This window comes from Megascapheus bottae, chromosome 1, assembly GCF_031878675.1.
Source record: "Megascapheus bottae isolate mThoBot1 chromosome 1, mThoBot2.hap1, whole genome shotgun sequence".
NCBI lineage: Eukaryota > Metazoa > Chordata > Mammalia > Rodentia > Geomyidae > Megascapheus > Megascapheus bottae.
Window position 1 is genome coordinate 9862674 of NC_143509.1, and position 144179 is coordinate 10006852.

Below are 144179 nucleotides of genomic sequence, written 5' to 3' on the forward strand. Positions count from 1 at the left end.
AGAAGTCCTGAGGGCTGGTACAAACAAATAACGAATTCTCCACCCCAATATATGACAGAGGCTCACATGTGCAATGGTAACATCAGAGCATCTGGTCAGATCTGTAGATAAAGGCTTTTAAGGTTTTAGATTGAGTAATTCGGTGTATAAGTGACCATTGAAATCAGCATGGAAATAACCACACTCCTTTAAAGGAATATTTTTATTGTTTTTATGTGGATGTTGATGTTCACAATTTCGTATGTCACTTTATGTATCTGCGTCCGCGTCACACCTTTCATCATTCCACCCCATATCTCTCAACCCTATACATCCCCTGATTGTCCTACATTCATTTTCACATATAGTGGATAATATTGAATATGCTTACTGAATATCATGAGTGTTTTCTCCCTTACCATTCCATCTTCACCCTTCTACACCTTCCTCTTGGATTGATCCCCACCCCCAACACTTCAAGTACAAGCTATTTTATATTTTTTTAGTTTACCTAATAAGTTCATGGCTCAAAGAATCACACCAATGGAATAGTCCCCTGTATAGTTCATTGTTTGTCAATGCATTTGATCATAGTCACCTGTGATCCAGCAGGTCTTTATATGTATATTTGTAAAATGGTACTCTATTCCACATTCCTCATTTCAATCAACTTCTAGGTACTCATGTTAGACATTCTACTATATTAGAATAGAAGGGGCTGGGCATGTGGCTTAGGGGTAGAATGCTTGCCTACCAAGTAGGAAGCACTAGGTTGACCGACACTGTACCACATACACAGAAGACTCTGCAAGTGGTGCTGTGGCTCCAAGGGGTAGAGTGCTAGCTTTGAGAACAGAGAGGCTCAGGATAGCGCCCAGGCCCTGAGTTCAATCCCCAAGACTATCAAAAAAACAAAGAATCATGAAAGAAAAAGAAAGAGAGAGAGAAAGAAATAGAGAAAGAAAGAAATAAAGAGAGGGTGAGACAAAGAGAGAGAGAAGGAGGGAGAGAGAGAGAGAGAGATAGAGAGAGAGAGAGAGAGAGTGTGAGAGAGAGACAGAGAGAGAGAGACAGAGAAAATGAACATTATATGGAATGTTTTTGGATCAAAGAACAATAGAGGCTCCTCTTCCAAGATCACTGGAGAAAAATCCACAGAAGTCATCCTGGTTGGTGAAACTCAATCTCATCCAATCTATAAAGAAACACCAATGTATACTTTCTTTATTAATAAAGAAATAGTGACATTTTCTGAAGATATGATCCTTGTAAAGGTTCTGGAAAACATAGACAATTGGTTTCTCACCCTTAATTCATACAGATAATTCAGCACTAGAAAATACTATGCTGAGCCGTCTATCTCCAAGGAGATTTCATTTCTTCATCCTGGTTCTTCTTCCTGGTTTTCTAATTCCCATCCTGGGTCCTTCCTTTTCTTCCTTTCTTCCTTCTTTCCTTCCTTCCATCCTTTTCTCTTTCTTTCTTTCTTTCTTTCTTTCTTTCTTTCTTTCTTTCTTTATTTAAAATATATTTTATTGTAATTAATAGAAGGGTTACATTATATTCACCAGATAGAACGTGCATTACTTACAAACATTGATACCCTTTCTCATGTTTTTGTCCCCATTTCTCTCCCCTCACCCCCACCCTTTATCTTGTTTTCCACCTTCCCTATTCTATTTCAAACAACCAAATAAACATATCTACAGTATATCAGATCACAAGGTAAGATACTGTAACAATTTGAGATAACCAAGGGACAACAAACAGATGAGAAATAACATAGTACATTAAGAACAACAATCACATATTATATGGCTCTTGTTTCTATATCCTAAAGGTCCTTTGATTTAGCCTCATCCTACATGCATCTAGGTTTTGCCTTATTCTAAACCTCTGCTAGGAGAGTCCAAGGTTTATACTAATTATGACACATGAGGGAAACCATTGAGCCTATGTTTCTTTGAGACTGGCTTACTTCACTTAATATAATTTTTTCTAAGTCTGTCCATTTCCTTACAAATGGGGCAATGTCATTTTTTGATAGCAGCATAGAATTCCATTGGTATAAATAGCACATATTTTTGATCCAATCATCAATTGAGGAGCATCTGGAACTGGACCTGGGTGCTATCCCTGAGCTTTTCAGCTCAAGGCTACTACCCTACACTTGAGCCAAGTCCCACTTCCCATTTTTCTAGAGATTAATTGGAGATAAGAGATTCAGATCCTTTTGTGCCATATCTGGCTTTGAACCTTGATCCTCAGATCTCAGCCTCCTGAGTAGCTAGGATTACAGGCATGAGCCACCAACACTTTCAATTTTCTGAGCTTTAACTTCACAAAATCATAAACTATAAATTTCTCGATGTTTCTGAATTTCTAAGCTTCTATGTAATTAGTATCAGCACTTTTTTATTGTAATTAGTAAAAGGGTTACATGATATTTGCCAGATAGAAGGTGCATTAATTCACATACATTGATACCCTTTCACATGTCTTGGTACCCGTTTCCCTCCCCCCCACACCCCCCACCCGTCTTGGTTTTCCCACCTTCCCTATCAAATTTCGAATATCCAAATACAAATAAATTCAATATATCAGATAACAAAGTGAGATACTATACCAATATGAGATAACCAAGGGACAGCAAAGGAGATGAGAGACAACAGTACATTAAGGACAACAATCATTCATTAGATGGCTTTTGTTTCACTATCCTGGAGGTCCTTCACATTATATGTCCTTATGTATCAAGAGTTTGCTCTATTGCAAATCTCTGCTAGTAGAGCCCAAGGTTTCTACTGATTATGACGAATGAGGGAAACCATTGAGCCTAAATTCCTTTGAGTCTGGCTTACTTCACTTAATATGATTTTTTCTAAGTCATTCCATTTCCTAACAAATGGGGCGATATCATTCTTTCTGACAGCAGCAAAGAATTTCATTGTGTACAAATACCACAACTAGTTGATCCACTAATCAACTGAGGGACATCTAGGATGGTTCCCCATCTTTGCTATGGTGAATAGTGCTGCAATGAACAATGGTGTCCTAGTGGGTTTAGTATGTCCTTGTTGCTGGATGGTTGGGTAAATGCCAAGTAGTGGAATTGCTGGTTCATAGGGGAGTTATATGTTTAGCCTTTTGAGGTACTGTCACACTGCTTGCCATAGTGGTTGAACGAGTTTGCACTCCCACCAACAGTGTAGTAGTGATCCTTTCTGGCCACATCCCCTCCAGCATCTGTTGTCATTCGTTTTCCTGATCCTGGCCATTCTAGCTGGAGTGAGGTGGAATCTTAGAGTTGTTTTGATTTGCATTTCTTTTATGACCAGAGATGTTGAGCATTTCTTCATGTGTCTATAGGCCATTTTTGTTTCTTCTTCAGAGAAGACTCTCTTTAAGTCTTTGGCCCATCTTTTAATGGGATGGTTGTTACTTTGGAGGTTAGTTTTGGAGTGATTCAATTTTTTGAGTTGTTGATATATTTTAGATATGAGGCCTTTGTCCGTTGTTTGGTTGGTGAAGATCTTCTCCCACTCTGTAGGCTTCCTGATTAGTTTACTAGCTGTGTCCTTTGCCAATCAAAAGCTCTGCAGTTTAATGCAGTCCCACTTATCCAGCCTTTCTCTGATTTGTTGTGATTCTTGGTCCTTATTAAGAAAGTTTCGACCTGTGCCAAGGAGGCCTAGGGTATCTCCTATTCCTTCCTGTAGAGTTTTCAGTGTGTCGGCTTTTACCACCAGGTCTTTGATCCATTTGGAGTTAATTCTAGCGCAAGGTGACAAACAAGGATACAGCTTTAGTTTTCTGCAGGTGCTTAACCAGTTCTGACAGCACAACTTGTTGAAGAGGCTGTCTTTCTTCCATTCTATTTTTTTGGCTCCCTCATCAAAGATTAGGTGGCCATAGGGCTGTGGTTTAATATTTGGGTCCTCAGTTCTATTCCATTGGTCTTCAGGCCTGTTCTTGTGCCAGTACCAAGCTGTTTTGATAATTATACCTCTGTAATAGAGTCTAAAGTTTGGAATTGAAATTCCTCCAGCGCTGTTCTTTCTGCTAAGAAGTATTTTTGCTATACGGGGTTTTTATTATTCCATATGAAATTTTGGATTGCCTCTTCTATTTCTTTAAAGAATGACATAGGGATATTGATGGGTATTGCGTTGAATTTGTAGATAGCTCTTGGCAAGATTGTCATTTTCACAATGTTGATTCTTCCAATCCAGGAGCATGGGAGGTTTTTCCATTTCCTTAGTTCTACTTTAATTTCCTTTTTCAGGGTTTTAAAGTTTTCATCAAAAATGTCCTTTACATTCTTAGTTAAGCTAATTGCTAGGTACTTTATTTTCTTTGAGGCTATTGTGAAAGGAGTTTCTTTCCTGATTATTGCCTCGTTCCTCTCACTGTTGGGGTAAAGGAAGGCAGTTGATTTTTGAGGGTTGATTTTATAGCCTGCTACTCTTCCAAAGCTTTGGATCAGCTCAAGGAGCTTGGGAATAGAGTCTATAGGATTCTTTAAATACAGAATCATGTCATCTGCAAAGAGGGATAGTTTTCTTTCCTTTTTCCCTATTTGGATCCCCTTTATGCTTGCTTCTTGCCTTATTGCACTGGCTAGGAATTCTAATACTATGTTAAAGAGGAGTGGAGAGAGTGGGCATCCTTGTATTGTTCCTGAGTTTAGAGGGAATGGCTTAAATTTTCAACATTAAGTGTAATACTAGTAGTAGGTTTCTCATACACAGCCTTTATTACATTGAGGAATTTTCCATGGATTCCTAGTTTCTCCAGAGCTTTTAACATAAAGGGGTGTTGGATCTTGTCAAATGCCTTTTCCGCATCTATTGAGACAATCATGTGATTTTTGTCCTTGCTCCTGTTGATGTGTTGAATTATATTAATTGATTTGCGTATGTTGAACCAGCTTTGCCTCCCTGTGATGAATCCAGTTTGATCATAGTGTATAATTTTTTGATGAGTTGTTGTAGACGGTTGGCCAGTATTTTGTTGAGAAGTTTTGCATCGATGTTCATCAAAGATATAGGTCTATAGTTCTCTTTCTTTGATGAATCTCTGTCTGGTTTGGGGATGAGGGTTATACTGGCTTCATAGAATGAGTTTGGTAAGGAACCTTCATTTTCAATTACGTTGATGAGCTTGAGGACTATTTGTGTGAACTCTGCTTTGAAGACCTTATAGAATTCAGCTATGAATCCAGCTGGCCCTGGGCTTTTCTTAGGTGGAAGTTCTCTAATTGCCATTTCTATTTCAGAGTTTGAAATAGGCCTGTTGAGTTGGCTTAGTTCTTCTTGGTTCAGTGTGGGTATGTTAATATTGGCTAGGAATTCATCCATTTCATCGAGATTCTCAAATTTGTTTGCATAAAGGTTTGAGTAGTATTTCCTCATGATATTCTGGATCTTGGTAATTTCTGTCGTGATATTACTATTTTCATCTGCGATTTTGTTTATTTCGATATGCTCTCTTCTTTTTTGGGGAAGATTTGCTAAGGGCTTGTTAATTTTGTTAATTCTTTCAAAGAACCAACTCCTTCTTTTGTTGATTCTTTCTATAGTTTTTTTGGATTCCAAATCATTTAATTCTGCTTTGATTTTAATAATTTGCTTTCTTCTACTGGGATTAGGGTTGATTTGTTGCTCTTTTTCCAGGAGCTTAACGTGAGACATTAACTTGATGGTTTGCAATTTTTCCAACTTGTTGTTGTAAGCACTCAGCGCTATAAATTTTCCTCTGAGTACTGCCTTTGCTGTGTCCTAAAGGAGTTGGTATTTTGTGTGCTCCTTACTGTTAAATTTCATAAACTGTTGGATTTCTGTTCTGATCTCTTCGATGACCCATTGGTGATTCAACAATGTGTTGTTCAGTCTCCATGAGTTACCTGGTTTTCGTTGGTGGAGATGTATGTTCAGTTCCAGTTTGATGCCTTTTTGGTCTGAGAGTGTGCATGGAATAATTTCAGTGTTTCTGAATCTGTCCAGGTTTGTTTTATGGCCTAAGATGTGATCTATTTTGGAAAATGTTCCATGTGCTGCTGAGAAAAACGTATATTGTGTTGTTGCTGGGTGGAATATTCTGCAGATGTCTGTTAGATCTAGTTGGTCTATATTGTTGTTCAGTTCTAAGGTTTCTTTGTTGAGTTTTTGCCTTGTTGATCTGTCCATAGGTGAGAGTGGTGTGTTAAAGTCACCGACAATCACTGTATTTCTATCTATGTATGGTTTCAGTGTAAGTAACGTTTGCTTGATGAATTTGGAGCTCTGGGATTGGGTGTGTAAATATTTAGGATCGTTATGTCTTCCTGGAGGAAAGATCCCTTTAGTAGTATGTAGTAACCTTCTTTGTCTTTTCTTACTAATTTTAGTTTGAAGTCTATTTTATCTGATATGAGGATGGCAACTCCAGCCTGTTTATGGGGGCTGTTAGTTGATAGAGTTTATTCCAACCTCTCACTCTCAAAAAATGATTGTTTTTTGGGGTAAGATGTGTCTCGTGAAGACAGCAGAACGATGGCTCTTGCTTTTTGATCCAACTAGACAGCCTATGCCATTTAATTGGAGAGTTAAGTCCATTGATATTGAGAGTTAGGATTGAGAGATATTTATTAGGTCCTACCATTTTTATAAGCTTTTATTTGGGCCTGTGTCTTGACAGTTCCCTTGGTCCTTAGATGGTATGCTGTTTAGGTGCCATTTCTTTCCCTATATTGCATTTATTTTGGTTTTCTATGTATAGAACATCTTTCAGAATTCTCTGTAATGCTGGTTTTTTTGTGACATGTTGTTGCAGCTTTTCCCTGGAATGGAATGTTTTTATTGTTCCCTCAGTTATGAATGAGAGCTTAGCTGTGTACAGTATTCTTGGTTGGTATTTATTTGACTTAAGGGCATGACATATATGCTTCCAGTCACTTCTTGCTTGCATGGTCTCTGCTGAGTAATCTGGGGTTATTCTGATTGGTTTTCCTTTATAGGTTACTGAACCCTTTTCCCTGGTTGCCTTTAGGATCCTTTTTTTGGTTTCTATTGATCCCGTTCGGATTACGATGTGGCGGTGGGATGTTCTTTTCTGGTCAGGTCTGTTTGGGGTTCTAAAAGCTTCTTGTATCTGGATGGGTCTGCTCTTCTGGATATTTGGGAAATTCTCTGAGATGATTCCCTGAATTATATTTCCAGTACCATTGACCTTTTTCTCCACGTCCTCCTCAATATCAATTAGACTTAAATTAGGCTTCTTGATTGTATCTTGGACCTCCTGGAGCGCTATCTCATTTTTCCTAGATTTGAATTGACTCATTTTCTGTTCTTTCTCTATAATATCTAAATTATATTCAGCCCCGGAAATTCTCTCCTCTGCATTGCCTAACCTGCTATCAAAGCTATCTACTTTATTTTTCATCTCCCTTGCTACTAATTGCTCATTTTTGATGCCTTGCATCTCTTCTTTTAGATCATGTATGGATTTCTTTAGCTCCTTGATTTCCATTTGAGTGGTTAGCTCAGTAGCTTTATTTTCTTTGAACATTTGCTGGAGTTCGGTCACCTTTTTATGTGTGGATTCTATGAATTCATCCATTTTTCTTCGAAAAACCTTTATTATGGTCTCCTTTATGGCTTCTTTTTTTTCACTTATCATCTTGTTTATGGTTTCCTTTTGTTGAGCTATGGCTTCCTCCCTATCTCTTTCTTTATAGTTTCACATTTTTCATTAATGATGTTTATCAATTGCATTTGTACAGCACTTGGAAGACTCTCCTCTAGGTTTGCCAGTGACTGTTCCATTGGCTGTTTACATTGGGTGAGGGGGTGGGGGATGTTGTTCCTTGATTTGACATTTTTCTTGAGTTTCTTGTTCTGCCCATTTGAAAATGGGAGCAAGATTAATACTAAACACAATTATAGTTTTTCAGATATATCCAACCTAGACCTCTATAGCTGGCAGACTCTAGATATTCACAAGTTTTGATTGGTGTTATCAGTCTTTCTTTTTGTAGAGTTACCGACTAGTCTAATAATTCACTGCTAAGCGATTTATATCCAAAACAATAAGCCTCTCAATCCAATCTCTATTGTCTTTAAGTCCCTCTGAGCCTAGAGAATAATTAAACACGTAGATATAGAGAGGTCAGGGGGTAAGTAGGTAGCGTATTTGAGTACAAAGTTTGCAAAATATTAGAATGAAACTTAAGTGTTGCTGCACGACTAGCTCTTAGCCCAGCCAGTGGCCTCACAGTGGACCATGGGATGGATCTGCGAGCTTCCATCTGATCGCTGTTGGCAGACGTTTTCCTGTGTTGCTTCCAGGGGCGGCCCCAAGCCAAGGGTCTGGGGATTGAGTGTTTCTGGGGCTCTCAGCAGGAACAGCAGGAGACACCTCTGTTCCCAGGGACGGGGCCCAGCTGGGGACGTGGGCTCCAAGGGCGGAGCCACACCTTTTTGGTTCTCAGAAGGGGAGCTTGGCTGCTGGTCAACCCTTCATATCCCTGCTGTGTTTCCACTGCTTTGTCAGAGTCTGTGACTGTGGGGGGGTCCCTCGGTGGTGTCTTGCTCAGGATTCCCAGCTGGAGGATGCCCCGCTCAAGAATTGAGGGGGGGCAGATGCAGGCTCCTATTTACCCCCACCCCCTACCCACTGTTGTAAGGCAGGGTCCCAACACCCTCCACTCTCCAGATCCAGTGGCCTGGGAGAGGAGCCTGGTGGGCGGGTGGGAGCTGGGACAGCTCCGCCTCCCCTCGTGGGGTGCTGAGTCTTAGGGTCCACCCGCTTGTCAGTCTCCAGTCAGAGGGCTGGGGGTTGAGCCCGTTGGGAAAGTGGGAGTTGGGACAGCACCACCTCCCTTGGTGGGGTGCTGGGTCTTATGGGTAGCCGCCTGTCAATCTCCAGTCAATGGCCTGAGGGAGGGGGCTGTTGAGGGAAGGGACAGGATTCTAAATTCCTTGCCCCCCTGCTCCTGCCAGTCTTTCTCGGGCGGGGTGTTGGGATTTGAGTTAAGTTCTATTGCTTGGCACCGGCTCTGCTTTCCTGATATGTTTGGGGACGTGCTGTATTACTCACACCTCTGCGTCTGTCTGCGGGTGCTCCACGGTGGTGGGGAGTCTTTCAGTCCTCTCGGGTCCTTGCTGCCGACTGTGTTCTGCATCTGGGTTCCGCTGCTTGCTGTTCTGGTTCCGCGTCTTTGTTCTGCTGCTTCCGCCGTTCGATGGCCCGGTCCTGTGCTGGTTTCTGCAGCCGTTGGGCTCCCAGCCTGGCGCCCTCCACTGCCGCCGCTTTTCGTGGATTAGATCGGGCGCCCACTGCTGCTTTCCCCACGTGGAGCCGGCACCCGCTCCGGTGCCAGCTGCCACTTTTCGCGGCTCTCTGCAGCTTTGGACGAGAGGTGGGGGAGGGGTCCTCGCTTTCCGAATTCTTTGAGAAAGTTGGATGTGAGCTTTATCTGGATTTCTTTTCCAGTTTGAGTCCTTCTCCATTGCTTTTTGAGTTTGTTGTTGTGGATATCCGTAGGTAGTTGGCTTGTGGGACTCTCTGGTTCTATCTTTTTATCAGAGAAATCTAGGCAGCGTCCCTATTGTCCCTGCGCCATCTTCCTTCTTCCCAGTTTTATATTGCAGACCAACCAAAAAAACTACATGATTGATTGTTGTGTCTTCAGTACCAATGACCTGAATAACTAAAACTTTACAGTAGAATATTAGTTGTTGAGGTTTCCTTGCTTAAGTATGGTGCTTTACTACTGAGTCAAAACTCTCATTTCCTCATTTTTAAAGGGGGTATGCATTTTGAGGAGCTTACTTCATTAGGGAAAACAGGCCCCTGTACTGCTCACACAGCCTTGTTGGAACCATTATCTTCAGATTGCCATTTCCAGGGGAGCTAGGATTGCTAATTTGAGCCAAAGGTCATCTATCCTTTCCTGTGTTTTGAACACATTTAATTACTGTCCCCTCACCAGAGGCCACTGAGTAGACAGTACAACATTTGAGTCAGAGACCCAAAGAAAGAGAGAGAGAGAGAGAGAGAGAGAGAGAGAGAGAGAGAGAGAGAGAGAGAGAGAATGATTGTGTGTGTGTGTGTGTGTGTATGTGTGTGTGTGTGTTATGGCCTAACCAGATATTCACGGTAATATGAATTTCCCGGTATATATTGTAAGAATTCAATTCTGTAATGGTGGAAAAAACTATTTCTTAGATTTGGATAGCCTAACACACTTTGTTAAGCACCAGGACCAAAGTCCAAGGACTAAATTCACAAATAAATAGTGACACCAATTTTAAAAAATTAAAAATATTTGTTAAATAAAAGAGTTATAAACATTTTAAGTGCATCACTGGGATAGATGATTGATAGAAAGGCAGGGGACACAGTGTGGGATTCAGCCTGTGAGGTGGTAGAGACACACTGGAGCCAGGTGGTTCACCACCAGGCTGCTGGAGAAAACAGCAATTTCTGTCCGTGAAAGCACTGGGAGGAGGGCAGAGGGAAGAGGAGGAACACACAGAGGAGTACTTCCATGGCCAATGGGACCATTTCTGGGGGCCTAGCACATCTAAAGGGACCACCTGTGTCCTCTCCACACCGTTTTCACCTAGAGGGTTCAACCTAGCGGGGGGGTTTTCAAGACAGTGCCCCTCATCCCACTCATGTCATCACATCACCAGCTCTGCAGTCAGCAGCACAGACCCCGCTGAGCCCAGCTTCTCCTTCCTGTCCCCTACAGTGCTGGACAGTTGTTGTGTGAGCCATTCCCATTTCCCCTACTTCATTCTGCAGAACATCCAACACAAACCCAGAAAAAGATCCAGAGAGGCTGTGTAAACTAACTAGCTCAGAAGGAAATTCCTCCCCCTAATCAGCCCACTTTCTACCTGACCAGAAGCAACGTTCCGCAGGTTGGCTCAACTCCCTCAAAGGCATCACTGACCTATCCTGATTCAGTTCTGGTCCAGTTTACAGTGGATTCAGGTTCAATGTGGGTTCATTTTGTACACAGAACATAAAATACTCACTAGTGGTGCCAACCTATTTCAGTTAAAGCGAGAGACACTTCACCAGTCTTTTTTCAACCAGTGCCAACTGGTTCAGTAGGTCCAGCAATGGGGCAAGGTCTCACCACCACCTCAGCTCAGATGTACAGCCATGTCCAGCTCACTCACAGGCCTAGACAGTGCCCATACACACCAGCAGAGTTCAACCTCCATGAGAGACAAAAAATATTCCCGACTTTCAGAGTTAAAGTTATTCATATTCTCTTGCCAGTGGTTTTCTTCTTGATAGAAAATGACGTTGAGTGCACATGACTTCATCTACTCATCCAGATCATGACAAGGGAATATTTACTCCAAACCTACCTGCCCACTGAGGGTGGATGAAAGCTCCAGGCTCAACTCTAGGGTTCCTGTGAGGGCAGCCAGTGTCCAGCTTCAGGAGGCAAAAACCACAGGCACAAGACACTCACCTCTGAGCCCATCAGAACTGCAGTAGTTCAAAATGAAGGTGGGTGCAGACCAGGCATATTAGCTACTGTAAGGAGCCTTGAAGTTACAACACAGACCTCAAAAGTACGTAGTCTCTCAGAATATATGCTTGTGCTTGAAGAACAAATTAGAAAAGTTCCACAGAAGTAATTTTTTAGACTCTTCATATATTCCAGGAGAAACTCAAAGGTCAAATAAATTTCATTCAACTCTTCCCTTCTCTATCATTGCCACTTCCAGGAAAAGTATTTTTTTCATATATTTTTATTGTAATTACTAGAAGGGTTGAATTACATGCACCAGAAAGAAGGTGCCTTACTTCACAATCATTGATAATCTTTTTCATGTCTTGGTCCTCATTTCCCTCCCACCACCCCACCCCTCATCTTGTTTTCCTCCCTTCCCTATCCGACCTCAAATAACCAAATACGCATATAAACAATATATCAGATAACCGGATGAAATCCTGTAAGGATATGCGATAATCAGGGCCGGCAAAAAAGATGAGAGATAACCTAGTACATGAAGGACAATCACTCATTGTATGGCTTTTGTTTCTATATTCTGGAGGTCTTTTATTTAGTGTCATTCTATATGGCCTTATGTATCTAGGCTTTGTTCTATTGTAGATCTCTCATGGTAGAGCCCAATGTTTCTACTGATTATGACAAATGAGGGAAACCATTGAGCCTATGTTCCTTTGTGTCTGGCTTACTTCACTTAATATAATTTTTTTCTAAGTGTTTCCAATTCTTCCAAGAAATTCTTAGAGTCTAAAATACCATTGTAATTTTCTTCTGTGCACATTCTATTTACATCAGTTGCATTGAGAACCTCACAGGCACTACTCATCTGCAGAAAAACCATTTATGCTCCAGAACTGAATCTTTGCATCTGTCTATAAATACTCAGTCTCAAGAATCCTAAGGCTCTTAACTACTATGCAACGAGGGAACAAGATGGGGAATTAATTAGCCAATCACTCTTCACATTTTCCACATGGAAGAAGAAGCAGAGAGCTGCCTAATTCTTCCATTTAGTTAAGTGTCCTACCCAAGTCCTGGGTTCCAAGGATCCTCCTGCCCAGCCTCCTCAGAGTCCTGCTAATGTCCCTGTTCCTCAGGCTGTAGATGAAGGGGTTCAGCATGGGGGAGACCACTGTGTACATCACCGAGGCAACCACGAGCTTCTTGGAGCCATAAAACACAGTGGAACCACAGTACGCACCAAGCAAGGTGCCATAGAAAAAGCAAACCACCGACAGGTGAGCCCCACACGTGGAGAAGGCTTTGTGCCTCCCACTTTCTGTGGGGATCCTGAGGATGGAAGAGATAATTTTGTAATAAGAGTAAAGGATCCCTGAAAGAGGAAATAGCCCAAAGATGACAGTACTTACATATATGAACAAGTTATTTGTAAGGGAACCAGAACAGGAGAGTTTAAATATTTGAGAAGCATCACAGAAGTAATTTGGGATTTCCACACTTTTAAAGCAAGTGAATTGTAAGATCAATATATTGTGTGACTGGGAATCCAGAAAACTAAACAAAATAGTCACCAGTACTAAGATGCGACAGCAGCGAGGGTTCAAGAGGACTGGGTAGTGCAGGGGGTGACAGATGGCCACAAATCGGTCATAGGCCATGACAGTCAGAAGTATATCATCCATGCAGCCAAAAAAGAGGAAGAAGGACATCTGGGCGATGCAGCCCCCATAGGAGATGGCTCTGCTGTGATTCTGGATGTTCAACAGCATCTTGGGGACCGTAGTAGATGTGAAGCAAATGTCAGCCAAGGAGAGGTTACAGAGGAAGAAGTACATGGGGGTGTGGAGATGAGGGTCAGAGCTGACGGCCAGGATGATGAGCAGATTTCCCAGAACGGTGGTCAAATACATGAACAGGAAGATCCCAAAGAGGACTGGTTTTAGTTCAGGGTCATCTGAGAGGTCCAGTAGATAGAACTCAGAGACTGTGGTTAGATTTTCTGCTTCGAGATCACCCAGACAGCTGCTTAAAGAAGAAATGTCATTAGAAAAACAAAATGTGTGTCCATGAATGCTCATCTGTACATACCAGATATCCAAATATTTATAAGTTTAAATATGTAACATACTTGAGGTGCAGTGCACTTAGAAATATTTCTCTGTTATGGCAATACCCACTTCTAACCTCTTCTCACCCAGAAGTTTGCCTATCCTCCTGTACTACTGGTGAACAGCATTGTTAGAAATCACTTTGTTATATGATATATTGAAGTTATTTGTATTTGGATATTTGAAATTTGATAGGGTAGGGGGGAAAACCAAGACTGGTGAGTGATGTGGGGGGGCGAGGGAAATGGGTACCAAGACATGTGAAAGGGTACCAATGTATGTGAATTAATGCACCTTCTATCTGGCAAATATCATGTGGCCCTTTTACTAATTACAATAAAAAAAACCAAAATGGACTATAAAAAATGTGTAACATACTTAAGGTGCAGTGTACTTAGAAATATTTCTCTGTTATGGCAATCCCCCACTTCTAGCCTCTTCTCACCCAGAAGTTTGCCTATCCTCCTGTCCTACTGGTGAACAGCATTGTTAGAAATCACAGAACAGTTTTTAAATGGGGTTGTTGTTTCTTGGACGGTTTACTTTGGGGAGGTTTAATTTGTTGAGCTCTAGAGAGACTTATCTGAAGCAGAAATAAGAATAGCCAGTAGACACATGAAGAGTTGCTCTCCATCTCTGGCTATAAAAGAAATGAAAATCAAAACAACTTTGAGATTCCACCATACTCCAGTAAGAAAGGCCATGATCAAGACATGTAATAACAACAGATGCTGGCAGGTATGGGTCCAGAAGGGAACACTACTACACTGTTGATTGGAGTGTAAATGTGTTGAGCCACTGTAGAGAGCAGTATGGAGAGTCCTCAAAGGGCTAAACATACAGCTTCCCTCTGACCCAGCAATCCCACTTGTGGGCATCTACCCAAATGTCCATAAACAAGGCCCCAAGAAATCTACCACCACAGCCACGGTCACTCCAGCATTACTTACCATAGCTAAGATATGGAACCAACCGAGAAGCCCCTCAATCAATGAACAGATCAAGAAAATGTGCTTCATATACATAACTGAATTCTATGAACCATGAGAAAGAATGGCATCAACCCATTCATAAGGAAATGGAAAGTCCTGGAATAATCATATTAAGTGAAGCGAGCCAGACCCAAAGAACCGTAGGCTGCATGGTTTCCCTCATTTGTGATAATTAGTATATGTCTAGGATTTTCCAAGCGAAGGATCACAATGGCTCAAATCAATGTGCATATGACCATATAGGATGATGCTAAGGTCAATGAACTCCAGGATATGGAAACAAGAGGGTTTTCTTCATGATTTTCATATAGCATGTGAAGGTATTTCTTGTTTCTAATGCCTCCCCCCATTATGATTTTTCCCTTCTTGTCACTGAATCTGATTTTGGCACCTGGTGAATTGTATAAATATATATATGGACTTGAATTAGGAAAGGGAAGCAAAACAACAAAATTGTGAGACAAAAGACAAAGGATAACCCCATGTAACAGTAACACACACAAGACCATGTGTTGAAAATGCACTCTACAACTGGGGATGTGGACAGAGGGAAAGTGGGAGAAAAACACGGGTGGGCTTAACAATGTCCAACAAGAAATGTACTCACTAGATTACGTATGTAACTGTAACTCCTCTGTACATTACCCTGGCAATAAAATGAAATTGAAAAGGGGGAAGGGATAGTAATGTACTTTCCTAAATTAATTTTTACGAAATCCAAAAACAGAACAGAAATGTGAGCTAGAGCATGTTGATATGATACTATGGCTTACTCATGTCTTGAGTCAAGAACAGATTCATTGACGATTACTCTCATAAGAATCATCTAAAGGATACAGTTTCAAAACTTATAATGCATTCACAATTAGGCAGCTATGAACATAGTCGAATTTTACCATTCTGAGAAGAAATCCAGACCCCTGAACAGTCACTCCTTATTTCACTGCAACCCCAGGCAGACAAAAATCTACTTCTGGTCCCCCTGGACTTGCCTATTCTGGTATTATGGCATTTGCAGGGAAATGGTTGGACCTGGAAATGTGCTATTGAGGAGAGTAAGTCCGGCTCAGAGACAAAGAGCACTTGTGTTGTCTCAGACATGGCTGTGAGATGACACTTATCAACATGCAATGACCAACATGTCAGTGCATCTATACACAAAGTGAGTAAAGTGTGAGGAGTAGGAGAGGATTCTGAGGATGTCAACTCCTGGATCACCTAAGCTACAGATTAATAAAAATGAACATCAGAAAGCAAAAGCAGCTACTTAAAATATATGTGTGTGTGTGTGTGTGTGTGTGTGTGTGTGTGTGTGTGTGTATAGATCCCTTCAAGTTTCCAGTGGCTCCTGCCTGCAATTGTGAGATCTGAGGAAGGCAGTTCCCAGTCAGCCTGAGCAAGAATGTCCGTAAGACTCTTACCTCCGGGGAACCACCAAAACAGCTGGAAATGGTAGAAGCTATGGCTTGGGTGGTAAAGGGACAACTTTGATCAAAACATCTTAAGGACATCTTCCAGACCATGGGTAAAAGATCTGAAACCAGTGCAGGCATGCACACACACACACACACACACACACACACACACACACACACACACACAGGGAGGAAGGTGAAGCATATGAAATGAGAAAAAATGACATAAAACTGAGCTCAGAAGTGAGCACAGGGTAACAGGTGAACCGTGGATCATTGCTGTGTGGTGTTCTTATCAGCAACAGCAGCAGCAGCAGTAGAAGCATCATCACAGTACATCTCCTCTTCCTCTTCCTCCTTCTCATCATTATCAGCATCAACATCATCATCATCATCATCATCATCATCATCATCATCATCCTCTCAGTCAAGCTGTCATTATGATCCAAAAAACACATCTCCAAAGCCCTTCTCAGACCTCCATCCTCAGCACTCACTTGCTTAAGCTGCCTCTCTCTTCAGCCATGACCCAGGTGGACAGATCTGAGGACCCCAGACCTGCTGTGCAGCACCAGTTCAGCCTCTGGCCTCAGGGTGGATGTGAAGACAACATGGAAGCAGAGCTGTGGGATGCTGACAAGGAGGAGGCAGATGGAGGAGCAGGGTCCTGCAGGCAGGAGAGTAAAGGGCAGGGAACACAGGCTTCCTCTCCACTTCTAGATGGCCTTGGAGAATTGAGGCCCACAGCTCCCAATTAGCCAAATTGAGCACATCAATGACCAAGTCTCTGTGGACATTTCAAACAGAGAGCTGAGAGGACATAAAGGAAATCCATGCTAGGTTCATGATTCTCTATCTATCCAGATGATTAATACACTAAAATGTCTATCACCTATGCTAATCTGATGGACAGGTGGCATGGACTTTTCACAGTCCTTATAATTGATCTCCAAACTGGGGTGACTTTTAATAAATTTTCATTGTTCTCTATCCATACCATATATCTTCAGAAACATCATGATTCCATCTTCAACGTTTATATTTTTTTTAAATTTATTTTGTTTTATTATTCATATAAACATTTATTCAAATATTTCCTTTTCTTCCCACCCCCAAATACATACAGAAAACATTTCGTGATTAAGGTTATCATTACAGTACAAACCCTGATATTACAATACAGGTGAAGAGTTGAGAAGTTGAGTATTAATTTTCCAGATCTGCCTATTCCCTTACAAACTGTACAATATCATTTTTTTGATGTGAGTATAGAATTTCATTGTGCATATAGACCACATTTTCTTGATCCATACATCCACTGAGGGGTATCTCGGTTGACTGCATATCTTGGATAAGTAAACAATGCTTCAATGAAAATGGTGGTACTGGCAGTTGTAGTGGGGAAATGTTTGCAGTGGATTTTTATCAAATGACCCAAAGTGGGAATGCTGAGTCACAGGGACTCTCTGTTCAGTCTTTTGAGGACTCTCCATAGCTTTTCAGAAATTTTACCAACAACGTAGGAATGTCCCCTTCTGGCCACATCCCCACCAGTATCTGTGATTACCAGTTTTCTTCATAATGGTCATCTAACTGAGGTTTGGTGGAATCTCAAGGTTTTTTTTTTAAATTTTTTATTGTAATTTATAAAAGGTTTACATGATATTTACCATATAGAAGGTGCATTAATTCACTTACATTAATACTCTTTCACATGTCTTGGTACCCTTTCCCTCCCCCCCCACTGCCCCCTCGTCTTGGTTTTCCCCCCTTCCCTATCAAATTTCAAATAATCAAACAGAAATGAATTCAATATATCAGATAACAAATTGAGGTACTGTAACAATATGAGATACCCAAGGGACAGCAAAGGAGATGAGAGATAACATAGTATATTAAGGACAACAATCATTCATTATATGGCTTTTGTTTCAATATCTTGGAGGTCTTTCAATAAGCTTCATACTGTATGGCCTTACGTATCAAGGTTTTGCTCTATTGCAGATCTATGCTAGTAGAGCCCAAGATTTCTAGTGATTATGACGAATGAGGGAAACCATTGAGCCTAAGTTCCTTTGAGTCTGGCTTACTTCACTTAATAGGATTTTTTCTAAGTCTTTCCATTTCCTAACAAATGGGGCGATGTCGTTTTTTCTGACAGAAGCATAGAATTCCATTGTGTACAAATACCACAAAATATTGATCCACTCATCAACTGAGGAACATCTCGGTTGGTTCCATACCTTTGCTACGGTGAATAGTGCTGCAATGAACATTGTTGTGCTAGTGGATTTAGTATGCCCTAGATTCTGGATGGTTGGGTAAATGCCAAGTAGTGGAATTGCTAGGTCTTAGGGGGAATTCTATGTTTAGCCTTTTGAGGCACTGCCACACTGCTTTCCATAGTGGTTGAACGAGTTTGCACTCTCACCAGCAGTGTAGTAGTTATCCCTCCTGGCCACATCCCCTGCAGCATCTGTTATTGTTCGTTTTCCTGATCCTGCCCATTCTAACTGGAGTGAGGTGGAATCTTAGAGTTGTTTTGATTTACATTTCTTTTATGACCAGAGATGTTGCGCATTTCTTCCTGTGTCTATAGGCCATATTTGTTTCTTGTTCAGAGAAGACTCTCTTTAATTCTTTGGCCCATTCTTTAATGGGATGGTTGTTACTTTGGAGATTAGTTTTGGAGTGATTCAATTTTTTGAGTTGTTGATATATTTTATATATGAGGCCTTTGTCCATTGTTTGGTTGGTGAAGATCTTCTCCCATTCTGTAGACTTCCTGATTAATTTACTAGATATGTCCTTTGCCATAAAGGTCTGGAGAAACTAGGAATCCATGGAACATTCCTCAATATAATAAAGGCTGTGTATGACAAACCCACTGCCAGTATTACACTTAATGGTGAAAATGTAAAGCCATTCCCTCTAAAATCAGGAATGAGACAAGGATGCCCACTCTCTCCACTCCTCTTTAACATAGTATTAGAATTCCTAGTCAGTGCAGTAAGGCAAGAAACAAGCATAAAGGGGATCCAAGTAGGGAAAGAGGAAGTAAAACTATCCCTCTTTGCAGATGACATGATTCTGTATTTAAAGAATCCTATAGACTCTACTCCCAAGCTCCTTGAGCTGATTCAAAACTTTGGAAGGGTAGCAGGCTATAAAATTAACCCCCTAAAATCAACTGCCTTCCTTTATGCCAACAGTGAGAGGAACGAGGCAATAAACAGGAAAGAAACTACTTTCACAATAGCCTCAAAGAAAATAAAGTACCTACAAATTAGCTTACCTAAGAATGTAAAGGACCTTTTTGATCAAAACTTTAAAACCCTGAAAAAGGAAATTAAAGCAGAACTAAGGAAATGAAAAAACCTCACATGCTCCTGGATTGGAAGAATCAACATTGTGAAAATGACAATCTTGCCAAGGGCTATCTACAGATTCATCGCAGTACCCATCAATATCCCAATGGCATTCTTTAAAGAAACAGAAGAGACAATTCAAACTTTCATATGGAATAATAAACGACCCCGTATAGCAAAAACATTTCTTAGCAGAAAGAACAGCCCTGGAGAAATTTCAATTCCAAACTTTAGATTCTGTTACAGGGCTATAATTACCAAACAGCTTGGTACTGGCACAGGAAGAGGCCTGAAGACCAATGGAATAGAACTGAGGACCCAGATATTAAACCACAGACTTATGGCCACCTAATCTTGGACAGGGGAGCCAAAAATACAGAATGGAAGAAAGACAGCCTCTTCAACAAGTTGTGCTGGCAGAATTGGTTAAGCACCTGCAGAAAACCAAAGTTGGATCCTTCTTTGTCACCATGCACTAGAATTAACTCCAAATGGATCAAAGAACTGGAGGTAAAAGCTGACACACTGAAAACTTTACAAGAAGGCCTCCTTGGCACAGGTCGCAACTTTCTCAATAAGGACCAAAAATCACAACAAATCTCAAGGTTTATTGATTTGCTTTTCTTGTCAGTCCTGGGCCTTGAACTCGGGGCCTGGGCACTGTCCTTAGACACTTTTTACTGAAGGTTAGTACTCTGCCATTTGAGCCACACTGACACTTCCAGCTGTTTTCTATGCATGTGGTACCAAAGGACTTGAATCCAGGGCTTTGTGCATGGGAGTTGAGCACTATAAAACTAGGCTATGCTCCCAGGCCCACTTCCTACTTTTTCCATGCCTGTGGCACTGAGCAGTTGAACCCAGGGCTCTATGCATGCTAGCTAAGCACTCTAATATCAGATTAACATTTGTCCATTGAATAGCACCTTCACCGTTACCATACCTCTGCTGTGGTGACTAGTGCAGGAATTCCCTCGGATGTAAGAGATGTTGTGGCAGATTCTAAGCAGATGGCAGGAAAATGAGGTAGAGGCTAAAGCTTTATGCTTCTCACATGAGGAAGGAAAAAAAGTCGTTTTCCGATACACAACAAATCTACATAGGGATCTAGAAATGGACATCCTTATGTGTTGGAGAAAGACAACAAGCCTCTGACCTTCAATTAAACACCAAAAAAGTTGAAAGGAGTTATGTCTCAATGAAAGCAGTGCCAGCCTGGACAAAAAGAAACAAAAATCAGGAACAGGGTAAGGTCCGAATTCAAGACCCAGAAAAAAGGATTGCAGTGCTAAATTCCAGAAATCTTAACAGCTTTAGTTTTGAAATCTCACCACTTGAGATCTCTCAATTTCAATGACTTCTTTCTTTTCCCTTTCTCAAAATATTATTATGGTTAAATAGTTGTACCAGAGGATTCAACTTGTCATGTTTATTTATGGGCTCTGTAATCAAAGTCATTCTTTCCACAGTTCTTCTAGTCTCTCTCATGCCCTACCCATCCCCTCACTCTGTCTGGATCCCTTTCCCCATATGTATATGACCAAATGCAGTCATGATATTCTTTTGAATGCTTTCCCTGAGCTTTATTGCTGAAGAGTAAATCTCTACCACTTTGAGACAGGAGGCACCCTCGGGTTTTCTAGGGGCTCATTGAAATCCAGAGTCTCTTGGTCCTTCCTGATGAGCTGGTTTTGAACCATGACCCTCAGATCTCAGCCTCCTGAGTAGCTAGGATGACAGGCATAAACCAGCATCACACAGCTTTATTTACCTTTAGTGTTTCCTGATGTTTTAACCATTCTAAACACATTCTATTTTGTTTATTCCAATCTTAATAAATAATGAAAACCCCAACTATGTGTCAAATAGACCTGTAGCCCCACTATACATTATAATAAAAACAAAAAGATAAAATTTTTAAAAAGTGGACAGAAACAGATCATTTTGGTTTTGGTAGCACTGGTGTTTGAACTCAGGGCTTTGTGATTTCTTGGCAAATTATGTACAACCTCCTTTTTTGTTTTTAGTAATTTATAGATAGGATCTAGGACTTTTTAATACACAGGTCTGGTTGGATGCTTGTATCTCAGAGGTGAGCCTCTAACTGCTGGCTCATAAAAGCAAGGTGGATGATTTTTGTTGTTGTTTGCTTGCCTCTTTGCTTCTTTGTTTGTACCAGACCTGGAGTTTGAACTTAGGATCTGGACACTTTCCCTGAGCTTTTTTGCTCTGGGCTATTCTACTTCTTGAGCCATAGCTTGACTTCTTGCTGTGTGTGTGGGGGGGCGTTGTGTGTATGTGCTTAATTGGACATAAAATATTGATGTACTTCCCAGCCCTGGATGGCTTTGAAACAGAAATTCTCAGGTCTCTGTCTCCTGAATAGCTAGGATTCTTGGTGTGAAGCACAGGTGCACAGCTAAAAGTGTTTTACATCAGGGAAACAATAAACAAACATTACTTTTGACTTGGTTGTAAAATGAATACATAAGCTATGTTACATTGCAGAAGGTTCATTGATTTACAAAACGTGTTTGAGACATATCAAATGACAATATAAATAATATCAGGGTGTGGCTGATCATGTAATATTATGAACTATGGGGAGATGAATGTTTGCTGATGACACTTTCATGTCACTTGTGTGATTGGCTCTCCCCAAATAGTTAACTGGTACAATTTTATAAAAGTTTGCAAGACATGTGAAAGGGTATCAATGTACGTGAATTAATTCACCTTCTATCTGGCAAATACCATGTAACCCTTTTACTAATTACAATAAAAAATGCAAAAAAAAGTTTGCATTTCACCAAAACCACTGATGATAGTTGAAGTATATATAATTTAATAATAGGACTAAGGTACCTTCTCTTTTGAAAACTTTTATCTTGACTTCTTTGTAGAAAGGGATTTCAAATTAATATGTCCACACCCTTGTATAATGTATATTCACACCTGTCATCTTAGCTACTCAGAGGGCAGAGGTCTGAGGATCTTGTTCAAAGCCAGCCAGGCAAAACAATTGTATTAGGTACAGCAGTACATTGAGTATTATGACTGCATTCTCCCACAATTGTTTGTTTCCATTCATTCCTGTACCTCTTAATGGAATCCCACTCAGGACACTGATAGTCAGGATATTTCTGTTGTTAAATTTCCTGGGGAATACTCAAAAGACTTACAACTTGGAATTGCACTCCTTTATATCCTATAATTAACCATATTTTTTGCCAGACCTGGGACTTGAATACAGGGTCTGGACACTGTCCTTGGACTACCTCAAGGCTAGAGCTCAAGTCCACTTGAGGCACAGCACCACTTTCATCTTTTTCTGTGCAAGTTGTACCGAGGAATCAAACCTGGGTCTTTGTGCTTGCCAGGCAAACACTCTACCACCAAAACTCCTGGCCCCAGTTAGCCACATTTTAGATGCTGTCCTTTGACATAATATTTGGAACCTTTGTTTACCAGAAGACAAGCCTAAAATCTATTATTTTGGACATTCTTTTTTATTTTTCTACCCCTCCATAGATGTTAGTGAGTCGATTGAATGCTTTGAATCAATTTTTGTGATTCTGAGTTCTGCAAATCAGTGTCCATGATGGTAGGAAAGCCCGTCATCAGCCTGTCCTCAAAATCTCCAACACCATATGACACTGCAGCAGGAAATCCTCCATGTCCACTTATATAGAATCCATTCTGTGATATTTTTTCTTTTTAAAGATTTTATTGACATTGATTTCTACATCATATTTCAAATGTCATGTTAAACAAAAAGTATTCAAGAAGGAAATATCTATATACAATCACTAGCATTTACATAAAACATGATTCAAATTAAGTTGCATCTTTGTATGCCATAGATAACCATTAACATATGTAGTAAAATATTAAGTCTATAATGTCTATAGCCCATCAAAGATTTTTAAGTCTATGTAGTTACATTTGTACAAGTCTCTCTTTAGTTCCCTTCCCCATTTAGTGATCGGTTTGTTTGGTTTTGCGGGGGACTAGTTTCTTGAGTTCCTTGTAGATACTGGATATTAAGCATTTGCCTGATGTATTATTGGTAATACACAGAAAGAAAGAAAACAAAACAAAAAATTCCTCCACCTTCATGACTCCTCAGTGAACTGGCCAGTAACTTTTTCCTGTGATGCTGTGTCAAGAATTGTGGTAGTGACAAAAACAATTCTTAGCAGAAAGAACAGCAAGGGAGGAATTTCAAAACTTTAGACACTATTACAGAGCTTAGTGACAAAAACAGCTTGGTACTGGCACAAGAACAGGCCTGAAGACGAATGGAATAGAACTGAGGACCCAGATATTAAACCACAGACCTATGGCCAGCTAACCTTTGATAAAGGAGCCAAAAACAGAATGGAAGAAAGACAGCCTATTCAATGAGTGGTGCTGGCAGAACTGGTTAAGCACCTGCAGAAAACTAAAGTTGGATCCTTCTTTGTAACCTTGCACCAGGATTAACTCCAAACGGATCAAAGATCTCGAGGCAAATACACATACACTGAAAATTTTACAAGAAGAAATAAGAGATACACTAGGTCTCCTTGGCACCTGTCAAAACTTTCCTAATAAGGACACAGAAAAAAAACAAATCAGAGAAAGTCTGGATAAGAGGGACTGCATTAAACTGCAGAGCTTCTGCATGGCAAAGGATATATCTAGCAAATTAACTAGGAAGCCTACAAAGTGGAAGAAGATCTTCACTAACCATACAATGGACAAAGGCCTCATATCTAAAATATATCAACAGCTCAAAAAATTGAATCACTCCAAAACTAATCTCCAAAGAAACAACTATCCCATCAAAAGATGGGCCAGCGACTTAAAGAGAGTCTTCTCTGAAGAAGAAATAAGAATGACCTATAGGCACATGAAGAAATGCTCAACATTTCTGGTCATAAAGAAATGCAAATCAAAACAACTCTATGATTCCACCTCACTCCAGTTAGAATGGCCATGATCAAGAAATCTAATAACAACATGCTGGAGGGGATGTGGCCAGGAGGGATCACTACTACACTGCTGGTGGGAGTGCAAACTTGTTTAATCACTATGGAAAGCAGTATGGCAGTTCCTCAAAAGACTAAACATAGAGCTCCCCTATGACCCAGCAATTCCACTACTTGGCATTTACCCAATCATCCAGAAACTAGGGCATACTAAATCCACTAGCACGATGTTCATTGCAACACTATTTACCATTGGAAACGTATGGAACCAATCCAGATGCCCTTCAGTTGATGAGTGGATCAACAAGATGTGATATTTATACACAATGGAATTCTATGCTGCTGTCAGAAAGAATGACATCGCCCCAGTTGTAAGGAAATGGACCGACTTGGAAAAAATTCATATTAATTCAAGTAAGCCAGACTGAAAGGAACATAGGCTCAATGGTTTCCCTTGTTTGTCATAAGCAGTAGAAACCTTGGGCTTTCCTAGCAGAGATTTACATTAGAGTAAAACCTAGATATATAAGGTCATATAGGATGACACTAAATGAAAGAACTTCCAGGATATAGAAAGAAAAGCCATACAATGAGTGATTGTTGTCCTTAATGTACTATGTTATCTCTCAACTCTTTTGCTATCCTTTGGTTATCACATAATGTTACATTATTTTACCTTGTTATCTTATATATTGTATATATGATATTTGGTTATTTGAAATAGGATACGGAAGAAGGGAAAACAAGATGAGGGTCAGGGTGGGGGAGGTAAATGGGGACCAAGACATGAGAAAAGGTGGAATTGCTGGGTCATAGGGGAGTTCTATGTTTAGCCTTTTGAGGCACTGCCACACTGCTTTCCATAGTGTTTGAACGAGTTTGCACTCCCACCAACAGTGCAGTAGTGATCCCTCCTGGCCACATCCCCTCCAGGATCTGTTATTATTCGTTTTCCTGATCCTAGCCATTCTAACTGGAGTGAGGTGGAATCTTAGAGTTGTTTTGATTTGCATTTCTTTTATGACCAGAGATGTTGAGCATTTCTTCATGTGTCTATAGGCCATTTTTGTTTCTTCTTCAGAGAAGACTCTCTTTAAGTCTTTGGCCCATCTTTTAATGGGATGGTTGTTACTTTGGAGATTAGTTTTGGAGTGATTCAATTTTTTGAGCTGTTGATATATTTTAGATGTGAGGTCTTTGTCCTTTGTTTGTTTGATGAAGATCTTCTCCCACTTTGTAGGCTTCCTAATTAATATACTAGCTATGTCCTTTGCCATACAAAAGCTCTACAGTTTAATGCAGTCCCACTTATCCAGCCTTTCTCTGATTTGTTGTGATTCTTGGTCCTTATTAAGAAAGTTTCGACCTGTGCCAAGGAGGTCCAGTGTATCTCCTATTCCTTCCTGTAAGTTTTCAGTGTGTCAGCTTTTAACTCCAGGTCTTTTATCCATTTGGAATTAATTCTAGTGCAATGTGACAAAGAAGTATCCAACTACTTGGCATTTACCCAACCATCCAGAAAGAAGGGCATACTAAATCCACTAGCACAACAATGTTCATTGCATCACTATTCACCATACCAAAGATATGGAACCAACCTAGATGTCCCTCAGTTGATGAGTGGATCAACATGTTGTGCTGCTCTCAGAAAGAATGACATCACCCCATTTGTTAGGAAATGGAAAGACTTAGAAAAAATCCTATTAAGTGAAGTAAGCCAGACTCAAAGGAACTTAGGCTCAATGGTTTCCCTCATTCGTCATAATCAGTAGAAACCTTGGGCTCTAGTAGCAGAGATCTGCAATAGAGCAAAATCTTGATACATAAGGCCATATAGTATGAAGCTAATTGAAAGGACCTCCAGGATATTGAAACAAAAGCCATATAACGAATGATTGTTGTCTTTAATGTACTATGTTGTCTCTCATCTCCTTTGCTGTCCCTTGGGTATCTCATATTGTTATAGTATCTCACTTTGTTATCTGATATATTGAATTTATTTGTATTTGGTTATTTGAAATTTGATAGGGAAGGGGGGAAAACCAAGACGGGTGGGGGGTGTGGGGGGGAAGGTAATGGGTACCAAGACATGTGAAAGGGTATCAATGTATGTGAATTAATGCATGTTCTGTCTGGCAAATATCATGTAACCCTTTTACTAATTACAATAAAAAAATAAAATAAATAAAAAAAGATTCAGGAAGCAGTAGAGCTATAATAATGAGCCAAACACAACAAGTTCAAGACCAACACTGCTGCCCATTAAAACATGCCTCACGGACTTTCCCGCCAACTTGAACTTTGATCCTCAATCTCAGTGGACTGCGCAGGTAAGATTCCACTTGGGAGCCATGTTTCAAAATTCTTTAATGGGGCCCTCTCTCTTTCACCTTCCTTTTCATTTATTGTACTGTTCCTGGTTTTTGTTTTTGTTTTTTTTGTACAAACCTAGCAGCCTAATACTTTGAAGGACAGTACAATTTCTGGATTTTGAGTGGTAATTGTACGTATATTTCTCACAGGGAATTTCTTCATTTGGCTGGTTTTGAACAGCGATCCTCAACTCTCAGCTTTCTAAGTAGCTAGGATTATAATAAAATAACCTAGAACATTTAAAAAAATTCTGAGGGTTAAATTTTCTTCCTTCTGGAAAACCATATTACAGATGGATTTCCTGCCTCCTGGGATCAGCTCCTGGTTTGTACAATGCACTCAGGACACTTTTGAGGTCCCTGTTCCTCAGGCTGTAGATGAAGAGGTTCAGGAGAGGAGTGATCACTACTGTGTACATCACTGAGGACACAGCACTGCCCCTGGGGGAATGTGACACAGTTGATCCAAAATAAATACCCAATGCTGTCCCAAAGAATAAACACACCACTGACAGGTGAGAGCCACAGGTGGAGAAAGCTTGGTACTTCCATCCTGGTGATGGAATTCTCAGCACCGAAGAAATAATTTTATAGTAAGAGAAAAAATGCCTGAGATTGGCAAGAGCCCAGATATGATACCAACAAAAAATTTAAATAAGTCATTTGTGAGTGAGTGCTTACAGGAAAGATCCAGGATTTGAAAAGGGTCACAGAAGAAATTTGAGATTTCCAATTCCTTGAAACCAGTTATCTGTAATGCCATCCACACGTGCACCTGTCCATCCAAGAGGCTGATGACAAGTGACAACAGAACCAAGGAGACACAGAGACGAGGGTTCATGATGAGAGGGTAATTCAGGGGGTGACAGATGGCCACAAAGCAGTCATAGGCCATCACATTAAGAAGCATAGCGTCCATACAGCAAAAAATGATGAAGAGACACATCTGTGTGAGGCAGCCGGCATAGGAGATGGCTCTGCTGTGACTCTGCAGGTTCATCAGCATCTTGGGGATGATGGTGGAGATGAAGCAGATGTCATCCAAGGAGAGGATGGAGAGGAAGAAGTACATGGGGGTGTGGAGGTGGAGGTCATTGGTGATGGCCAGGATGATGAGCAGATTTCCCAGCACAGTGATCAGGTACATGGACAGGAACAGTCCAAAGAGGATGGGTTGTAATTTTGGATCCTCTGAGATTCTCAGGAGAAGGAAATCTGTAACCTGGGTTAGATTTCATGCTTTATATCACTTGGGCAACTGCTCATAAACAAAAAAACATCTTGTTAGGAAAATGAAGCACATATCCAGAATTTGTCAGCTCTAAATATTTGAAACTCAAGTATACATAAGTTTGATTTTTGCACCACCTATGCAGTCCAATATACTAAGGAATGTTTGTGAATTGTGGCAACCCCTTACTTCTAGAATTTTCTCTCTCTGAGATACCTTGGTCCTTAGACTTTTGTCTACATGTGTGCTCAGGGATACACAGCGGTGTTGCAAAGCCAAGAATAACTGGGCCGGTAGAACAAGATGCCTGACAGTACAACACACCCTTGTGTAGTGTGGGGGAGCAGGTTCCAAGGCACCAGGGGGTATTTAAAAGTTTTATACATTTGTGATGCAGGTCTCTATCTAGGAGCCTATTTTTTGGAGCCAGTCCCCTGCCCTACGCTCTTGAAATCCCTCCCTGACAGGGTGGGAGAGTGGGCTTTCCTATATAGATTGAGATTCTGGGTTGTAAATGGGGCTGGAGGATTTGTGGATGATCCCCTGGGGGAAGGGCCAGCAGTAGGCCAAGCCACTAGAGCAATATTAAGTTCGGAGACCACAGTAGAGTCCCATCCATTAGTACAATGAATATTGTTTAATCTACCGGAAAGGAAACCCAATCCTATTCATTCTTATTCATCTCTACTGTGACCGCAGGCAGGCACAAATATACTTCTGGTTCTTCTGCACTTGCCTCTTCTTGTATTATGATATTTGCATGGAAATGAGTAGGCATGGAAATGTGGTATTGAGTGAAATAAGTCAGGCTCAGAGAAACAAAGTACAGTTATCCTTCTCTAAAACATGGAAATTAGATCTCAATTATCAAGATGTATGAATACATATAGGGTCATGTGTATCAATGCATAAACCAATTGAGTAAAGTGTAGTAGGAAAGGATTCCTATGGAATAACTCCATTCATCAACGCATCTGTTGTTTAACCATATGAATAAGAGGAAGTTAAAAAAAACCTCTCTTTAAATATATACAATTTTCCAGGGGCCGGTGGCTCATTATTCTAGAGAATAAGGTCTGAGAACCACAGGTGAAAGTCTGATGGAGCAGGGATGTCTGAGAAACACTTCTCCTCAATTAACTAGTCAAAAGCAGGAAGTGGAGCTGTAGCATTCAACAAAAATCCCAAGGACAACACTTAGGCCCTGAGTTCCAGCCCCAGAACCTACGTGCAGAACCTGTGTGCATACACACATGTACACACCACATAAGGTGAAACATATGAAATGAGAAAGAATAGTGTAAGTACAAGAGCTATGAGGACACTGGGCATATCTGTCAATACTTTCATTGACGTAATGTCCTCTTGTCATTTTCATCATTATCCTTCCTCTTCCTCTTCCTCTCCTCCTTCTCCTCCTCCTCCTCCTCCTCCTCCTCCTCCTCCTCCTCCTCCTCCTCCTCCTCTTTCAGGAGATCTTAGGAACCTGGTTGAACCATTTTTATCCTGCTGCTTTTGGTGAGCTACAAATGAGAATGAAAAGCACAGTAGGTAAAGTATTCTCCATTACATATATTGGTACCCCTAACCTTCAAACTCTACCTGCAAATTCACTGAGGACATACACTTTCCAGTCTCCTTGTGTGCAAGGGTTTACAAGGGCATCCTCACCCCCTGTGATACCCAAACCATCCTACCTGTCCTCATGCTGCAGATAAGACATTTCTGAAAGTCCTTCACCACCCATCCCACCCCACTCAATTGCTTAAGCTGCTTCTGTCCTCGCTATGGCCCAGGTGGACAGATCTGAGGACCCCAGATCTGGTGCCCAGCACAAGAGCAGCTCTGTCCTCAGGAAAGAGATGAAGACATAGAAGGAGCAGAGATGGTAGTGATGAGGAGAAAGATATAGGACCAGTGTCCTGGAGACAGGGAAGACAAGGCTCATCCTTGACTTCTATATGGCCTTGGAGTATTAATACCCACAGGTCACAATTAACCAACTTGTGTGTATTAACAGGCCAAGTCTCTGGACATTTCCAACACAGGGCTGGCATAATCATAAACAAAAATCCATAACAGTATGAAGACTGTTTTGTCTAGCAAGAAAATTTATATATTTTTTCTTTTTATATTGTAATTAATAAAAGGGTTACATGATAAGCCAGACTCAATTAGGCTCAATGTTTCCCCTCATTTGTCATAATCAGTAGAAACCTTGGGCTGTACTAGCAGAGATCTGCAATAGAGCAAAACCTTGATATATAAGGCCATATAGTATGAAGCTAATTGTTCTTTGTTTTTGTTTTTTTTGCCAGTCCTGGGCTTGAGCTCAGGGCCTGATCAATGTCCTTGGACTTTCTCAAGGCTAGAGCTCTACCACTTGAACCTCAGCACCACTTCCGGCTTTTTTCTATGTATGTGGTACCAAGGAATCGAACCCAGGTCTTCATGCATGCTAGGCAAGCAATTTAACCACTAGGCCAAACTCCCAGCCCCAGTATGAAGCTAATTGAAAAGACCTCCAGGATACTGAAACAAAAGCCATACAATGAAAATTTATAGATTTAAACTTTGGTCATTTATACTTATTTGATGAAGGGCAGAACCATTTTGTTTTCATTTTCATTGGCATTAATATATGCTTTACCAAACCCTTATGTAGTATGTACATCTAGAGAGTAACATTTATAATATTTGTATTATTCCACAATTTCAAGACAGAGGAATCGAAAAATAAGAAAAAGAATCTCAAAGAATGGATTCTGTATGGGTGGAACTAGAAGATTATCAGCTGCAGTGTCATCTGATGTTGTAGGTTTTGATGAGATGCCAGAGGACAGGCTGCAGATGGGCTCTCCTACCATCATGGACCCTGATTTTCAGAACTCTCAATTAGAAAAATTAATCCAAAGCTTACGAATCTCAATCCACTCACTAACATGGATAAAGTGGGAGGGGGAAGAATATCCAATACAGTAGTTTTTAGCCTTTTTCTCTGCTAAACAAAGATTCCAAGCTCTATGACAGATGACAGCATCAAAAATATGGTGAATTGGGGGTCTGAGAGTTCGGCCTAGTGGTAGAGTGCTTGTCTAGTGTGGACAAAAACCCAGATTCTATTCCTCAGTACCACATACATAGAAAAAAACAGGAAGTGGTGCTGAGGCTCAAGTGGTAGAGCTCTAGCCTCGAGAAAGTCCAAGGACAGTTCTCAGGCCCTGGGCTCAAGACCAGGACTGGCAATACATACATACATATATATATATATACATGTAATATATATATATTATATTTATATATGGCGATTTGGGTCCAGGAGTATGCCTAGATGGACAGTGATTGCCTAGCATGCAAATACTGTATGATATGCACAGAAAATGCTGGAAGTGGTGTTGTGGCTCAAGTGACCTTGATCTCCAGCCTTGAGGAAGCCCAGGGACAGTGTCATGACCCTGTGTTTAAGCCCAAGGATTGGCAAGAAAATATGGCTGATTATAGCATACAGAGGAGTGCAATTCCAAATTGTAAGCCATTTGAGTAGTCCCCAAACAAATTAACAACAGAAATATTCTGAATATCAGTGTTTTGAGTGGCTTTCCATTAGGAGGTACCAAAATGAATGGAAACAAGGAGCCACAGGATAATGCAGTCATAATAATCATGTTCATGTGTGTAAAAATGAAATTTGGATCGCAATGTGCATATTGGTGAAAGGGTAGGTGGAAGAGAAGGCTGAAGGAGATTAATCTGATGAAGATACTTTGTACAAGTGTGTGGACATGTTAATCTGAAATGTGTTTCTACAAGGAAGTTAAGATAAAAAGTGTTAAAGAGAGAAAGTAGCTTAGTCAAATCATTAAATGATATACTTTTCCTGATTTTAGAGGGAATGGCTTTAGATTTTCACCATTAAGTGTAATAATAGCAGTGGGTTTCTCATACACAGCCTTTATTACATGGAGGAATGTTCCCTGCATTCCTAGTTTCTCCAGAGCTTTTAACATAAAGGGGTGTTGGATCATGTCAAATGCCTTTTCCGCATCTATTGAGACAATCATGTGATTTTTGTCCTTGCTCCTGTTGATGTGTTGAATTATATTAATTGATTTGCGTATGTTGAACCAGCTTTGCCTTCCTGTGATGAATCCAGTTTGATCACAGTGTATAATTTTTTTGATGAGTTGTTGTAGATGGTTGTAGACGGTTGGCCAGTATTTTGTTGAGAAGCTTTGCATCGATGTTCATCAAAGAAATAGGTCTATAGTTCTCTTTCTTTGATGAATCTCTGTCTGGTTTGGGGATGAGGGTTATACTGGCTTCACAGAATGAGTTGGTAAAGAAACCTCATTTTCAATTTCGTTGAAGAGCTTGAGTATTGGTGTGAGCTCTGCTTTGAAGACCTTATGGAATTCAGCTGTGAATCCATCTGGCCCTGGGCTTTTCTTAGGTGGAAGTTCTCTAATCTCCAAAGTAACAACCATCCCATTAAAAAATGGGCAAAAGACTTAAAGAGAGTCTTCTCTGAAGAAGAAACAAAAATGGCCTATAGACACATGAAGAAATGCTCAACATCTCTGGTCATAAAAGAAATGCAAATCAAGGCCAGGATGAGGAAAACGAATAATAACAGATGCTGGAGGGGATGTGGCCAGGAGGGATCATTACTACACTGTTGGTGGGAGTGCAAACTCGTTCAACCACTATGGAAAGCAGTGTGGCAGTGTCTCAAAAGGCTGAACATAGAATTCCTCTATGACCCAGCAATTCCACTACTTGGCATTTACCCAACCATCCAGAAACAAGGGCATACTAAATCCACTAGCACAACAATGTTCATTGCAGCACTATTCACCATAGCAAAGATATGGAACCAACCTAGATGTCCCTCAGCTGATGAGTGGATCATCAAGTTGTGGTATATGTACACAATGGAATTCTATGCTGCTTTCAGAAAAAACAACATTGCCCCACTTGTTAGGAAATGGAAAGACTTAGAAAAAATCTTATTAAGTGAAGTAAGCCAGACTCAAAGGAACTTAGGCTGAATGGTTTCCCTCATTCATCATAATCAGTAGAAACCTTGGGCTCTAGTAGCAGAGATCTGCAGTAGAGCAAAATCTTGATACATAAGGCCATATAGTATGAAGCTAATTGAAAGGACCTCCAGGACCTTGAAACAAAAGCCATATAAAGAATGATTGTTTTCCTTATTCTACTATGTTGTCTCTCATCTCCTTTGCTGTCCCTTGGTTATCTCATATTGTTATAGTATCTCACTTTGTTATCTGATATATTGAATTTATTTGTATTTGGTTATTTGAAATTTGATAGGGAAGGGGGGAAAACCAAGATGGGTGGGAGGTGTGGGGGGGAAGGTAATGAGTACCAAGACATGTGAAAGGGTATCAATGTATGTGAATTAATGCGCCTTCTGTCTGGCAAATATCATGTACCTCTTTTACGAATTACAATAAAAAATAAATGTTATACTTTTTAACTATCATCAGTGATGTCTGTGAAATGAAAACTTTTGTAAAAACTGTTCCAGTTCAATATATATGGAGAGCGAAGTACACAAGTATCATCAGCACATAATCATCTCCCCATAATTAAAAATAATACATGATGAGCCACACATTTTACATTATTTATCTTACATCATTTGATTTTTCTCAATCATGTTCTCTAAATCAATAAACCTTCTGGAACATAAGATAGCTGAAGTCTTCATTTTTCTACCCATTCACAAATAATGTTCATTTATTGATTTTCCTCATGAAAAATAATTTAGCTGTGTGCCTGTGGTTCACACCCAGAATCCAAGAAACTCAAGAGGCAGAGACCTAAGAATTTCACTTTCAAAGCCATCTAGGTCAGAAAGTCTATCAGAATTGTATCTCTAATTTGACACACACACACACACACACACACACACACACATACAGACACACACACACACACACACACACACACATGCACACACAAACACACACCCAGCCAGAAGTGCAGCTATGGCTCACAGAGTAGAAAAATATCCCTGAGCAAAAAACGCTCAGGGACAGTGTACAGAACCTGAGTTCATGAACCAGCACTGGTTCAAACAATCAAACAAACCACAAAAAGTACCCACCTTACTTTTATTAGTCAGGAACTAGAGGCTCACCCCTGAGATCTGGGCATCTGGCCAGACATGGTTTTAAGGATCACTAGATGCTAGCCGGTGCTGTGGATCAAGCCAGTAATCCTAGCTTCTCAAGGGGCTGAGACCTGTGGATCAAGGTCCAAACTCAGCCTGGGCACAAAAGGACTTGAGACTCTCATTTCCAATTTACCTCTAGAAAATGGCAAGTGGGGCTTTGGTCAATGGTGGGCAGTGGCCTTGATGTGAAGAGCTCAGGGACAGCACCCAAGATGAGTTCACCCGCCTTGACCCAAAAAGAACAAAGCCCTGGTGCCTATCTATAAAATAACTAAAAACAAAAGAGCTGGCCTTACATCATTAGCCAAGAAATGAGAAAACCCTGAGTTCAAACACCAGTGCTACCAAAACCAAAATGATCTGTTTTTCTCCACTATTATTGAGGTAAAATATCCATGATAGAAAATTCACATCCAACCATTGTAAAATTCAGTTTGTGGGGTGACCATCTCCAGACTTGCATGATCTTTACAAACTAAAATATTATACATAAAAAACAAATGAATCCTTCCTCATGAATATCCTTGACCCAGTGCTCCTGTGTCATCAATTCTACTAAAGAAACCAGACAAATACTAAGAATGTGTACAGACAGGTAGGATTTACAGGAATGAGGGTTATTTTTTTCCTCTGCAAAAATATTACAGATGGATTTTTTACCTCCTGATGTCAGCTCGTGGTTTCAACAACCTGCTCAGGACACTTTTGAGGTCCCTGTTCCTCAGGCTGTAGATGAAGGGGTTCAGGAAAGGAGTGACAACTGTGTACATCACTGAGGACACAGCATTACCCCTGGGAGAATGTGACACAGCTGATGCAAAATAAACTCCCAATCCTGTCCCAAAGAATAAACACACCACTGACAGGTGAGAGCCACAGGTGGAGAAGGCTTTGTACTTCCCTTCTGATGATGGGATTCTCAGCACTGAGGAAATAATTTTATAGTAAGAGAAAAGGATTCCAAAGATTGGAGGAAATCCGTATATGGTAGCAGCAACATATTTGAAAATAGCATTTGTGCGTGTGTCTTTAGAGGAAAGATCTAGGATTTGAGAAGGGTCACAGAAGAAATTTGGGATTTCCAATTCCTTGAAATCGGTTATGTGTAACACAATCCACATGTGCAGGTGTCCATCCAAGAAGCTGATGAAAAATGACAGAAGAACCAAGGAGACACAGAGACGAGCGTTCATGATGAGAGGGTAATTCAGGGGGTGACAGATGGCTACAAAGCGGTCATAGGCCATCACAGTAAGAAGCATAACATCCATACAGCAAAAAATGATGTAGAAGCACATCTGTGTGAGGCAGCCTGCATAGGAGATGGCTCTGCTGTGACTGTGCAGGTTCATCAGCATCTTGGGGATGGTGGTGGAGATGAAGCAGATGTCATCCAAGGAGAGGATGGAGAGGAAGAAGTACATGGGGGTGTGGAGGTGGAGGTCATTGGTGATGGCCAGGATGATGAGCAGATTTCCCAGCACAGTGACCAGGTACATGGACAGGAAGAGCACAAAGAGCATGGGTTGTAATTTTGGATCCTCTGAGATTCTCAGGAGAAGGAAATCTGTAACCTGGGTTAGATTTTGTGCCTCTATATCACTTGGGCAACTGCTCATAAACAAAAAACATCTTGTTAGGAAAATGAAACACATATCCAGAAATTGTCAACTGTATACATTTGAAATTCAAGTACATACAAGTTTGAATTTTAGACCACACATGCAATACAATATACTCATGAATGTTGGTAAAGTGTGACATTCCGTTACTTCTAGAATCTTCTCACTTTGGGACACCTTGTTCCTCAGGATTTTTCTACATGTGATACATAGCTGTGTTGAAAGCAATGAACAACTGGGCTGGCTAGAGCAAGATCACCTGACAGTACAGCACACCCTTGTATTGTGGCGGGAGCAGGATCCAGGGCAGCAGGGGGGAATCTAAGCATTTTACACATTTAGGATGCATGTCTCTGTCTAGGAGCCTATTTTTGGAGCCAGTGCCCAGACCTAGGCTCTAGGAAGCCTATCCATTGAAAGGGTGGGAGAGTAGGCTTTCCTATAGCGATTGAGATTCCGGGTGGTAAACTGGGCTGGAGGATTTGTGGACCATCATCCACTGGGGGAAGGGCCACCAGTAGGTCAAGCCACTAGAGGAATATTGGGTTAGGAGAACAAAGCAGATTCCCAGCCATTAGTGCAGTGAATATTTTTTATCCCAATGAAAAAACCCAATCCCATCCAATTCTTATTCATCTCTGACATCAAGCAGGCACAAATCTACTTCTGGTTTCTCTGCACTTGCCTTTACTGGTATTATGGCATTTGTGGGGAAATGGGTAGGTCTGGGAATGTGATACTGAGTGAAATAAGTCAGGCTCATAGAAACAAAGAACGCTGAACATTCTCTTAAACATGGAAATTAGATCTCAATTATCAAGGTGTATGAATACATACAGGGTCTTATGTATCAATTCACAAACCAATTGAGTAAAGTATGGCAAGAAAGGATTCTGATGGAATAACTCCTTTCATCAACTCATCTATTGTTTAACCAAATGAATAAGAGGAAGGTAAACAGCCTTCTCTTTAAAAATATTGTTTCAGAGGCAGATGGCTCATAAGTCTCATCCAAACTATTCAAGGGGCTGAGGCATGAGATTCACAAGTGGAAGCCATTCTGGGGCAGGGATGTCTGAGAAACACTTGTCTTCAATTAACTAGTAAAAAGCAGGAAGTGGAGCTGTAGCTTTGAGCAAAAACCTCAGGGACAGCACCTAGGCCCTGAGTTCCAGCCACCAAACCTACATATGTACTTGCACATAAACACACACACACACACACACACACACACACACACACACACACACACACCACAAAAGGTTAAGCATATGAAATGAGAAAGAATGTCCTAAGAACAAGATCTCCAAGAGGGACACAAGGCATATCTGGCAGTAGTTTCATTGATGTAACATCCTCTTGTCATTTTCATCACCATCACAATCTTCCTCCTCCTCCTCGTCCTTCTCCTCCTCCTCCTGCTCCTCCTCCTCCTCCTCTCCCTACTATTTCTACTCCTCCTCCTCCTCTTTTCAGTCAGCCTCTATGAAAACTTAGGAAACTGGTTTGAACCATTTATATCCTGCTGCATTTGGTGAGCCACAAATGGGAATGAAAAGCACAGTAGGTGAATAATTCTCCATTATATATACTGGTACCCCTAACCTTCAAACCCTACCTGCAAGTTCACTGAGGACATACACTTTCCAGTCCCCTTGTGTGCAGGGATTTACATGGGCATCCCCACCCACTGTGATGCCCAAACCATCCTACCTGTCCTCATGCTGCAGAGAAGACATTACTGAAAGTCCTTCACCACCCATCCCACCCCACTCAATTGCTTAAGCTGCTTCTCTCCTCAGCTTTGGCTCAGGTGGACATATCTGAGGACCTCAGATCTGGTGCTCAGCACAAGTGCAGCCTCTGTCCTCAGGAGAGGAATGAAGACACAGAAGGAGCAGAGATGATGGTGATGAGGAGACAGATATAGGACCAGTGTCCTGGCGACAAGGGAAGGACAGTTCATCCTTGGCTTCTATATGGCCTTGGAGGATTAATACCCACAGGTCACAATTTACCAATATGTGTGTATTAACAGGCCAAGTTTTGGACATTTGACACACAGGGCTGACAGAATCATAAAAAAAAATCCATGCCAGGTTGAAAATTGCTTTGTCTAGCAAGAAGATTTATAGATTTAAACTTTGGTCATTTATACTTATTTGATGAAGGGCAGAACCATTCCGTTTTCATTTTCATTGGCATTAAAATATGCTTTACCAAAGCCTTACATATTATGGACAAACTAGAGTAACGATTATAATATTTGTGTTGTTGTACAATTGATCCACACAAAACATCACCAAGAATATCATTGTTCTACCCTGCGAGTTTTATTTATTTTATAATTATTTTATTTATATGATCATTATTTATACAAACATACCCTTAACTTCCCAGGACGAAATACCTGCAAACACCCAGCTGAGTCCCCATATGATGTAGCAGAGTCCCTGGATTCACTGTAGCACAAATAATGGTAATGAATTGAACTTGCACCCCTTGGAATGATCCAGAGGTCAGAAACATAAAGCAATAAGTGCCCAGAGGCCTATGGATGTGAGAAGGATTCTTAGTGGCACAGATTCCCCATTATGATGAGGAACCGGGTAGCCATATGGGAGGAGAGCAGCCTGGAAAAAAAAGAAAAAATCAATATGAAGGATGTGAGGATTCTGCTGTTGGTAGATTATCAGACATGGATGGAATCATCCCAGAGCATCCTCAGTGGGCCAATGGAGCCAGGAAATGTGGTATACATATATATATATATATATATATATATATATATATATATATATATATATAGTCATCCATTAGTGAGGAAAACATTGTATCATTTGGAAAGATCTGGAAAAAAATTATGTTAAAGAGAGTAAGTTAGGCTCAGAGAGATAAAGGATTTATGTTTTCCCTTGTATGTGCAAGGTTCATTTAGCTCACAAACTCCTTAGTAAATACGTTGGGCTGTATGATCTTGTATAAAAATGTATTCACTGATACATGGTAGAGTCCAGAAGACCTCAAATGGTGTAATTCCATAGAAAGGCAAAATCAATGTTTATTCAACTTTAGAGTTTCCTGATGAATTAACCATTCTGAGCACATTTTATTTTGTTTATTCCAGTTTCAATAAATAATGAAAACTCCAACTTATAAAAAATAGAAAACAATAATAGAACAGGCATCAATTCCTTTTTAATATCTTTTATTTTTTATTTTTTAATATTTTTATTGTAATTAATAGAAGGGTTACATGATATTTGTCAGATAGAAGGTGCATTAATTCACATACATTGATACCGTTTCACATGTCTCGGTCCCCATTACCCTCCCCACCACCCCCCTCTTGGTTTTCCCCCTTCCCTGTCCAATTTCAAGTAACCAAATAAAAATGTATCCAATATATCAGATAACAAAGTGAGATATTGTGACAATATGAGATAACCAAGGAACAGCAAAAGAGATGAGAGATAACATAGCACATTAAGGACTGCTGTCAGAAAAAACAACATCGCTCCAATTGTTAGGAAATTGAAAGACTTAAAAAAATCATATTAAGCGAAGTAAGCCAGACTCAAAGGAACTTAGGCTCATTGGTTTCCCTCATTCATCATAACCAGTAGAAACCTTGGGCTCTACTAGCAGAGATTTGCAATAGAGCAAAATCTTGATACATAAGGCCATATAGTATGAAGCTAATTGAATGGACCTCTAGGATATTGAAACAAAAGCCATATAATGAATGACTGCTGTCCTTAATATCTTTTTATTGTAATTAATAGAAGGGTTACATCATATTTGCCAGACAGAAGGGGCACTACGTAACAAAGAACAGGCATCAATTCTGCAGATATTGAATCTGTTGTATAAAATATTTCTGTAGATTTCCCATGAAATATTTTATAGGACAGAACTGTGTCCATGAAGAAAACATGAACCAATATAGCAGTGAAATTCACTAGGGAAAATGTTGAAAGTGAACTATACAACTTGAGGGGACTAGGTTCCAGGAGGGAAAACACTGGGAGAAAATGATGGAGCAGATGATACTTCTCAAGAAGAAATGCACTCAATTCCTGAGTTACACAACCTTCACCCCTCTGTACATCACCTTTCAATAAAAAAGAAAAGAACTATGGCCATGAATTTGTGTGTGTGTTCATATGTGTGTATGTGTGTATGTGTGCGTGCATGTGTGTGCCAGCTCACGTGCGTGTGTGTGTGTGTGTGTGTGTGTGTGTGTGTGTGTGTGTGTGTGTGCAAGTTCTGGGACTTGAAATTAGGCTCTGAGGTTTGTTTGCTCAAGATTGGTGTTCTGGGGGGCCGGGAGTTTGGCCTAGTGGTAGAGTGCTTTCCTAGCATGCACGAAGACCCGGATTCAATTCTTTGGGACCCCACATACATAGCAAAAAGCTGGAAGTGGTGCTGAGGCTCAAGTGGTAGAGTGCTAGCCTTGAGAAAGTCCAAGGACAGTGCTCAAGCCCTAAGCCCAAGCCCAGGACTGGCAAAAAAAAAGATTTGTGTTCTGCTACTTGAGCCCCAGCTACTCTTATGCTTTTTGTGCCTTTAGTTGGAGGAAAGAGTCTCACAAAATGTCCTTTCTGGCTGGCTTCAAACTCTAATCTCCATATCATAGTCTCCTGAGTAGCTAGTAGTGGAGGTGTGAGCCACCAACAACCAGCTTTTTAGTCTCTATTTTCAAACAGTAAATTGCATTTCAGTGTTGCCATGGACATGGTAATTTCTATGCCTGCTTTCTTTCTAGTGTTGTGTATCTTTAAAGTAGAAGCAAATAGTAGGGCTTCAAGACCTGAGCAACCAAAAGAAAATTCTAGAGGTTCAGGAAATATCCCATGGAGAATGATTTCAGAAGCTTTGGCCTCAGGTGGTAAATACAGCTTACAAATATTCCAACTCAGTAGGCTCATAGCCTTTGTTGTTTCTCAAGAGTTTTTTTTCAACAGTTGTCCAAGCGGCATAGAAGCTGGCAGTCTCAAAACCGTCACACAGTTCCATCTCCTGAGATTCTAAGATGACCCTGAATTACAGCCCTTCATGGTTAGGCTCTTCCTGTCCATGTACCTGATCACTATGCTCAGAAAATCTGCTCATCATCCTGGCTGACATCTCTGATCCCCACCTCCACACTCCCATGTAGTTCTTCTCTCCATCCTCTCCTTGCATGACATCTGCTTCACCTCCAACACCAAGTTGCTGGCGGACCTCCAGAGTCACAGCAGAACCATCTCCTTTATGTGGTGGTAATATGCTTCTGACTGCCATGTCTTTTGTCAGGGTTGTGGCCATTTGTCACACTCCACATTACCAAGTCACCCGGAACCCTCATCTCTGTGGCTCCTTAATTGGATGTATTTTTCCCTCAGTCTTATTGACTCCTGGCTGTACTATCCCTTACTGTTTACTCAAAGGCAACTGCACTCCTGGCTTTTCAGTGGCTTATTGGACATGAGTCTCCTTGGCTTTGCCATCCAGGCTGATGTCAAATCTCAATTCTCAGAAGTATTAGCTAAGATTACAGGTGTGAGCTACAATATCTGCCTGATAACTTTATTGTTTGATTAACTTTTTGCATTTCACATTGTGTGTGTGTGTGTGTGTGTGTGTGTGTGTGTGTGTGTGTGTGTGTGTCTGTGTAGGCAGACATTTTATTGTTGACTAGTAGAGAACGATGTGCTGGACTTTGGACACCCACTTATTCATTTTCTTTCTTTTTTGCCAGTTGTGGGGCTTGAACTCAGGGCCTGAGCACTATCTTTGGACTTTTCTCAAGGTTAGAGCTCTACCACTTAAGCCACAGCAGCACTTTGAGGTTTTTTTCTGTGTGGGTGCTACCGAGGAATCAAACCGGGTCTTCATGCATCTCAGGCAGCACTTTTATCACTAGGCCAAACTCTCAGCCCTGGACATCCATTTTTCTATTACTCGTCTTCTATCTCTAATACTGGAAAATCCACAGAGACTGAGATAACACAGACTGATTTGTGTAATTATGTGCATTTTGCCCTGTTCCACTGAGGAGAAAAAAAACAGTTACTAATTATCCTGTCTTTTTAGTCTGTGATTTTTGTAGTCCAGTCTATATTTGTTCTTCTCCTCCTTGACTGGATCTCTGCATTGAGAAGCTTCTTAGAGAATTTGTTTTTAATCGTATTAGGTACAGCAGGCATGGGAGATCATTCAGAGCTAGATGTGTTGGTCCAGACCCTACAAAGCAGCTTTGAAACTCTGTAAGTTCTGAGGCATAGGGGAGTTAGGAAGGAAAGTGGAAAGAAAACTCTTAAAATTTTCTTTATCATCATTCAGGTGGTAGGATTGCAATATCTCAGGAAGACCATCATGAATACATAATATGCAGAGGTATAGATACATACATGACTATATGTGTGTATATGCACATAGATATACATGCATATTTCTTTTGTGTGTGCTTGGGACCTGGGTGCTGTCCTGTCATGTTTTCTCTCAGGCTAGTGCTATGCCACTTGAGCTACACTCCAAAACTGGTTTTGTGCAGGTTCGTTAGAGATAAGAGTCTCATGGTTGGCTGCCCATTGCAATCCTCAGATCTCAACCTCCTGAGTAGCTAGGATTATCGTCGTGAGTCACTAGTGCCCAGCTCCAGTTCAGAGATCCTCACTTCAAATGTCTTGACTGACACTGCATAGGCCATGTTGCAGCAGAGGCAACGGCTTCTTCCATTAGAGCCTCAGTTCTGCTCATCACAGTGGAGACGTTGATGGAAAACCCTTTGTCATGTCTATAGCATTTAGATCATGGAAATGCCCTTTTAGTTGTTCTCACTGGGCCTTGTCCATGACGAGCTACATTTCCAAACCCAAGAAGTGTGTGTGTGTGTGTGTGTGTGTGTGTGTGTGTGTTTCTTTTGACAAGACCTTACCATGTAGCCCAGGCTGGCCTTAGACTTGTGTTCCTCCTGCTTCTGCTTTCAAAGTGCTGGAATGATAAACTGTAGGTACTTCACATCATGACCACTGAATGCATCTCCTTTTGTAGGTAGGCATTACAGGAAAACCATGAAGTGGTCCAATTACCAGGGCACACACACACACACACACACACACACACACACACACACACACACAGAAGGTAACAGGCACACTGTTTTCATTCTAAACTGTCCATTTAATCTCAGTATTAGTTAATGCCAGTCCAGTTCAACTATTGTAATATTGAAAGGATATTCCATTCCCTTTTTAAAGTGACTTAAGATCTGTTTTTTCTTTTGAATGTAAACTATATCACTTTTTGATTGTATTTAATAAAAGGGTAACATGATATTGCTAGATAGAAGGTGCATTAATTCACATACATTGATACCCTTCCACATGTCTTGGTCCCATTACCCTCCCCCCCAACCCCCTCTTGGTTTTCCCCCCCTTCTCTGTCCAATTTCAAGTAATCAAATACAAATGTATCCAATATATCAGATAACAAAGGGAGATATTGTGGCAATATGAGATAACAAAGGAACAGCAAAAGAGATGAGATAACATAGCAGATTAAGGACAGCAATCATTCATTATATGGCTTTTGTTTCAATATCCTAGAGGTCCATTCAATTAGCTTCATATTATATGGCCTTATGTATCAAGTTTTTGCTCTATTGCAAATCTCTGCTAGTAGAGCCCAAGGTTTCTACAGGTTATGATGAATGAGGGAAACCATTGGGCGAAAAATGGCGGCGGTTCAGTTGGAGTCTTTCTGAGCTCTCGCCAAGATACCAGTTTGGGCAGCGTAGGGGACAGTGCATACCTCAAATTGAGCCTAAGTAAGCTTTAGCGACACACAGATCTCAGTCACAGAAGAAAAAGGCAGAAATCCGGCACAAAGAAGACAGCAGGGACCAGTTACTGCCGCTCGGAGTGGCCGAGGAGACAAAGCGGCTCTTCTGAATCTGAGCAGCAGCGTTTCTTGATGCTGTAATCTGCCAGTTGCAGACAGAGCCACACAGAGCCTGCGGGAGCCCAGAGCCGACACCCGGCTGTGCACGGACCTGCCAGCTTCACGGAACCAGAGAATCCAGCAATTTGTGAGTACCACCGAGGAGAAGTTTCCACTTCTACTCACAGATCGGCATTGGGAGGGAGCCCCTCCACCACAAACTGAGCGCAGCTCCATCTTGACTACTGGCAACGACCCAGGCCAAAGCAATTGCAACCTGAGAGGTGGTGCAGGCGGCGCCATCTTTCTAACTGGCAAAGGATTTCCCAGAGATCCCTTAGCTGGAAATCTGCCCCAGAGCTGCTGAAGTCCATCCCCCGTGCCAGCCACAAGCCTGGTAAACAAAACCCGCCCACCAATCTTTCAGCTTCCTTTACCCAAACAAACAATCGGATCCAAAAAAACCTCATAGCCAGATCACAAGAGAAAAAGACTTTCTGAACTGTTTGGATCCCGAATTTAGTGGAGACACAAGTTTCCTATCCTGCCATCCTACCCTGATCCCACCCTCCAAAAAAATATCCTGAAGAAGACCTTTTTTTTTCTTTTTTTCTTTTTTTTTTAATTTTTTTTGTTCTTTTTCTTTGTTTGGGTTTTTTTCTTTTTCTTTCTTCCACCCCATCTTTCCGTTGCATTTGTAGGTTTTCTTATTTATCTTTACCATCCTACCTACACTTTTTTTTTCTTCTCTTTTCTCTCCCACATTCCTCTGTCACTGTGGTCGTTCCTGGAAACATAGTGACATCTCTGGGTACAGTCTGAATACAAATGATATCTATATTGATACAGTCACCTGCTTTTTAATCTCCTGGTCTCAATCCTAGTATTTCTTCAGTAAGACCTCACAATAGTGAGGAACCTCCCCCCACCATTTTCTTTCTTTTTTTTTATTTTTTTGTTGTTGTTCTTTTTGCTTTGTTTTTCTTTTTTATTGCTCTGTTTGTAGTTTTGTATGTTTTTTTCGTTGTTCTTGTTTTGTGCTTGTTGTCATCTTAATTTCCTGTTTTTCCTTCTTTATTTTTAAAATTGTCCATCATTGAAATCTCCTATATCTACCTCCCTCTTTTCTTGATATATTCTTCTAATTATCCTTCTTACTTTCATACGTTTTAGCTAATACTTTCCAAACTTTGTACTCAAATACGCTACCTGCTAAACAACTTGGGTCAGATATCCTTACGCTATACCTTTTCTTCATTACTATAATAATCTTACCCTCCTACGTTATTCCTCTTGTACCTCCCCTGATCTCTCTCATACTATTTTTCTATCTCTGGTCCTCTTAACATCTTTCAACCCGTATAATGCATGGATCTATACTTGATGGCTGTTGAGCAATACTGTATATATAGGTGTTCAATGATACTCTAGATCCAGAGGGACTTAAATACAATAGAGATTGGAGTGAGAGGCTTATTGTTTTGGTCATAAATCGGTGACCACTGGTTGTAGTAGTCTGGTCTGCAAGTGTACAAAAAGAGTGATAATACCAATCAAAAATTGTGAACATCTAGTGTCTGCCAACTAAAGAGGACGAGGTTGGTTATATCTGAAAAACTATAATCGTGTTGAGTATTAATCTCGCTCCCATTTTCAAATGGGCAGAACAAGAAACTCAAGAAAAACGTCAAATCAAGGAATAACATCCCCCACCCAATATAAACAGCCAAAGGAACAGTCACTGGCAAACCTAGAGGAGACCCTTCCAAGTGCTATACAAATGTAGTTGATAAACATCTTTAATGAAAAATGTGAAAATATAAAGAAGGAGATAAGGGAGGAAGCCATAGCTAAACAAGAGGAAACCATTAACAAGGTGATAAGTGAAAGAGGAGAAGCCATAAAGGAGGCCATAATAAAGGTTTTTGAAAGAAAAATGGATGAATTCATAGAAACCACAAACAAAAAGGTGACCGAACTCCAGCAAATGTCCAAAGAGAATAAAGCTACTGAGCTAACCACTCAAAAGGAAATAAAGGAACTAAAGAAATCCTTACATGATCTAAAAGAAGAGATGCAAGGCATCAAAAATGAGCAATTAGAAGCAAGGAAGACAAAGAATAAAGTAGATAGCTTTGATAGCAGGTTAGACAATGCAGAAGAGAGAATTTCTGGTGCTGAAGATAATTTAGTTGTTTTAGAGAAAGAGCATAAAATGAGTCAATCCAAATCTAGGAAATATGAGAGAGTGCTTCAGGAGGTCCAAGATACAATTAGGAAGCCTAATTTAAGATCTGTTTTACACTTAAGTTGTCTTCATATATCTGATGTATGATTACAAGAAGGAGAGCAGGAAAATCATTAATGACTTTCATGTAAACTGGTTTTTCCCCAATTAAGAAAAATATAGGAGTACTAAGTGTAAATTATTCGCATGTCACTATTCCCATTCAAAGCATGAAGAGCCAGGGGTATTTTATTTCTTTTTGTATTTCACTGTATTTTATTGGTTTTTCTTTTTAAGTGTTTGGAGACATATTCACACAAAAAATGTAACCACTGCCACAGAATTCTTCCTCCTGGGGCTCTCAGAGGATCCTGAACTCCAGCCTGTCCTCTTTGGGCTCTTCCTGTCCATGTACCTGTTCACCGTGCTTGGAAATCTGATCATCATCCTGGCCGTCACCTCTGACCCCCACCTCCACATCCCGATGTACTTCTTCCTCTCCAATCTGTCCTTGATTGACATCGGCTTCACCTCCACTACCATCCCTAAGTTGCTGATGAACCTCCAGAGTCACAGCAGAGCCATCTCCTATGGGGGCTGCCTCACCCAGATGTCTCTTTTCATCACTTTTGCATGTACAGGTTCTGTGCTTCTGACTGTGATGGCCTATGACCGCTTTGTGGCTATCTGTCACCCCCTGCATTATTCATGCATCATGAACCTTCATCTCTGTGTCTCCTTACTTTGGGTGTCTTTCACACTTGGTCTTTTGGAATCCCTGCTACACAATCTGATTGTCTTACAGCTTACCTGCTTCAGGACTGTGGACATTGCTAATTTCTTCTGCCACCCTTCCCAGCTGCTTCACCTGGCCTGTACCGACAGCTTCAGAAATGAGATAGTCATGTGTGTTATTGGCATCCTACTTGGAGTTCTCCCTGCCTCAGGCATTCTCTTCTCCTACTGTCAAATTCTGTCCTCCATTTTGAAAATCCCATCCGCAGCAGGGAAGTACAAATCCTACTCCACCTGTGGCTCTCGCCTGTCCATCGTGAGCTTGTTTTATGGCATAGGACTGGGGGAGTACTTTGGTTCAGCTCTGTCAATATCCCCCAGAAACCATGTGGTGGCCTCAGTGATGTATGCTGTGGTCACTCCCCTGCTGAACCCCTTCATCTACAGCCTGAGGAACAGGAACATTAGCAGAGCCCTGGAGAGATTCCACACCCGTGCATTCTCTGTGTTTGCTCCTGCAGCTTCCAGGTAGGAAATTAATTGGAAAAGTTACAAAACCAACACCTATTTTTCTAATGATGCTCACTTTGCATCCCTGAATTTTCACCTTTCAGCTTTGGCTCTTTCCTCATACTTATTTAGAGAAGGATCTTGGTTGGCAGTGTTGGAGAGGGAGAATTGAACAATTTTCTAATAGGTACAAAGTTTTAGGCTGAGAGTGGTGGACAACTTGTTCAAGCAGATACAAATGACCATTACCACAGGGAAGAAAAGAATCAATATGAATAATGACACCAAACTGTGTTTGTACATGACAAATATTTTCTCATGTCTATTTTGTTTCTTTTGCCACAATGAATGGAAAGCAAAAGCTGATCAAATGTCAAGAAAAGAAGGGGTTGGGAAAAAGATATTTTATCCTTAAACTTCCTCTGGAGTGGAAGAGCTCAATGGATGCTGATGAAGGAGGTTTTTACTATTCCTTTGTGTCACATGGGCTAATTTGGGTAATTAGACTGTTAATGCATTTGGAGTCCAAGCCATTAAGAAACAACTTACCTTTTGGGCAGGGAGTTTGGCTTAGTGTTAGAATGCATGCCCGGCATGCACCAAGACCTGGATTTTTTTTCTCAATACCACATACGTTAAAGTAAGAAAAAGCCAGAAATGGTGCTGTAGCATAAGTGGCAGAGCTCTAACCTTGAGGAAGCCTAAGGACAGTGCTCAGGCCCTGAATTCAAGCTGCAGACCTGGCACTCAAAAATAGAAAAGGAAAAAATTCGCCTTTTCTTTTCCATTCTTTCTTATTTTTTGTTTGTTGTTTTTAGCAGTCCTTAAAATCTGTCTCTGGGTGCTGTCCCTGAGCTTTTACTCAAGACAAATCACTCAGGCTTGAGCCACAGCCTCCCTTCTGGATTTTTCTGAGTAGTTTCTTGAAAATAAAAGTCTCACATGACTTTCCTGTTCAGCTGGATTCAAGCCCCAATCCTCAGATTTCAGTTTTCTGAGTAGCTAGTGTTCCAGGATGGAACTGCAGATGCCTGTCTCCCTCGAGCTCTTTAATCTGATTCTTCCAGTATAGTCTGATTCTTCCAGTCTGTATGAACCATACTGTGTTCTCTTTCTGTCAGGGATGTGTGAATTAGGAAGCTCCTATATGACATTGCTTTCTCCATTGCCAGTATCCATATTAAACTCCCTGGAGCCAAAGGCTATTGATTTATGTTGAATGGAGAAAGGAATATGAGCTGAATGCACTGATTGTGATCCAGTGGAGACAAAGCATAATCCTGAAGAACAGGGGGAGGACTGGTTATTGGCCAAAGTGATTCTTCATGAGGAAAACCAGTTTAATAGTTTTCGTTGTAAGCTGGAAGAATACCAGCCATGCAACACTTAAGCTGTGATAATCATAATTACACTGGACACAGGTGGCTGCAGCCTGGGCAGGACAGTCTAGAGTCTAATCGCCATCCAAGCCCACGAAGTCAGAAATGAAGCTGTAGACTCAACTGGTAGAGTGCCAGCCTTGAGCAAAGTATCTCATGCACAGTGCCAGACCCTAAACTCGAGCTCCACTACTGGTACTACAACAACAAAAACCATGATTTGTTGTCCATGGTCACCACAGAGTGTCATTCTGTACTCTCCTTGTCTTTTATACTCCTTTGTGATATCATAGACAATAGCATCTATCGTGGCCCAAAATGGTTACATACATTGCTTCCTATGAACTCCAGTGGGAAGAGGGTGGAGTTCGTAAGGATGCATATGGGGAAGAAAGTCACCACAATATCCTGGATGAACGAGGAGGAGTTCTGCAATGCAAGGATATGAGTTATGTATTGCATGTAATTTCTGTCATATGATCTACATACGATGTTTCCGGAATATATGTTTGAAGTTACTTGTAGCATTATTGCTGTTGTTGTCATTACTTTTCAGAAATTAACATTAGAATGAATAAACATGCCAATTATTAAAGATGAATTATTAAACTTAAAATCAATAAAACATCTAGTATTAAAATAAAGTAAATGATCTTGTGAAATTAAGTACAGGTCATTAGGTAGAGAAGAATGAAGAGATAGGTGGGCAATTAGGATAGAAGTTGTTATTGGTCACAATTCATTGTACTTTTAACTTGGGATGCCGAATTGAAACCTCTTTGTACAACCATATCATGATGATGATGATGATCCTTTGCATTGCTCCTTAAAGATACTAACCCTTTGTATGCTGCTGTTAGAAAAAACAGCATCGACTCATTTGTAAGGAAATGGAGAGACTTAGAAAAAATCATATTAAGTGAAGTAAGCCAGACGCAAAGGAACTTAGGCTCAATGGTTTCCCTCATTTGTCATAATCAGTAGAAACCTTGGTCTCTCCTAGCAGAGATCTACAATAGAACAAAACCTTGATACATAAGGCCATATACTATGAAGCTATTTGAAAGGACCTCCAGGGTCTTGAACCAAAAGCCATGTAATGATTGACTGTTGTCCTTAATGTACTATGTTATCTCTCATCTCCTTTGCTGTCCCTTGGGTATCTCATATTGTTACAGTATCCCACTTTGTTGCCTGATATATTGAATTTATTTGTATTTGGTTATTTGAAATTTGATAGGGAAGGGGGGAAAAACAAGACGGGGGCTTGGGGGGGAGGGTAATGGGTACCAAGGCATGTGAAAGGGTATCAATGTATGTGAATTAATGCATCTTCTATCTGGCAAATATCAAGTAACCCTTTTATTAATTACAATAAAAATATTTTTTAAAAAGGTACTTTTTTGAATGAGAATGTAAAAATAAGCAGTCCCTATAAATTATGTCTATTATGTCAAACACATCTCTTAGGACAATCATTTTAAGATTGCGGATCAAACTATTTTAACACCTATATGGAGGAAAATTGATATTTATCTCCCATATATACCAAAATGCTCAGTGGTGGGCATTGTGGAAATGACATTTAGCCTGTAACGTTAAACTTGCAGTACATACACAATATGCCTATATTTCTACATCAGCTCTCAAACTGCTTGATAAAAATGGGAGAAATGAAGTATGTAGTTATTGTTGGAGTTTACATTTTTCTTTAAAAAAGCATTCTATCATCATAGAAATGGTGAGGTTATTGCAGATGATGCTAGCGCACAGAGCAATTTGAAAGTAAAATGGTCCCAGGCCAATATAGAAGTCTGTCTAAAATTTGAACCAGTACTAGGGCTTGTACTCTGGGTCTGGGCATGGTACCTTAACGTTTTCACTCAAAGTTCGCAATTTCCTCCTTCAACTACAGATTTCCTTGTAGCTTTAAATAGGGTCTCCATATTTTACCTGGAGATTCTCATTCAGATTCACACACCCATGCTTCTTTTTTTAATTGTTCATGGTGCTTGAACTTGAGGCCTGGGCAATGACTCTCAGCAGTCTTGCTCAGGACTAGCCATCTACCATTTTGAGCCACAGCACCACTTCCAGTGTTCTGCTGGTTAATTTTGGTAAGAGGCTCAGGGGCTTTCCTTCCCATGCTGGTATTGAATCTTATCTTCAGATCCCACACTCTTAAGTAGCTAGGAGAACAGGCATAAGCTACCAGCCTGAAATAACCTGAGCCTTGTAAAATGGGATTTGAGTAAATGCTGCTACTACATTAGTTCATTGGTTGGGAACTGATTGGCTAGACTTCAATCCTCTCAATCTCTATTCCACAGTATCAAAGATAATATGTGGGAATCACAACGCAAAGACAGGTATTTTGTGTGTGTTTGTGTGTGTGTGTGTGTGTGTGTGTGTGAGAGAGAGAGAGAGAGAGAGAGAGAGAGAGAGAGAGAGAGAGAGAGAGAGAGAGAGAGAGTCCTGGCCCTTGAACTCAGGGCCTGAGCACGGTCCTTGGGCTTTCTCAAGGCCAGATCTCTACCGCTTGAGCCACAGAACCACTTCTCAATTTTTTCTGTGTATATGATACTGAAAAATTGAGCCCAGGTCTTTGTGCAGGCTAGGCAAGTACTCTACCACTCGGCCAAACTCCCAGCCCCTAGGACTGAGTTTTGACAAGCAATATATTTAGATTAAAGCTAGATGCCAGTGGCTCTTGTTTGTAATTCATGCTAATTGTTTTAGGAGTTTGAATGATGGCCAGACCTTAAGATGACAAGCTAGGGGCACCAGGTGCCTGTGGCTCACTCCTGTAATCCTAGCCACTCAGGAGAGTGAGCTCTGAGGATTAGGGTTCAAAGACAGCTCAGGTAGGAGAATCTGTGATAATTTCACCTCCAAAGTATCATGAAACGGCCAGAAATGGAGCTGTGATTCAAGTTGTAATGTCCATCCAGCCAAGAGCACTAAAGTTCAAGAAAAGTACCCAGGTCTTGGTTCGACGCCAAGTGTGCACACACACACACACACAACACACACACGCACACACATATACACACATGCACACACACACACAACACACACATGCACACAAACACACACAAACACAACACACACAAGCACACACACGCAAACACGCACAGCACACACACATACACACACATACACACACAACACACACAGGCACACACAAAGACACACACAACACATACAACACACACACGCACATGCACACACACAACACACACACACGCACACACATACATATGCACGCGCACACACACGCACACACACATACACACATGCACACACACATACACACACACGCACACCACACACACATGCACACACACACACACACACACAGGTTGGAGAACCCTACTGCCTAGTGTCCCAGCGTGGTGCTAATGTGGGTATCAAGGCTAAGTGGTAATGGCTTCCACTGAAGTCTCTTCCCTTGGCTGGAGTAATGATGTTGATTTGGGGTTTTCTCTCTGAAAAGTGTCCTTCTCACTTTATCTTGAGGAATTTTTCAAAGGAACAAGTTATTCTTATTCACTTTGCTGGTTACGTGCATCAGTAAATTTTCTGCCCTGTTATACAGCTTATGTATACATTTTCCTAACAAGAGATTCACACACACACACACAGACACACACACACACAAAAGTGGAACTGTGGTACAATTGGTAGAGTGCTAGCCTTGAGCAAAAAGCACAAGGACATTTGCTTGACCTTTAGTTCAAGTCCTAGAAATAGTGCAAATAAATAGCATAACCAAAAAAGCATCCACCTCACTTTTATTAACCAAGAGCTAGAGGCTCACACCTTTAATCAGAGATATATAGAGGGCTGGGATCTCTAGATCTGGCCAGACTGTGGCTAGAAAAGCACTTGATCTCATCTATAAAATAACTATTTTTTTAAAAAAAGATAGATGGCACACCGTTTGGTTAGCAATCAGAAAGCCCTGTTCAAACCTCAGTATTATGAAAACCAAAAAAAGAAAAGAAAAGAAAAGTAGACAGGAATATATAAAGAAAATTTATATAATAAAAACTTTACAACTCAACAACTGTAAAATTCAGTTTGTAGACTGACCTTCTAGACACTCATCATCTTTACAAACTAAAATTTCATACATTAAAAAAATGAGCTCCTCCTTCATAAATGCCCATTGACTTGGCTCCAATCTTCTTCCAGTGCTAATTGGTCAAGAACTGTACAAATGAATCCAAACAAACAATATGTGCAGACAGAAAGGACTTAGAGGTCTACAGGCTAAAAGTTCTTGCTTTTGTAAAACCACAATATTCATAGATCTCCTAGTCAGCTCCTGGTTTGTACAACCTGCTCAGGACTCTTTTGAGGTCCCTGTTCCTCAGGCTGTAGATGAAGGGGTTCAGGAGAGGAGTGACCACTGTGTACATTACTGAGGACACAGTGCTGCCCCTGGGAGAATGTGACACAGCTGACTCAAAGTAGACACCCAATGCTGTCACAAAGAATAAGCAGACCACGGACAGGTGAGAGCCACATGTGGAGAAGGCTTTGGACTTGCCTCTTGAAGAGGACATTCTCAGCACTGAAGAAATGATCTTGTAGTAAGAGAAAAGGATCCCTAAGATAGGAAGGAAACCGTTTATTGTACCAAAAATGTATTTAAAAAAATCATTTGTGAATGTGACCTTACAGGAAAGACCCAGGACTTGAGAGGGGTCACAGAAGGAACTTGGGATTTCCAATTCCTTGAAATCGGTCATCTGTAATGCCATCCACACATGCATCTCTCCTTCCAAGAAGCTGGCAAAAAGTGACAGCAGAACCAAGGAGACACAGAGATGAGGGTTCATGATGAGAGGGTAATTCAGAGGGTGACAGATGGCCACAAAGCGGGCATAGGCCATCTCAGTCAGAAGCATAACATCCATGCAGCCAAAAATGAGAAAAACAGACATCTGGGTGAGGCAGCCTGCAAAGGAGGTGGCTCTGCTGTGAGTCTGGATGTCCACCAGCATCTTGGGGACGGTGGTGGAGGTGAAGCAGATGTCAGACCAAGACAGAATGGAGAGAAAGAAGTACATGGGAGTGTGGAGGTGGGGGTCAGTGGTGACAGCCAGGATGATGAGCAGATTTCCGAGCACTGTGATCAGATACATGGAGAGGAACAGCCCAAACAGTGTGGGTTGCAGCTCAGGGTCATCTGAGGGTCCCAAGAGATAAAATTCTGAGATACGAGTTTCATTCTTCAGCCTAATGTTTATTAGACACCTTGATGTATAATGAAAGCAATAATTAACGAAGAACTCAGAATTCTTCAATCATATTGAATTTAAGTATTCATTGTTCATGACTATATCCCATCGATCATATTGTTAGTTGTCACAACCCCAATCATCCTTGATTTCTTCTCTTTCATTTACTCTATTTTATGTATTCATTCTAAACTATGGTAGAATATTACAATATTCTTTTTCTTTACCAGTGCTGGCCCTTGAACTCAGAGCTTGAGTACTGTCCTTGGCTTTCTCACGGCTAGAGCTCTACCACTTGAGCCACAGCACCACTTCTATCTTTTCCTAAATATGTGGTACTGAGGACTCCAATCCTGATCTTCATGCATACTATGCAATCACTCTACCACTAGACCAAACTCCTGGCCCTTTACTGACTCTTCTTTTTAAAAAATCCATAAGCTGGTCGTGGGGGCTCATGCCTGCAATCCTAGCTACTCAGGAGGCTGACATCTGAGGATCACGGTTCAAAGAAAGCCCTGGCACTAAAGAATGTGAGACTCTTATCTCCAATTAATCACTAGAAAGCGGTAAGTGGCACTGTGGCTCCAGGGGAAAGGCAATAGCCTTGAACTGAAGAGCTCAGGGACAGCACCCAGGCCCAGAGGCATGGTGGTAGTCTTGAGCTGAAGAGCCCGGAAACAGTGCCCAGACTCAGAGTTCAAGCCCATGACAAAAAAAGGTAATCCAGAGCAATCACCTTTTGAGCAAATTTCTTTTTATCCAACCTATAAAGTCATATAAGCTTTATTTTATCATAAGGAAATAGTAAAGTAGTGGGTACTGAATGAGAAAAAATTCTAGACATATGATATTTACAAAGGCTTTGTAAAATATAGAGGCCTGACTATTCTAAATCTAATTTGACATAGTTCAACTTTAGAAAATAAAAATCTCCCTGGAGATTTATCATTGCTGGACTTTCTAATTTCTATTTTGGTTTTATTTCTGGTGTGTGTGTGTGTGTGTGTGTGTGTGTGTGTGTGTGTGTGTGTGTGTCCATGTGTGCATGCATACATGCATACATGCGTGCCAGTCCTAGGAATTGAAATCTAGACCTGGGCAATATTGCTGAGTTTTTCATGCCCAAGGGTAACATTCCTCCACTTGAGTCCCAAATTCACTTTTTGTGAGATCATACTCTCACAGATTTTGCTGATCAGGCTGGCTTTGAATCTCTATCCTCAGAATGCAGACTTCTGTGTAGCTAACATAATGTGTGAACCACCAGCACTGGGAGTAAAAATATAGATATTTTTTGTACTTTTTTATTGTTGGTATAATGTATAGAGGGGTTACAGTTACATTTGCCAGGGAGTAGGTGCATTACTTCTCACACATTGATTCCTCTGCTCATGATTTTGTCCCTGATTCCCTCCTCTACCCCTTCCCAATTATCTTGTTTTCTCCCCTTCCCTTTAGTATTTCAAATAAACAAATAAACATATATATATAATATACTAGGTAACGGAGTCAGAAACAGTAACAATATGAGATTAACCATAAAGGCAGAAAAAAAAGGTAAGAGAAATAACTTAGTACATTAAGAACAACAATCACACAAGATAATCCTCTTGTTTCCATTTTTTAACTCTTTGCATTTGTCTAAGAAATCAAGACCTGATAGGTGCCTCTCTGTGTGTTAATTCCATGATTTTAGAAATATATATCTGAGCAAGTCTTTCCAGGGACGTGGACAATGGAAGTCTATATCTAGTGGCTGTATTCCTTCTGTTCTGCCATCTATCTGGCCTATTGCCTTCTCTACAGTAAATTCAAAGTGATGGTCCTTTCTTCCAAGAAAACAAATCAATATCTTCTTCCTAGGTATTAGAAACATTCAGGCTTCCACTGGCTGCTTTCTAAGATCTAAAAAGGGCATCCTTTCCAAAACTGCATATTCTATGTCAAAAAATGACAGGAAGAGAGATTCAAGAGTCCCTTTTTGTGTTTTTTTCACCATTTTTACACAACCTACCTAAGAACGGTGTGTTCAGCCCTATTGTATAACATAACTTTGCAGACTACACCACAACCAAAACACCGAAATAGATCTTAACTCTTAATTCTATAACTTTCCCCCAAAGAAGACATAACCTTCACATTTCTCATTACTTATCATCAAAATGGTGAAATACTTACAATTGTCCCACTCTCTAGTTAAGGATACAAGGCTGTGTTTCCCCTAAAGCAAGGCCACCTCTCAGTCACCAGGAAAGTTAGAGAAAGCATGCTGATATGGTCAGTGCGGTGGGGCTCTCTACTTACTGGGTAGAGCTGCTTCTCTCTTGGGTTATGACTATCAAGTACAGATCAAAAGGTCTCCCCAAGCCTGCAGTCTAATGCGATCTGCCTACTCCTCATAATCCGTTATGAATACGGAGGCACAGGTGAAATTCCAGAGGCAGGACACGGGCTTGGACATATTTATGGAGCTGCCTGATAATGGTCTCTCCTATGGTCTTGGACTCTCAATTCACAGAGCTCACACAATTACACAAATTGGTCCAAAGCATCCAAATCTCAGTGGACTCAGCAGCATCAATGAAGGGGGGAAGTGTCCAAAACACTAGTTTTAGGCTCTTCCTAAGCAAAGCTTGTCCATTCTCTGCATACGTGACAGGACCACATGAAACGCAATGGTAGAACATGCAGCAATGCAATTCCATATTGTAAACCCTCTGAACACTTCCGGGATAATTTAGCCAAAGAAATGTCTTGAATATCGGTACCTTGAATGGGGAGCTAGCAGGAAGGTATGGAACAAAAGAAAAAAAGGGAGCAGCGAGTGAGTATAGTAATAATACTCAATATTTACGCATGAAAACATGAGGTGTGGATATTAAGGTGTCTATTATAAATGAGTAGGTGGTATGTAAGAAGTGATTGTTTTCCTTGATGTACTATGTCCCTTGGTTGTTTCATATTGTTACTGTATTTCACCTTGTTATCTGATATATTGTATATATGCTTATTTGGCTATTTGAAATAGGATAGGGAAGGGGCGAAAACAAGATGAGGGGCAGGGGCAGAGGGAGGGAAATAGGGACCAAGACATGAGAAAGGGTATCAATGTTTGTGAAGTAATTCACCTGCTATCTGGTGAATATAATGTAAATCTTCTATTAATTACAATAAAAATATATGGAAAAAATGAGTAGGTGAGGTCAGTGGAAGGAGTAACTTGTATTAAAATTTATTCCACATCTACAGAGATGTGTTAAGTTGAGACCTTCACCATGACCTTCTCACATGGAAACAATTATACACACACACACACACACACACACACACACACACACACACACACAAACACACACTACCTCCCTTGCCATAAGCCCTCATCACAACCTCACAGTTTTTCAACATCTGACTCCCCTTTGATGGTGACAGAAGTGTTTGCCTGGACAGAAAACAAATACACAACTTGATCCAGGAGCTCTTGCAGGCACTGAAGAAGGCTGGATTGGAATTATCACCTGAGGAGAAAACTTTTCTGAATGGATGTGGAGGTGAAAACTTGTGTGGATCAATATGATAAAACAGGAATTGTAGAGTGGGTTCATGTGTTACCCACAGAAGAGAATTTCCTGTTGCTCTTCCAGTGCCAGCAGCTGAAGCCTTTGAGAAATTAATGAAGACTTGGATTCTTCATAGAAACTGAGGAGATGAAGAGCTTTCCGAAGAACCTGCTACAAAAAGCAAACAGTTGCTGACACAGAACTAGCTGAGTACACAGAGCTAATGCTAGAACTGGTTCAAATGATGATGGGAAGTTAGAACTGACTGACATGGCCAGGTTTCTACCATTATAAGTGGATTTTCTTAAATTTCAGGGAGTCAAAATATGTGTGAGACAGCTCAACAAGGCTTTTCACTTCTATAATCAATTCTCTAAGCAGGATCACAATGGATACACAGATAAAAATGAACTGGAGGCTTTACTGAAAGATCTCTGTGATAAGAATAAACAGAATCTGTATATTAATAATATTGCAACATTCAAGAAGGCCATAATGGGTCAGGAGTTTGGCCTAGTGGTAGAGTGCTTGCCTGGCATGCATGAAGACCTAGATTCGATTCCACGGTACCACATACATAGAAAAATCTGGAAGTGGTGCTGTGGTTCAAGTGGTAGAGCTCTAGTCTTGAGAAAGTCCAAGGACAGTGCTCAGGACCTGAGTTCAAGCCTGGGATTGGCAAAAAAATGGCTTTGTCAAGAAGCTGTATTAAACTGACTAACTCTTGTTCTCTCTTCTGAAAACAACTAGGGCTGATGACAACAACTACAAGCTAGGAATACATTGTACCTAAAAAAATAATGTTCACTATAGAGGAGTATGCTGTATTTTCTTCTATATCTGTAAATTTCACTGCATATAGATAATTATCCAAGATGTGTGGCATATTTTTTTCTACTTGTTTCAATGTTGGTTTTTTTTTTGTGAGTCATGGGCCTTGAGTTCAGGGCCTGAGCACAATCCTTGGACTTTTCTCAGGGCTAGCGCTCTACCACATGAGTCACAGCACCGCTTCCAGACTTTTTCTATGTATATGGCACCAAGGAATCAAACCTAGGTCTTCGTGCATGCTAGGCAAGCACTCTACCACTAGGCGAAACTCCCAGCCATTTCTATGCTGTTTTTATTGTACAGCTTTAGTAACTATATAATTGGAAAAGGGAGATTTTATGCTAAAATCAAGCAGTATTCCATATTTGTGTGTATGTATGTGTGTATAGTTATTTACACATACTTGTTTTCATATGTATATACATGTATATACAAATATACTTATTTCCATGTGTACAGTTGGAAATTAATATTTTTCCAAGTAATTCATCAGAGTTAATCTCTAAAAGTCTAACTTCTGATGTGTAAATGCACATTTGTCACTGTATGAGACAATAATCAAGACAAATCCATCATTCTTAGGCAATCCTCTGACTATTCCATAAACTATTTCTAAGTTACTTTCCCAGCTATTAAGAGAAATGACCTTTTATATGTAAAATATTGCAGTATCAATACATCAATAAAGAATCATTTGTAGCTTTTTCAGGAATTAGCTCTTTTTTCAGGCATTAGCAGGACCCCTAGATAGTTTACTAATCATTTGACTTCATATCAAATGGTTGGCTCAAGTTGATTTAGTGTCAAGGGATGGCAACATCAGAGGAGCCAAAAAAATCTGTCTGATTGACACTGATATTTCTGACATATCTACTGTCAGCACGATGATGTTTTTTTCATTTTCTAAACCATTTCATAGGTGTCAAATTATAATAATTCTCGTAAACTGCTGTCTTATGTCATGTCTCATATGTCATCTCCAATTAAATTTATGATGGAAAAGATCCTAATGTCTGGTTTTCACAGTTTCTGGATTTTCTTTCTGTGTAGAACTGTTCATTTCCACCATGGTTGTCTGCAACCTCTGAAAACATTTCTTTCTAGTTCATAGAAACTATACTTTTTGCCAGTCCTAAGACTTGAACTCAGGGCATGGGCACAGTCTCTGAGCTGCTTTTGCTCAAGGCTAGCACTCTACCAAGTGAGCCACAGCAACACTTTTGGCTTTTTCTGAATAGTTTGTTGGAGGTAAGAGTCTCATGGACCTTCCTACCTGGGCTGGCTTTGAACTGTGATTCTAAGGTCTCAGCCTCCTGAGTAGCTAGGATTACAGCCGCCAGCACCTGACTAACAATCCTATTTTTTACTACATAACAAAATTTGAATACAAGATTCAGAACATCCTGGTGACTGAATGTTCTATCACCAATATTTTAGTGGTTTCTCTATTTCACACTGAGATCGGCATGCAATATAGCTCTATTTCTATCTCATCTAACCAAAGATTCCCAAACCTCCCTTGGCCCACATCTAAGTGACAGTTCCTCTAGCTCCAAATGGAGCTGAAATATCCTATCCTGGTTGAGGTTGAGTTGTAATGGTTGATGGCTGTAAGTCCTTTGATTGAGAAGCAGGAAACAATGACAGAAATGTCTATGAACTGTATCATTACTGCCAAAGAGTTAATGATGAATATTCCATTTTTTATTATAAAAAATAAGAAAAAATGTGAGAAGTTTCATGAGAGACCTCTGAAGTCTCTCGGGACCCCACAGACAGGCAGGGAGTCCTGGAGTCCCCGGTCCTTGTCTGTATGCCTCCACCACAAACTACAGCTGGTTACCTTTTCCTGAAGGCTTTTGAATGGTGGATGGAGTTAGTCAAATGGCAGAGGGCCTCCAGCTTGGAGATCAAGGGACCAGGGGCACGGGAGGGGGAGAGAGATTAGAGAGAAGGAGACTGCCTTGTCCTGGTCTACCATATCTTAGAACTCAGCAGCCACAACTTCCAATAGGGCAAGATTTAGCTTTGTTTTGTTTAATTCTATTTTATTGTCAGGGTGATGTATAGCGGGGTTGCAGCTACATGCACAAGGTAGTGAGTACATTACTTCTCAAACGTTGTTACCTCTTCCCGTGTTTTTCTCCCACTTTCACTCCCCCCATCCCCTCCCAAGTTGTAAAGTTCATTTCCAGAATATTGTCTATGAATATTGCCATTACACTAGTTCACAAAGGATGACTATCCTTTGTCTCATCATCTTGTTTTTCCCCTTCCTTTCCCTGATTCAAACAAACAAATAAACGTATATACAATATACCAGGTAACAAAGTCAGATACAGAAACAGCAGGGGAGAAACCATAAGGAGGGGGTAAAAAGAAAGAAAATAAATAACTTCATATAGTATATTAAAAACAACCACAAAGATATACCTCATGTTTCCCTATCCTAGAATTCATTTAGTCTCATCCCATATGGCCATATGCACACAGCTTTTGAGCTACTGTGATCCTCTGCTAGGAAAATCCCCTACATATATACTAATTATTACAAATGAAGAAAGCCATGGAGTCTGTTTCTATGGGTCTGGCTTACTTCACTTACTATGATTTTTTCCCAAGTCTTTCTATTTCCTTACAAATGGGGTGCTCTCATTTTTTCTAATGGCAGCAAAAAATTCCATTGTGTATAAATACCATTCATCTACTGAGGGACATCTGGGTTGATTCCATATCTTTCCTATGGTAAATAGTGCTGCAATGAAAATTTTGTGCTGGTAGCTTTGGTAGTCCCTTGCTTATGAACATTTGTGTCAATGCCCAGGAGTTAGATTGCTGGGTCATAGGGGAGATCTATGGTTAGTCTTTTGAGGAACTGCCATACTGCTTTCCATAGTGGTTAAACGAGTTTGCACTCCCGCCAACAGTGTAGTAGTGATCCCTCCTGGCCACATCCCCGCCAGAATCTGTTGTTAGTAATTTTCTTGATCATGGCCATTCTAACTGGAGTGAGGTGTAATCTTAGAGTTGTTTTCATTTGCGTTTCTTTATGACCATAGAAGTTGAGCCTTTCTTCATGTGTCTATAGGCCATTTTTATTTCTTCTTCAGAGAAGACTCTCTTTAAGTCTTTAGCCCACCTTTTAAAGCGATGGTTGTTTCTTTGAGAGATCAATTTTTTCAGCTGTAGGTATATTTTAGATATGAGTCCCTTCTCTGTTGTATGGCTAGTGAAGATCTTCTCCCATTCTGTGAGCTTTCTATTTAACTTACTAGCTATGTCCTTGGCCATACAGAAGCTTTGCAGTTTAATACAGTGTCATTTGTACAAACTTTCTTTAAGTTGTTGTGTTTCTAGGTCTTTATGAAGAAAGTTTCCACCTGTGCTAAGGAGCCCTAGAGTTTCTCCTATCCTTCTTGTAAAATTTTCAGGGAATCTGCTTATACTGCAAGGACTTTGATCTATGTGGAATTAATTCTGGTGTAGGGTTACATATAAGGATCGAACTTTAGTTTCCTACAAGTGTCTAACCAATTCAGCTAGCGCCATTTGTTGAAGAGGCTGTCTTCTTCCATTCTATTTTTTTTCCGGTTCCGTTATTGAAGAGCAGGTGGCCATATGTCTGTGGGTTAATTTCTGGGTAGTTCTATTCCACTAGTCCTCAGGCTTGTTCTTGTGCCCGTACCAAGCTGGTTTTTATTACTATAGTTCTGTAATAGAGTCTGAAGTTTCGTACTGATATTCTCCCAATACTATTCTTTCTACTAAAAGTAATGAAATTAATTTAATATACAATGTTAATAAAATTGCATTTATCACATACAAATGATTCTGTTATATAATTCATGTTTTATAACATAAATATAATAAAGTATATGATCTAATTGTAATATGTACCATATATTCCATATATAACATAGTGCTCTAATGCTAAAATAAATATAAAGATAATAAAGCTGAGTAGAATGGTAAGACCATCCTATATTGGGGGTTAGGGGTTGTTGTATTGTTTTGTTCTGTTTTGTTTTTTGTCAGTCCTGGGTCTTGAATTCAGGGCACGGGTATTCTCCTTGAGCTTTCTCAAGGCTAGCACTGTACAACTTGAGCCACAGCACCACTTTCAGTTTTTTTCTCTGTATGTGAACCAAGGAATCAAACCCAGGGCTTTGTGCATGCTAGGCAAGCACTCTACCACTTGGCCATACTCCTCGCCTCATCTTATATTGTTCAAGAAAATATAAGAAAAAAAATCATGAGCCCGGGAAGAAAAGTCCATGAGGCTTATCTCCAATTAACCACCAGAAAACTGGAAGCCATGCTGTGACTCAAACTGGTAGAGTGCTAGCCTTGCACACAAAAGCTCAGGAACAGTACCCAGGCTATGAGTTCAAGCCCCACACCTGACCAATTTCTCCCAGGAATTTAAATGTGCATCACTCTTAAGATATAAATATGCATTAACAAACAAAAAATAAATAAATATGCATTAAGCATTCAGGTAAATATATCTACTTCAGTCCAATAGAAATCAAAATTTACATCTAATTTTTTTTGCCAGTCCTCAGCTTGAACTCAGGGCCTGAACCCTGTTCTTGGACTTTCTCAATGCTAGAGCTATACCACCTGAGCCTCAGCACCACTTCTGACTTTTTTGTATGGATGTGGTACCGAGGAATCAAACCTGGGTCTTTGTGCATGCTAGGCAAGCATTCTACCACTAGGCCAAACTCCCAGCTATTATCTGTAATTTTTAATGCCACCTGCAATTGCCAATGTGCATGAGAAGGGAGAAGCATGCATGCAAACACTCAAATGGAAAAGATCAAGATGCCCCATTAAAATGATAAATAATTGGGCCCAGAACACAGACTAATGGTAGAGTGCTCACCTAGTATACATGGAGACTTGGGTTCAATTCCTCATTACCACATACACAGAAAAAGCTGGAAATAGAGCTGTGGCTCAAGTGGCAGAGCATTAGCCTTGAATGTCTAAAGACATTGCCAAGGCCCTGAGTTCAAGTCCCAGGATTGGCAAATATGTATCTATGACATACAAACCCTCAGCCTAATTTTAATTATGTTCTAAAATGTATGTGCCAGTGACTAATAGAGATGCACTTCTTGAATATTTATTTGTTAAATACGTCATTTGAAATATGATGTAAAAACCAATGTTAATAAACTCTTTAATAAAAATAAATAAGATAAATAATTAGATTTTCATATGAGGAATAACATTCCACTGAACATAGAAACATTAAGAAATGGCAGTTTAAAAAAATGCAGTGTTAATTGAATACTATGCTGCTGTCAGAAAGAATGACATCGCCCCATTTGTAAGGAAATGGAAAGACTTAGAAAAAATCATATTAAGTGAAGTAAGCCAGACTCAAAGGAACACAGGCCCAATAGTCTCCCTCAATTGTCATAATCAGTAGGAACCTCGAGCTCTCCTAGCAGGGATTTACAACAGAACAAAATCTGGAGACATTAGGCCAAATAGTACAACACTAAATATAAGGACCTCCAGGATAAGGAAACAAAAGCAATGTAATGAGTGATTGTTGTCCTTGATGTACTATGTTATCTCTCATCTCTTTTACTGTCCCTTGGTTATCTTGTATTGTTACAATACTTCACCTTGTTATCTGATATATCTTATATATTCTTAATTGGTTATTTGAAATAGGAGAGGAAAGGGGGAAATCAAGTTGTGAGTGGGGAGAAGGGAGGGAAATGGGAAACAGGACATGAGAAAGGGTATCAATATTTGTGAAGTAATGCACCTTCTATTTGATGAATATAATGTAACCCTTCTATTAATTACAATAAAAATATATGGAAAAAGTGCAGTGTTCCCAAAAGAAAAAAATGCGGAGTATTTTTTATGAATTCCAAAATGAACACATCATTCTTTCTTCAGATGTACACATGAGCATTTGGAAGAAGGCAGAGAGCCCTGAAATCTGAAAAGGGCAGTCCTCTGTGGGTCTCTTGTTGTTCATTAAAGTTATTCATGCTAACAAACCCCTTAGATCCACATGTTCCCAAACTTCAACCATGCAGAAATGACTTTGAGAGCTCATTAAAAATCTGAGTCTGACTCCAGGAGTTTCAGACTTAAAAGATCTGGGAAAGGAGCCAAGAATTCTCGTGTTTAATAAGCACCCAGGGAGGCTGGTCTTGCTAATTTGAGAAGATACTTTAGAAACTTTGGACCTTTATTGGGTCCCTATTGCTTCCATTTAGTTTTCATTTACTTCTAAAAAAGCTCTTGCAATTATAAGACACATCACTTTCAGACTGCATCATAGAACCCTGTCTGACACCTCTCCTTTCCCCCTGGTAACTTTTTCCAACAAACAAAACAAGAAAACTCAAGGAGATATCCCCCTTAGGTAATCCCTAAGCGGTAGGAGTCCCCATGTTTTCTTTGGGGATATTTCCAAGACCTTGAGAAAAGAATTCTCAGAGCAACTCCTTCATTTAATTGTTCTTTACTTTAAAGGGGAGACAGAATAAATGTCTTGCCAGCCACCTATCTCTAAAGACAAATACATTTGTTTTCTCTATTTTTTTCCTTTACCTACTCTGTTTGATCATTTTTAGTTAATATGATCAATGCCCTGGAGATTTTTAATCGCCTTTCTCATTCTAAACAAGAAGTTTCCATGACTGTTTATCAAACTTCACAAATTGCTGTCTCCCATTAAAATATTTTAATTTCAGGCTGAGTGCCAGTGGCTCACGCCTGTCATCCTAGCTACTGAGGAAGCTAAGGTCTGAGGATGGCAGTTCAAAGCCAGCCCAGGAAGGAAATCCCAACTTAGCCACCAGAAAACAAACAAACAAAACCAAAACTGGAAATTGAGATGTAGCACAACTGGCAGAGCAGTAGCCTTGAGCAAAATAGCTCAAGGCGCCAAATCCCTGAGTTCAAGCCTCAGTACTGGCAAAAAAGTTTTTTTAAAGATTCTAATTTCAGGAAGTCTCAACAGCCTTGACTTTCAGGATCCCATTTGTACCAAAAATTAACTGTATGAGAAATAACCCATCATCACCATCTTACAATGAGCAACCACAGTACTTGTGGCTCTGCTACTGAGCCATCAAGCATATTGCAGCCTAGAAATGTCTTTAATGATTTTGGCAGTGCAGCCCACACTAGTGCTAGCATCCTGGAAGTAGGAAGACAAAATGTAAATGAATTTGAGGAGAGAAGAATCCGTGCAGAAAGTAGAATATAAAGTAAATGCAAGTCCCCCCCTGCCAAAAATGAGGCAATACCCCCAAAGAAACCATACAGCAATACATGTGTTTCATGTTATGCAGATTATGGGGGTGCAGTGTGTGTGTGTGTGTGTGTGTGTGTGTGTGTGTGTATGTGTGTGTGTGTGTGTTCCAATCCTTAGGCTTGAACTCAGGACCTGCGTGCTGTCCTTGAACATTTTTGATCAAGGCTAGTGCTCTACAACTTGAGACATGTCTCTCTTTCTTTTGCTGGCTAACTGGAGATGAGAGTCTCATGGACTCACCTCTCCTGGGATGGCTTCCATCTGTGAAGCTCAGATCTCAACATTTCTGAGTAGCAGTTTACAGACATAAACCACCACTGGTGCTTAGATAAAGGAATACTTCTTATTGTTTTTGTTTTTTGTACCAGTCCTGGCTCTTGAATTCAGAGCTTATTTTGAGCTTTCTTAAGGCTAAAGCTCTATCACTTGACCCAAAGCACCACTTCTGGCTTTTTCTATGTATGTGGTACAGAGAATCAAACCTGGGTCTTTGTGCATGCTAGGTAAGCACTCTACCACTAGGCCAAACTCCATGCCCCTTTTTTATTGTTTATGGACATAATTTATCAACGTATGATTCATCTATCAAGTAATTCACCCCTTTGAATAATAGCCTATTGTATAAATATTTCTTATTTTGTCTATCTAGTCATCAGTTAATGGACATTTTGGATTATTTTCAATTTGAGGTTTTACACTTCTGCTATCAGTCAATCCTTGAGGGCTAGACATTCTCTAAAGTTTTGGCTTCTTTTTGAATGGATGAATAATGAATATAAGGATCAATTTCTTAAATTTCTCTCTCTTTCTCCCTCTATCTCTGTCTCCCTCTCTCTCTGTCTCTGTCTCTGTCTCTCTCTCTCTCTCTCTCTCTCTCTCTCTCTCTCTCTCTCTCTCTCTCTCTTTATTGTGTAGGTCATGGAGCCTATGCTCTGTCCCTGCGCTCTTTTTGCTCAAGGATAACACTCTTCCATTTGAGCCACAGTGCCACTTCCAGTTTTCTAGTGGTTAATTGGGCATAAGAGGCTCACAGACTTTCCTGCTTGGGCTGGCTTTGAACCATTATCCCCAGATCTCAGCCACCAGAGTAGATAGGATTGCACTCATGAGCCACTGGTGCAAAGTAATATTTTCTGACCTCGTTCAAAATTATTACAGAGGCCCTTGCCAACAGCAGGCACAACTTTTCAGTGAGCTTTGGACAGAAGATCCATACAGAATGGGTAGTCAAGATCGCTTTGAGTTCCCACTTCAGACCCAAGTGGGAATGCATTTAATAGCATTAAAAATGACTTAGTCAGACACCAGTATTCACACCTGTAATGCTAGCTATCCAGGAAGCTGAGATCTGAAGATCATGGTTTAATGTCAGCCCAGGCAGAAAACTTTGTGAGATACTTATCTCCAATTAACTACCATAAGTCTGAAAGTAGGGCTATGGTTCAAGTGACAGAGTGCTAGCCTTGAGAAAAAAAACCCTCAGTACTAGTGCCAATTCCCTGAGTCCAAGCCCCAAGACCTGCACAAAATACAAAATCCTTCAATTACATTTGACCACACTATAGGCAAATATAGATGATAAGGAACAAATAAACAATTGATAAAGTTCCATGAATATCAAGAAGGGTGAGCTAAACACTAAGTAGGAAAACAGATTTTAGCAAAAATAAGTTTAATGGGAAGGTTGCTAGTTGGGGCGAGGGCAGGTGGATGAATCAAAAAAGAAGAAAGGGGCTGGGAGTTTGTTTTAGTGGTAGAGTGCTAGCATGCTTGAAGACCATGGTTTGATTCCTCAACACCACATAAATAGAAAAGCCAGAAATGGTGCTGTGGCTCAAGTGGTAGAGCTCTAGCCTTGAGGAAAAAGCCCAAGGACAGTGCTCAAACCCTGAGTTCAAGCCCCAAGGCTGGCAAAAAAAGAACAACAGACAATGTATGTCTGTGATAACAGAAGTGGGAAACCTCAAATTAATTTTTTGTGGGGGGAATAGTGAAGATGGGAAGAATGATGGTAGAGGTAGCTGTTATGAAGAACTGGGCAGGTCAAATTTAACACTAAGTAGAAATGAGTATCAGTGGTTCAACACCTGTAATCTCAGCTACTCAGAAGACTGAGATATGAAGATCAAGGTTCAAAACTAGCATGGGCAAGAAGAGACTCTTATTTCCAACTCGCCAGCCAAAAGCCAGAAGTGGTGTTGTGGTACAAGAGGTTTGTGACTTCAGGAGAGCTCTGAATCTCAGATGAGTGAACAAACCCCTATCTCGCCAGGCACGATTGTTCACACCTGTAATCCTAGCTACTCAGGAATCTGAGATCTGAGGATGCAGGCCTGGAGAAGCACAGGTCTGGCACAGATGATAAGCATGAGAAGCCAAAAATAAATACCTTGGACAGTGCAACAAAGGTAGTGAATGTCATTGGACTAGTCTGCCCCCCAGCTTAAATAAAGCACACTTGATGTCCCTGTTTCTCAGGCTATAGATGAAGGGGTTCAAATAGGGGTGACCACAGCATACATCACCAAGGCCACCACACTGTCTTTAGGAGACTTTGCTACTGTTGACCCACACCAATGGCGCTTCCATAAAAAAAGCACACCACAGAGAGATGAGATCCACAGGTAGAGGAGGCTTTGTATTTCCTACCTGAGAAAAAGCCTCATGATGGATGAAATAATTCTATAATAGGAGAAGAAGATTCCTGACATGGGGCAGAAAACACAGGGAACAACTAGAAAATCCTTGAGAAGGTGACTAAAGAAAAGTGTCAACACAGCTGAGATGAAGAATTCAAGAAGGGTCACAGGAGAAATTTGAAATTTCCACTTGTTTGAAGTTTTTAAATTGCATCACAAGCATATTGTGTAAAAATCTAGGTTCACACCAGGGCCCTGCAAGACAGATATTTTCTTGTTATCTGATTTAAAAAAACGTACAGCAAGCTAATTAAAATTCCTACCTTTCAGGACAGCGCTTATGGGCTTACATAAGTGCTTTTGGTTACACTCGAAGGGTTTATTTGTAAGAACTTCTCTTTCTTGCTCCATTTGTGAATGGAAGCTACTGAGAATAGGATTCACAGAAGTGGAGTTGTGGCTCAAATGATAGAGCATCAGCCTTGAATGAGAAGGTACACAGAAAAGAGACAGTGCCCAGGCCTCAATTCAATCCTCCCCAGATATGGCATATACATGCATACACACAAAAATGCTTTACTTTTGCTACTTAAAGGTAACTCAGATTCATTATTTGGTTTCCTTTCACTATGGTTTAACTGAGAAGAGCTAAAAGAAAAAATGCATGAATACCTGAAAACACATATAGGCAATTTCTTATTGGGAAAATGAGGGTAAAAATTATCTAGCACAGGAGCATTGTAGTAAGGATTTTTAAAGTTATTAAATAGCTTATCTAGTGGTTCTAAATCTCATGTATGCCTATATTCACTTGTCTAAATTTTCAACTACTCACTGGACACTGATAACTTATAAGTGTAACCTAGGGTTTCAAGAGCCTGAACTCTAAAGAACATCATTCAAAGTCAGCCCAGGTTGAAAAATGCATGTGGCTCTTTATCTCCAATAAGAAAAAAAAAGTCCAGAAGTCCAGCTGCAGCTCAAGTAGTAGATTACTAGACTTAAGCAAAAGAAACTCAGCCCTAGGATCTAAGTTTAAGCCCTAGAAATAACACTAAACAAACAAAAGCAAAGAAACAAGTATATATGTCTGACTTTACTAAATACCCCAATATAAACAAAGAACACAACCAAGCAAAAGAATAAGAAACACAGATGCCATCATTTACTGTAGCGAAGATAGGTGCCCCTTAGTATATGATTGGATCAAGAAGATGTGGTATTTATACACAATGGAATTCCATGCTGCCATCATAAAGAATGGCATCAACCCATTCATAAGGAAATGGAAAAACTTGGAAAAAATATTAAATAAAGTAAGCCAGACCTAAAGGATCATAGCTCCCTGGTTTCCCTCATTTGCAAGAACTAGTACACATCCAGGATTCTCCTAGCAGAGGATCACAATAGCTCAAAAGCTATGTGCATATGGCCATACAGGATGAGGATACACAAAATGAATTCCAGGATATGGAAACAAGAGGTTTATCTTTGTGTTTGTTGTTCTTAACCTACTTGTGAATGTATTTCTCTTCTCCTTCTCTCTCCCTCCCTTCCTCCTTACGGTTTATCTCATGTTGTTACCGTATCTGACTTCGGTACCTAGTATATTGTATATATGCTTACTTGTTTATTTGAAATGGGAAGGGAAAGGGGGAAAATCAAGATAACTGGGAGGGGGTGGAGGGAGGAAGCTGGGAAAAAATGGGAAGGGGTATCAATGTTCAAGAAGTAACCTACCTGCTATCTGTATACATCACCCTAATGATAAAATACAATTTAAAAAAGATAATAAACATGGATGCCAGTAGCTCACGCCTGTAATCCTAGCTTCTCAGTAGGCTGAGATCTGAAAAAATCCATAGTTTGAAGCCAGCCTGGGCAGGAAAGTCTGAGAGACTCAGATCACCCATTAACCACCAAAAGGCTGGAAGTAGAGCGGTAGAGTGCTAATCTTGAACAAAAGAAACTCAGGGATAGCATTCAGACCATGAGTTCAAGCCCCAGGACTAGCACAAAAAAATACCCAAATAAGCTGGGTGTGGTGGCTCATTAATGACATGAATGTAAACTGGTTTTGCCCCAATTAAGAAAAAGATCAGAGTACTAAGTGTAAATTATTTGCATGTCAGTAGTCCCAATCAAAGCATGAAGAGCCAGGGGTATTTTATTTCTTTTTGTATTTCAGTGTATTTTATTGGTTTTTCTTTTTAAGTGTTTGGAGACATACTCACACAAAAAAATGTAACCACTGCCACAGAATTCTTCCTCTTGGGGCTCTCAGAAGATCCTGAACTCCAGCCTGTCCTCTTTGCGCTCTTCCTGTCCATGTACCTGTTCACAGTGCTTGGAAATCTGATCATCATCTTGGCCGTCACCTCTGACCCCCTACCTCCACATCCCCATGTACTTCTTCCTCTCCAATCTGTCCTTGATTGACATCGGCTTTACCTCCACCACCGTCCCTAAGTTGCTGATGAACTTCCAGAGTCACAGCAGAGCCAGCTCCTATGGGGGCTGCCTCACCCAGATGTCTCTTTTCATCACTTTTGCATGTATGGATTCTATGCTTCTGACTGCTATGGCCTATGACCGCTTTGTGGCCATCTGTCACCCCCTGCATTATTCATGCATCATGAACCCTCCTCTCTGTGTCTCCTTACTTGGGGTGTCTTTCACACTTGGTCTTTTGGAATCCCTGCTACACAATCTGATTGTCTTACAGCTTACCTGCTTCAGGACTGTGGACATTCCTAATTTCTTCTGCCACCCTTCCCAGCTGCTTCACCTGGCCTGTACTGACAGCTTCACCAATGAGACAGTCATGTGTGTTATTGGCATCCTGCTTGGAGTTCGCCCTGCCTCAGGCATTCTCTTCTCCTACTTTCAAATTCTGTCCTCCATTTTGAAAATCCCATCCGCATCAGGGAAGTACAAAGCCTTCTCCACCTGTGGCTCTCGCCTGTCCATCGTGAGCTTATTTTATGGCACAGGACTGGGGGAGTACTTTGGTTCAGCTCTGCAAACATCCCCCAGAAACCATGTGGTGGCCTCAGTGATGTATGCTGTGGTCACTCCGCTGCTGAACCCACTCATCTACAGCCTGAGGAAAAGTTCGGTACATTAGCAGAGCCCTGGAGAGATTCCACACCCGGGCATTCTCCGTATTTGCTCCTGCAGCTTCCAGGTAGAAAATTAATTGGAAAAGTTAGAAAACCAACACCTATTTTTCTAGTGATGCTCACTTTGCAACCCTGAATTTTCACCTTTCAGCTTTGGCTCTTTCCTCATCCTTAATTAGGGAAGGATCTTGGTTGGCAATGTTGGAGAGGGAGATTTGAACAATTTTCTAATACGTATAAAGTTTTAGGCTGAGAGTGGTGGACAATTTGTGCAAGCAGATAGAAATGACCATTACCAAAGGGCTAATTTGTGTAATTAGACTCTCAATGCATTTGGAATAGAAGCTATTAAGAAAAAAATTACCTTTTGGGCAGGGACTTTGGCTTAGTGTTAGAGTGCATGCCTGGCATGCACAAAGACCTGGGTTTGATTCCACAATACCACATACGTTAAAATAAGAAAAAGCCAGAAGTGGTGCTGTGGCATAAGTGGCAGAGCTCTAACCTTGAGGAAGCCTAAGGACAGTGCTCAGGCCCTGAATTCAAGCTGCAGTACTGGCACACAAAAATAGAAAAGGAAAAATTGCTTTTTCTTTCCCATTCTTTCTTTTTTTTGTTTATTGTTTTTAGCAGTCCTTAAAATCTGGCTCTGGGTGCTGTCCATGAACTTTTACTCAAGACAAATCACTCAGGCTTGAGCCACAGCCTCCCTTCTGGATTTTTCTGAGTAGTTTCTTGAAAATAAAAGTCTCACATGACTTTCCTGTTCAGCTGGATTCAAGCCACAATCCTCAGATTTCAGTTTTCTGAGTAGCTAGTGTTCCAGGATGGAAGGAACCGCAGTTGCCTGTCTCCCTCCAGCCCTTTAGTCTGATTCTTCCAGTATAGTCTGATTCTTCCAGGCTGTATGAACCATACTGTGCTCTCTTTCTGTCAGAGATGTGTGAATTAGGAAGCTTCTATATGACATTGCTTTCTCCATTGTCAGTATCCATATTAAGCCTCCCTGGAGCCAAAGGCTAATTATTTATGTTGAATGGAGAAAGGAATAGGAGCTGAATGCACTGATTGTGATCCAGTAGGGACAAAGGATAATCCTGAACAACAGGGGGAGGACTGGTTATTGGCAAAAGTGGTTCTTCATGAGTTTAATAGTATTCTGGAAGAATACCAGCATGCAACACTTAAGCTGTGATATTCGTGATTAGCTGGACACAGGTCGATGCAGCCTCGGCAGGACTGTTCAGAGTCTCTAATCTCCGACCAAGCCCACGAAGTCAGAAATGAAGCTGTAGTCTCAACTGGTAGAGTGCCAGCCTTGAGCAAAGTACCTCATGCACAGTTCCAGGCCCTAAACTCAAGCTCCACTACTGGTACAACTACAACCAAAACCATGATTTGTTGTCCATGCTCACCACAGAGTGTCATTCTGTACTCTCCTTGTCTTTCGTACTCCTTTGTGAATTCATAGACAATAGCATCTATCGTGGCTGAAAATGGTTACATAAATTGCTTTCTATGAACTCCAGTGGGAAGAGGGTGGGGTTTGTAAGGATGCATATGCTGAAGAAAGTCACCACAATATGCTGGATGAGCGAGGAGGAGTTCTGCAATGCAAGGATATGGGTTATGTATTGCATGTAATTTCTGTCATATGATCTACATACGGTGTTTCCGGAGTATATGTTTGAAGTTACTTGTAGCATTATTGCTGCTGTTGTCATTACTTGTCAGAAATTAACATTAGAATGAATAAACATGCCAATTATTCAATATGAATTATTAAAATTAAAAATCAATAAAACCTCTAGTATTCAAATAAAGTAAATGATCTTGTGAAATTAACTACAGATCATTAGGTAGAGAAGAATGAAGAGATAGGTGGGTAATTAGGATAGAAGTTGTTATTGGTCACAATTCATCGTACTTATACCCTAGGATGCCAAATTAAAACCTATTTGTACAACCATATCATGATAATGATGATGATGATGTTGATGATGAAGAAACCCCTTTGCATTGTTCCTTAAAGAGTTTTGAATGGGAATGTAAAAATAAGCAGTCCCTATCAATTATGTCTATTGTGTCAAACACATCTCTTAGGGCAATCATTTTAAGATTGTGGACCAAATTATTTTAATATGTATATGGAGGAAAATTAATATTTATCTCCCATATATACCAAAATGCTCAGTGGTGGACTTTGTGGAAATGACTTTTAGCCTGTAACGTTAAACTTGCAGTACATACACAATATGCCTATATTTCTACATCAGCTCTCAAACTGCTTGATAGAAATGAGAGAAATGAAGTATGTAGTTACTGTTGGAGTTTATATTTTTTAAAAAAGCATTCTATCATCATAGAAATGGTGAAGTTATTGCAGATGATGCTAGTGTACAGAGTAATGTGAAACTAAAATGGTCCCAGGCCAATATAGAAGTCTGTCTAAAATTTGAACCAGTACTAGGGCTTGAACTCAGGTTCTGGGCATGGTCCCTTAACGTTTTCACTGAAAGTTAGCACTTTCCTCTTTCAACTACAGATTTCCTTGTAGCTTTAAATAGGGTCTTTGTATTTTACCTGGAGATTCACATTCAGACTCACACACCCATGCTTCTTTTTTTAATTGTTCATGGGGCTTGAACTTGAGGCCTGGGCAATGACTCTCAGCATTTTTCTCAGGAGTAGCCATCTGCCAATTTGAGCCACAGCACCACTTCCAGTGTTCTGCTGGTTAATTTCGGTAAGAGGCTCAGGGGCTTTCCTTCCCATGCTGGTATTGAATCTTATCTTCAGATCTCACCCTCTTAAGTAGCTAAGAGTACAGGCATAAGCCACCAGCGTGAACTAACCTGAGCCTTGTAAGATGGGATTTGAGTAAATGATGCCACTACATTAGTTCATTGGTTGGGAACTGATTGGTTAGACTTCAGTCCTCTAAATCTCTATTCCACTGTATCAAAGATTATATGTGGGAACCACGAGGCCAAGACGGAGGTATTTTGTGTGTGTGTGTGTGTGAGTCCTGGGCCTTGAGCTCAGGCCTGAGCATTGTCCTTGGGCTTTCTCAAGGCCAGATCTCTACCACTTAAGCCACAGAACCACTTCTGGATTTTTTCTATGTGTATGATACTGAAGAATTGAGCCCAGGTCTTTGTGCAGGCTAGGCAAGCACTCTACCAATAGGCCAAACTCCCAGCCCCTAGGACTGAGTTTTGACAAGTAATATATTTAGTTTAAAGCTAGATGCTAGTGGCACTTGTTTGTAATTCATGCTAACTGTTTTAGGACTTTGAATTATGACCAGACATTAAGATGACAAGCTAGGGGCACCAGGTGCCTGTGGCTCACTCCTGTAATCCTAGCCACTCAGGAGGGTGAGATCTGAGGATTAGGGTTCAAAGACAACTCAGGTAGGAGAATCTGTGATACTTTCATCTCCAAAGTATCATGAAACAGCCAGAAATGGAGCTGTGACTCAAGTTGTAATGTCCATCCAGCCATGAGCACTAAAGTTCAAGAAAAGTACCCAGGTTCTGGTTCAAGGCCAAGTGTGTGCACATGCACACACACACACACACACACACACACACACACACACACACACAGGTTGGAGAATCCTACTTCCTAGTGTCCCAGAGTGGTGCTAATGTGGGTATCAAAGCTAAGTGGAAATGGCTTCCACTGAAGTCTCTTCCCTTGGCTGGAGTAGTGATGTTGATTTGGGGTTTTCTCTCTGAAAAATGTCCTTCTCACTTGGGCCCCAAAATACGTCTTTTTCTGGCTGCTTCCCAGTATCATTCCCCTACAGATATAGCATGTCCTTGTATGCACTGCGGCCATTGGCAATGCAGAGAGAGCCTGCTAGAGGACCAGGCCTGGGCCTTCTCCTCTCTGGAGGTCCTGCCCTTGGGTATCTTCTCCACACAGTCGTAGAGGCCATTGTCAAGAGCTGCAGGAAGGTACTGATGCCGTAGTGCAGGCCTGGAGCATGGCCCTGAGGGGCCATCAGATCTGGAGATCTCCCAGGTGCCCTGGAGGGAGTAGTAGTAAGTGGTAGAGGGCTAATTTCCCCACAAAACACTAAGGAACAATGCCCAGGCTCAGAGCGGAAACCCCAAGCAAAAGAAAAAGAGGAAGCGAAGAAGGAAGGGAGGGAGGGAGGGAGGGAAGGAGGGAGGGAGAGAGGGAATGAGGGAGAGAAGGGAAAAATGCCTGCACTACTATTGCATAGAGAATTATTCAACTGAATAATGAAACAACATGAGCCAATTTGGATAATCAGGCAAAAATGAGCTCCTTGAGTAAAAGAGGAAGATGGCGTCGAGACAAGAGGGACGCTGCCTAGCTCTCTCTCACAAAAAGAGAGAACCAGCTAGTCCCACGAATCAATTACCTTAAGAAATCCACAACAACAAACTCAAGAAGCAAGGGAAAAAGACCCAAACTGGAAAAGAAATCCAGATAAAGCTCACATCTAACTTTCTCAAAGAATTTGGAACGCGAGAACCCCTCCCCCACCGCGCTGGCTCAGAGCCAAGAAAAATGGCTGGGGGCGACAGGGGAGGGAGCTGGGCCAGGTAGTGCCAGGCAGGGCAACCGGGTCAGCAAGCCATAGAAGCAGCAGAACTCAGACGCAGAACCAGAACAGTAAGCAACGGAACCCAGATGCGGACCACAAGCGGCGGGGGAGATCCGAGGGGAGTGAAGGATTCTCCAACACCTTGCAGCACCCACAGACGAACACAGAGGCGTGAGTACTGCAGCGGGCCCCCAAACACAGAGTGGGTGCCAAGCCATAGAACTTAATTCAGACCCCTCCACCCCACCTGAGAAGAGCAGGAGCAGGGGGGCAAGGAATTTAGAATCCTGTCCCTTCCCTCAACAGCCCCCTCCCCCAGGCCAATGACTGGAGATTGACAGGTGGGAGGCCCTAAGACTCAGCACCCCACCAGGCAGGCAGAAGTGTCCCAGACCCCACCCACCCACCAAGTTCCTCTCCCAGGCCTCTGACTGGAGACTGACAGGCGGGCTATGCCAAGACCCAGCACCCCACCAGGGGAGGCAGGGGTGTCCCAGCTCCTACCCGCCAACCTGGTTCCTCTCCCAGGCCACTGGGTCTGGAGAGCAGTGAGCACTGTGTCCCTGACTTACAATAGCGGGTGGGGTGTATGGGAAAATAGGAGCCAGCACCTGTCCCCCTCAAATCTTGAGCCGGGTATTCTCCAGCTGGGAATCCTGAGTGAGACAGCACTGAGGGGCCCCCCACAGTCACAGACTCTCTGACAAAGCAGCAGGGAACTGAAGGACCCACCAGCAGCCAAGCTAGCCTTCTGAGAATCAGAAAGGCACGGCTCCGCACTTGGAGCACATGTCCTCAGCTGTGCCCCACCCCTGGGAACAGAGCAGACAGCCACAGGTCCTGCTGAGGGCCCCTTGAAACTCCCAAACCCCAAACCCTTGGCTGGGGGCCCGCCCCTAGAAGCAGCACAGGAAAACCAACCATCTGCCCAGGACGCTGAGATGGAAGATCGCATATCCATCCCATGGCCCACTGTGAAGCCACTGGCTGGGCTGAGAGCTAGTCGTACAGCAGCACACAGCTGCTGGGAATCAACCGAACACCTACAAAAACGGCAAACTGTGACCTAGTCAGCAGAGGAATCAATTTGGCTCAGAACCACAGGTATTTACATACTCCCAGAACCACAGTCGAAATCCAAGCAAAGACCGCTACCTACTGACCACAGAGAGAACTACAACAACAGTTCTCCATGCCGAGGAGAGCTCAAAGAAGAATGACGACATACATAAATAATCGAAGTCCCACGCAAAGCTCAAAAGGCAACAAGAGCGAAGGGACGAGAAAGATGTCACCATCCCAAGAAATGACACCTGAAGAGACATGAAACATGACCCTATTCAAGGAGATGATTGTGAACATGACTAAACAGATTAAAATAGAATTCCAAAAACAATTCCAGGAACATAAGCCGGAAATCTCCCAAGAGCTCTTCAAATTCAAAAGAGAAATGGAAGAAAAGATTAATACCTTCAGAGCAGACATGATTAGCTCAGCGTCCACACTTCAAGCAAAAATGGAGGCATTAAGCAGCAGACTGACTGAGATAGAGAATAGAACATCAGAAATGGAAAACAAAACAGAAGAGCTGGAAGAGAGAATCGCCACCTTGGAAAAATCAGTCAGAATCTACCAGAGAGAGCTCCAGGAACTGGCAGATGCAGCAAAGAAGTCTAATCTTCGTATAATAGGGATTGAGGAGGGGGCCGAATTCCAGGACAAAGGTATGCAACCTTTATTCACCAAAATCATAGCAGAGAACCTCCCCAACTTCAAAAGGGAAAATACTCACATTATTGAAGGTTTCAGGACCCCAAGCAGGCAAGATCCTAGAAGGAACTTACCTAGACATATCATAGTAAAGACATTAGACCCGAATACCAAGGAATTGATGTTAAATGCTGCAAAAACAAAGAAGGAGCTATATTATAATGGGAAGAACATTTGAATTACAGCAGATCTCTCCACGCAAACCCTACATGCAAGAAAATCTTGGAATAACATCATTGATATTCTGAAGACCAACAACTGCCAACCGAGACTGATATATCCAGCAAAACTAGCATTTACATTTGAGGGAGAAACAAGAATATTTCACTCCAAAGAGAAGTTTATGAATACGTGCACACTAAACCAGCGTTACAAAAAATACTAATTAACCGACAACAAATTGTAGAACATCAAGAACCCCCATCAAGAAGCAAACATCTATAATTCACTAAACACAAAAGGGAAAAAAGAGAAAGAAACTTAGAAGTAAAAATAAATAACAACAATGGACACTGACCACTTCTCCATAATCTCTCTAAATGTAAACGGGTTGAACAATCCAATCAAGACACAGAGCAGCAGAGTTGATTAAGAAACACCACCCGTCCATATGTTGCCTCCAAGAGACACACCTCACTGCCAAAGACAGAAACAAATTCCAAGTGAAAGGCTGGAAACGATTTTCCACTCCAATGCACCATGCAAAAAAGCAGGAGTAGCAATCTTAATCTCTGATAAAATTAACTTCTCAGTAAAATCAGTACACAAAGATAGAGACGGCCATTATATATTAGTAAAGGGTACAATCCATGCCCATAATATTACAGTTATAAACATCTACTCCCCCAACACGGGAGCACTCAAATTCATCAAACAAACTCTTTTAGAACTACAGAACAAGATAGACTCAAACACAATCATTGTCAGTGACCTCAATACTCCACTCTCAAGAAATGACAGGTCAACTCAACAAAAGTTAAGCAAAGACACCAACGACTTAAATGACACCATAGTCCAGCTGGGCTTAACAGATACACAGAGTCTTCCACCAAACGGCGAAACTTTTTACATTTTCCTCAGCAGCACATGGAACACACTCCAAAATAGATCATATAATAGTTCATACAGAAAACTTAAGCAGATACAAGATGTCTGATATAATCCCATGCATCCTATCAGACCACAGTGGAGTCAGACTAATTCTGAACAATGCAGTCAAAGTCAAAAAACATTCAATCACATGGAAACTGAACAACACACTTCTCAATAACTCCTGGCTAACAGATCAGATCAGAAATGAAATTAAAAACTTCCTTGAATGTAATGACAATCAAGAAACATCACAAAGAAACTTATGGGACACAGCAAAGGCAGTTCAAAGAGGCAAAGTTATCCCACTATGAGTGCATTTTAAAAAGATAGAAGAAGAGCACTAAATAACCTTAAAAAAACTGAAACACCTAGAGGAGCAAGAAAAAGTTAATTCTAAAACAGCTAGAAGGACAGAAATAACAAAAATAAAATCAGAAATTTCAGAGATTGAAATAAGATCTACTATACACAAAATTGATAAATCAAAAAGTTGCTTCTTTGAAAGAGTCAACAAAATTGACAGACCGTTGGCAAGATTAATCAAAAAAAAGGAAAGGGAAGACTCAAATAAACAAGATTAGAGACCCCACGGGAACAATCACAACTGATTCCCAAGAAATCCAGTCCATAATGAATAGGTATTACCAGGGCCTATATTCAAAGAAACAAGAAAATCTAGTAGAAATGGATGATTTCTTAAATAAATATAGGCTACCCACACTGAACAACGATGAGGTAAACAAATTGAACAGACCAATTTCTTACAACGAAATTGTGGAAGCAATCAGGGAAATGCCAACCAAAAAAAGCCCAGATCCAGATGGTTTCACTGCGGAATTCTACAAGACATTTAAAGATGAATTAACATGTATACTCTTGAAACTCTTCCGAGAAATAGAAACAGAAGGAGCAACACCAAACTCATTTTATGAAGCTAATATTACTCTCATCCCCAAACCAGGGAAAGGCCCAACAAAAAAGAAAACTACAGACCCATCTCTCTAATGAACACAGATGCAAAACTGCTGAATAAAATATTAGCCAACAGAATCCAGAAACAAATTAAAAAAATCATACACTATGATCAAGTGGGCTTCATCCCACAAATGCAAGGCTGGTTTAACATTCGCAAATCAATCAATGTAATACATCATATCAATAGAGCTAAAGATAAGAATCATATGATAATTTCTCTGGACGCAGAGAAGGCATTTGACAAAATACAACATTCATTCATGTTGAAAACACAAGAAAAATTAGGAATAAGTGCTACATTCCTCAAAATAGTGAAAGCCATATATGAAAAACTTACAGCCAGTATTATAGTAAATGGTGAAAGGCTGGAACCATTCACCTTAAAATCAGGAACTAGGCAGGGATGCCCACTCTCTTCACTTCTCTTCAATATAGTGCTGGAACCCTTAGCGAGAGCAATAAGACAAGAAAAGGACATTAAAGGGATCCACATAGGGAAAGAAGAAATTAAACTATCCTCATTCACAAACAACATGATCCTCTAATTGAGTGACCCAACAAATTCCACTCCCAAACTACTAGAATTAATAAACCACTTTAGCAAAGTGGCAGGATACAAAATCAACCTTCAGAAGTTAGTAGCCTTCTTTTACACCAACAATGCAAAAACAGAAGGCCAAATCAAGAAAATGATCCCATTCGCAATTGGCCCCAAAAGAATAAAATACTTAGGAATATACTTAACCAAAGATGTAAAGGAATTATTCAATGAAAATTATAAAAGCCTAATGAAAGAAATTAAAGAGGACACTAAGAAACGGAAGACATCTCACCAACGAAACAACGGACAAAGGCCTCATATCTAAAATATATCAACAACTCAAAAAATTGAATCACTCCAAAACTAACCTCCAAAGTAACAACCATCCCATTAAAAAATGGGCCAAAGACTTAAAGAGAGTCTTCTCTGAAGAAGAAACAAAATGGCTTATAGACACATGAAGAATTGCTCAACATCTCTGGTCATAAAAGAAATGCAAATCAAAACAACTCTAAGATTCCATCTCACTCCAGCTAGAATGGCCAGGATCAGGAAAACGAATGACAACAGATGCTGGAGGGGATGTGGCCAGGAGGGATCACTACTATACTATTGGTGGGAGTGCAAACTCGTCCAACCACTATGGAAAGCAGTGTGGCAGTGCCTCAAAAGGCTAAACATAGAACTCCCCTATGACCCAGCAATTCCACTACTTGGCATTTACCCAACCACCCAGAAACAAGGACATACTAAACCCACTAGCACAACAATGTTCATTGCAGCACTATTCACCATAGCAAAGATATGGAACCAACCTAGATGTCCCTCAGTTGATGAGTGAATCAACAAGTTGTGGTATTTGTACACAATGGAATTCTATGCTGCTGTCAGAAATAATGACATCACCCCATTTGTTACGAAATGGAAAGACTTAGAAAAAATCTTATTAAGTGAAGTAAGCCAGACTCAAAGGAACTTAGGCTCAATGGTTTCCCTCATTCGTCATAATCAGTAGAAACCTTGGGCTCTACTAGCAGAGATTTGCAATAGAGCAAAATCTTGATACATAAGGCCATATAATGTGAAGCTAATTGAAAGGACCTCCAGGATAGTGAAACAAAAGCCATATAATAAATGATTGTTGTCCTTCATGTACTATGTTGTCTCTCATCTCCTTTGCTGTCCCTTGGTTATCTCATATTGGTATAGTATCTCACTTTGTTATCTGATATATTGAATTTATTTGTATTTCGATATTGGAAATTTGATAGGGAAGGGGGGAAAACCAAGATGGGTGGGGGATGTGGGGGGGAGGGAAACGGGTACCAAGACATGTGAAAGGGTATCAATGTATGTGAATTAATGCACCTTCTATCTGGCAAATATCATGTAACCCTTTTACTAATTACAATAAAAAAAGACAAACAATCAAAAAAAAAAGAAAAAAGAAATGGAAGACATCCCATGCTCATGGCTAGGGAGAATCAACATAGTGAAAATGGCTATATTGCCAAAACTGATATACAAATTCAATGCAATCCCCATCAAAATCCCAAAGACATTCTTTATGGAAATTAAAGATATAATCCAAAGATTCATATGGAACAAGAAAAGACCTAGAATAGCCAAAACAATTCTAGGCAAAAAGAGCAATCCTGGTGGTATTACAATACCAGACTTCAAACTCTACTATAGAGCCATAGTAAAAAAAAACTTCTTGGTACTGGCACAAAAACAGACCAGAAGATTAATGGAACAGAATAGAAGACCCAGAAATAGAACCACATAACTATAGGCAACTTGTATTTGACAAAGGAGCCAAAGATATACAATGGAACAAACACAGTCTATTCAACTATTGGTGCTGGAAAACTGGGCAGCCATATGCAGAAAAATAAAAATTGACCCTAACCTTTTGCCATGCATAAGCATTAACTCAAAGTGGATCAAAGCCCTCAACGTCAGACCGGAAACTGTGAAACTGCTACATGATAAAGTAGGATAGACACTGGAACTCATAGGAACAGGCCAAAGATTCCTGAACAGAATGCCAGGGTCACAACAGATTGGAGAGAGACTCGATAAATGGGACTACCTAAAAATAAAAAGTTTCTGTACAGATAAAAACATAGTTGCAAAAGTAGAGAGACAGCCAACCAACTGGGAAAAGATATTCACCAACAATACGTCTGACAAATGCTTAATATCCAATATCTACAGGGAACTCAAGAAACTAATCCTCGAAAACCCAATAAACCATTCATTAAATGGGCAAGGGAACTAAAGAGAGACCTATCAGAAGAAGAGATTAAAATGGCGGAAAAACATATGAGAAAATATTTATCATCTATGGTCATAAAGGAAATTCAAATAAAAACAACCATAAGATACCACCTTACCCCAACAAGAATGGCCAAGGTTTTGAACTCAGACAATGACAGTTGCTGGCGGGGTTGTGGAGAAAAAGGAACCCTACTGCACTGCTGGTGGGATTGTAAACTAATTCAGCCACTCTGGAAAGCAGTGTGGAGGTTCCTTAAAGAACTGAACATAGACATTCCGTATGATCCCGCCATACCACTTCTGGGCATCTATCCTGAACAGGATGACCCAGGATATTATAAAGACACAAGCTCAGCTATGTTCATCTCTGCACTATTCACCATAGCCAGGCGATGGAAACAATCCAGATGCTCTACTGCAGATGAATGGATACAGAAAATGTGGTATATATACACAGTGGAATTCTACATAGCCAACAGACAAGATAAAATACTGGCATTCGCAGGGAAGTGGATGAATCTAGAGCGAATCATGCTGAGTGAGACAAGTCAAGACCTAAGGAACAAAAGGCGCATGGTATCCTTAATATGCAGTTATTAAATCCAAAGTATACCAGAGCGAGGGCTCAATAACTGCTTACCCAAAGCAATGGACATGGTAATGGAAATACAAACATAACTATATAGACAAAAAACCTATGACTCTATAATCATAATGTTTCATTTCATAAACTGATATGTTTCTATGACATACAAACTGTTAGCCTAATTTTGATTAAGTTCTAAAAACTAAGTCCCAGAGGGTGTAATTGGAGATATCCTCCTTGAACAATTGTTTGCTAAACTTGTCATTTAAAATATGAAGTAACATACGCCTTATAATTAATCATTGTTGTTCTTAAGGTACTATGTTCTCTCTCATTACTTCTACTGTCCCTTGGTTATCTCATATTGTTATACTATCTCACTTTGTTTCTGATATAGCGGATATAATTGTATTTGGTTATCTGAAATTGCATAGGGAACGGAGGGAAAACAAGATGAGGGGTTAGGGAGGGGGGGAAGGGAAATGGGGACCATGACATGTGAAAGGGTATCAATGTGTGGGAATTAAGGCACCATTTATCTGGCAAATAACATGTAACCCTTCTATTAATTACAATAAAAATATCTCACTCTGTTTTCTGATATATTGAATTTATTTGTATTTGGTTATTTGAAATTTGATAGGGAAGGGGGGAATACCAAGACGGGTGGAGTGTGTGGAGGGGAGGGTAATGGGTACCATGACATGTGAAAGTGTATCAATGTATGTGAATTAATGCACCATCTATCTGGCAAATATCATGTAACTCTTTTACTAATTACAATAAAAAATTGTCTTTAAAAAAAATGAGCTCCTTCAGCAGATGTGGATGAGAAGAAAGAGAAATACAAAACACAGACTAATAGTGATTCTCACTCCTCACCAAACATGGACCGGTGTGTGAGCTGTCCACAAAATCAGTTTACCAACACTGAGAGAAAGAGCTCTGTATTGAAAGCAAAGAGCTTCTAGTTTATTAAGACTGCATGGAAATAGCTCTGCTCTGCCTGGTTTTCCACTGCTCTGCAGTCACCTCTGCTGGTCTTGGGGTATTTGTCAAGCACCAAGGCAGTAACCAGGATCTCAGTTACATCCAGCTGATCTTCCACATCTACTGCTTCCTCTGCTCCTTGCTCATCCTCAGCCACACCCACACAGCCACATGCATCCTCCACCAGTCCATATCAAGGTTGGTTATATCTGAAAAACTATAATCGTGTTTAGTACTAATCTTGCTCCCATTTTCAAATGGGCAGAACAAGAAACTCAAGAAAAATGTCAAATCAAATAACAACATCCCCAACCCAATGTAAATAGACAATGGAACAGTCACTGGCAAACCTAGAGGAGAGTCTTCCAAGTGCTATACAAATGCAATTGATAAACATCATTAATGAAAAATATGAAAATATAAAGAAAGAGATAGGGAGGAAGCCATAGCTAAACAAGAGGAAACCGTAAACAAGGTGATAAGTGAAAAAGAAGAAGCCATAAAGGAGGCCATAATAAAGGTTTTTCAAAGAAAGATAGATGAATTCATAGAATCCACAAATAAAAAGGTGACACAACTCAAGCAAATGTGCAAAGAAAATAAAGCTACTGAGCTAACCACTCAAATGGAAATAAAGGAGCCAAATAACTCCATACATGATTTAAAAGAACAGATGCAAGGCATCAAAAAAGAGCAATTAGAAGCAAGAGAGATGAAAAATAAAGTAGATAGCTTTGATAGCAGGTTAGACAATGCAGAGGAGAGAATTACTGGGGCTGAAGATAATTTAGTTATTATAGAGAAAGAACAGAAAATGAGTCAATCCAAATCTAGGAAATATGAGAAAGTGCTTCAGGAGGTCCAAGATACAATTAGGAAGCCAAATTTAAGGCTAATTGGTATTGAGGATGGTCAATGGTATTGGAAATATACTTCAGGGAATCATCTCAGAGAATTTCCCAAATATCCAGAAGGGCAGGCCCATCCAGATACAGGAAGCTTTTACAACCCCAAACAGACCTGACCAGAAAAGGACATCCCACCGCCACATTGTAATCCGAACTGGATCAATAGAAACCAAAGAAAGGATCCTAAAGGCAGCCAGGGAAAGGGACCAATGACCTATAAAGGTAAACCAATAAGAATAACCCCAGATTTCTCAGCAGAGACCATGCACGCAAGAAGTGACTGGAAGCATATATGTCATGTCCTTAAGTCAAATAATTACCAACCAGGGGCAGGGAGTTTGGCCTAGTGGTTAAAGTGGTCACCTAGCATGCATGAAGACCCGGGATCAATTCCTCGGTACCACATACATAGAAAAGAAGCCAGAAGTGGTGCTGAGGCTCAAGTGGTAGAGCTCTAGCCTTGAGAAAGTCCAAGGACAGTGCTCAGGCCCTGAGCTAAAGCCCAGAACAGGCAAAAAAAAAAGAAAAAAAGATCAAATAATTACCAACCAAGAATACTGTACCCAGCTAAGCTCTCATTCATAACTGAGGAAACAATAAAAACATTGCATTCCAGGGAAAACATGCAACAATATGTCGCAACAAACCCAACACTACAGAGAATTCTCAAAGTTGTTCTATACATAGAAAACCAAAATAAATGCAATATAGAGAAAGAAATGGCACCTAAACAGGATACCATCTAAGGACCAAAAGAACTGTCAAGACACAGGCCATAACAAAAGCTTTTAAAAATGGTAGGAACTAATAAATATCTCTCAATCCTAACTGTCAATATCAATGGACTTAACTCTCCAATAAAATGGCATAGGTTGTCTAGTTGGATCAAAAATCAAGACTCATTGTTCTCCTGTCTTCAAGACACACATCTTACCCAAAAAACAATCATCTTTTGAAAGTGAGAGGTTGGAATAAACTCTATCAAGCTAATGGCCCCCCTAAACAGGCTGGAGTTGCCATCCTCATATCAGATAAAATAGACTTCAAACTAAAATTAGTAAGAAAAGACAAAGAAGGTTACTACATACTACTAAAGAGATCTTTCCTCCAGGAAGACATAATGATCCTAAATGTTAACACACCCAATCCTGGAGCTCAGAACTTCATCAAGCAAACTTTACTTACAAAGAATCCGTACATAGATGGAAACACAGTGATTGTTGGTGACTTTAACACACCACTCTCACCTACGGACGGATCAACAAGGCAAAAACTCAAAGAGAAACCTTAGAACTGAACAACTATATAGACCACCTAGATCTAACAGATATCTGCAGAATATTCCACCGAGCAACAACACAATATATTTTTCTCAGCAGCACATGGAACATTTTCCAAAATAGACCACATCTTAGGCCATAAAACAAACCTGTACAGATTCAGAAACACTGAAATTATTCCCTGCACGCTCTCAGACCACAAAGGCATTAAATTAGAACTGAACACACATCTCCACCAACGAAAACCCTGTAACTCATGGAGACTGAACAACACATTGTTGAATCACCAATGGGTCATCGAAGAGATCAGAACAGAAATCCAACAGTTTATGAAATTTAACAATAAGGAGCACACAAAATACCAACTCCTTTGGGACACAGCAAAGGCACTACTCAGAGGAAAATTTATAGCGCTGAGTGCCTACAACAACAAGTTGGAAAAATTGCAAACCAACAAGTTAATGTCTCACCTTAAGCTCCTGGAAAAGAGCAACAAAGCAACCCTAATCCCAGTAGAAGAAAGCAAATTATTAAAATCAAAGCATAATTCAATGATTTGGAATCCAAAAAACTATAGAAAGAATCAACAAAAGAAGGAGTTGGTGTTGGTTCCTTGAAAGAATTAACAAAACTGACAAACCCTTAGCAAATCTTACCAAAAAAAGAAGAGAGCATATCGAAATAAACAAAATCGCAGATGAAAATGGTCATATCTCGACAGAAATCAGCAAGACCCAGAATATCATGACGGAATACTTCTCAAACCTTTACACCAACAAATTTGAGAATCTAGAAGAAATGGATGAATTCCTAGTCAATATTAACATACCCACCCTGAACCAAGAAAAACTAACCCAAATCAACAGGCCAATTTCAAGCTCTGAAATAGAAATGGCAATTAGATAACTTCTACCCAAAAAAAGTCCAGGGCTAGATGGATTCACAGCTGAATTCAATAAGGTCTTTAAAACAAAGCTCACATCAATGCTCCTCAAGCTCTTCAATGAAATTGAAAATGAAGGTTCTTTACCAAACTCATTCTATGAAGCCAGTATAACTCTCATCCCCAAACCAGACAGAGATTCATCAAAGAAAGAGAACTATAGACCTATTTCTTAGATGAACATCGATGCAAAACTTCTTAACAAAATACTGGCCAACCGTCTACAATAACTCATCAAAAAAATTATACACTATGATCAAACTGGATTCATCACAGGGAGGCAAAGCTGGTTCAACATACGCAAATCAGTTTACATAATTGAACACATCAACAGGAGCAAGGACAAAAATCACATGATTGTCTCAATAGATGCGGAAAAGGCTTTTGACAAGATCCAACACCCCTTTATGTTAAAAGCTCTGGAGAAACTAGGAATCCATGGATCATTCCTCAATGTAATAAAGGCTGTGTATGACAAACCCACTGCCAGTATTACTCTTAATGGTGAAAATCTAAAGGCATTCTCTCTAAAATCAGGAATGAGACAAGGATGCCCACTCTCTCCACTCCTCTTTAACATAATATTAGAATTCCTGGCCAGTGCAATAAAGAAGAAACAAGCATAAAGGCATCCAAGTAGGGAAAGAGGAAGTAAAGCTATCCCTCTTTGCAGATGACATGATTCTGTATTCAAAGAATCCTGTAGACTCTACTCCCAAGCTCCTTGAGCTGATTCAAAACTTTGGAAGAGTAGCAGGCTATAAAATCAACACTGAAAAATCAACTACCTTCCTTTAGGCCAACAGTGAGAGGAACGAGGCAACAATTAGGAAAGCAACTCCTTTCACAATAGCCTCAAAGAAATTAAAGTACCTAGGAATTAGCTTAACTAAGAATGTAAAGGACATTTTTGATGAAAACTTTAAACTCCTAAAAAAGCAAATTAAAGCAGAAATAAGGAAATGGAAAAACCTCCCATGCTCCTGGATTGGAAGAATCAATATTGTGAAAATGACAATCTTGCCAAGGGCTATCTACAAATTCAACGCAATACCCATCAATATCTTAATCGCATTCTTTAAAGGAATAGAAGAGGCAATTCAAAATTTCATATGGAATAATAAAAGACCCCGTATAGCAAAAAAACTTCTTAACAGAAAGAACAGCTCTGGAGGAATATCAATTCCAAACTTTAGACTCTATTACAGGGCTATAATTCTCAAAACAGCTTGGTACTGGCACAAGAACAGGCCTGAAGACCAATGGAATAGAACTGAGGACCCAGATATTAAACCACAAACCTATGGCCACCTAATCTTTGACAAGGGAGCCAAACAAATAGAATGGAAGAAAGACAGCCTCTCCAACAAGTTGTGCTGGCAGAACTGGTTAAGCACCTGCAGGAAACTAAACTTGTATTCTTCTTTGTCACCCTGCACTAGAATTAACTCCAAATGGATCAAAGACCTGGAGGTAATAGCTGACACACTGAAAACTTTACAAGAAGGAATAGGAGATACACTAGGCATCCTTGGAACAGGTTGAAACTTCCTTAATAAGGACCAAGAATCTCAACAAATCAGAGAAAGGCTGGATAAGTGGGACTGCATTAAACTTCAGAGCTTTTGTATGGCAAAGGATATAGCTAGTAAATTAATTAGGAAGCCTACAGAGTGGGAGAAGATCTTCACTAACCAAACAACGGACAAAGGCCTCATATCTAAAATATATCAAGAACTCAAAAAATTTAATCACTCCAAAACTAATCTCCAAAGTAACAACCATCCCATTGAAAAATGGGCCAAAGACTTAAAGAGAGTCTTGTCTGAAGAAGAAACAAGAATGGCCTATAGACACATGAAGAAATGCTCAACATCTCTGGTCATAAAAGAAATGCAAATCAAAACAACTCTAAGATTACACCTCACTCCAGTTAGAATGGCCAGGATCAGGAAAATGAATAACAACATATGCTGGAGGGGATGTGGCCAGGAGAGATCACTACTACACTGTTGGTGGGAGTGCAAACTCATTCCACCACTATGGAAAGAAGTATGGCAGTGCCTCAAAAGGCTAAACATAGAACTCCCCTGTGACCCAGCAATTCAACTACTTGGCATTTACCCAACCATCCAGAACCTAGGGCATACTAAATCCAAAAGCACAACAATGTTCATTGCAGCATTATTCACCATAGCAAAGATATGGAACCAACCTAGATGTCCCTCAGTTGATGAGTGGATCAACAATTTGTGGTATTTATACACAGTGGAATTCTATGCTGCTGCCAGAAAGAACGACATCGCCCTATTTGTTAGGAAATTGAAAGACTTAGAAAAAATCATATTAAGTGAAGTAAGCCAGACTCAAAGGAACTTAGGCTCAATGGTTTCCCTCATTTGTCATAATCAGTAGAAACCTTGGGCTCTACAAGGAGAGATCTGCAATAGAGCAAAACCATGATACATAAGGCCTTATAGTATGAAGCTAATTGAAAGGACCTCCAGGATATTGAAACAAAAGCCATATAATGAATAATTATTGTCCTTAATGTACTATGTTATCTCTCATCTCCTTTGCTGTCCCTTGGGTATCTCATATTGTTACAGTACCTTACTTTGTTATCTTATATATTGAATTTATTTCTATTTGGTTATTTGAAATTGGATAGAGAAGGGGGGAAAACCAAGAGGGGTGGGGGGGTGGGGAGATTGTAATGGGTACCAAGACATGTGAAATGTTACCAATGTATGTGAATTAATGCACCTTCTATCTGGGAAATATCCTGTAACCCTTTTATTAATTACAAAAATATATATATTAAAAAACCAGCATGAGAGCCACTCGGGGTCACAGTGTCAGCTCCTGAGTCTACACTTTGTCCCTGGGCGGTCAGTTCACTATGTACTTCCCCAATAAATTCCCCTTTTTATATGAAAAAAAAGAAATTTTGCTTTAATTTCCCACAAACATCACGAACATAATTATCCAATCTGTTAACATTGCTTCAAGATGAAATAAGAGAAGACATGTGAAACACAGTCATATCTGTCTCTGTTGCTACACACAATAGGTATAAAAATGAAACTCCAAAGGAATTATGGATTTTTCTGGCTGGTAGGAGGAGAAAGACCTCGTAGAAGAGATCATTTTTGAGTTGGTGCTTGCAGGCTGTATAGGCCATTATCAGATTTTAAGAAATGGATAGTGTCAATGAAAGGACCTCTAGGATATAGAAACAAAAGCCATATAATGAGTGATTGTTGTCCTTAATGTACTATGTTATCTCTCATCTCTTTTGCTGTCCATTCGTTATCTCATATTGTTACAGTATCTCACCTTGTTATCTGACATATTGGATATATTTGTATGTGGTTATTTGAAACTGGATAGGGAAGGGGGGAAAACAAGATGAGGGGTGGGGGTGGGGGGAGGGAAATGGGGACCAAGACATGAGAAAGGGTATCAATGTATGTGAATTAATGCACCTCCTGTCTGGTAAATAGAATGTAACCCTTCTATTAATTACAATAAAAATATATGGAAAAAAGTTGGTAAGCCAGCACTGGTGGCTCTCGCCGGTATTCCTATATACTCAGGAGGCTGAGATCTAAAGAGTGAGTTTGGAAGAAAGCCTGGGCAGGGAAATCTATGAAACTCTCATCTCCACTAAACTACCAAAGAGGCTGAAAGTGCAGATGTTGGCTTAAGTGGTAGAGCACTAGCTCTTGCAAAAAGAAAGCTCTGGCACAGTGCCCAGACCCTGAGTCAAGCCCTAGAACTGCCCCAAAAGAAGATGGAAGGGGGAAGTAATTAGGTATATATGTCAACATAAACATATGTGTTTCATGTCACAACTCTTAAAAATTTCTTCTGACAGGCAGGGAATGTGGCCTAGGGTTTGATTCCTCAGTACCACATAAACAGAAAAGTCCTGAAGTTGCCCGTGACCCAAGTTGTAGAATGCTAGCCTTGAGAAGAAGGAAAAAATCACTGTTGACCTCCAAAATACATTTCTAGCTTGTATCCATCAGTACCTCAAATAGGAAGAATAGGAACAAAGTTAGAAATGTGTTGCAAATAGTATTGTTAGGTGAAAGCTTGATCTCGGTGCCTGGGCTCTGTCTTGGGCTTTCATCGATTGTGTGTGTGTTTAGTTGAAAATAACAGTTTTATGGGATTTCAGCTGTGGCTGACCTCAAAACACAAACATGAGATTGCCCCCTTACAGTAGCTAGGATAGCACCCGTTGACCAACAGTGCCTGGCTGTTAGTGTTTTGGGTCAGGAAAGAAAAATAATAAATGACCTTTCCTTGCAATTTTACACTCTCTCACATAACAGAAGGTTCATTGGCATGTAGAATATGGTTGAAACAAATGAAACAGCCTAAGATAAATCATATGAAAACTGTGTCTCATCATTTATTGTTTTAATTTTGGGGAGGCTCTCTGAACCCTGATGTCACTTCTGTAATCTGCTATAGCATACCATCACGTGCATTTAACTGACATTTATTTAAAAATTGCATTTCACAGGAGTCGTTGATGAGAGTTAAATATAAGTTACATTCTGTTTTTGACATTTTTGTGCCAGTCCTTGTGGTTGAACGCAGGGATTAGACACTGCCCATGAGCTTTTAGGCTCAAGTCCAGTGCTCCACTCAATGAGCCACAGTGCCACTTCCAGCCATTGCTGAGTAGTCTATTGGAGATCAGAGTCTCACAGACTTCCCTGCCCATGCTGGCTTAAAACCTGATATTCCACTCACAGCATCCTGCATAGCTAGGATATCAGATTTGAGCCACCAGTGAAGCCTCTTTTTTGAGACATGAATTCTTCACTTGTTTGTGGACAGAACTTTCCATTTAAGACATTCATGTACATGTACAATGCATCTTAAACCCAAACACACCTTCCAAAATATTTCCTCTTCCCTCCCCCAACTGCCACATTAATATCCACACTTCCTTTTATACATGAACATTGAGTATTGTGACAAAATTCTCCCCTCTGTGTTCACTGTGATCCATTCCTTCATGGTAGTCCCCTATTCAAGACACTCATATTCTAGTTATTTCTTTTCTGAATTGTCTGGGAACTGTCCAAAGGGTTTACAAGGCAGAATGCCCTTCCTGTATAGCCTATAATTAGCCATACATTGCATTATGTCATCTATGCATAGACTAGAACAGCTTTGTTTATCAAAAGACATGCTTCAAAACTATTCTTTTAGACCGTTGTTCTTCCTCACCCGCCATCCAAGTTAGTGGTTCCCTAGAGATGATGCATTAGGCACCAGTTTGGCAAATTGTGAGCTCTGTGAATTGTGCATCCACAATCATAGAAGAGCCTATTACCAGCCAGTCCGCTGACATCTCCCTATATATATTCAATGCAATTCTCCTGTGTTGTCCTATTCATGGTCAACTGTGAGGATTGAGCCTGAGGTTTTCATACACTTCAGACATGGGACAATCTTTTCATCTGTACTTCATGGACATGACCCAACAGAGAAGCAACACAACCAAGTGTGTAGATTGTACCACAATATTCATACAAGCGTGCTTTCTGCAAGCTTCCTGGTGATTTAGAGTTTTCCTTCTTGTCTTGATACACAGTCTAATGTCTTAACTAAAGAGCAAAACAACTGCAAGTACTGTTTTTGCATAATGAAGACAAGCCAGCAGCTTGGTATTCTGTAAGAGCAGACCAAGGAATAGCAGTAGTGAAGAATGTAAGTTACTTCATTGTTCTGCTGAAGCTCACAGGAGTCGTACCTAAAATTTCTTACTGTTTTCCTATAGTCTGCCTTGTTATCTAATAGAATATGACTGAACAAACTATTCGTATGTAAGTGGTGGTAGATGGTTAGATTAAAAAAACAGCGTGAATCTAACTTTCTATTTGTCTATTGTCACTGAATATATTGAATATTAAAAACTGGCAAGTGATTTGTGAAAAATCTTGTTATGCCCCCAGTGAGAACCTGGGTATGTGTTTCATTTCTCTCTGACTTCGAGGAAAAGAATACCAGATTCTTGTTTAGGGGATTATTGACTAAACACAAAACAGAGCTGCAGGGGTCAAAGCTGGAAACTAGTATAGGAAGTGCAATAATCAGAAGATGATTGTAAAGGAAGAAATCCAATTACTTAATGTCAACAAAAATTGCCTAAATCTCAGGAATCCCTTGCTACATTGTCAGCAAATTCCTCAATTCCTGAAAATACTTCAGGAAGAAGCAGGTATCATATTAGAGATCTTGATTTATTTATATGATGGAGACTTAAGAATTCATGTTTTTTTAAGTATACTTCAGTCCCAGTCCTGGGGCTTCATGCCTGGAATCCTAGCTACTTAACAGGCTGAGCTCTGTAGGTAGAAGTTCAAAGCCAGCATAGGCAGCAAAACCTGTGAGCTCTCATCTTCAATTAGCTTCCAGGAAGCCAAAAGTTGAGATTCTTACTCAAAAGTTTGAGCTTTCCTTTGGGCAGGAAAACCTCAAGGCCTGTATCCAAGCTCAGAGTCAAGCTACTAGGATCCATATGGGGATGGGGGGAGAAGAAGGGGCAGGAGGGAGGGAGGGAGAGAGAGAGAGGGAAAACAAGGATGGGAGCTTGCACGCACATTGGATGAAAATGAATTTCACAGATTAAAAAAAAATTACTGCTGTGAATTACCCTGTAATGAAGAATAATATGTATTTTCTCTGATCAGAAAACACTGCCTACAATGTTCTAACATGCTTGAGTATCTACAATGAATATATAAATAGGAATATATGAGACATAAAATATCTAGGATGATTGTGTTGGTCACAACTGAAAAAAGTGGAACAGAATGTCAATATCAACTATGAATATTTGAGTTCAAAATCATTGTGGAATTCTGACTTCTTCATTTTGTATTGATCTCTCTTTTCATTGAAGGTTTCCAATTAATGCAGAGCTGTGCAATCTAACACACACATCTCAGAATTTTATCTCCTGGCATTCTCATATGACCCCGAGCTACAACCCATGCTATTTGGACTCTTTCTGTCCACGCACCTGATCACTGTGCTCAGAAATCTGCTCATCATCTTGGCTGTCACCTATGATCTCCACCTCCATACCCCCATGTACTTCTTTTTCTCCATCCTCTCCTTAGCCGACATTGGCTTCACCTCCACCACCCTCCCCAAGATGGTCGTGGACATCCAGACTCACAGCAAAGCCATCTCCTATGCGGACTGACTCATCCAGGTGTTTCTTTTTCTTACTTATGTTTGTATGGAAGTTTTGCTTCTTAGTGTGATGGCCTATGACCGATTTGTGGCCATCTGTCACCTCCTGAATTACCCTCTCATCATGAACCCTTGTCTCTGTGTCTCATTGGGTTCTGCTATCATTTGTCACCAGTTTCTTGGATGTACAGATGCACATGTGGATGGCATTACAGAAGACTGATTTCAAGGATGTGGAAATCCCAAGTTTCTTCTATGACCCTCTCAAGTCCTGGAACTTTCCTCACACTCACTGATAATTTATTTAAATATATTATTGGTAACATTTTCTGTTTCCTTCTTATGTTAGGGATCCTTTTCTCCTATTACAAGATTATTTCTTCAGTGCTGACAATGTCATCTTCAAGTGGGATGTACAAAGCCTTCTCCACATGTGGCACTCACCTGTCAGTGGTCTGCTTATTCTTTGGGACCTCAATGAGGATCTACTTTGAGTAACCTCTGTCACATTCTCCCAGGGGCAGCGCTGTGTCCTCAGCAATGTACACAGTGGTCACTCCTCTCCTGAACCCCTTCATCTACAGCCTGAGGAACAATGACCTCAAAAGTGCCCTGAGCAGGTTGTACAAACCACGAGCTGACACAGCAGGTAGGAAGTTTATTTGTTATGTAGTTTTTGCACAAGCAAAAAACTTGAGTATATAATCTGATAAATTCTACCTGTTTGAATACCTGATTATTCTAGTTTCATTAGTACAATCCATTCTTAGAAAGCTCCTGGCTAAATCAGGATAGATTCCTAAAGGAGGAATGTATGATTTTAATATTCAAATTGTTACTTTGTAAAGAATGATGAACATCTGCAGAAGGTGGGCCCAGCAAAGAATTTAGCAAGGATTGAGAGGCAAGTTTGTAATATAGACAATTAAGCTCAATAAAATTGGGCAGAAACAGACATTTTTTTCTTTATAAGCAGACTTTGAAATCATAACTTTCTAATTGGTAGCAAGATATCCTGCTTCCTGCCCTTTGGTTTTGAGTTATTTTAGACTTATAACTTAGTCCCCTAATTGTTTCCTGTAATGCATTTTGTTATTTTTAAAGGTGATATGTAGATGGGCTACCATTATCTAATTCAAGTAAAGAGTGCATTTCATTCGGGACAGTGTAATTCCTTCCTTCCCTTTCTTCCATATTATATTTCAAAGAAAATTGAAAATCTTGTATCCTAGTGAAATTACGTGAGGATAGGCAAACCTAATCCACTGGCACCTACATTTGGTTCTAGGCTGCTTGATTTTGTGGGTACATAAACTCTGTGATATGGGGGTCTCGTAATGCATGAGTGAGCTGGAGGAAGCAGTGAAACAGCAATCCATTACATAATCTACAGGGATTTGAGTGGTTCCTTGGACAGAAAGTTGAGTTTTAATCCCAATTTCACTTGAAGAAAAACCAAGAGTAAGGGACATCGGCTTGGTCCAAGTATTGGCAGCCCCGCACTTGGAGATTGAAGAAACTCCTGTATCATGCATAGTCGCATGCTCACCATCGACACACATGCACAGAAACTATTTGTAAAGTTTCTAGTTATGAATATAGACAGGTAGTACTTTTCTGATCCTTATATCTGTGCTGTTCTAAGTATGAATCTAGGCACAATTACAATTTCATGGATTGACATGGAAAGGAATGAGAACACCAGTGGGGTTTTCTGTCTAATACCAGGAATTAAATTCAGGATCTCCTCATTATATCTCATTTGTTCAGCTCTTGTTTGCTCATTTCAACTACATCTCCAGCCTTCCTTTTTGCTGAATAATTAAAATATGTTTTCAAACAGTTATTTAACCAGACTGACTTTATGAAATTCACAGGACAGATAGAAAATCCTGAAGATAGAAGAGGAAAATGCAAGCGACACTAAAAGCAACTAAAAGTACACCTATGTCACTGACAAATATTCAAAAGAAATGGTATGGCTTGGCTCTGATATTAAGCTTCCACAAATCCTGCACTTGTGATAAGCCATGCACAAGGAAGCCAGTTATGATTTTATTAGGTCCAAACCACTGCTTTGTATGCACTGGGCCACAGGAGGTTATTTAGGCTTATTTATGAAGGCAAACTACTGGGCTGTTCCTGACAGGCTTATTTCCATAACACAGAAGGATGACATACTGTTGTGGGAAGGTAGATTCTGTAAGAATATAAATGTAAAAAAGTTTGAACTTTACTTATTTAATGTTTTGAGGGTCCCGGAGCTCCGAACTTCATCAAGCAAACATTACTTACACTGAAACCGTACATAGATAGAAACACAGTGGTTGTCGGTGACTTTAACACACCACTCTCACCTATGGACAGATCAATGAGTAAGTAAATCTTTGCAGTAGAAAATTAGTTGTTGCTGAGGTTTCCTTGCTTAAGGATGGTGCTTTACCACTGAGTCAAACTTCTCATTCCCTCAATTTTTTGGAGAGGGCATGAATTTTGAGGAGCTTACTTTATTAGGGAAAACAGGCCCCTGCACTTCTCGCACAGCCTTGTTGGAAACATGAACTTCAGATTGCCATTTCCTGAGGAGCTAGGATTGCTAACTGGAGCCAAAGGTCATGTATCCTTTCCTGTGTTTTGAACACATTTAATTACTTTCCCCTAACCAGAGGCCCACTGAGTAGACAGTACATCATTTGAGTCAAAGACACAGAGAGATAAAGAGAAAGACAAAATGATTGTGTGTGTGTGTGTGTGTGTGTGTGTGTGTGTGTGTATTATGGCCTAACCAAATATTCCCTGTGATATGAATTTCCCAAAATATATTGTAAGAATTCAATTCTGGATTGGTAGATAAAAACTAATTTCTAGATTTGGACAGCCTAATACACTCTGTTAAGTACCAGGACCAGAGCCCAAGAAATAAATTAACAAATAACTAGAGACAGCAATATAAAAACATTAAAATTATTTGGTAAATAAAAGAGTTTAAAACATTTAAGTATATCCATGGATAGATAATTGATAGAAAGGCAGGAGACACAGGCTATGGACCTCAGTGTGGGCTTCAGCCTGTGAGGTGGTAGAGACACACTGGAGCCATGCAGTTCACCCCCACGCTGCTGGAGAAACCAGCACTTCCTGTCCCTGAAAGCACTGGGAGAAGGGACAGAGGGAAGAGGAGGAACACACAGATGAGCACTTCCACAGCCAATGGCACCACTTCTGGGGGCCTAACACGTCTAAAGGGACCACCTGTGTCCTCACCACACTGTTTTCACGTAGAGGGTTCAACCTAGTAGGTGTTTTCTAGACACTGCCCATCATCCAACTCAGCTCATCACATCACCAGCTCTTGAGCCAGCAGCACAGATCCCGCTAAGCCCAGCTTCTCTTTCCTGTCTCCTACAGTGCTGGACAGTGAGTGGGTGGTTGTGTGAGCCGTTCTCATGTCCCCTACTTCATTCTGTCGAACATCCAACACAGACCCAGAAAAAGAGCCAGATAGGCTGTGTAAACTAGCTCAGAAGAAAATCCAATCCCCCTACTCAGCCTGCTTTCTACCTGACCAGAATCAACCTTCCCACAGCAGAGCACACCCTAACCATGGGTATTGGGAGGGTGGAGGAGTTGGAGGTTACTGTTGATGGTCTACACTTTTGTGCCCAGCCTACAGGAGACACCTCGGGCTTCAGTTCAACAGGGGGTCCCTCACTGCCTTCTACTGTGCCTGGCCAGCTTCACAGTGGCTTTTCTGGCCAGGAACCTTCCATGAGGCCAAGTTCATGACCTTCAGCATGCTGGTGTTCTGCAGTGTGTGGCTCACCTCCCTGCTTGTCTACTACAGTGCCAAGGGGAAGGTGATGGTGGCTATGGAGGTCTTCTCCATCTTGGCCTCCAGTGCAGGGATCCTGGGCTACAATTTTGCCACCAAGTGATATTGTCTTTTAAAAAAATTCTTTGTTCTTTTTTTTTGACTTACTGAGTTCTACTCAGGTACAGGGCACTGTCTCTCTCTAGGCTAGAGCTCTAACACTTGAGCCACAGTACAACTTCTGTATTTTTTTCTGTGCATGTGGTACTTGTAATAAAGGCAAGACGTGATACAGATTCTCAAGAAGATCAGAGAGAATTTCTCTTCGAAGGTTCAGAGAGATACATCCCATTGTGTAAGCAAGAAACCTTAAGGTGAATGTTACCTGTTGCCTGTAATGCTTAAAGATTCTGTGCTATTTTGACAGCCATAACTCAGTAGAATTTCAGGAATTCTTTCAACAATAAGTTATTATTCATTTCATTAGTTAAATTATTGTCACAGCAAGTTTCCTCTAAGACTTGTTCATTATGCATTTTATCCTGGACTTTCTATACTTTCTATGCAGTTGGCAGCAGAGGACTTTTGTTTTCCTTTCTTCCACCATTCCTGACTTCCACCGCCCAAACCCGCCCTGCTTTCTTTCAGAAAGAGATCCTCTAAAAGCACATGCTAGGGCCGAGAGTTTAGCAGGTGGAGTTGTGCTTGACTAGCATGCCAGAAGACCTGGGTACTATTCTTTGATTCTGAAAAAGCAGGAAGTGCTGTTGGGGCTCAAGTGGTAGTGGTATCCCAGTGCAAAAGAAGCTCAGGCAGTGTGCTCAGGCCCTGACTTTAAGCCCCAAGACTGGCAAAAACAAAACAAAGCCCACAGAGTACCTTGAAGTCTGGGGCAAACCTGAATGATCAGAGATTCCTTCAGCAATTATGGACCCAGGAAGTGTCAAAACACTTCAGATATGGAAGGACTGTGAAGAATTGAAAGCATGCCTCAAGAAGAAAACAAGGCTTCGATGGCCTCTCTTAGACCATTCCTCTCCCACAAAGATGAATGTGCTCATTGGAACTTCAGTCACCAACTGCAAGTTTATGACAAGATCTTAATCCCCTCACTGCCTGGGGATCACTGCAGACTCAGGAAGACTTCTGAGCACAATGATCAAGTAATAGAGACAGAAACATCCTACAGAGGATGGGCTGCAGATCTGGATTCTCAGAGAGACTTAGGAGATGGAACTCTGAGACTGGGGTAAAATTATCTGCCTCTCTCTTGCTTGGACACCTATTGAAACAAGAACATATTTTAGGAAAATTAAGTGGACAACAAAAGCTATGTATACACCTGATACCGAATAGTCTGAAATCATTCTCCATGGTGACATATCGTGAATGTCTTGAACTCTGTTTTTGGTTGCTCTTCTCTCAAATTCCTGTTTGCTACTACTGTAGAGATATACAGCCTTAGAAAGCAAAGGTCTAAGAGTGTATAATAACACTGAGTTGCAATCTAGTCTTCAAAAATAGAGAATGAGAAGCTGGGCACTGATGGCGCACAGCTGTAATTCTAGCTATCCAGGAGGATGAGATCTGAGGATTGTGGTTCAAAGCCAACCAAGGCAGAAAAGTCCATTGACGCTTATTTACAATTAACCATAAAAAAACAGGGGTTTAACTTTGGTTTGAATGGTAGAGCAGCAATTTTGAGCAAAAGAAAGCTCAAGGACAGCAGTCTGGATCTCAGTTCAAGTCCAAGATCTGGCCCAAGGAAAAAAGGGACAAAGAGAGAAACTCGTTCACTCCCACCCCTTTGTAGAAAAGTATTATCCCAATGAAAATAAATTCAGCATCCATCAAGTTTATCTTATTTTCTTAAAAGAATTATGAAACTTTCCTGGAATTGGGTTTTGTTTTTGAGTAAACACCACGTAAGTCAGGGCAGCATTTCTGAACACAAGTCGCAATCTGAAAATATTGTTTTTTTTGTGAATTCCCAGAAGTTTTAGACAGAACAGTTTAGGCAGAACAATTTTAGACACTTTTAGACAGATGCAGTTTAGACAGAACAATTCTTAGCAGATCATCAGTGCAGAAGTAAGTTCAAGGCAAAAATTCAGTCTCCACTATAGAGGATCAAAGACTGCAACAAAATAAAATCAGATACTTGAAGTTGCATATGGATGAATAAAAGACCCTTTTTACACAGAAAAATCCGTTGCAGAGAGAACAATGCAGGAGGATGTTCAATGCAAAAAGTCAGATTCCATTATATGGATCCAAAACGTTGAGAAGTAAAACCAGACAAACTGAAGTGGCATATGGATGAATAAAAACCCCCATTTAGATCGAGCAATTCTTAACAGATAGAACAATGCAGGCCGAAGTTGAATACAAAAATTCAGTCTCCACTTTACTTGATCAAAGGCCTCAATTAAGTGAAAGCAGGTACACTGAAGTTGCACAGGGACGAATTAAAAACTCCGTTTAGTCAGAACAATTCCTAGCAGATAGAACAATGCAGGACAAAGATCAATGCAAAAATTCAGTCTACATTACACTGGATAAAAGGACTCGAAGAAGTAAAATCAGATATACTGAAGTTGCATATGGAAGAATAAAAGACCCTGTTTAGACAGAACAATACTTAGAAGATAGAACAATGCAGGAGGAAGTTCAACGCACAAAAACAGTCTTCATTATACCGGATCAAAGATATCGAATAAGTTAAAGCAGATACACTAAAGTTGCAAAGGGAAGAATAAACGACCCAGTTTAGACAGTGCAATTCTTTGCAGATAGAACAATGCAACACGAAGTTCAATACAAAAATTAGGTCTCCATAATACTGCATCAAAGACGTCGAAGAAGTAAAAGCAGAAACACTGAAGTTGCACATGCATAAATAAATGACAGCGTTGAGACCGAACAATTCTTAGCAGAAAGAACAATGCCAGAGGAAGTTCGACGCAAAAATCCAGTTTCCATTATACTGGATCAACGACCTGGAAGAAGTAAAAGCAGACACACTGAAGTTGCACAGGGCAGAATAAAAGACTCTGTTTAGACAGACCAAATCCTAGCAGGTAGAACAATGCAGGAGGAAGTTCAACGCAAAAATCCAGTCTCCCATATACTGGATTAAAAAGACCTCGAAAAAGTAAAACCAGACACACTGAAGTTGCATATGGGGGAATAAAAGACCAGGTTTAGAATGAACAATATTTAGCAGATAGGACAATTCATGTGAAAATTCAAGGCAATAATCAAGTCTAAATTATACTGGATCAAATACCTCGAAGAGGTAAAAGCAGATACACTAAAGTTGAATTTGGAAAACTAAAGACCGCCTTTCAACAGAATTCTTAGTAGACAGAAAAATGCAGGATGAAGTGCAACCGAAAATCCCATGTCCATTTTACTGGATCAAAGACCACGAAGAAATAAGATGATATACACTCAAGTTGCATATGGAAGAATAAAAAACTCTGTTTAGACAGAATAATTCTTAAGAGATAGAGCCCTACAGCACCAAGCTCAACTGAAAAATCACATCTCCATTACACTGGATCAAAGAACTTGTAGTGAAACCAGATTGACCGAAGTGGTATATGCAAGAATAAAAGACAACGTTTAGACCGAAAAATTCTTAGCAGACAAATCCATTCGGACCAAGTCCAATGCAAAAACCCAGTCTCCATTGTACTGGATCAAAGACTTTGAATGAGAGAATGCAGATGCACTGAAGTTGTATAGGGAAGAATAACATATGCAGTTCAGACAGAACAATTCTTAGCAGGTCATCAAAGCAGAAGGAAGTTCAACGCAAAATTCAGTCTCCACTATAGTGGATCAAAGACTGCAATGAAATAAAATCAGATACTTGAAGTTGCATATGGATGAATAAAAGACCCTTTTTACACAGAAAAATCCTTTGCAGATAGAACAATGCAGGAGCATGTTCAATACAAAAATTCAGAATCCATTTTATTGGATCAAAAACGTTGAGAAGTAAAACCAGACACAGTGATGTTGCATATGGACGAATAAAAACCCTCATTTAGATAGGGGAAATTTTTTGATTGTATGTTTTTTTCATATATTTTTATTATAATTAATAGGATTACATGATATTTGTCAGATAAATGGTGTATTAATTCGGATACATTGATACCCTTTCACATGTCTTGGTCCCCATTTCCCTCCCCCCCTCCCCCACCCCTCATCTTGTATTCCCCCATTCCCTATCCAATTTCAGTTAACCAAATACGAATATATCAGATATATCACGTAACAAAGTGAGATAGTGTAACAATATGACATAACGAAGGGACAGCAGAAGTGGTGAGAGATAACATAGTACCTTAAGAACAACAATGATTAATTATATGGCTTATGTTTACATCATATTTTAAATGACAATTTTAACAAACAATTGTTCAAGGAGGGACTCTCTAATTACAATCTCTGGGACTTAGTATTTACAACTTAATCAAAATTAGGCTAAGGGTTTGTATGTCATAGAAACATATCAATTTATGAAATAAAACATTGTGACTATAGAGTCATAGGTTTTTATGTCTATATAGTTACGGTTGTATTTCCATTACCATGTCCATAGCTTTGGGTATGCAGTTATTGATTCCTCGCTCTTGTACTCTTTGGATTTAACAGCCGCATATCAAGGATACCATGCGCTTTTTTGTTCCTTAGGTCTTGACTTGTCTCACTCAGCATGATTCGCTCTAGATTCATCCACTTCCCTGTGAATGCCATTATTTTATCTTGTCTGTTGGCTATGTAGAATTCCATTGTGTTTATATACCACATTTTCTGTATCCATTCATCTGCAGTAGGGCATCTGGACTGTTTCCATCGCCTGTCTATTGTGAATAGTGCAGAGATGAACATAGCTGAGCAGGTGTCTTTATAATATCCTGGGTCATGCTGTTCAGGATAGATGCCCAGAAGTGGTATGGCGGGATCATGGGAAGGTCTATTTTCAGTTCTTTAAGAAACCTCCACACTGCTTTCCAGAGTGGCTGAACTAGTTTACAATCCGACCAGCAGGGTTCCTTTTTCTCCACAACCCTGCCAGCAACTGTCATTGTCTGAGTTCAAAATCCTGGCCATTCTTGTTGGGGTAAGGTGGTATCTTATGGTTGTTTTTATTTGCATTTCCTTTATTTTTTTTAACATTTACATTTTTTATTGTAATTAGTAAAAGGGTTACATGATATTTGCCAGATAGAAGGTGCATTAATACACATACATTGATACCCTTTCACATGTCTTGGTACCCGTTTCCCTCCCCCCCCACACCCCCCACCCGTCTTGGTTTTCCCCCCTTCCCTATCAAAACATTTACATTTTTTTAATTTTTTATTGTAATTAGTAAAAGGGTTACATGATATTTGCCAGATAGAAGGTGCATTAATTCACATACATTGATACCCTTTCACATGTCTTGGTACCCGTTTCCCTCCCCCCCCCAAACCCCCCACCCGTCTTGGATTTCCCCTCTTCCCTATAAAATTTCAAATATCCAAATACAAACAAATTCAATATATCAGATAACAAAGTGAGATACTATACCAATATGAGATAACCAAGGGATAGCAAAGGAGATGAGAGACAACATAGTACATTAAGGACAACAATCATTCATTATATGGCTTTTGTTTCACTATCCTGGAGGTCCTTTCAATTAGCTTCACATTATATGTCCTTATGTATCAAGATTTGGCTCTATTGCAAATCTCGGCTTGAGCGGGCGCCGGCTCCACGTGGGGAAAGCAGGGGCGGGCACCGGCTCTAATCCACGAAAAGTGGCGGCAGTGGAGGGCACCAGGCTGGGAGCCCAACGGCTGCAGAAACCAGGACAGAACCAGGCCAGTCAACGGCGGAAGCAGCGGATCCCAGACTCGGAACCAGAACAGCAAGTAGCGGAACCCAGACGCAGAACACAGGCAGCGGTGGAGACCTGAGGGGAGTGAAAGACTTCCCACCACCATCGAACACCCGCAGAAGGACGCAGAGGCGTGAGTAATACAGCGCGTCCCAAACACATCGGGAAAGCAGAGCGGGTGCCAAACAATAGAACTTAACTCAGACCCCAACACCCCACCCGAGAAAGACTGGCGGGAGCAGGGGGGCAAGGAATTTAGAATCCTGTCCCTCCCCTCAACAGCCCCCTCCCTCAGGCCATTGACTAGAGATTGACAGGAGGGCTACCCATAAGACCCAGCACCCCACCAAGGGAGGCAGGGCTGTCCCAACTCCCACCCGCCCAACGGGCTCAACCCCCAGCCCCCTGACTGGAGACTGACAAGCTGGCGGACCCTAAGACTCAGCACCCCACCAGGGGAGGCAGAGCTGTCCCAGCTCCCACCAGCCCACCAGGCTCCTCACCCAGGCCACTGGATCTGGAGAGTGGAGGGCTTTGGGACCCTGCCTTACAACAGTGGGTAGGGGGTGCGGGTAAATAGGAGCCAGCATCTGCCCCCCCTCAATTCTCGAGCGAAGCATCCTCCAGCTGGGAATCCTGAGCAAGAAACCACCGAGGGCCCCCCCCACCACAGTCACAGACTCTGACAAAGCAGTGGAAACACAGCAGGGATCTGAAGGGCCGACCAGCAGCCAAGCTCCCCTTCTGAGAACCAAAAAGGTGTGGCTCCACCCTTGGAGCCCATGTCTCCAGCTGGGCCCCACCCCTGGGAACAGAGGGGCCTCCTGCTGGTCCTGCTGAGAGCTCCTGCAACTCTCAATCCCCAGACCCTTGGCTTGGGGCCGCCCCTGGAAGCAGCACAGGAAAACGTCCGCCAACCGCGCTCAGACTGAAGCTCGCAGATCCATCCCATGGTCCACTGTGAGGCCACTGGTTGGGCTAAGAGCTAGTCGCGCAGCAACTCATAAGTTTTATTCTAATGCTTTCCAAACTTTGTACTCAAATACTCTACCTACTTACCCCCTGACCTCTCTCATTCTATTTTTCTATCTCTGGACCTCTGCTCCTCTTTCAACCCTTATACTGCATGGATCTACACTTGATGGCTGTTGAGCAACATTGTATATCTAGGTGTTTAATTATTCACTAGGCTCACTGGGACTTAAAGACAATACAGATTGGATTGAGAGGCTTATTGTTTTGGATATAAATAGCTTATCAGTGAATAATTAGACTAGTGGGTAACTGCACAAAAAGAAAGAGTGATAACACCAATCAAAACATGTGAACATCTAGAGTCTGCAAGCTACAGAGGCCTAGGTTGGTTATATCTGAAAAACTATAATCGTGTTTAGTATTAATCTTGCTCCCATTTTCAAATGGGCAAAACAAGAAACTCAAGAAAAATGTCAAATCAAGAAACAACATCTCCCACCTCCCCCACCCAATGTAAACAGCCAATGGAACAGTCACTGGCAAACCTAGAGGAGAGTCTTCCAAGTGCTGTACAAATGCAATTGATAAACATCATTAATGAAAAATGTGAAAATATAAAGAAAGAGATAAGGGAGGAAGCCATAGCTGAACAAGAGGAAACCATAAACAAGGTGATAAGTGAAAAGAAGAATCCATAAAGGAGGCCATAATAAAGGCTGTTCAAAGAAAGATGGATGAATTCATAGAATCCACACATAAAAAGGTGACCGAACTCCAGCAAATGTTCAAAGAAAATAAAGCTACTGAGCTAACCACTCAAATGGAAATCAAGGAGCTAAAGAAATCCATACATGATCTAAAAGAAGAGATGCAAGGCATCAAAAATGAGCAATTAGTAGCAAGGGAGATGAAAAATAAAGTAGATAGCTTTGATAGCAGGTTAGACAATGCAGAGGAGAGAATTTCCGGGGCTGAAGATAATTTAGTTATTATAGAGAAAGAACAGAAAATGAGTCAATCCAAATCTAGGAAAAATGAGAGAGCGCTTCAGGAGGTCCAAGATACAATTAGGAAGCCTAATTTAAGGCTAATTGGTATTGAGGAGGTTCTGGAGAAAGAGGTCAATGGTATTGGAAATATACTTCAGGGAATCATCTCAGAGAATTTCCCAAATATCCAGAAGGGCAGACCCATCCAGATACAAGAAGCTTTTAGAACCCCAAACAGACCTGGCCAGAAAAGAACATCTCACCGCCACATCGTAATCCGAACTGGATCAGTAGAAACCAAAAAAAGGATCCTAAAGGCAGCCAGGGAAAAGGGTTCAGTAACCTATAAAGGAAAACCAATCAGAATAACCCCAGATTACTCAGCAGAGACCATGCAAGCAAGAAGTGACTGGAGGCATATATGTCATGCCCTTAAGTCAAATAATTACCAACCAAGAATACTGTACCCAGCTAAGCTCTCATTCATAACTGATGGAACAATAAAAACATTCCATTCCAGGGAAAAGCTGCAACAATACATCGCAACAAAACCAACACTACAGAGAATTCTGAAAGATGTTCTATACATAGAAAACCAAAATAAATGCAATATAGGGAAAGAAATGGCACCTAAACAGCATACAACCAAAGACCACAAGAACTGTCAAGACACAGGCCCAAATAAAAGCTTTTAAAAATGGTAGGACCTAATAAATATCTCTCAATCCTAACTCTCAATATCAATGGACTCAACTCTCCAATTAAATGGCATAGGCTGTCTAGTTGGATCAAAAAGCAAGAGCCATCGTTCTGCTGTCTTCAAGAGACACATCTTACCCAAAAAAAGAAGCATCTTTTGAAAGTGAGAGGTTGGAATAAACTCTATCAAGCTAACGGCCCCCATAAACAGGCTGGAGTTGCCATCCTCATACCAGATAAAATAGTCTTCAAACTAAAATTAGTAAGAAAAGACAAAGAAGGTTACTATATACTACTAAAGGGATCTTTCCTCCAGGAAGACATAACGATCCTAAATATTTACACACCCAATCCCGGAGCTCCAAACTTCATCAAGCAAACTTTACTTACACTGAAACCGTACATAGATCGAAATACAGTGATTGTCGGTGACTTTAACACACCACTTTCACCTATGGACAGATCAACAAGGCAAAAACTCAACAGAGAAATCTTAGAACTGAACAACTACATAGATCAACTAGATCTAACAGACATCTGCAGAATATTCCACCCAGCAACAACACAATATACGTTTTTCTCAGCAGCACATGGAACATTTTCCAAAATAGATCACATCTTAGGCCATAAAACAAACCTGGATAGATTCAGAAACACAGAAATTATTCCATGCACACTCTCAGACCACAAAGGCATCAAACTGGAACTGAACACACATCTCCACCAACGAAAACCCTGTAACTCATGGAGGCTGAACAACACATTGTTGAATGACCAATGGGTCATCGAAGAGATCAGAACAGAAATCCAACAGTTTATGAAATTGAACAGTAAGGAGCACACAAAATACCAACTCCTTTGGTACACAGCAAAGGCAGTACTCAGAGGAAAATTTATAGCGCTGAGTGCCTACAACAAGAAGTTGGAAAAATTGCAAACCAACAAGTTAAGGTTTGCATTTCCTTTATGACCATCGATGATGAACATTTTCTCATCTGTTTTTCTGCCATTTTAATCTCTTCTTCTAATAGATCTCTCTTTAGTTCCCTTGCCCATTTAGTGAATGGTTTATTGGGTTTTCGAGGATTAGTTTCTTGAGTTCCCTGTAGATATTGGATATTAAGCATTTGTCAGATGTATTGTTGGTGAATATCTTTTCCCAGGTGGTTGGCTGTCTCTCTACTTTTGCAACTATGTTTTCATCTGTACAGAATCTTTTTATTTTTAGGTAGTCCCATTTGTCGAGTCTCTCTCCAATCTGTTGTGACCCTGGGATTCTGTTCAGGAATCTTTTGCCTGTTCCTATGAGTTTCAGTGTCTCTCCTACTTTATCATGTAGCAGTTTCACAGTTTCCGGTCTGACGTTGATGTCTTTGATCCACGTTGAGTTAATGCTTGTTCATGGCGAAAGGCTAGGGTCATTTTTTAATTTTCTGCATGTGGCTGCCCAGTTTTGCCAGCACCAATAATTGAATAGACTGTGTTTGTTCCATTGTGTATCTTTGGCTCCTTTGTCAAATACAAGTTGCCTATAGTTCTGTGGTTCTATTTCTGGGTCTTCTATTCTGTTCCATTAATCTTCTGGTCTGTTTTTGCGCCAGGACCAAGCAATTTTTGTAACAATGGCTCTAGAGTAGAATTTGAAATCTGGTATTGTAATACCACCAGAATTGCTCTTTTTGCCTAGAATTGTTTTGGCTATTGTAGGTCTTTTCTTGTTCCTTATGAATCTTTGGATTATATCTTCAATTTCCGTAAAGAATGTCTTTGGGATTTTGATGGGGATTGCATTAAATTTGTGTATCAACTTTGGCAGTATAGCCATAGTCACTATGTAGATTCTACCTAGCCACGAGCATGGGATGTCTTTCCATTTCCTAGTGTCCTCTTTAATTTTTTCATGAGGCTTTTATAATTTTCATTGATAATTCCTTTACATCTTTGGTTAAGTATATTTCTAAGTATTTTATTCTTTTGGGGGTTATTGCAAATGGGTTCATTTTCTTGATTTGGCCCTCTGTTTGTTTATTGTTGGTGTACAAGAAGGCTACTGACTTCTGAAGATTGATTTTGTATCCTGCCACTTTGCTAAAGTGGTTTATTAATTCTAGAAGTTTGGGAGTGGAGTTTGTTGGGTCACTCACGTCACTGCGAATAAGGATAGTTTAATTTCTTCTTTCCCTATGTGGATCCCTTTGATGTTCTTTTCTTGTCTTATTGCTCTGGCTAAGGGTTCCAGCACTATATTGAAGAGAAGCGGAGAGAGTGGGCATCCCTGTCTAGTTCCTGATTTTACGGTGAATGGTTCCAGTCTTTCACCATTTAGTATAATACTGGCTGTAGGTTTTTCATATATGGCTTTCATTATTTTGAGGAATGTACCATTTATTCCTATTTTTTTCTAGTGCTTTCAACATGAATGGATTTCGTATTTTGTCAAATGCCTTCTCCATGTCCAGAGAAATTATCATATGATTCTTATTCTTAACTCTATTGATATGATGTATTACATTGATTGATTTGCAAATGTTAAACCAGCCTTGCATCTGTGGGATGAAGCCCACTTGATAATAGTGTATGATTTTTTTAATTTGTTTCTGGATTCTGTTGGCTAATATTTTATTGAGGAGTTTTGCATCTGTGTTCATTAGAGAGATAGGTCTGTAGGTTTCTTTTTTTGTTGGGTCTTTCCCTGGTTTGGGGATGAGAGTAATAGTAGCTTCATAAAATGAGTTTGGTATTGCTCCTTCTGTTTCTATTTCTCGGAAGAGCTTCAAGAGTATACGTGTTACTTCATCTTTAAACATCTTGTAGAATTCCGCAGTGAAACCATCTGGATCTGGGCTGTTTTTGTTGGCATTTCCCTGATTGCTTCCACAATTTCGTTGTAAGAAACTGGTCTGTTCAATTTGTTTACCTCATCATTGTTCAGTGTGGGTAGCCTATATTTATTAAGAAATCATCCATTTCTTCTAGATTTTCTTGTTTCTTTGAATATAGGCCCTGGTAGTACCTATTCATTATGGACTGGATTTCTTGGGAATCAGTTGTGATTGCTCCCGTGGGGTCTCTAATCTTGTTTATTTGAGCCTCCCCTTTCCTTTTTTTGATAAATCTTGCTAAGGGTCTGTCTATTTTTTGACTCTTTCAAAGAACCAACTTTTTGATTTATCAGTTTTGTATATATTAGATCTTATTTCAATCTCTGAAATTTCTGATTTTCTTTTTGTTATTTCTGTCCTAGCTGTTTAGAATTAACTTTTTCTTGCTCCTCTAGGTGTTTCAGTTTTATTTTAAGGTTATTTACGTGGTCTCCTTCTGTCTTTTTAATACACGCTCGTAGTGCGATAAATTTGCCTCTTAGAACTGCCTTTGTTGTGTCCCATAAGTTCCTTTGTGATGTTTCTTGATTGTCATTACATTCAAGGAAGTTTTTAATTTCATTTCTGATCAGATCTGTTACCCAGGGATTATTCAGAAGTGTGTTGTTCAGTTTCCATGTGATTGAATGTTTTTTGACTTTGACTGCATTGTTCAGAATTAGTCTGACTCCACTGTGGTCTGATAGGATGCATGGGATTATATTTGTACAGGTTTCTAGTTATGAATATAGAGAGGTAATACTTTTCTAATACTTATATGTGTGCTATTCTAAGTATACATATAGGCACAATTACAATTTTATGGATTGACCTAAAAAGGAATGGTAACACCAGCGTGGTTTTCTGTCCAATGCCAGGGTTTCAATTCAGGATCTCCTCTTTATATTCTGTTTGCTCAGCTTGTTTGCTCATTTGAACTGTATCTCCAGCCTGCCTTTTTGCTGAATAGTTAAAATGGGTTTTCAAACAATTTTTTCCTAGCCAGAATGACTTAATGACATTCACAGGACAGATAGAAAATCTTGAAGCTAGAAGAGGAAAATGCAAGTGACACAAGAAGCAAGTACACCTATATCATTGACAAATATTCAAAAGAAATGGTTTAGCTTCGCTCTGATATTAAGCTTCCCCAAATCCTGGACTTGTGATAAGCCATGCATAAGGAAGCGAGTTATGATTTTATCAGATCCAAACCACTGCTTTGTATGCATTGTGCTGATATGTTACATTAGGCCATAGGAGGTTATCTAGGCTGATCTCTAAAGGCAAACTACTGGGCTTGTCCTGACAGGCTTATTTCCATAACACAAGACGATGATATATTGTGGGAAGGTAGATTCTGTAAGAATATAAATGTAAAAAAGTCTGAACTTTACTTATTTAGTGTTTTTAGGGTCATGGAGTTTGAATTTGGCCTGGGCACTGTCTCTAAGCTCTTAGACTCAAGGCTACCACCCTACCACTGGGCCTGGGTTCTGTCCCGGAGCTCTGCAGCTCAAGTGTACCATCCTACCCTTGAGGCAAGCCCCCCTTCCATTTTCTAGATGTTAATTGTAGGTAAGAGTCTTAGGTCCTTTTGTGCCCCAGCTCGCTTTTAAACTTGATCCTCAGATCTCAGCCTCCCTGGTAGCTAGGATCATAGTGTCAACTTTGTTTGAGTGCTTCTCCAGTATATCTTTACTTGATAGTTTTATTGTTGTTGACAGAAAGCATCTTTTTATCTATTCCCTACATTCATGAGAAAAATTATTTTACTTCAACCATGTATATTTCACCTTCATAGACCAACTATTAAAAATTTATAATAGTGGCTTTTATCTTCTAGTAAATTATAGCGACACATAGCCTTAGAGTGAGGGTAAAACATCACTACTTATAAGTCCAGTTTTTGAAACAAATACTACTTAATTTTGTTTCAAGTTTTCTAGTATTTCACTGACACTTATGTCAGTATTACATTGCAGACCAACCAGAAAAACTACATGATTGAGAGTTGGTTCTTCAGTACCAATGAACTGAGTAACTAAATCTTTACAGTAGAAAATTAGTTGCTGCTGAGATTTCCTTGCTTAAGAATGGTGCTGTACCACTGAGTCAAAACTCTCATTTCCTCATTTTGGAGGGAGTATACATTTTGAGGAGCTTACTTCATTAGGGAAAACAGGCCCGTGCACTTCTCCAGCAGCCTTATTGTAACCATGAACTTCAGATAGCCATTTCCTGAGGAGCTAGGATTTCTAACTCTTGGGGACCACCTGTGCGGTCAGTGACCGACTGTGGGGTCAGTGATTGTGACTGCGGGGTCATTGACCTTGGACCCACACAATTGTGTACACAAGGAAGTACGTCTTATGATTTTGGACTGTGTCAATAACTTCTCATTTAACCTATTTGGGACTTGATAGGTTCTCATTTAAGTGTTTGGGAAAAACAGACAGAGAGAGAAAGAAAAAGACAAAATGATTGTGTGTGTGCGTGTGTGTGTGTGTGTGTGTGTGTGTGTGTGTGTGTGTGTGTATTATGGCCTAACCAGATATTCCCTGTGATACGAATTGCCCAGAATATACTGTAAGAATTCAATTCTGCATTGGTAGATAAAAACTATTTCTTAGATTTGGACAGCCTTATACACTTTGTTTAGCACCAGGACCAGAGTCCAAGAAATAACTTCACATATAAATAGTGACACCAATATAAAAACATTAAAAATATTTGGTGAATAAAAGAGTTTAAATCATTTTAAGTATATCCCTGGTACAGATGATTGGTGGAAAGGCAGGGGACACAGGCTGCGGCCCTCAGTATGGGCTTCAACCTGTGAGTTGGCAGAGACACACTGGAGCCAGGGAGTTCACCAACAGGCTGCTGGAGAAAACAACACTTCCTGTCCATGAAAGCACTGGGAGGAGGGCAGATGGAAGAGAAGGAACACACAGAGGAGCCCTTCCACAGCCATGTAAAGTGACCACCTGTGTCCTCACCACATCATTTTTACCAAGAGGGTTCAACCTAGCAGGGGGTGTTCTCTAGACACAGCCCCTCATCCCACTCAGCTCATAATACCACCAGCTCTGGAGCCAGCAGCACAGACCCTGCTGAACCTAGCTTCTCTTTCCTGTCCCCTGTAGTGCTGGACAGTGGGTGGGTGGTTGTGTGAGCCTTTCCCAGCTCCCCTACTTCATTCTGCAGAACATCCAACACAGACCCAGAAAAAGATCCAGAGAGGCTGCGTAAACCAGCTCAGAAGGAAATTACTCCCCCTACTCAGCCCACTTTCTACCTGACCAGAAGCAACCTTCTGCATGTAGGCTCAACTCCCTCAAAGGCAGCACTTACCTATCCTGATTCAGTTCTGGTCCAGTTTACAGTGCATCCAGGTTCAATGTGGGTTCATTTTGTACACAGAACATAAAATACTCACTACTGGTGCCAACCTGTTTCAGTTAACACGAGAGACACTTCACCAATCTCTTTCAACCAGTGCCAACTAGGTTCAGTAGGTCCAGCAATGGGGCAACGTCTCACCACCACCTCAACTCATATGTACAGCCATGTCCAGCTCACCCACAGGCCTAGACAAGGCCCGTACACACCGGAAGAATTCAACCTTCATAACAGACAAAAAATATTTCCGACCTTCAGAGGTAAAGTTATTCATATTCTCTTGCCAGTGTTTTTCTTCTTGATGAAAAATGACCTTGAGTGCACATGACTTCATCTACTCATCCAGATCATGACAAGGGAATATTTACTCAAAACCTACCTGCCCACTGAGGGTGGATAAAAGCTCCAGGCTCAACTCTAGCATTCTTATGAGGGCAGCCAGTGTCCAGCTTCAGGAGGCAAAAACCACAGGCATGAAATACTCAGCTGTGAGCCCTTCAGAACTGCAGTCATTCAAAATGAAGGTGGGTGCAGACCAGGCATATTAGCTACTGTAAGGAGCCTTGAAGTTACAACACAGACCTCAAAAGTACCCAGTCTCTCAGAATATATGCTTGTGCTTGAAGAAGAACAAATTAGAAAAGTTCCACAGAAGAATTTGTTTAGACTCTTCCTATATCCCAGAAGAAACTCAAAGGTCAAATGAATTTCATTCTATTCATCCCTTCTCTATCATTGCTCCTTCCAGGAAAATAATTTTTTTCATATATTTTTATTGTAATTAATAGAAGGGTTGCATTAAATGCACCAGAAAGAAGGTGCATTACTTCACAAACATTGATACCCTTTCTCATGTCTTGGTCCTCATTTCTCTCCCACCACCCCACCCTTCATCTTGTTTTCCTCCCTTCTCTATCCGACTTCAAATAATCAAATATGCATATATACAATATATCAGATATCCAGGTGAAATCCTGTAAGAATATGAGATAACCAAGGACAGCAAAAAAGATGAGAGATAGCATAGTACATGAAGGACAACAATCACTCATTATAAGGCTTTTGTTTCTATATCCTGGAAGTCTTTCATTTAGTGTCATTCCATATGGCCTTATGTATCTAGGTTTTGTTCTATTGTAGATCTCTTCTAGGGGAGCCCAAGGTTTCTACTAATTATGACAAATGAGGGAAAACATTGAGCCTATATTCCTTTCTGTCTGGCTTAGTTCACTTAATATAATTTTTTTCTAAGTCTTTCGATTTCTTCCAGGAAATTCTTTCAGTCTAAAATACCGTTGTAATTTTCTTCTGTGCACATTCTATTTACATCAATTGGTTTGAGAAACTCACAGGCACTACTCCTCTGCAGAAAACCTTTTGTTCTCCAGAACAGAATCTTTGCATCTCTCTATAAATACTCAGTCTCCAGAATCCTAAGGCTCTTAACTACTGTGCAACCAGGGAACAAGATGTGGAATAACTAGCCAATTACTCTTCACATATTCCACATGGAAGAAGAACCTGAGAGCTGCCTAATTCTTCCATTTAGTTACGTGTCCTAACCAAGTCCTAGGTTCCGAGGATCCTGCTGCCCAGCCTCCTCAGAGTCCTGCTAATGTCCCTGTTCCTCAGGCTGTAGACCACCACGAGCTTCTTGGAGCCATGGAACACAATGGAACCACAGTACACACCAAGCAAGTGGCCTAGAAAAAGCAAACCACCGACAGGTGAGCCCCACACGTGGAGAAGGCTTTGTGCCTCCCACTTTCTATGGGGATCCTGAGGATGGAAGAGATAATTTTGTAGTAAGAGTAAAGGATCCCTGAAAGAGGAAATAGCCCAAAGATGACAGTACTTACATATATGAACAAGTTATTTGTAAGGGAACCAGAACAGGACAGTTTAAATATTTGAGAAGCATCACAGAAATAATTTGGTATTTCCACACTTTTAAAGCAAGTAAATTGTAAGATCGATATATTGTGTGACTGGGAATCCAGAAAACTAAACAAAGGAGACACCAGTACTAAGATGCGACAGCAGTTAGAGTTCAAGAGGACCGGGTAGTGCAGGGGGTGACAGATGGCCACAAAGCAGTCAAAGGCCATGACAGTCAGAAGCATGTCATCCATGCAGCCAAAAAAGAGGAAGAAAGACATCTGGGTGAGGCAGCCCCCATAGGAGATGGCTCTGCTGTGATTCTGGATATTCACCAGCATCTTGTGGACCATGGTAGATGTGAAGCAGATGTCAGCCAAGGAGAGGTTACAGAGGAAGAAGTACATGGGGTTGTGGAGGTGAGGGTCAGAGCTTACGGCCAGGATGATGAGCAGATTTCCCAGCACAGTGGTCAAATACATGAACAGGAAGATTGCAAAGAGGACTGGTTGTAGTTCAGGGTCATCTGAGAGTTCCAGGAGATAGAACTCAGAGAATGTGGTTAGATTTTCTGCTTTGAGATCACTCTGACAGCTGCTTAAAGTAGAAATGTCATTAGAAAAACAAAATGTGTGTCCAGGAATGCTCAACTGTACATACCTGATATCCATATATTTATAAGTTTAAATGTGTAACATACTTGAGGTGCAGTGTACTTAAAAATATTTCTCTGCTGTGGCAATCCCCAACTCTAGCCTCTTCTCACCCAGATGTTTGCCTATCATCCTGTCCTACTGGTGAACAGCATTGTTACAAATCACAGAACAACTTTTAAATGGGGTTGTTGTTTCTTGGACGGTTTACTTTGGGGAGGTTTAATTTGTTGAGCTCTAGAGAGACTTATCCGAAGAAGAAATAAGAATAGCCAGTAGACACATGAAGAGATGCTCTCCATCTCTGGCTATAAAAGAAATGCAAATCAAAACAACTTTGAGATTTTACCTCACTCCAGTTAGAATGGCCATGATCAAGACATGTAACAACACATGCTGGCAAGTATGGGTCCAGAAGGGAACACTAATACACTGTTGGTTGGAGTGTAAATGTGTTGAGCCACTGTGGAGAGCAGTATGGAGAGTCCTCAAAGGGCTAAACATACAGCTTCCCTGTGACCCAGCAATCCCACTTGTGGGCATCTACCCAAATGTCCATAAACAAGGCCCCAGGAAATCTATCACCACAGCCACGGTCACTCCAGCATTATTTACCATAGCTAAGATATGTAACCAACCGAGAAGCCCCTCAATCAATGAACAGATCAAGAAAATGTGCTTCATATACATAACCGAATTCTATGAACCATGAGAAAGAATGGCATCAACCCATTCATAAGGAAATGGAAAGGCCTGGAATAATCATATTAAGTGAAGCGAGCCAGACCCAAAGAACCGTAGGCTGCATGGTTTCCCTCATTTGTGATAATTAGTTCATGTCTAGGATTTTCCAAGCAGAGGATCACAATAGCTCAAATCTATGTGCATATGACCATATAGGATGATGCTAAGGTCAATGAACTCCAGGATATGGAAACAAGAGGGTTTCTTTCATGATTTTAATATAGCATGTGAAGGTATTTCTTGTTTCTAATACCTCCCCCCATTATGATTTTTCCCTTCTTGTCACTGAATTTGATTTTGGTACCTGGTGAATTGCATAAATATATATATATATATGTACGTGAATTAGGAAAGGGAAGTGAATGAACAAAAAGGTGAGACAAAGGACAAAGGATATCCACATGTAACAGTAACACACACAAGACCATGTGTTGAAAATGCACTCTACAACTGGGGATGTGGACAGAGGGAAAGTGGGAGAAAAACATGGGTGGGCTTAACAATGTCCAACAAGAAATGTACTCACTAGATTACATATGTAACTGTAATTCCTCTGTACATTATTCTGGCAATAAAATGAAATTGAAAAGGGGGAAGGGATAGTAATGTACTTACCTAAATTAATTTGTTAAAGAAATCCAAAAACAGAGCAGAAACGTGAGCTAGAGCATGTTGATATGATACTACAGCTTACTCATGCCTTGAGTCAAGAACAGATTCATTGAAGATCATTCTCATAAGAATCATCTAAAGGATACAGTTCCATCACTTATAATGCATTCACAATGAGGCAGCTATGAACATATTCGAATTTTACCATTCTGACAAGAAATCCAGACCCCTGAACAGTAACTCCTTATTTCGCTGCAACCCCAGGCAGACACAAATCTACTTCTGGTCCCCCTGGACTTGCCTATTCTGGTATTATGGCATTTGCAGGGAAATGGGTGGACCTGGAAATGTGCTATTGAGGAGAGTCAGTCAGGCTCAGAGACAAAGAGCACTTGTGTTCTCTCAGACATGGCTGTTAGATGTCACTTATCAACATGCAATGATCAACATGTCAGTGCTTCTATACACAAAGTGAGTAAAGTGTGAAGGGTAGGAAAGGATTCTGAGGGTGTCAACTCCTGGATCACCTAAGCTACAGACTAATAAAAATGAACATCAGAAAGCAAAAACAGCGAGTTAAAAACATATATATATATATATAATACATGTGTGTGTGTGTGTGTGTGTGTGTGTGTGTGTGTGTGTGTACCTTCCAGTTTCCAGTGGCTCCTGCCTGCAATTGTGAGATCTGAGGAAGGCAGTTCCCAGTCAGCCTGAGCAAGAATGTCCGTAAGACTCTTACCTTCTGGGAACCACCAAAACAGCTGGAAATGGTACGAGCTATGGCTTGGGTGATAAAGGGCCAACTTTGATCAAAACACCTTAAGGACGTCTTCCAGGCCATGGGTAAAAGATCTGAAACCAGCTCAGGCATGCGCATAAACACACATTCACAAACACACACACACACACACACAGGGAGGAACTTGAAGCATATGAAATGAGAAAAAATGACATAAAACTGAAATCAGAAGTGAGCACAGGGTAACATGTCAACCATGGATCATTGTTGTATGGTGTTCTTGTTACCAGCAGCAGCAGCAGCAGTAGAAGCATCATCACTACACATCTCCTCCTCGTCTTCCTCATCCTCCTTCTCATCATTATCAGCATCACCATCATCATCATCATCATTATCATCATCATCATCATCAACATCCTCTCAGTTAAGCTGTCCTCATGATCCACAAAACACATCTCCAAAGCCTTCTCAGACATCCACCCTCAGCACTCACTCGTTTAAGCTGCCTCCATCTTCAGCCATGACCCAGGTGGACAGATCTGAGGATCCCAGACCTGCTGTGCAGCACCAGTTCAGCCTCTATCCTCAGGGTGGATGTGAGTACACCATGGAAGCAGAGCTGGGGGATGCTGACAAGGAGGAGGCAAATGAAGGAGCAGGGTCCTGCAGGCAGGAGCCTGAAGGGCAGGGAGCACAGGCTCCCCCTCCACTTCTAGATGGCCTTGGAGGATTGAGGCCCACAGCTCCCAATTAGCCAAATTGAGCACATCAATGTCCAAGTCTCTCTGGACATTTCAAACAGAGAGCTGAGAGGACCTAAAGGAAATCCATGCTGGTTCAAGACTCTCTGTCTATCCAGATGATTAATATACTAAAACTTCTATCACCTATGCTTATCTGATGGACAGGTGGCATGGACTTTTCACAATCCTTATAATTGATCTCCAAACTGGGTGAGTTTTAATAAATTTTCATTATTCTCTATCCATACCATATATCTTCAGAAACATCATGATTTCATCTTCAAAGTTTATATTTTTTCTAATTTATTTTGTTTTATTATTTACATAAACATTTATTCAAACATTTCCTTTTCTTCCCATCCCCAAACACATACAGAAAACATTGCATGATTTAAGGTTATCATTACAGTACAAACCCTGTACTACAAATACAATACAGATGAAGAGTTGAGAAGTTGTGTATTAATTTTTCCAGATCTGCTTATTACCTCACAAACTGTACAATATCATTCTTTCTCATGTGAGTATAGAATTTCATTGTGCATATAAACCACATTTTCTTGATCCATTCATCCACCGAGGGGTATCTTGGTTGATTGCATACCTTGGATAAGTAAACCATGCTTCAATGAAAATGGTGGTACTGGTAGATGCAATGGGGCCATGTTTGTAGTGCACTTGATCAAATGGCGCAGACTGGGAATGCTGGGTCACAAGGACTCTCTGTTCAGGCTTTTGAGGAATCTCCATAGCTTTTCAGAAATTTTACCTACAACATAGGAATGTCCCCTTCTGGCTACATCCCCACCAGGATCTGTGATTATCAGTTTTCTTCATAATGGTCATCTAACTGAGGTTTGGTGGAATCTCAAGGTTTTTGATTTGCATATTTTGTCAATCCTGGGGCTTGAACTCGGGGCCTGGGCACTGTCCTTAGACACTTTTTACTCAAGGTTAGTACTCTGCCATTTGAGCCACACTGCCAATTCCAGCTTTGTCTATGGATGTGGTACCAAAGGACTTGAATCCATGGCTTTGTGAATGGGAGGTGAGCACTCTACCATTAGGCTACGCTCACAGCTCTACTTCCTACTTTTTTGGTGCATGTGGCAGTGAGCAGTTGAACCCAGGCCTCTATGCATGCTAGCTAAGCACTCTAATATCAGATTAACATTTGTCCATTGAATAGCATCTTCACCGTTACCATACCTCTGCTGTGGTGACTAGTGCAGGAATTCCCTTGGATGTGAGAGATGTTGTGGCAGATCCTAAGCAGATGGCAGGGAAATGAGGTAGAGGCTAAAGCTTTATGCTTCTCACATGAGGAAGGAAAGAAGTTGTTTTTCGATACACAATAAATCTACATAGGGATCTAGAAATGGACATCCTTATGTGTTGGAGAAAGACAACAAGACTCTGACCTTCAATTAAACACCAAAAAGTTGAAAGGAGTTATGTTTCAATGAAAGCAGTGCCAACCTTGACAAAAAGAAAAAAAATCAGGAACAGGGTAAGGTCCAGAGTTCAAGACCCAGAAAAAAGGGTTGCAGTGCTAAATTCCAGAAATCTTAACAGCTTTAGTTTTGAAATCTCACCACTTGAGATCTCTCAATCTCAGTGACTTCTTTCTTTTCCTTTTCTCAAAATATTATTATGGTTAAATAGTTGTACCAGAGGATTCAAATTGTCGTGTTTATTTATGGGCTCTCTGATCAAAGTCATTCATTCCACAGTTCTTCTAGACTCTTTCATGCCCTACCCATCCCCTCATTTTGTCTGGATCCCTTTCCACATATGTACATGACCAAATGCAGTCATGATATTCTTTTGAATGCTGTCCCTGAGCTTTATTGCTCAAGACTAAATCTCTACCACTTTGAGACAGGAGGAACCCTTGGATTTTCTGGGGGCTCATTGAAAACATGAGTCTCTTGGTCCTTCCCGATGAGCTGGTTTTGAACCATGACCCTCTGATCTCACCCTCCTAAGTAGCTAGGAAGACAGGCATAAACCACCATCATACAGCTTTATTTACCTTTAGTGTTTCCTGATGTTTTAACCATTCTGAGCACATTTTATTTTGTTTATTCCAATCTTAATAAATAATGAAAACTCCAACTATGTGTCAAATATACCTGGAGTCCCACTATACATTTTAATAAACACAAACAGATAAAATTTTTAAAAAGTGGACAGAAACAGGTCATTTTGTTTTTGGTTGAACTGGTGATTGAACTCAGGACTTTGTAATTTCTTGGCAAATTATGTACAACCTCCTTTTTTGTTTTTAGTAATTTATAGATAGGATCTAGGACTTTTTAATGCACAGGTCTGGCTGAATGCTTACATCTCAGAGGTGAGCCCCTAATTGCTGGCTCATAAAAGCAATGTGGATGATTTTTGTTGTTGTTTGCTTGCCTCTTTGCTTCGTTGTTTGTACCAGTCCTGGAGTTTGAACTTAGGATCTGGACACTTTCCCTGAGCTTTTTTGCTCAGGGCTATTCTACTTCTTGAGCCATAGCTTGACTTCTTGCTGTGTGTGGGGGGGTTGTGTGTATGCGATTAACTGGACATAAAATTTTGGTGTACTTCCCAGCCCTGGATGGCTTTGAAACAGAAATTCTCAGGTCTCTGCCTCCTGAGTAGCTAGGATTCTTGGTGTGAAGCACAGGTGCACAGCTAAAAGTGTTTTACATCAGGGAAACAATAAACAAACATTATTTTTGACTTGGTTGTAAAATGAATACATAAGCTATCTTACATTGCAGAAGGTTTATTGATTTACAGAACGTGTTTGAGAAATATCAAATGACAGTATAAATAATATCGGGTGTGGCTGATCATGTATTATTATGAACTATGCGGAGATGAATGTTTGCTGATGTCACTTTCATGTCACTTGTGTGATTGGCTCTCCCCATATAGTTAACTGGTACAATTTTATGAATTTCACCAAAATCACTGATGATAGTTGAAGTATATGTAATTTAATAATAGGACTAAGCTACCTTCTTTCTTCAAAACTTTTTATCTTGACTTCTTTGTAGAAATAGATTTCAAAGTAATATGTCCACACCCTTGTATAATGTATATTCACACTGTAGTTTTAGCGACTCAGAGGGCAGAGTTCTGAGGATCTTGTTCAAAACCAGCCAGGCAAAACAAAGCCCAGGGATTCTTATCTACAATTGATTCCTAGAAAGCTGGAAGTAGAACTGTGGCTCAAGGGTAGGGCAGTATCCTTGAGCTGAAGAGGTCAGGGACAGCACCCAGGTCCTGCGATAGGGCAGTAACCTTGAGCTGAAGTGGGGAGGGACATGGCCCAGGCCAGAGTTCAAGCACCATGAACCCTATACCCCCCAAAAGATCCAAATTTCCTTTTTTACACACATTAACGTTGAGTATTATGACTGCATTCTCCCCCAGTTGCTTGTTTCCATTCATTCCTGTACCTCTTAATGGAATCCCACTCAGGACACTGATAGCATATTTCTGTTGTTAAATTTTCTGGGGACTACTCAAAAGACTTACAGCTTGGAATTGCACTCCTGTATATCCTATAATTAACCATATTTTTTGCCAGACATGGGACTTGAATACAGGGTCTGGACACTGTCCTTGGACTTCCTCAAGGCTAGAGCTCAAGGCCATTTGAGGCCCAGCACCACTTCCATTGTTTTCTGTGCATGTTGTACCGAGGAATCACACCCGGGTCTTTGTGCTTTCTAGGCAAACACTCTACCACCTAAACTCCTGGCCCCAATTAGCCATATTTTAGATGCTTTCCTTTGACATAATATTTGGAACATTTGTTTACCAGAAGAGAAGGCGAAAATCCATTATTTTGGACAACCTTTTATATTTTTCTACCCCTTCATAGATGTTAGTGAGTCGATTGAAAGATTATTGTGATTCTGAGTTCTGCAAATCAGGGTCCATGATGGTAGGAAAGCCTGTCATAAGCCTGTCCTCAAAATCTCCAACAACATGTGACACTGCAGCTGGAAATCCTCCATGTCCACATATATAGAATCCATTCTGTGATAGTTTTTCTCTTTAAAAGATTTTATTGACATTGATTTCTACATCATATTTCAAATGTCGTGTTAAACAAAAAGTATTCAAGAAGGAAATCTCTATATACAATCACTAACATTTACATAGAACATGATTCAAATTAAGTTGCATCTTTGTATGCCATAGATACCCATTAATATATGTAGTAAAATATTATGTCTATAGAGTCTATAGCCCATCAAAGATTTTTAAGTCTATGTAGTTATATTTGTACAAGTCTCTCTTTAGTTCCCTTGCCCATTTAATGATTGGTTTATTTGGTTTTGAAGGGGACTAGTTTCTTGAGTTCCCTGTAGATACTGGATATTAAGCATTTGTCTGATGTATTTTTGGTAATACACTTTATGATAAATTATACAAGAGTCTAGGCATGCACATGCAGTTCAAGCAAAGTCAGCTACCCTCAGGAGATAATCACAAAGGCTCAATACCTGTGAGCATCTGATCACATAAAACATTATTTATCAAAATGAACTCCAGGAAGTGTAAACAAGAGGTTCATTTTCTTTGTTATTTTTACTTTCTTTTCCTTTTGCCTTCTTTGTTTGTTTATCTGTATTTCAGAATGTAAGGGGACACAGAAATGAAGTGAAGAGGTTGAACAAATGAAGCAGTGAAACTCACTAGATACTATGTTGAAATTGAATTTAAAAACTCATAAGTGATGATGGGAGGGAAAAACTGGGAGAGAGGGAAGGAAAGAATTACATTGTCCAGAATGAATTGCACTCTTCGCTTGATTTATGTAATGGTAGCCCATTTATATAACACCTTTAAAATAACAAAAGGCATTGGGGGAAAAATTAAGGTACTAAATTATGATTTTAAAATTAACTCAATCTAAAAGAGCAGGACAAGATAGCTGGAAACAAATTAGAAAGTTCTGAATTCAAAGACTGTCCAATAGTATTGAGGTAAAACGTATATATTACAAAATTCATCACTCAATCCTTGCAACATTCTCTGTTGGGCCTACCATCTGTAGACATTCATCTTTCTTTACAAACTAACAATTTAAACATTACAAAGATATATTCCTCCTTAAGGAATCCATCCTGACATAGCCAGAATGGTTTTCCAATGCTAATGGATTGTACTAATTAAACTAGATGCATACAGTATTCAGACAGGTAGAATTTACAGGACTATATGCTGAAGTTTCTTGTTTTGTCAAAACCACATAACAAATAAACTTCCTACCTGCTGGTGTCAGCTCCTGGTTTGTACAACCTGCTCAGGGCACTTTTGAGGTCCCTGTTCCTCAGGCTGTAGATGAAGGGGTTCAGGAGAGGAGTGACCACTGTGTACATTGCTGAGAACACAGCACTGCCCCCGGGAGAATGTGACACATCTGACTCAAAGTAGACACCAAATGCTGTCCCAAAGAATAAGCAGACTACAGACAGGTGAGAGCCACATGTAGAGAAGTCTTTGTACTTCCTGCTTGAAGATGACATTCTCAGCACAGAGGAAAGAGAAAAGGATCCCTAAGACAGGAAGGATAGTGTATATGGAAACATTAATGTATTTAAATAAATCATTAGTGTTGTGTGCTTACAGGAAAGATTCAGGACATGAGAAGGGTCACAGAAGAAACTTAGGATTTTCAGTTCCTTGAAATCGGTCATCTGTAAAACCATCCACACATGCAGCTGTCCTTCCAAGAAGCTGGCGACAAATGACAACAGAACTAAGGAGACACAGAGATGAGGGTTCAAGATAAGAGGGTATTTCAGGGGGTGACAGATGACAACAAAGTGGTCATAGGCCATGACAGTAAGAAGAAAAACATCTGTGTTTCCAAATAAAATGAAAAGAGACATCTGGGTCAGATAGCCGCAGTAAGAGATGACCCTCCTGTGACTCTACAGGTTCACCAGCATCTTAGGCACGGTGGTAGAGATGAAGCAGATGTCAGCCAAGGACAGGTTGGAGAGGAAGAAGTACATCGGTGTGTGGAGGTGGGTGTCAGAGGTGACAGCGAGGATGATGAGCAGATTTCCGGACACAGTGATCATGTACATGGACAAGAAGATCCCAAAGAGCATGGGTTGTAGCTCAGAGTCATCTGAGAGTCCCAGGAGATAAAATTCTGAGATGTGTGTTAGATTACACAGCTCCGCATTGATTGCAGACCTTGGATAAAAACAAGAGAGAGAAAAAAACAACACGTAATGAAGAAGTCAGAATTCCACAATCATTCTGAACTCAAATATGCACAGTTCATAACAACATTCTGTCCCACACTTTTCAGTTGTCACAAACCCAAGCATCCTAGAATTTTTTTCTTTCTCATTGATTCCCTTTCATGTATTCATTTTAGATACTAACTGGGTTAGGACTATAATGTCTGATCACAGAAAATTCAACTTATTCTTTATTACAGGCTAGTTCACAGCTGTGATTTTTTTAATCTGTGAAATTTATTGTCATCCAATCTGCAAAGAAGCATTCCCTCATGCGTCCTTTTATGAGAAGGAAATAGTCATTGGTGCCATGATGAAAAATTAAAGTTATCCTACTTATAAACACTCTGTAAAATATACAGAACTTCATGATCTAAAACAATTTCATATAGACAGTTCAGAAACCCTCTACTGTGCCTGCAATCCCCCTTGAGATTTCATCGTTGCTTTTTTCTAATTTTCATCTTTCTTGGCCTCCCTCACCTCTTTCTATCTCTCTGTGTGTCTCTTTATCTATGTTTGTCTGTCTGTGTGTCTGTCTGTCTCTGTCTCTTTCTATCTCTATCTCTGACGGTGTGTATGTGTGTGTGTGTGTGTGTGTCTGTGTGTGTGTGTGTGTGTGTGTGTGTGTGTCCTAGGATTTCGACTTTGGCCTGGGAACTGGCCTTGAGGCTTTCCTTCTTTTCTGAAGAAGAAATAAGAATGGCCTACAGGCACATGAAGAAATGCTCGACATCTCTGGTCATAAAAGAAATGCAAATCAAAACAACTCTAAGATTCCACCTCACTCCACTTAGAAGGGCCATGATCAAGAAATCTAATAACAATAGATGCTGGAGGGGATGTGGCCAGGAAGGATCATTACTACACTACTGGTGGGAGTGCAAACTCGTTCAACCACTATGGAAAGCAGTATGGCAGTTCCTCAAAAGACTAAACATAGAGCTCCCCCATGACCCAGCAATTCCACTACTTGGCATTTACCCAATCATCCAGAAACTAGGGCATACTAAATCCACTAGCACAACAATGTTCACTGCAGCACTATTTATGATAGCAAAGATATGGAACCAACCCAGAAGCCCTTCCGTTGATGAGTGGATCAACAAGATGTGTTATTTATACACAATGGAATTCTAGGCTGCTGTCAAAAAGAATGACATTCCCCATTGGTAAGGAAATGGAACATAGGCTCAATGGTTTCCCTTGTTTGTCATACCCAGTAGAAACCTTGGGTTCTCCTAGCAGGTATTTACAATAGAGTAAAACCTAGATACGTAAGGTCATATAGGATGACAGTAAAAGAAAGAACTTCCAGGATATAGAAAGAAAAGCCATACAATGAGAGATTGTTGTCCTTAATGTACTATGTTATCTCTCAACTCTTTTGCTATCCTTTGGTTATCACATAATGTTACAGTATTTTACCTTGTTATCTGATATATTGTATGTATGTTATTTGGTTAATTGAAACAGGATAGGGAAGAAGGGAAAACAAGATGAGGGTCGGGGTGGGGGGAGGTAAATGGAGACCAACACATGAGAAAAGGTATCAATGTGTGTGAAGTAATACACCTCTATCTGGTGAATATAATGTAACCCTTCTATTAATTATAATAAACATATATGAAAATAATGAACTCCTTCTTCATGGATCACCTTGGTCTAGCCAGGAATTTCCTTCAGTGCTCTTGTGCTATGAAACATTCTAGTGAAACAAGGAAATAAAAACTATGTCTGCAGAGTGATAGGCCTTAAAATTCTGAGTGTTAAATTTTCTTCCTTCTGGAAAACCATATTACAGATGGATTTCCTGCCTCCTGGGGTCAGCTCCTGGTTTGTACAATGCGCTCAGGACACTTTGTGGTCCCTGTTCCTCAGGCTGTAGATGAAGGGGTTCAGGAAAGGAGTGACCACTGTGTACATCACTGAGGACACAGAACTGCCCCTGGGGGAATGTGACACAGTTGATCCAAAATAAATACCCAATGCTGTCCCAAAGAATAAACACACCACTGACAGGTGAGAGCCACAGGTGGAGAAAGCTTTGTACTTCCCTCCTGGTGATGGAATTCTCAGCACCGAAGGAATAATTTAATAGTAAGAGAAAAAAATGCCTGGATTGGCAAGAGCCAAGATACGATACCAACAAAAAATTTAAATAAGTCACTTGTGAGTGAGTGCTTACAGGAAAGATCCAGGATTTGAGAAGGGTCACAGAAGAAATTTGAGATTTCCAATTCCTTGAAACCGGTTATCTGTAATGCCATCCACACATGCACCTGTCCATCCAAGAGTCTGATGACAAGGTACAGCAGAACCAAGGAAACACAGAGACGAGGGTTTATGATGAGAGGGTAATTAATGGGATGACAGATGGCCACAAAGCGGGCATAGGCAATCACAGTAAGAAGCGTAACATGCATACAGCCAAAAATGATGTAGAAGCACATCTGTGTCAGGCAGCCTGCATAAGAGATCGCTCTGCTGTGAGTCTGCAGATTTACCACCATCTTGAGCACGGTGGTGGAGATGAAGCAGAGGTCATCCAAGGAGAGGATGGAGAAGAAGAAGTACATAGGGGAGTAGAGGGGGGTGTCATTGGTGATGGCCAGGATGATGAGCAGATTTACCAGAACAGTGATCAGGTACATGGACAGAAACAGTCCAAAGAGGATGGGTTGTAATTTTGGATCCTCTGAGATTCTCAGGAGAAGGAAATCTATAACCTGGCTTAGATTTCATGCCTCTATATCACTTGAGCAACTGCTCATAAACAAAAAACATCTTGTTAGGAAAATGAAACACATATCCAGAAATTGTCAACTGTATACATTTGAAATTCAAGTACATACAAGTTTGAATTTTGCACCCACATGCAATACAATATACTCATGAATGTTGGTGAAGTGTTGCATTCCCTTACTTCTAGAATCTTCTCACTTTGGGATGCCTTGTTCCTCAGCCTTTTTCTACATGTGAAGTTTCTACATGTGACACACAGCTGTGTTGAAATGTAAAGAACAACTGGGCTGGCTAGAGCAAGATCACCTGACAGTACAGCACACCCTTGTGTAGTGGGGGGAGCAGGTTCCAGGGCAGCAGGGGGGAATCTAAGCGTTTTACACATTTATGATGCATGTCTCTGTCTAGGAGCCTATTTTTGGAGCCAGTGCCCAGACCTAGGCTCTAGGAAGCCTATCCATTGACAGGTTGGGACAGTATGCTTTCCTATAGAGATTGAGATTCTGGGTGGTAAACTGGGATGGAGGATTTCTGGACCATCCACTGGGGGAAGGGCCAGAGGTAGGTCAAGCCACTAGAGCAATATTGGGTTAGGAGAACAAAGCAGATTCCCAGCCATTAGTGCAGTGAATATTTTTTTATCCTGATGAAAAAACCCAATCCCATTCAATTCTTATTCATCTCTGACATCAAGCAGGCACAAATCTACTTCTGGTTCCTCTGCACTTGCCTTTTCTGGTATTATGGCATTTTTGAGGAAATGAGTAGGTCTGGAAATGTGATATTGAGTGAAATAAGTCAGGCTCATAGAAACAAAGAACGCTGAACATTCTCTTAAACATGGAAATTAGATCTCAATTATCAAGGTGTATGAATACATACAGGGTCTTATGTATCAATTCACAAACCAATTGAGTAAAGTATGGTAGGAAAGGATTCTGATGGAATAACTCCTTTCATCAACTCATCTGTTGTTTACCCAAATGAATAAGAGGAAGGTAAACAGCCTGCTCTTTAAAAATATACATTGTTTCAGAGGCAGATGGCTCATAATTCTCATCCTAACTATTCTAGGGGCTGAGTCCTGAGATTCACAGGTGAAGCCATTCTGGGACGGGATGTCTGAGAAACACTTGTCTTCAATTAACTAGTAAAAAGCAGGAAGTGGAGCTGTAGCTTTGAGCAAAAACCTCAGGGACAGCACCCAGGCCCTGAGTTCAAGCCACCGAACCTACATATGTACTTGCACATAAACACACAAACACACACACACACACACACACACACACACACACACACACACACCACAGAAGTTTAAGAATATGAAATGAGAAAGAATGGCCTAAGAATCAGATCTCCAAGAGGGACACAAGGCATATCTGCCAGTAGTTTCATTGATGTAACATCCTCTTGTCATTTTCATCATCATCACAATCTTCGTCTTCCTCCTCCTTCTCCTCCTCCTCCTCTCCCTGCTATTTCTACTACTCCTCCTACTCCTCCTACTCCTCTTCCTCTTTTCAGTCAGCCTCTATGAAAACTTAGGAAACTGATTTGAACCATTTATATCCTGGTGCATTTGGTGAGCCAGAAATGAGAATGAAAAGCACAGTAGGTAAATAATTCTCCATTACATATACTGGTACGCCTAACCTTCAAACCCTAGCTGCAAGTTCACTGAGGACATACACTTTCCAGTCCCTTTGTGTGCAGGGTTTTACACCCTGCACACCCCCTGTGATTTCCAAACCATCCTACCTGTCCTCATGTTGCAGAGAAGACATTCCTGAAAGTCATTTACCACCCATCCTGTCCCACTCAATTACTTAAGCTGCTCAGCAAAGACTCAGGTGGACAGATCTGAGGACCCCAGATCTGGTGCTCAGCATAAGTGCAGCCTCTGTCCTCAGGAGAGAGATGAAGACACAGAAGGAGCAGAGAGGGTGGTGATGATGAGACAGATATAGGACCAGTATCCTAGGGACAGGAGAGGGACAATTCATCCTTGGCTTGTATATGGCCTTGTAGGATTAATACCCACAGGTCACAATTAATCAACCTGTGTGTATTAACCGGCCAAATTTTGGACATTTGACACACAGGGCTGACAGAATCATAAAAATAAATCCATGCCAGGTTGAAAATTGCTTTGTCTAGCAAGAAGATTTATAGATTTAAACTTTGGTCATTTATACTTATTTGATGAAGGGCAGAACCATTCTGTTTTCATTTTCATTGGCATTAAAATATGATTTATCAAAGCCTTACATATTATGGACAAACTAGTTTATAATATTTGCGTTGTTCTACAATTGATCCACACAAAATATCACCAAGAATATCATTGTTCTACCCTGCGAGTTTTATAATTATTTTATTTATATGATCATTATTTATACAAACATATACTTCACTTCCCAGGACGGAATACCTGTAAACACAAAGTAATTCCCCATGCAATATTACTTTGATGTTCCCATATGATGTAGCAGAGTCCCAGGATTCACTGTAGCACAAGTATGGGGAATGAATTGAACTTGCACTCCTTGGAATGATCCAGAGGATCAGAAACATAAAGCAATAAGTGCCCAGAGACCCTACGGATGTGAGAACGATTCTTAGTGGCACAGATTCCCCATTATGATGAGGAACTAGGCAGCCATATGGGAGGAGAGCGGCCTGGAAAAAAAAGATAAAACAGTATGAAGGATGTGAGGATTCTGCTGTTGGTAGATTATCAGACATGGATGGAATCATCCCAGAGCCCCCTCAGTGGGCCAATGGAGGCAGGAAATGTTCTATATATACATAGTCATCCATTAGTGAGGACAACATTGTATCATTTGGAAAGATCTGGAAAAAAATTATGTTAAAGAGAGTAAGTTAGGCTCAGAGAGATACAGGATCTGTTTTCCCTTGTATGTGCAAGGTTCATTTAGCTCACAAACTCCTTAGTAAATACATTGGGCTGTATGATCTTGTATACAAATGTATTCACTGATACATGGTGGATTCCAGAAGATCTCAAATGGTGTAATTCCATAGAAAGGCAAAATCAATGTTCAGAGAAATAAACACCATGAAGTGGGGACTGGACAGGATTGGAGTGGCATCAAGGGGTAGATGAAGAGGAGAAAATGGGGAGAATGCAAACAAGCATCCAATGTATATCCTACAAAATTATGAAGAGTGAGTGAGTGTGTCAGTAGGGGACAATGACAATATTCTAGGGGTGACATTGATCGAAATATATTCATAAACCACAGAGACTGCTTACTATTCCTTATAGGTGCTATGTTACTGAGTCTTATGCTAGGACAGTATGTTTACAAGACAGGAACATTGATGGATTTTGCCTATAATAAAGCTTTAACTTGAGCCAAAACAACAAAAGAAATGAAAACTAACGAATATTACACTACCACATCAAATATCTGCCACAAAGTTTCTGAAGGCTATGACCAATTGTCCCATATAGCAATGAGAACAAGAAAACTTCAAATCCAAGATGAATTGCACTCTGCATGAGGTGTCAAACTATCCATTCTATGCTAATAATGATCATTTCAGGAGAGACCCTACTAACCCCAGCTTCTCTTTGCTGTGTCCTAGAGCCCTGAATAGTGGGTGGGTGGTTGTGTGAGACATTTCCAGCTCCCCCTACTTCATTCTGCAGAATATCCAAGTGGACCCAGGAAACCAAGCCAGATAAGTTGTGTAAACTAGCTCAGAAGGAGCTCCCTCCCACCTATTCAGCTGACTTTCTACCCCACCAGAAGTTACCAGGCCACAGGACAACACATCATGGGGCCAGGGAGTCTTGGTGCATGTCTTTGACACAAGGGGGCCAAGGGGTGGAGAAAGTGGTGCCTGGGGGGTTGTGGGGAAGGCATGGCTGGAAGGCCAGGAGAGGTGTATGTTGGGAGACTCCTAGCTGGGACACCCTGGCGTGGCTGCCATGAGAGAGGGAGAACTTACAGGTGGAGCTGTCGGAAGGGGAGGGACAGCCAGGACAGATTCTATAAGGATCTGTCAAACTGGGCAAAAAGTACAGGGGCCTGTTATCTCCACAGAACTTAGCTTCCCTCAGGGGCCCTACTGGTACAGTACTTGCCTAGAATGCACAAACACCGTTTTGATTCCTTGCAACCACATACATAGAAAAGCTAGAAATGGTCCTGTGACTTCAATGGTAAAGCAAATAAGCATAAGCCAAGAAAGACAGAAACAGAGAGAGAGAGAGAGAGAGAGAGAGAGAGAGAGAGAGAGAGAGAGAGAGAGAGAGAGAGAGAGAGAGAGAGAGAGAAGCCGAAATCAGAGAGCATATAATAAAACAGAAATCTTTGCCTGAATACATGCGGTGTCTGAAAACTTTTGTGGATATTCTTTTTGTGTCCTCTTCAACAGTTTGTGTTTTTTTTGTTTTTAACTTAATATTTTACTACCTTTTTATTTTGATCATCATGGGGCTTGAATTCAGGGTCTGGGTGCTGTCCCTGGGATTTATTGCTCAAGACTAAATCTCTCCCACTTTGAGACACGAGGCAACTTCAGGTTTTCTGAGAGTTCACTGAAAACAAGAGTCCCTCGATCCTTCCTGATGAGGTGGCTTTGAACCATAATCCTCAGATCTCAGCCTCCTGAGTAGCTAGGATGACAGGCATAAGCCACAGCCCATAGCTTTATTCAACTTTAGAGTTTCCTGATGAATTAACTATTCTGAGCACATTTTATTTTGTTTATTCCAATTTTAATAAATAATGAAAACTCCAACTTATAAAAATAGAAAACAATAATAAAACAGACATCAATTCTTTTTTAATATCTTTTTATTGTAATTAATAGAAGGGTTACATCATATTTGCCAGACAGAAGGGGCACTACTTAACAAAGGACATGCATCGATTCTGAAGATATTAAATGTGTTGTATATAATATTTCAGTAGATTCCCCATGAAATATTTTATAGGACAGAACTGTGTCCATGAAGAAAACATGAACCAATTCAGCAGTGAAATTCGCTAGGGAAAATGTTGAAAATGAACTATACAATTTGAGAGGACTCTATTCCAGGAGGGAAAAGACTGGGAGAAAATGAGGGAGGAGATGTTACTGCTCAAGAAGAACTGCACTCAATTCCTGAGTTACATAACCTTCACCCCTCTGTACATCACCTTTACAATAATAAAGAGAAGAACTATGGCCATGAATTTGTGTGTGTGTACATGGGTGTGTATGTGTGTATGTGTGTGTGTGTGCATGTGTGTGCGTGCATATGTGTGTGTGTGTGTGTGTGTGTGTGTGTGTGTGTGTGTGTGTGTGCAAGTTCTGGAACTTGAAGTTAGGCTCTGAGATTTGTTTGCTCAAGATTGGTGTTGTGCTACTTGAGCCCCAGCTCCTCTTATGCTTTTTGTGCCTTTAGTTGGAGGACAGAGTTTCACAGAATGTCCTGTCTGGCTGGCTTCAAACTCTGATCTCCATATCATAGACTCCTGAGTAGCTAGTAGTACAGGTGTGAGCCACCAACAATCAGCTTTTTAGTATCTACTTTCAAAGAGTAAATTGCATTGCAGTGTTGCCATAGCCATGGTAATTTCTATGCCTGTTTCTTTCTAGTGTTGTGTATCTTTAAAAATAGAAGCAAATAGAAGGGCTTCAAGAGCTGAGCAACAAAAAGAATATTGTAGAGGTTCAGGAAATATCCCATGGAGAATGATTTCAGAAGCTTTGGCCTCAGGTGGTAAATACAGCTTACAAATACTCAGACTCAGTAGGCACATACCCTTGGTTGTCTGATTAATTTTTTTCTCAAGAGTTGTTTTTTTTCAACATTTGTCCAAGCAGCAGAGAAGCTGGCCATCTCAAAACCGTCACACAGTTCCATCTCCTGAGATTCTAAGATGACCCTGAACTACAGCCCTTCATGATTAGGCTCTTCCTGTCCATGTACCTGATTATTGTGCTCAGAAAATCTGCTCATCATCCTGGCCGACATCACTGATCCCCACCTCCACACTCCCAAGTATTTCTTCCGCTCCATCCTCTCCTTGCATGACATCTGCTTCACCTCCACTACCAAGTTGCTGGCGGACCTCCAGAGTCACAGAAGAACCATCTCCTATGGTGGCTGCCTCACACCACGGTCTCTGTTCATCCTTTTTTTGTGTGGTGGTAATATGCTTCTGACTGCCATGGCTTTTTTCAGGGTTGTTGCCTTTTGTCACACTCCACATTACCAAGTCACCTGGAACCCTCATCTCTGTGGCTCCTTAATTGGATATATTTTCCCATCAGTCTTATCGAATCCTGGCTGTACTATCCCTTACTGTTTGCTCAAAGGCAACTGCACTCCTGCCTTTTCAGTGGCTCATTGGACATAAGAGTCTCATTGACTTTGCCATTTGACGTCAAATCTCAATTCTCAGAAGTATTAGCTAAGATTACAGGTGTGAGCTACAACATCTGGCTAATAACTTTATTGTTTGATTAATTTTTGCCTTTCACATTGTGTGTGTGTGTGTGTGTGTGTGTGTGTGTGTGTGTGTGTGTGTGTGTGTGTGTGTAGGCAGACATTTTATTGGTGACTAGTAGACAAAGATTTGCTGGAATTTGGACACACATTTATTCATTTCCTTTCTTTTTTGCCAGTTGTGGGGCTTGAACTCAGGGACTGAGCACTATCTTTGGACATTTCTCAAGGTTAGAGCTCTACCACTTGAGCCACAGCAGCACTTTGGGAGGTTTTTCCTGTGTGGGGGCTACCGAGGAATCAAACCCGGGTCTTCATGCATCTTAGGCAGCACTCTTTTTTTTATTTTTTATTGTAATTAGAAAAAGGGTTACATGATATTTGCCAGATAGAAGGTGCGTTAATTCACATACATTGATACCCTTTCACATGTCTTGGTACCCATTTCCCTCCCCCCCCACACCCCCCACCTGTCTTGGTTTTCCCCCCTTCCCTATCAAATTTCAAATATCCAAATACAAATAAATTCAATATATTAGATAACAAAGTGAGATACTATACCAATATGAGATAACAAGGGACAGCAAAGGAGATGAGAGACAACATAGTACATTAAGGACAACAATCATTCATTATATGGCTTTTGTTTCACTATCCTGGAAGTCCTTTTAATTAGCTTCACATTATATGTCCTTATGTATCAAGATTTTGCTCTATTGCAAATCTCTGCTAGTAGAGCTCAAGGTTTCTACTGATTATGACGAATGATGGAAACCATTGAGCCTAAGTTCCTTTGAGTCTGGCTTACTTCACTTAATATGATTTTTTCTAAGTCTTTCCATTTCCTAACAAATGGGGCGATGTCATTCTTTCTGACAGCAGCATAGAATTCCATTGTGTACAAATACCACAACTTGTTGATCCACTCATCAACTGAGGGATATCTAGGTTGGTTCCATATCTTTGCTATGGTGAATAGTGCTGCAATGAACATTGTTGTGCTAGTGGGTTTAGTATGTCCTTGTTTCTGGATGGTTGGGTAAATGCCAAGTAGTGCAATTGCTGGGTCATAGGGGAGTTCTATGTTTAGCCTTTTGAGGCACTGCCACACTGCTTGCCATAGTGGTTGGACGAGTTTGCACTCCCACCAACAGTGTAGTAGTGATCCCTCCTGGCCACATCCCCTCCAGCATCTGTTGTCATTCGTTTTCCTAATCCTGGCCATTCTAGCTGGAGTGAGGTGGAATCTTAGAGTTGTTTTGATTTGCATTTCTTTGATGACCAGAGATGTTGAGCATTTCTTCATGTGTCTATAGGCCATTTTTGTTTCTTCTTCAGAGAAGACTCTCTTTAAGTCTTGGGCCCATTTTTTAATGGGATGGTTGTTACTTTGGAGGTTAGTTTTGGAGTGATTTAATTTTTTGAGTTGTTGATATATTTTAGATATGAGGCCTTTGTCCGTTGTTTGGTTGGTGAAGATCTTCTCCCACTCTGTAGGCTTCCTTATTAGTTTACTAGCTATGTCCTTTGCCATACAAAAGCTCTGCAGTTTAATGCAGTCCCACTTATCCAGCCTTTCTCTGATTTGTTGTGATTCTTGGTCCTTATTAAGAAAGTTTCGACCTGTGCCAAGGAGGCCTAGTGGATCTCCTATTCCTTCCTGTAGAGTTTTCAGTGTGTCGGCTTTTACCTCCAGGTCTTTGATCCATTTGGAGTTAATTCTAGTGCAAGGTGACAAAGAAGGATCCAACTTTAGTTTTCTGCAGGTTCTTAACCAGTTCTGCCAGCACAACTTGTTGAAGAGGCTGTCTTTCTTCCATTCTATTTTTTTGGCTCCCTTGTCAAAGATTAGGTGGCCATAGGGCTGTGGTTTAATATCTGGGTCCTCAGTTCTATTCCATTGGTCATCAGGCCTGTTCCTGTGCCAGTACCAAGCTGTTTTGAGGATTATAGCTCTGTAATAGAGTCTAAAGTTTGGAATTGAAATTCCTCCAGCGCTGTTCTTTCTGCTAAGAAGTGTTTTTGCTATACGGGGTCTTTTATTATTCCATATGAAATTTTGGATTGCCTCTTCTATTTCTTTAAAGAATGACATTGGTATGTTGATGGGTATTGCATTGAATTTGTAGATAGCTCTTGGCAAGACTGTCATTTTCACAATGTTGATTCTTCCAATCCAGGAGCATAGGAGGTTTTTCCATTTCCTTAGTTCTGCTTTAATTTCCTTTTTTAGGGTTTTGAAGTTTTCGTCAAAGAGGTCCTTTACATTCTTAGTTAAGCTAATTCCTAGGTACTTTATTTTCTTTGAGGCTATTGTGAAAGGAGTTTCTTTCCTGATTATTGCCTCGTTCCTCTCACTGTTGGCATAAAGGAAGGCTGTTGATTTTTGAGGGTTGATTTTATGGCCTGCTACTCTTCCAAAGCTTTGGATGAGCTCAACGAGCTTGGGAGTAGAGTCTATAGGATTCTTTAAATACAGAATCATGTCATCTGCAAAGAGGGATAGTTTTATTTCCTCTTTCCCTACTTGGATCCCCTTTATGCTTGCTTCTTGTTAGGCAGCACTCTTATAACTAGGCCAAACTCCCGGCCCTGGACATCCATTTTTCTATTACTCATCTTCTAATACTGGAAAATCCACAGAGACTGAGATAGCACAGACTGATTTGTGTAATTATGTGCATTTTGCCTTGATCCACTGAGGAGAAAAAAAACAGTTACTAATTAGCCTGTCTTTTTCGTCTGTGATTTTTGTAGTCCAGTCTATATTTGTTCTTCTCCTCCTTGACTGGATCTCTGCATTCAGAAGCTTCTTAGTGAATTTGTTTTTAATTGTATTAGGTACAGCAGGCATGAGAGATCATTCAGAGCTTGATGCGTTGGCCCAGACCCTACAAAGCAGCTTTGAAACTCCGTTAGTTCTGAGACATAGGGGAGTTAGGAAGGAAAGTGGAAAGAAAACTCTTAAAATTTTCTTTATCATCATTCAGGTGGTATGATTGCAATATCTCAGGAAGACCATCATGAATACACAATATACAGAGGTATAGATACATACATGACTATATGTGTGTATATGCACCTAGATATACATGCATATTTCTTTTGTGTGTGCTTCGGACCTGGGTGCTGTCCTGTCACGTTTTCTCTCAGGCTGGTGCTATACCACTTGAGCTACACCACCAAAACTTGTTTTGTGCAGGTTCATTAGAGATAAGAGTCTCATGGTTAGCTTCCCATTGCAATCCTCAGCTCTCATCCTCCTGAGTAGGTAAGATTATCGTCGTGAGTCATTGGTGCCCAGCTCCAGTTCAGAGATCTTCACTTCAAATGTCTTGACTGGCACTGCATAGGCCACGTTGGAGCAGAGGCAACGGCTTCTTCCATTAGAGCCTCAGTTCAGCTCATCACAGTGGAAAACCCTTTGCCATGTATATAGCATTTATATCATGGAAATGCCCTTTTAGTTGTTATCAATGGGCCTTATCCATGACGAGCACATACTTCTGATGAGCTACATTTCCAAACCCAAGAAGTGTGTGTGTGTGTGTGTGTGTGTGTGTGTGTGTGTGTGTGTGTGTGTGTTTCTTTTGGCAAGACATTACCATGTAGCCCAGGCTGGCCTTAGACTCGTGTTCCTCCTGCTTCTGCTTCCAAAGTGCTGGGATGATAAACTGTAGGTACTTCACATCATTCCCAGTGAATGCATCTCCTTTTGTAGGTAGGTCTTACAGGAAAATCATGAAGTGGTCCCATTACCAGAGCACACACACACACACACTGTTTTCATTCTAAACTGTCCATTTAATCTCAGTATTAGATAATGAAGGTCCAGTTCAACTATTGTAATATTGAAAGGATATTAAATTCCCTTTTTAAAGTGACTTAAGATCTGTTTTATACTTAAATTGTCTTCATATATCTGATGTATGATTACAAGAAGGAGAGCAGCAAAATCATTAATGACTTTCATGTAAACTGGTTTTGCCCCAATTAAGAAAAAGATAGGAGTCCTAAGTGTAAATTATTCGCATGTCACTATTCCCATTCAAAGCATGAAGAGCCACGGGTATTTTATTTCTTTTTGTATTTCAGTGTATTTTATTGAGTTTTCTTTTTAAGTGTTTGGAGACATACTCACACAAAAAATGTAACCACTGCCACAGAATTCTTCCTCCTGGGGTTCACAGAGGATCCTGAACAACAGCCTGTCCTCTTTGGGCTCTTCCTATCCATGTACCTGTTCACCGTGCTTGGAAATCTGCTCATCATCCTGGCCATCACCTCTGACCCCCACCTCCACATCCCGATGTACTTCTTCCTCTCCAATCTGTCCTTGATTGACATCGGCTTCACCTCCACCACCGTCCCTAAGTTGCTGATGAACCTCCAGAGTCACAGGAGAGCCAGCTCCTATGGGGGCTGCCTCACCCAGATGTCTCTTTTCATCAGTTTTGCATGTATGGATTCTATGCTTCTGACTGCTATGGCCTATGACCGCTTTGTGGCCATCTGTCACCCCCTGCATTATTCATGCATCATGAACCCTCCTCTCTGTGTCTCCTTACTTGGGGTGTCTTTCACACTTGGTCTTTTGGAATCCCTGCTACACAATCTGATTGTCTTAAAGCTTACCTGCTTCAGGACTGTGGACATTGCTAATTTCTTCTGCCACCCTTCCCAGCTGCTTCACCTGGCCTGTAGTGACAGCTTCCGCAATGAGATAGTCATGTGTGTTATTGGCATCCTGCTTGGAGTTCTCCCGGCCTCGGGCATTCTCTAATCCTACTGTCAAATTCTGTCCTCCATTTTGAAAATCCCATCCGCAGGGGGGAAGTACAAAGCCTTCTCCACCTGTGGCTCTCACCTGTCCATTGTGAGCTTGTTTTATGGCACAGGACTGGGGGAGTACTTTGGTTCAGCTCTGTCAACATCCCCCAGAAACCATGTGGTGGCCTCAGTGATGTATGCTGTGGTCACTCCCCTGCTGAACCCACTCATCTACAGCCTGAGGAACAGTTCGGGACATTAGCAGAGCCCTGGAGAGATTCCACACCCGGGCATTCTCTGTGTTTGCTCCTGCTGCTTTCAGGTAGGAAATTAATTGGAAAAGTTAGAAAACCAACACCTATTTTTCTAATGAGGCTCACTTTGCATCCCTGAATTTTCACCTTTCAGCTTTGGCTCTTTCCTCATCCTTAATTAGGGAAAGTTCTTGGTTGGCAATGTTGGAGAGGGAGATTTGTACAATTTTCTAATAGGTATAAAGATTCAGGCTGAGAGTGGTGGAAAACTTGTTCAAGCAGATAGAAATGAACATTACCAAAGGGAATAAAAGTATCAATATGAATAATGACACCAAACTGTGTGTGTACATGACAAATACTTTCTCATGTCTATTTTGTTTCTTTTGCCACAATGAATGGAAAGCAAAAGCTGATCAAATGTCAAGAAAAGGAGTGATTGGAAAAAATATATTTTATCCTTAAACTTCCTCTGGAGTGGAAGAGCTCAATGGATGCAGATGATGGAGGTTTTTGCTATTCCTTTGTTTCACATGGGCTAATTTGTGTAATTAGACTCTCAATGCATTTGGAGTCCAAGCCATTAAGAAAAAAATTGCCTTTTGGGCAGGGACTTTGGCTTAGTGTTAGAGTGCATGCCCGGCATGCACCAAGACCTGGGTTTTTTTCCTCAATACCACATACGTTAAAATAAGAAAAAGCCAGAAGTGGTGCTGTGGCATAAGTGGCAGAGCGCTAAACTTGAGGAAGCCTAAGGACAGTGCTCAGGCCCTGAATTCAAGCTGCAGAACTGGCACACAAAAATAGAAAAGGAAAAAAATCGCCTTTTCTTTCCCATCCTTTCTTATTTTTTGTTTGTTGTTTTTAGCAGTCCTTAAAATCTGTCTCTGGGTGCTGTCCCTGAACTTTTACTCAAGAGGAGATCACTGAGGCTTGAGCCACAGACTCCCTTTTGGATTTTTCTGAATAGTTTCTTGAGAATAAAAGTCTCACATGACTTTCCTGCCTCGGCTGGATTCAAGCCACAATCCTCAGATTTCAGTTTTCTGAGTAGCTAGTGTTCCAGGATGGAACCGCAGATGCCTGTCTCCTTCCAGCCCTTTAGTCTGATTCTTCCAGTATAGTCTGATTCTTCCAGTCTGTATGAACCATACTGTGTTCTCTTTCTGTCAGGGGTGTGTGAATTAGGAAGCTCCTATATGACATTGCTTTCTCCATTGCCAGTATCCATATTAAGCCTCCCTGGAGCCAAAGGCTATTGATTTATGTTGAATGGAGAAAGGAATAGGAGCTGAATGCACTGATTGTGATCCAGTAGAGACAAAGGATAATCCTGAAGAACAGGGGGGAGGACTGGTTATTGGCAAAAGTGATTCTTCATGAGGAAAACCAGTTTAATAGTTTCTGTTGTAAGCTAGAAGAATACCAGCATGCAACACTTAAGCTGTGATAATCATGATTAGCTGGACACAGGTCGCTGCAGCCTCGGCAGGACAGTCCAGAGTCTAATCTCCGACCAACCCCACGAAGTCAGAAATAAAGCTGTAGACTCTACTGGTAGAGTGCCATCCTTGAGCACAGTATCTCATGCACAGTGCCAGACCCTAAACTCAAGCTCCACTACTGGTACAACAACAACAAAAGCCATGATTTTTTGTCCATGGTCACCACAGAGTGTCATTCTTTACTCTCCTTGTCTTTCTTTCTGGTTTGTGAAATCATAGACAATAGCATCTATCGTGGCCTAAAATGGTTACATACATTGCTTCCTATAAACTCCAGTGGGAAGAGGGTGGGGTTCGTAAGGATGCATATGGGGAAGAAAGTCACCACAATATCCTGAATGAGCGAGGAGAAGTTCTGCAATGCAAGGGTATGAGTTATGTATTGCATGAATTTCTGTCATATGATCTATATACGGTGTTTCCGGAGTATATGTTTGAAGTTACTTGTAGCATTATTGCTGTTGCTGTCATTACTTGTCAGAAATTAACATTAGAATGAATAAACATGCCAATTATTCAATATGAATTATTAAACTTAAAAATCAATAAAACATCTAGTATTAAAATAAACTAAATGATCTTGTGAAATTAACTACAGATCATTAGGTAGAGAAGATTGAAGAGATAGTTGGGCAATTAGGATAGAAGTTGTTATTGGTCAAAATTCATCGTACCTATAAACTAGGATGCCAAATTGAAACCACTTTGTACAACCATATCATGATCATGATGATGATGTTGATGATGATGATGAAACCCCTTTGCATTGCTCCTTAAAGAGTTTTGAATGGGAATGTAAAAATAACCAGTCCCTATCAATTATGTCTGTTATGTCAAACACATCTCATTTTGAGATTGTGGACCAAACTATTTTAACATGTATATGAAGGAAAATTAATATTTATCTCCCATATATATGAAAATGCTCAGTGGTGGGCTTTGTGGAAATGACTTGTAGCCTGTAACGTTAAACTTGCAGTACATACACAATATGCCTATATTTCTACATCAGCTCTCAAATTGCTTGATAGAAATGGGAGAAATGAAGTATGTAGTTACTGTTAGAGTTTACATTTTAAAAAAAGCATTCTATCATCATAGAAATGGTGAAGTTATTGCAGATAATGCTAGCGCACAGAGTAATGTGAAACTAAAATGGTCCCATGCCCATATAGAAGTCTGTCTAAAATTTGAACCAGTACTAGGGCTTGAACTCAGGGTCTGGGCATTGTCCCCTAATGTTTTCACTCAAAGTTAGCACTTTCCTCTTGCAACTACAGATTTCCTTGTAGCTTTTAATAGGGTCGCCATATTTTACCTGGAGATTCACATTCAGATTCACACATCCATGTTTCTTTTTAATTGTTCATGGGGCTTGAACTTGAGGCCTGGGCAATGACTCTCAGCAGTCTTGCTCAGGATTAGCCATCTACCAATTTGAGCCACAGCACCACTTCCAGTGTTCTGCTGGTTAATTTTGGTAAGAGGCTCAGGGGCTTTCCTGCCTATGCTGCTATTGAATCTTGATCTTCAGATCCCACCCTATTAAGTAGCTAGGAGTACAGGCATAAGCCACCAACGTCAACTAACCTGAGGCTTGTAAGATGGGATTTGAGTAAATGCTGCCACTACATTAGTTCATTGGTTGGGAACTGATTGGCTAGACTTCAGTCCTCTCAATCTCTATTCCACAGTAACAAAGATTATATGTGGGAACCACAAGGCAAAGCCTGAGGTAATTTGTGAGTGTGAGTGTGTGTGTGTGTGTGTGTGTGTGTGTCCTGAGCCTTGAACTCAGGGCCTGAGCACGGTCCTTGGGCTTTCTCTGGTCCTTGGCCAGATCTCTACCACTTAAGCCACAGAACCACTTCTGGATTTTTTCTATGTGTATGATACTGAAGAATTGAGCCCAGGTCTTTGTGCAGGCTAGGCAAGCACTCTACCACTAGGCCAAACTCCCAGCCCCTAGGACTGAGTTCTGACAAGTAATATATTTAGTTTAAAGCTAGATGCTAGTGGCACTTGTTTGTAATTCATGCTAATTGTTTTAGGACTTTGAATGATGGCCAGACCTTAAGATGACAAGCTAGGGGCACCAGGTGCTTGTGGCTCATTCCTGTAATCCTAGCCACTCAGGAGGGTAAGATCTGAGGATTAGGGTTCAAAGACAACTCAGGTAGGAGAATCTGTGATACTTTTATCTCCAAAGTATCATGAAACGGCCAGAAATGGAGCTGTGACTCAAGTTGTAATATCCATCCATCCATGAGCACTAAAGTTCAAGAAAAGTACCCAGGTTCTGGTTCAAGGCCAAGTGTGTGCACATGCGTGCGCGCGCGCGCACACACACACACACACACACACACACACACACACACACACACACAGGTTGGAGAATCCTACTGCCTAGTGTCCCAGAGTGGTGCTAATATGGGTATCAAGGCTAAGTGGAAATGGCTTCCGCTGAAGTCTCTTCCCTTGGCTGGAGTAGTGATGTTGATTTGGGGTTTTTTCTCTGAAAAACGTCCTTCTCACTTGGGCCCCAAAATACGTCTTTTTCTGGGTGCTTCCCAGAATCATTCCCCTACAGATATAGCATGTCCCTGTATGAACTGCAGCCATTGGCAATGCAGACAGAGCCTGCTAGAGGACTAGGCCTGGGCCTTGTCCTCTCTGGAGGTCCTGCCCTTGGGTATCTTCTCCACACAGTCATAGAGGCCATTGTTAAGAGCTGCAGGAAGGTGCTGATGACATAGTGCAGGCCTGGAGCATGGCCCTGATGGGCCATCAGATCTGGAGATCTCCCAGCTGCCCTGGAGGGAGTAGTAGTAAGTGCTAATTTCCCCACAAAACACTAAGGAACAATGCCCAGGCTCAGAGCGGGAACCCCAAGTACAAGAAAAAGAGGAAGGGAAGAAGGGAGGAAGGAGGGAGTGAGAGAGGGAGGCAGGGAGGGAGTGAGAGAGGGAGGGAGAGAAGGAGGGAGGGAGGCCGGAGGGAGGGAGGGAAGGAGGGAGAGAGTGAGGGAAGGAGGGAGGGAAGGAGGGAGGGAAGGGAAAAACCCCTGCACTACTATTGCATAGAGAATTATTCAATTGAATAATGAAAAAACATGGGCCAATTTGGATAATCAGTCAAAAATGAGCTCCTTGAGCAGATGGGGATGAGAAGAAAGAGAAATAAAAAACACAGACTAATAGTGATTCTCACTCCTTATCAGACATGGACCAGTGTGTGAGCTGTCCACAAAATCAGTTTACTAACACTGAGAGAAAGAGCTCTGTGTTGAAAGCAGAGCTTCTTGTTTATTAAGACTGCATGGAAATAGCTCTGCACTGCCTGGTTTTCCACTGCTCTGCATTCACCTCTGCTGGTCTTGGGGTATTTCTCAAGCACCAAGGCAGTAACCAGGATCAGCTACATCCAGCTGATCTCCCACATCTACTGCTTCCTCTGTTCCTTGCTCTTCCTCAGCCACCTGTTGGGAGCCAGAGTGGAATCAAACTGTACCTTGACTTGCATCAGACGATGGCTTTATTGTCTTATTGTTTTCTGGCCCTATTCTATGTAAATGACCTGAGAATTACCATATGAATGTAACACCTGGAGGTTCCCTGGGTCTGGAGGAGGGAAGAAGCGGTAGTGAAAAATAAACGCGGCAGTCTTTACCTGGACTGCGGACATCCTGGACCCGGTGTGTCTGTCTCTCTTCTATTTCTTCCTAGTCCTTGCCCCCGATTTCAGGAACCCCAATCTGCGA

At 40.7% G+C, this 144179-nt stretch overlaps 4 protein-coding genes and 2 pseudogenes across 4 annotated transcripts; 3 read left to right on the forward strand and 3 right to left on the reverse strand.

The window, feature by feature from the left end:
* Window positions 1-9280: 9280 nt before the first annotated feature.
* On the reverse strand, window positions 9281-13539 carry LOC150068337 (olfactory receptor 7E178-like). Its single transcript, XM_090322266.1, has 2 exons — window positions 12528-13539; window positions 9281-9366 (listed from the first exon to the last, which is right to left on the reverse strand). Exons 1-2 carry the CDS (start codon window positions 13537-13539, stop codon window positions 9281-9283), a joined length of 1098 nt encoding a protein of 365 aa, XP_090178392.1.
* Window positions 13540-34778: 21239 nt separating this feature from the next.
* On the reverse strand, window positions 34779-35621 carry LOC150068338 (olfactory receptor 7E24-like). The gene has a single exon (XM_090322395.1). It carries the CDS (start codon window positions 35619-35621, stop codon window positions 34779-34781), a length of 843 nt encoding a protein of 280 aa, XP_090178521.1.
* Window positions 35622-43793: 8172 nt separating this feature from the next.
* LOC150068339 (olfactory receptor 7E24-like) lies at window positions 43794-47164 on the forward strand. Its single transcript, XM_090322518.1, has 2 exons — window positions 43794-43809; window positions 46224-47164. Exon 2 carries the CDS (start codon window positions 46307-46309, stop codon window positions 47162-47164), a length of 858 nt encoding a protein of 285 aa, XP_090178644.1. The 5' UTR covers window positions 43794-43809; window positions 46224-46306.
* A 5676-nt stretch (window positions 47165-52840) lies between these two features.
* Window positions 52841-56041, reverse strand: LOC150068340 (olfactory receptor 7E178-like). The gene is made up of 2 exons (XM_090322630.1): window positions 56010-56041; window positions 52841-53786 (listed from the first exon to the last, which is right to left on the reverse strand). The coding sequence occupies exons 1-2, from the start codon at window positions 56039-56041 to the stop codon at window positions 52841-52843; spliced, it is 978 nt and encodes a 325-aa protein (XP_090178756.1).
* A 140-nt stretch (window positions 56042-56181) lies between these two features.
* On the forward strand, window positions 56182-59249 carry LOC150068341 (calbindin-like; annotated as a pseudogene).
* A 509-nt stretch (window positions 59250-59758) lies between these two features.
* Window positions 59759-118424, forward strand: LOC150068342 (olfactory receptor 7E24-like; annotated as a pseudogene).
* Window positions 118425-144179: the final 25755 nt, after the last annotated feature.

Bases quoted from the DNA above. Each gene is read 5' to 3' on its own strand.
- LOC150068337 (XM_090322266.1), bottom strand. From the start codon at position 13,539: ATGAGCATTCATGGACACACATTTTGTTTTTCTAATGACATTTCTTCT. The intron at 9,367-12,527 runs GTAGGACACTTA...TCTCGTCCAAAG, and splicing joins CCTTGGAACCCAGGACTTGG to CTGCAGAGAGCCGCGAAAAG.
- LOC150068338 (XM_090322395.1), bottom strand. From the start codon at position 35,621: ATGTACCTGGTCACTGTGCTGGGAAATCTGCTCATCATCCTGGCCATC.
- LOC150068339 (XM_090322518.1), top strand. From the start codon at position 46,307: ATGTACCTGTTCACCGTGCTTGGAAATCTGATCATCATCCTGGCCGTC.
- LOC150068340 (XM_090322630.1), bottom strand. From the start codon at position 56,041: ATGCTTTCTCTAACTTTCCTGGTGACTGAGAG. The intron at 53,787-56,009 runs GTGGCCTTGCTT...TTATACATCAAG, and splicing joins ACTTTCCTGGTGACTGAGAG to GTGTCTAATAAACATTAGGC.